General features: G+C 43.0%; 1 protein-coding gene across 4 annotated transcripts; it reads left to right on the top strand.

Moving 5' to 3' along the window:
* Positions 1–13,421: 13,421 nt before the first annotated feature.
* Positions 13,422–106,026, top strand: LOC130369293 (speedy protein 1-B-like). Of its 4 annotated transcripts, none has more exons than XM_056574374.1 (6): positions 91,413–91,522; positions 98,340–98,512; positions 104,989–105,047; positions 105,189–105,271; positions 105,509–105,677; positions 105,755–106,026. In XM_056574374.1, exons 1-6 carry the CDS (start codon positions 91,476–91,478, stop codon positions 105,974–105,976), a joined length of 753 nt encoding a protein of 250 aa, XP_056430349.1. In that variant the 5' UTR covers positions 91,413–91,475; the 3' UTR covers positions 105,977–106,026. The 4 variants fall into 4 exon arrangements, with proteins under 4 accessions (XP_056430351.1, XP_056430352.1, XP_056430349.1 ...); XM_056574375.1 differs by lacking the exon at positions 91,413–91,522 and adding an exon at positions 97,843–98,090; XM_056574376.1 differs by lacking the exons at positions 91,413–91,522; positions 104,989–105,047 and adding an exon at positions 13,422–13,501.
* Positions 106,027–125,277: the final 19,251 nt, after the last annotated feature.

Below are 125,277 nucleotides of genomic sequence, written 5' to 3' on the forward strand. Positions count from 1 at the left end.
AACCTGACTGCATCTGAAATATTGGTTTATAGAAAGAGAGTACATTAGTTTTAAATGTTAATATGTCCGTCATTTTGTTATGGCTTGTCCTAGCATGATGAAATAAGATTATAAAATGGAAATACTCAATTCACAAGAAATGTATGGGTTCTTAGTGAGTTCCAGTCAACAGTCTAATGTGTAGTGTTGAGCGGCATAGGCCATATTCGAATTCGCGAATATTCGCGAATATATGGACGAATATTCATCATATTCCCGAATATTCGCATATTCGTAATATTCTCGTTTTATTTTCGCATATGCGAATTTTCGCACGCCAGTCTCACACAGTAGTATTAGAGCCTTCTTTACACCACACAAGCTGGAAGCAGAGAGGGATGATCACTGTGATGTGTACTGTGAAAAAGAAAAAAAAAAACGAATATTCGTAATTACGAATATATAGCGCTATATTCGTGAATATTCGCGAATTCGCGAATAAAATTCGAATTGCGAATATTCGCGAGCAACACTACTAATGTGTATGGCAGCAGCCAAACTGTATAACAACGTCAGACATTTAGTGACACAAGAAGCCTAAATATTGGAGTTTTAGCCACTGTCAGAGTTGCAGTCAGGAATAATAGTTTCAGGATGAGCTTTAGCCAGTGGCTAAAGACATTTATGTGTAGGGGCAGTTTTTGTGGTGTTCAATTTGCACTGACCTCTGGGATTCATGACCATGTATATACTAATTCTTCCTATTCTTTATAGTAAATCTGTAACATTAGTCCGTATAAACACGCCAAAACTCCTGGGCCAAAGCCCGAAGTAACTAACATCCCTACAATATGGCCACCCCTAAAAAAGTTACCATATTTTTCGCCGTATAAGACGAACTTTTTCTTCCCTAAAACTGGGGGGGGGGGGGGGGGGGAAGTTGGTGCATCTTATACGGCGAATACCTGCGGCCATCAACGACCGGGATCGCAGTGATGCCCTGTATTAACCCTTCAGACGCGGCTATCAAAGTTGACCGCCGCGTCTGAAGGGAAAGTGATACTAACCCGGCTGCTCAGTCGGGCTGTTCGGGACTGCCGTGGTGAAATCACGGCGGTCCCGAACAGCTTACAGGGACCTTACCTGCCTCCTCAGTGTCTGCTCTGTGCCGGGATCCCCTGCTTAGCCGGTGCTTTCCTTCGACGTCATCACGTCGTCGCGCACGCCGTCCCGTCATCCAATAGGAGTGGCGTGCGTATCGAAGTGATGACGGCGACAGAGAGCGTGGATCCCGGGGAAGAAGACGTCCGGAGTGTCGGGAGTCGGGGACACCATGGGGACGCGGCGACAGCGATGGAGCGACATCCAGGGCAGCGGTGATGGGTCCGGAGCGGCGGGGACACATGAGTATTACCTCCTATACCAGTGGTCTTCAACCTGCGGACCTCCAGATGTTGCAAAACTACAACTCCCAGCATGCCCGGACAGCCAACGGCTGTCCGGACATGCTGGGAGTTGTAGTTTTGCAACATCTGGAGGTCCGCAGGTTGAAGACCACTGTTGGGTTGAGAATCTTTATTTTTTTAGATTTTGCACCTATAAATTACACGCCGGTGCATCCTATAGGGCGAAAAACATGGTACCTTTATTAGATACTCAAATTAAAACCCTATAAATGTGATTAAAATCATGCTGTGATGGTGTCTATATTGAATATCATGTATAGATCACAGGGAATCTCCCTGTTCCTGATAGGAATGCGGTGCTGCAGTCCAGCGTTTGCTACACCATCACATGCTGTTTAAAAGTTTACTAGTTTGCCACCCTCGGCATGTTTCTTCATTACAACGGCGTTGTCAAGAGGCTAGAACATGGCAAATGGCTTTTTTGGGGGGTGGGCACATTGTAGGGGTGTTAGTTACTCTGGGCTTCGGTCCAGGAGTTTTAGTGTGTTTATATATTGAGGACCCCTCACCCTCCTTAGGGTTATTTGCTGTTATAACATTAATCCCCAACCAGTGACTTGAGAACTACTTGTGGCTTGCAATGACTTGCAATGATTAGCTGTGTGGTATCTCATGGTAATCCTGGGCATAGATGCATAGATTATAATAAAACAACCACATTGGCAATGTTCTAAACATATCCACATGTACATAAGTATACATTTGGAAGGGATCTAGCCTTTTTGATTGGATATGTCTCACAACAAAAGTTCCTTTGCTAACCAGCCAGCATTCTGTTTTGTACAGACGAGGGGAGAGAACCCTAAAAAAGCTGTTTATTGATGGGTAGCTCTTTCTTCAGGAGAGATTCGGGCTTGGTATATAATCCCTAGTCATGTTTCAAGGCTCCTATAAGGGTCAAGCACTGACTTGTAAGGATGCTACCTTTAATAGGGGGCACCAGAAGGCAGGCTGTTCTCTTTTTGGAGGGAAGATGCATTGCATATTTTTTTTTCCAGTGGGGTAATGCACAATGTATAAGACTCCACATGCCACTTTTCCCTTAATCTCAGTTTGTACTACTTAAAACATGGTTTGTCTATATAACTTTTTTTCTTTTTTACTAGTCTATGATTAAAGGGGTTCTCTGGGCATTAAAAAAAAAATGAGTACAGGCTGAAATCGATAAATCTTTTGCATTACATCCTACTTTATATGGGGCTATAAAACCACAAACTGGTCAGATTGCTCATGCTGACCCCTGTCCACCACTGAATGTGCTTACAACAGACACATAACTGGCCCATGGATCTTCTGAAGCCCTGCGCCTAGTGAGGCCATAGTTACTATAGTAATATTACAATACAGACAGGAGCCTGAATGGGATAAGTGATTCTGTGTTCGCCCACAGCTTTTTAACATGCTTTTTTATTTATTTATGTTTTTTAAGTGTGATTTAAAAAAGCTTCCAAAAGCCACCATAAATTTGGCGCTTCTGTAGAGAGCACCAAAATGTACTAACTATTATTTTGTGTTTTTTTTCTTCTCATTTCAGATCCGTGTATGGAAAAGATTATGGCCAATTCACCAGGGTTTTTTTTTTTTCTTTTTTTTTTTTCTTTTTTTTTTTTTCTAATAAAATGGTAAACAAGGGTTTCTGTGTTTTTTTTGTAATAAAAATTTCAAACAAATTTGTTTGTTTTTACAACAGCATCTGTTAATAAGCCAAGGCTTGGCAATAGCCCCAAAACAGCTATTGACAACCCTCATTAATACCCCAGTAACAAGATGATATTATTTAGGCTGAGGAGGGCCAAAAACGATGGTCCTCACCGACCCTGGTGAGAATGTTGCCGATTTCATGGAATCCAACTGCTTTGGAAAATATGAGGAACTTTTTCACGCCCTCTCATAGACTTGCATTGAGGGAGCATGGTGTGACATCATGAGGGGCGTGGTCGTGACACCAAGCATTTGGAACAAAATGTTTCGAACACTGGAGCAGCGGAGTACCCCTTTAAGTATAAGTAAATTCCCCTCAATATACCTAAACATGCACGCCATATTTAAGATTCATACCTCTCTGTTCTAATGATTGCATCCGCAGTGGCCAGAATGCCTCCCTAGTTTTTATCATTTTGCTTCTTCTTCTCCCCTTGGTAGCACATTCTTATATTTCTGTGAACATTTTTAAGGTTTGGCCAAGGTTTACTAAATCTCTGCTTATTTACTTACAGAGAATAAAAACCTGTTTTAGTAACAAGTGCTTTGCTACTTACAGAAATGATATGTTCAGAATTGCTGCAGAAATTTATTTTCACATATTATAGAGACAAGTCAAAAGTTTTGGATCAGATGTTCAGACCCCGACCGATCGCTGGAATGACCACACGGCTGACCAAGATAACCCAATAGACTTACATTGTGAGTTTATCTCACTTAGCATACTCTTCTTCCAGTTAATTCTAGTGATTGGTTGGGATTTGAACACTCAGACCCAAGCCGATCTAATCTTTTGACATGTCTCTATAACCTTTTTAAAGTGACAGTGGCAATTTAAGTAATCAACAAAACCTTATTCAGATGAAATTGTTGTAGATCTGCTGTAGAGATTTCTATAACAATTTTGCTTTAATATTGCCTTACAGGACATGACCAGTCATCCTTCAATTAAACAAGTAAATTTCCTATTCAGTGACTAAATGCAGAGATCTATATTACAATGATATTAGAAAATCTCATAGCTTTTTATCATATAATTAAGTCTTTATTTTCTGGAAGCACGATACTAACAAAAAGTATTACAATATAAGTGCCTTAGTGAGAAGCTTAATAAATGTGAAGGATGGTTCATAGTAAAGTACTTTTATGTCAAACTAGCTGAGTACCCAGTGTTGCCCGATTTTTCCTTCCTAATCCTTGTTGGGGAGGAAAATTAACAAAGGAGGAAGCTTTTGACTTCATATCCCGTCCTCATATATTGTTCTCATATCCCAACCCCATATCCTGTCTCCATATCTCATCCCTCTATCCCGTTCTCATATCTCCACCTCCTATCCCGTCCTCATATCCCAAACTTTTATCCCGTCCTCATATCCTGTCATCATATTTCGACCTCATATTCTGATCTCCTATCCCGTCCTCATATCCTGACCTCCTATCTCAACCTCATATCCCGTCCTCATATCCCATCCTCCTATCTCAACCTCATATCCCGTCCTCATATACCATCCTCATATCTCGACCTCCTATCCCGTCCTCATATTCCATCCTCATATTCCATCCTCATATCTCAACTTCATATCCCATCCTCATATCCCGTCCTCAGATCCAGACCTCCTATTTCAACCTCATTTCCCATCCTCCTATCTCAACCTCATATCCCGTCCTCATATCCCGACCTCATATCTCGTTTTCATATCCCGTCCTCATAGCCCATCCTTATGTCTCATCCTCATATCCTGTCCTCAAGTGGGAGTGATTTGTGCTGAACATATTTTAAGCTGAAAATAGAAGGGGACGTGGCTTTGTGGGACTGGGCGTGATTTGCTAGCCAGGCCAATGCACAAAAAGGGAAGATAATAAAAGGGGTGTAGTTAAAATGTGGGCATGTCTTTGTGAGATGGGGTGTGGCTTGTAAGCCGGATTGACACATTCACCAGGAGATATAGTCCCATATACTTACATAAGACTTGAAACAAAAACCCATCTTTTATACAAGGGTGTAGGTAAGGGTTAATTTAACTATCATATCTTTTTATTTGACATATAAGTAATATGGGTACCAGGTATTATTGAAATATCTCCAGCCGTACGGAAGTTATGTGGGAACATACATTTCCCATTGATTTGCATGGGACTTTAAACAAAAATCCTGACCCTCACAAATGGGGGTAATTAAGGGTTAAATTAACTATCCTATATTTTAAGTGGACATATAAGTAACCAAGTATTATTGAAATATCTCCAGCCGTTTGGAAGTTATGCAGTAACATATTTCCCGTAGACTTGTATGGGACTTTAAACAATAACCCTGGCCCTAACAAATAGGGGTGAGTAAGGGTTAAATTACCTATCCTATGTTTGGTGTTTAGCTGTTTGGACGTGATGCTGGAACATACACACACACACATTGAGTTTTATATATATATATATATATATATATATATATATATATTCTTCCATGTGGTCGAATTATCCATGTAAGAATATGTGAGAAAGAGGCAGTAAGCTCCAGAAAGCATTCATAAAAGCATTCATTCAAAATTTTCCCATGACTGGCTAATGAGTGTTAAGTAAGTGAGATTTCTTTGTATTGCCTAAAGCATTTGTCAGCAGACATTGTAGGTCTGAGCAACATGACTATATAAAATCTCTAAAAGTCAAGTAACACTATTTATTTAAAGCTAAACTAATTGTATAAGGTGTATACACCAAACAGCTTAGTGGGGCCTGGGTAGCTTTTATTTTTATTTTTTATGCAGAACTCACTTTATTTTGCATTTGAAATCCATATAAGAAGAAAAACATTTTGAGACATGACATTTTTAAAGGTTATTTTAACCTGTCTAGGACCAAGGGCATACAGGTGCACCCTTGCGTCCTGGTACTCACAGTCATGGCCGTCAATGTTGGCACATGTTTATTCCCTTTGTGTGTATTGGAACTAAACCAAAAAAGGGAGGACAAAAGCAAATTGGACATAATGTCACATCAAACTCCAAAAATGGGCTGGACAAAATTATTGGCACGCTTAACTTATACACTTAAGGACCGAGGTCATTTTGGTCTTAAGGACCAGAGCATTTTTTGCACAGCTGACCATTGTCCCTTTAAGCATTAATAACTCTGGGATGCTTTTACTTATAAAGTTGATTCAGAGATTGTTTTTTCGTGACATATTCTACTTTATCTTAGTGGTAAATTTTTGTCAAAACTTGCATCATTTCTTGGGGGGAAATTCCCAAATTTCATGAAAAATTTGAACATTTAGCATTTTCGAAATTTGAAGCTCTCTGCTTGTGAAGAAAATAGACATACCAAATAAATTATATATTGATTAACATATACAATATGTCTACTTTATGTTTGCATCATAAAGTTGACGTGTTTTTACTTTTGGAAGACATCAGAGGGCTTCAAAGTTCAGCAGCAATTTTCAAATTGTTCACAAAATGTTCTAAATCGGAATCTTTCAGGAACCAGTTCAGTTTTGAAGTGGATTTGAGGGTTCTTCATATTATAAAAACCCCAGAAATTACCCCATTATAAAAACTGCACCCATCAAAGTATACAAAATGATATTCAGAACATTTGTTAACCCTTTAGGTGTTTCACAGGAATAGCAGCAAATTGAAGGAGAAAATTCAAAATCTCCATTTTTTTACACTAACATGTTCTTGTAGACCCAGTTTTAGAATTTTTACAAGGGGTAAAAGGAGAAAATGCCCCCCAAAATGTGTAACACAATTTCTCTCGAGTAAGGAAATACCACATATGTGGATGTAAAGTTCTCTGTGGGTGCATTAGAGTGCTCAGAAGCGAAGGAGCGGCAATGGGATCTTAAAGAGTGAATTTTGCTGAAATCATTTTGGGGGGCCATGTCACATTTAAGAAGTCCCTATGGTTCCATAACAGCAAAAAATTAAAAAATACATAAAAAAAACACATAGCATACTATTTTGGAATCTACACCCCTCAAGGCACATAAGAAGGGGTACAGTTAGCCTTAACACCCCACAGGTGTTTGACAACTTTTCATGAAATTCGGATGTGTAAATGGCAAAAAAAAAATTTCACTAAAATGCTGTTTTTCCCCAAAAATTTACCAATTGAGACAATCGGTCTTCCGGGGGGATCCAACATAGACTTGTGTATCTTAGGTAACAAGTATAAAACCGGGGTTAATGGGTGTAGCACTTTGAGAAAATCACAGAGTTGTTGGTCAAGTAATTGTTGATCTAGTGCATTTTTGAGGATACAATCAAGTTTGCCCTCAAGATCTTTAGGATCACGTGAAAGAACCTGATATGTGTTGGTGTCATTAAGTTGGCGTAAGGCCTCGTGTATGTATTTGCTGCTGTCCAATATCACAATCGAGCTGCCCTTATCAGCAGGTTTCAGTATTAGATTATCGCTGAGTGGACTTTCTTTAAGGGGGCGGGTGTGACGTCACGAGGGGGTGGGTGTGACGTCACGAGGGGCGGCCCTGAACACGGAAGCCCGCACACAGCCTTTGGAACAATAAACTTCCGGACGCTGGGGAGCGGAGATCCGGAAGCAGGGCAGCGGAGTACCCCTTTAAGGTAGAAATGTCACGATTAGTTTGGGAAAAGTTGAATCCATAGTAGCAAAAATCCAATGGGTGCAGGCTCCACACACCGTAAATAGACAACCAAGAAGGTGTCAGCACACCGTGTGATGTAAAAACGAGATGGGTGCAAATCAGTGGAGATCCAAGGTCACAGGCCTCTGCCTCCGTGAGTCTAACATATTATTTTAACAATGTATATGCACTGTATTTATACACCTTTCCTTGTACACTATGGGGGAGATTTATCATTGAGTTTACCCCTTTTTCTTGTGTATTTTTTTGCGCAAAAATTTGCGCATTGACTTTCATTGCGTCTTTTTTGTGCGTCTTTTTTGATAGAGCAAAAAGCAAGTAATCTATTTTTTTTGTGTATTGTGCGTTTTTTGTTTAAACACTTTTTTTTTGAGCAAACATGTTTTTTTTACGCAAAAATACACCTTACACGTAGGAAAGTATTCTACCGAGACAGCCGGGGGGATGCAGGAGCCGTCCCTCAACACTGCTAAATTACAGCTACTCCCATCATGGGACACTTGCACATCCCCCCTGCTGCAGGACTATTTTGGGACAGTTAGGACTACTACTACCATTATGGACAGACTCTGCCCATGATGGGAGTTATAGCCTAGGGACTGAGGGGCAGATTGCACCGGGTCATTCTCCCGAGACCCGCTGCGATCCACATTTATTAACTGTAAAAGCCTGCAGCACATGCGGCTCCACTGCGCTGCCTGCCAGCTCCCGGCGGAGAATACTGTATATGCTGTCATCATTCATAATTCCCGCTGCTGAGAGACGGGAGCTCTGATTGGTGAAAAGCTTTTCACCAATCAGAGCTCCCAGTGGAGACACATGTACCACCGACTTGCACAGTTAATAAATGCGGATCGCAGCAGGTCTCTGGAGAATGACCTGCTGCGATCTGCCCCTCAGCCCCTGTATTATAACAGACTTTGTCCATGATGGGAGTAGTTGTAGTACCGTAGCGCTTAGGGATGGCACTTGCACATCTCCCGGCTGTGGGACTTTGTGGACTACTACTCCCATCATGGACAGACTCTGTCCATGATGGGAGTTATAGTCTAGGGGCTGAGGGGCAGATCGCAGCAGGTAATTCTTCAGAGACCCGCTGCGATCCGCATTTATTAAGTTAACAGGCCAGCGGCACATGCGGCTACACTGCGCTCCCTGACGGCTCCAGGCTCCTGTATATGCTGTCATAATTCATAATCCCCACCGCCGTGAGACGGGAGCTCTGATTGGTTAATCACCAATCAGGGCTCCGGTCTCTCAGCGGCGGGGATTATGAATTATGACATCTGTATACAGGAGCCGGTGGGGAGCACAGTGTAGCCGCATCTATAGACAGATGTAAATACAAGATAGCGTACAAAGACTTAACCCAGAACTGCGCAGCATGGGTTAACTCTTTCCTTGCTGGGCTCCTGTATAGTATACATGGGTACACTATGCACCCCTTTATACTATACAGCCGGCAGAGGTAAGTAGTGATGCTCTGCACCACTGTATATGCTATACATCACTCCTCACCTCCTTACACTCTGTGGACTGGGTGCTCTGCATCCAACCCATGGAGTGGTACCTGAAGGCAGTAAAAAAATTGCCATAGAGCACAAAAATGACTGTTTCCACATACCAGCAAAAATCCCTGTGTTTACTTTTCCTGTGAGATGCAGCTCAAGTGTACAAATGGAGATTTATGTGGAGATTTAGAACTTGGCACAAAATTTATCATGTGCCTTGCACAAGTATGGTAAGTTTGATGAAATTGCACCAAATTTAGACCAACCAAAACGATCTACAAAAAACTTCTACATACACCAACATTGATAAATTTCCCCCTACGTATATATATGTATGTACCATTATGAACTGTACTCTCACTGTTTTTTTGCACTGATCGCTAATTTTGACATGGATCCACATTTGTTATTGCTTGTATATAAATGATGATGATGTCACGATGCCCACCATATTTATTTTCTTCCATTTGCACTATGTAATTGCTTGAGAAATGCTGCTTGCTAGCAGCTGAAACATTGCCACTGATAACTATGATGGAATAAATGCTACTCATGATTCCAAATAACACTCGGAGTGCTGCAGTGTTCTTTTGGTTTATTAAAAAAACAGCTATTTCCGGGCTACAGAGAGCCTTAATAGGGGTGTAGAACACTTTGCCTTGCCGTAACACGCATAGGGAGTGTGCTGTGTTTGTGAAATAATACTGTTATTCAGTATGACATGCAGATTACAGGCATCCCTATTAGAATCACTGCCGCAGAGCATCTTGATGTGGAAGCAGGGTTGGGAGACCATATGGCATCACAATAAAGAGGTTTTTAAATAAAAATTTTATTTCATTTAATTTTACTTTTTTTAAATCCTTATTTGAGGACCTTTTGGAGAGCAATTCTGGTGCCAGCAGCCGCAGTAATTTCTGCTCCAATAGTGTATACTGTAATGTAAACTATAGAAAAGTTCGTACTTGTATCTTAAAATTGAGCTGGCGGTCCGCCGCGAGGCGAGCTACCACTTTTTTTTAGCCCCTGCCTCTCAGCCCCCCGATGCTCATGATTGAGTGTCCCGGGTGCCCGAAGCATTTAGTTTGAAAAAATACTGGATTACCACAAAATTAATATAACAAGGAAATCACATGGTGGTAGATTAACAGAGCCTGCAGGTGGTGGCAGCAGCATGACAAGACCATAGGGTGGCACTATGATAGAGCCTGGATGTGGCAGCAGTATGAGGAGACCATATGGCGGCACAAAGACACAGTCTGGAGGTGGCGGCAGCCAATATTGACAGAATAGTGTGTCAGTTGTCCTCTCTCTCAGTGATGCAGGCCTGACCCGGGAGGGCTACTCGGTAGATCCTGCCAGTATCATATGCTTGTCTAAGATATTAAGCCAAGCATGTGTAAGTAAACACGGCTGGTACTGTGAAACTGCATATGAAACTGTGAATGTGTCATTTAATCAGTTATGGTTTACTTTTATCGCTCCAACCTGTTTCCTTGGATTCTTGTGGTAATTCTAATGCTTATATATGATGGCGAGCAGCTTAAGGAGGGTGTGCTTTGTGGTATACCAGTGGCTGAAGTACATGCAAAGTTTCCTGGCCATTTTAGGATGTCCTGCAGATGGGTTGAAGACTTAAAGGACATCTGCAGTGCTGGGCAAAAAAACTTTTTTTTAACCTCATTTAATAGGTCTTTGAAAGACCTTTCCAACGATGTCTCCCCCATCAAAATTGGCCCAGTCGTTATCCCGTTATCAGCACACGAATTACGGAGGAGAAGTGAAAATAAAACTACATCTCCCATCATGCCTTGTGCTTACTTCCTGTAAGCTGCTGCCCTCCCCCTGTTCTATCCCCCGAGCAAATTATTATATTGTAACGCCCACATCTCCCTTCCCTATGCATACACCCTCCCCTTCTGCTCATCTCCCCCTCCCCATGCTGCCTCCTGTCCAGTGATGAAGCAGCTGCCTCCATGCTCACTGTAGTGTGGGCACTGGAGAGGGGATAGTGAAAATAAAAATGGTAAAAAAAAAACATAATTGTTTGTCTATAAAACTGTCCTGATAGGGGTCCCTCCATCTTTTTCACAACTACAACTCCAAGCATGCCCAGTTATTTTATATGCTGTTCGGGCATGCTGGGAATTCCAGTGGTGCCTCCAGCTGTTGCAAGACTACAAATCCCAGCATGCCCTGTCAGCTTTCTGCTGTATGTGCATGCTTGGAGTTGCAGAGGTGACTCCAGCTGTTGTAAGACTATACATCCAAGCATGCCGTGACAGCTTTCTGCTGTTTGAGTGTATAAAGGAGTTGTAGTTCACCAACACCTCTACTGTATCAGGAGACTCCTGGGAGTTGTAGTTCACCAACACCTCTATTGTATCTCTGTAGTCTCCTGGGAGTTGTAGTTCACCAACACCTCTATTGTACCTCTGTAGTCTCCTGGGTGTTGTATGTCACCAACACCTCTATTGTACCTCTGTAGTCTCCTGGGTGTTGTAGTTCACCAACACCTCTATTGTATCTCTGTAGTCTCCTGGGTGTTGTATGTCACCAACACCTCTATTGTATCTCTGTAGTCTCCTGGGGGTTGTAGTTCACCAACAGCTCTATTGTATCAGGAGTCTCCTGGGAGTTGTAGTTCACCAACACCTCTATTGTATCTCTGTAGTCTCCTGGGTGTTGTAGTTCACCAACACCTCTATTGTATCTCTGTAGTCTCCTGGGTGTTGTAGTTCACCAACACCTATATTGTATCTCTGTAGTCTCCTGGGGGTTGTAGTTCATCAACACCTATATTGTATCTCTGTAGTCTCCTGGGAGTTGTAGTTCACCAACACCTATATTGTATCTCTGTAGTCTCCTGGGAGTTGTAGTTCACCAACACCTCTATTGTATCTCTGTAGTCTCCTGGGGGTTGTAGTTCACCAACACCTCTATTGTATCTCTGTAGTCTCCTGGGAGTTGTAGTTCACCAACACCTATATTGTATCTCTGTAGTCTCCTGGGAGTTGTAGTTCACCAACACCTATATTGTATCTCTGTAGTCTCCTGGCTGGGAGTTGTAGTTCACCAACACCTGTATTGTATCTCTGTAGTCTCCTGGGAGTTGTAGTTCACCAACACCTATATTGTATCTCTGTAGTCTCCTGGCTGGGAGTTGTAGTTCACCAACACCTGTATTGTATCTCTGTAGTCTCCTGGGAGTTGTAGTTCACCAACACCTATATTGTATCTCTGTAGTCTCCTGGCTGGGAGTTGTAGTTCACCAACACCTGTATTGTATCTCTGTAGTCTCCTGGGAGTTGTAGTTCACCAACACCTATATTGTATCTCTGTAGTCTCCTGGCTGGGGGTTGTAGTTCACCAGCACCTCTATTGTATCTCTGTAGTCTCCTGGGAGTTGTAGTTCACCAACACCTATATTGTATCTCTGTAGTCTCCTGGGAGTTGTAGTTCACCAACACCTATATTGTATCTCTGTAGTCTCCTGGCTGGGAGTTGTAGTTCACCAACACCTATATTGTATCTCTGTAGTTTCCTGGGGGTTGTAGTTCACCAACACCTCTATTGTATCTCTGTAATCTCCTGGGAGTTGTAGTTCATACACCAGTGTTTCCCAACCAGGGTGCCTCCAGATGTTGCAAAACTACTACTCCCAGCATTCCCTGGTTGGGAAACACTGGCATACACACACACATAACAGGGACTACAACTCCCAGCATGTGTCATTCAGTAGTCCCCCCTCTCACACACAGAATCAGTATGATATTTATTCCCTGTAGTCTATACACCACCAGCCCGTGCAGTGTAATATGTCTCCTTCACACACACGTCCTCCCCTCCCCCCTCCCTGCTCTGTGGTTTGCTCTGTGTTTCCCCCATGAAAACTTGAAACCTCCCCGTGATAAGTGAGGTCCTATGTAGACAGAGCAGGGGAGGGGGGAGGAGCTGTGGACGTCCTCATTCTCCCCCTGCTCCAATCTTACAGATAGGGGCGTTTCTGAGGATGAGCCTATGGCTGCCTCAGAAAGCACCCGCTCATGCATATGCATAAGCAGGGAGGAGCTGACAGAGGCTAGGGGGAGCACAAACACTGCTGGGAGGAAGAGATCTCCGTCCCCAAGATGGCGGCTGCAATGTAATGAATAGGGGACGGACGCAGGACTACTGGGCTATGCTGGCAACTCTAATATCTCAGAAACGGCTGCATATAGGTAAATAGGACTAATTGACTGAATTGTATAACTTTTGTTTGGGGAACATTTGGGCAGGGATTTTTGACCACTACAGTTGTCCTTTAAGGAACTGCTTGATAACCAGCTTGAACACGCGTGCCATGTTATGTTTTATTTTTATTACTCCAACTCATTTTCTTGGAGCCTGTATGTGGCAGCAGCCTGACAAGATTGTAGTGCCTCACAATTACTTACCACCTGTTCCACCCCCTGCCTCTCAGGGCACCCCCGATGCTCATGACTGAGTGTCCCGGGGGCCCGAAGCATTTACTTTGGACAAATACTGTATGACCACAAAACCAATAACAAGGAGATCACATGGCGGCAGAATGACAGAGCCTGGAGGTGGCAGCAGCATGACGAGAACATAGGGCGGCACTATGATAGAGCCTGGGATGTAGGCCGCAGAGCAGCACAATAACAGAGTAGTGTGTCGGTTTGCCCTCCGTGGTGCAGGCCTGATCCGAGAGGGCTACTGGGTATCATATGCTTGTTTAAAATATTAAGCCAAGCATGTGTAAGTAAACATGGCTGGTACTGTGAAACTGTGTATGAAACTGCAAATGTGTCATTTAATCAGTTATGGTTTATTTTTATTGCTCCAACCTGTTTTCTTGGATTCTTGTGGTAATTCCAGAGCTAATATATGACGACGAGCAGCTGAGTGCGTATATATTTCACTTATTTTCGGATAATACGCCCCAAAAAGGTTGCACCAGAAATAAGCATAACAATCTAGTGCTGAAGTCTTTTAGTCCTTTCACACTAACTGCCTCCTATGAGCTTTAACCAGAAAAAAGGTAGAACTGCTGAGTGCATATATATTTCACTTATTTGCGGATAATATGCCCCAAAAACATTGTACCAGAAATAAGCGTAACTATCTAGTGCATGTTTTAGTGCTTTTACACTAACTGCAAACTATGACCTTTAACGAGAATAAACATGGAACTGCTGAGTGTGTATATATTTCACTTATTTGCGGATAATACGCCCAAAAAAGGTTGCACCAGAAATAAGTGTAACATTCTAGTGCTGAAGTCTTTTAGTGCTTTCACACAAACTGCCCCCTATGAGCTTTAACCAGAAAAAAGACAGAATTGCTGAGTGTGTATATATTTCACTTATTTGCAGATAATAAGCCCCAAAAAGGTTGCACCAGCAGTAAATGTACTCTCTCACACTCTGCACTGTCCCTGCCTGTCTGCAGTGACGCAGGCTTGAGGTGAATGGAATTGTTGCTGGGAAGAATAAGATTTGTATTGTCAGTAGCACACAGTCTGCTCTCTGAGCTACAAGTCCCAGAAATGCCTGTGTTCAGCAATGGCTGCCGAATATATAGGGCTGTGACATCACAGGGCTGCTGGCTGCTGATAGGCTGCATGCCACCATGTGATTCAGGGTGATCCCTCCTACCCACCTTCCCAGAATTCCTTGCCCCATGTCCTCACATGTGTAGCCGCCATTTTAGATCACCTGGACTGCACATAATGGAGTTTAATGAAGTGATTTGTTTTATCGAATTGTGGCGATATTCCTATTTGTTACAGATTGAATTTTCCAGGAAATTTGTAGCGAATTCGGATTTGTTGATTCGATTCGCTCATCTCTGGGGGTTACAATTTTTTGGGGGACATTTTCTCCTGTTACCACTTGTGAAAATGAAAAATTTTGGGTAACACCAGGATTTTAGTCAAAAAATTTAGGGTGTCACCAGTAGGGAATTAAGGCTCACTATACCCCTTGTTATGTTTCTTGAGTTTCCCAAATAGTGTGCCATGTGTTTTTTTTTTTTTTTGCTGTTCTGGCACCATGGGGGCTTCCTAAAAGCGACATGCCCCCCAAAAAACATTTCTGCAAAATTCTCTTTCCAAACTCCCATTGTCACTCCTTCCCTTCTGAGCCCTGTAGTGCACTGGCAGAGCACCTTACATTCACTTTATTTCCTTACTCAAGAAAAATTAGGTTACAAATTTTGTTGGACTTTTTCTCCTTTTACAAGAATATGTTAGTGTAAAAAATGAACATTTTGAATTTTGTCCTGCACTTTGCTGCTATTCCTATGAAACATCTAAAGGGTTAACAAACTTTCTGAAAGTAATTTTTTATACTTTGAGCGTTGTAGTTTTCATAATGGGGTCCATTATGGGGTATTTCTAATATGAAGACCCCTCAAATTCACTTGAAATCTGAATGTACAAATAAAAGTAATAAATAATTTCCAAACAGGACATAACTGTCACGCTATGCGCTCCTGCCTTACACGCTGGCCGTGAGCGCATGGTCCCCTTACCTTCTGCTGCCGACGGGGCTGGGACTCGCATTGCGGGACGCACCCGGATACGACCCCCAGTCCGTCACTCTCCGGTTGTTTCCCCTGCCTCTGCTTCTGCCTCTCTGCTCCGGCGCGGGTGTCCCCGTCCCTTAGGGCGTGCGCGCGCCGGAGCTTTAAGATTTAAAGGGCCAGTATGCTCATTAGTGTAACCACCTGTGTCTTGTTGATAAATTCCTCCACCCTCCTCAGTTCTCTGCCAGATCTTTGTTGCCTTGTGCCCTAGAGAAAGCATTCCTTTGTATTGCCTTGCCGTGTACCGGATCTACTGCTCTTGTGACCTTGACCTTGCTTCTCTGCCACCTGCCTACTGAACTTCTGCTACGTCCGGACTACACTACTGTGCTGCCTGCCCTGACCTACAGCTATCCTGACTACGAGTTGTCTCATCCCTTCTGTGCTTCGCATCTCCTCAGCCGCCTGTGTGGTCGAGCCGTTGCCAGGGGTTACGACCTGGGTGTCGCCTGCAACAGCAAGTCCATCCCGCTTTGCGGCAGGCTCTGGTGAAGACCAGCGGCACCTTAGACTCCGTTCCCTGGCACGGTCCGAGTCATCTGCCACACAGGTCCAGCGGATCCACATACACCGGAGTTCCTGTCTTCAGAAACGTGAGTGTTACAATAACAATTAGGAGAAAAAAATGGTTTCAGTGTTTGAGTCTAATCAGTAAAATCTATTGTATATGACATATTCTCCTAAAGACATAAATGTTTGCCGGGGGTCTGACTTCTAAGACCCTCCTTCTCTCTATTGAGAGGCTTCAAGTGCCTGTTTCTGGCAGGAGAATAGCCCATGCTTGGGCAAAGACTCTCGTGTTTTCTTTCCAACTGTCTTATTCTCTTTGGAACATTTTTTTCCCTGAAATTCCTTGATAATCCACAATTAATGTACTTCGCATCAGCATTTAAAGAGTACTTGTCACCAAATAAAACTTTTAATATACTGTAGTGTTCCTTTTTGTACCCATTCACTTGCGTTTAAAATTATCGACATAAATATGTTTAAAACATAATAGAAAAAACGACCACTAGGTGGCTTTGTTCTGTTCCCTGCCACAATTAATACAGTGAGTTTGGTCTCCTCCTGGCCTGGCAGGAGTCCAAACTCAGGAAGTTCCCTGCACTGAGCTTGATTGACAGCTGCACAGAGCCTCACTGAAAGCTGCACAGAGCCTGAGGTCTTCTATTCATCACAGCACTGCAACCTTGTGAGGGCAGAAGTGATCCCCCAGCAGGCTTCAGTGATGTCATGCCAGCTGGAAAACACCCACTTTCTCCTGCTGGGAGATTGCACTATGTGAGCAAGAAGAACGGTAAGATACAGAACTTTTTAAAGCTCTGAAAAACTTTTTAAGGGTGGGAGGGGTGTAAGGAGTAGTTAGGGAACATAGCCTAAGTTAGTTTAGAAAAGCTTATTTGGTGACAGGTACTTTTTAAAGGGTTATCCTTTACAAACCTGTTTTCCTGTAAAAACAGTGTCACACCTGTCCTTTGGATAGGGGATAAGATGTCTAAGCACTGGAGTACCCCTTTAACTCCAGTAACTTCAATTGAATTGAACTGCAATATTGTACACAACCAGAGAACAAGAGTGGTGCTGTTTCTGGAAGAAAGCAGCTCAGTTTTTAAATTCTGGATAACCTTTAATTATAGTAAAAATAGATCATATGTGTTTTATCATAATTAGTCATTGACATAATTAGTCAAAACAAATACGTATATAATAATGGGTTCTATTTATTCAGTGAGTTTGAACAATACCCTTAAAGAGAAAGCATTCATGTGCTGTGATTAGGGATTTATGATTATATAATAGCAAGCACCATCTGATGTAATACATTCTGACATTCAACCTCCTGTAACTTTAAAACGTGACCTACATTGTAAATTCAGTTCACTACTGAAATCCACTGAACTATAAAGTGGCATGTGGACAATAAATGTTCTCTATGTCTTGCTAATTTATTGTAAGAAACTGTCAGTAGCATAAATGTTAAGTCATACAGTTTTCATTAATTATTTCATAAAATGGGAATTATAGCAAGACCACAGTATATCTCCCTGACGGTGATGCAATCTACATGTAAAACTTATGAACTAACCGAACTACTAGAGTTTCTATTTTTTTTATCTCTATTTTATTACTGTCTGTAAATCCTTTTAAATATCAGACTTTTATACTTTTTTCAAACTTTTTATCTTTTATAGTTTTTTTATGGGTTTTATTTCTCACAGTTTATTCCTTTTTTTCCCTTCAATAGTTTGAATAGCAGTTTTTTATTCCAATTTCTTGTTGTCCTTGATCTTTTTTTCTGTCTCTTCACATAATAATATCCTTGTTGGTGTTCAATTATATAAGACTTCATGGAGATGTTCCTCTTTGGGTCTTTGACTCTCCATCTTAAAAACTGCCACCATGTTGAAAGTGAGTCGGAGTCTTTTGGGCTGAAAGCCACAAGGAAAGAGCCAGATACTGTTATAGGCCTAGAATGGAGCCTATAATGGAGAGTGGAAGGAGCCTTGGGGACCTGTTAGCGGAAGTAACTGCTGGACTCGGTAGTGAGAAGTAGGCCTGATACTTTAACATCAGGGCACAAGCTTGCCCTTTTTCAGGAGGGGCAGAGTGACTGGAAGCTTCAAAGATTCTTGGGGATTGGAAACCAGGACACTTGGCTTGGTATTGTGTCACTGTACAAGAGAATAAGAGACTGTCTGTACAAGAGACTGTCTGAAGTAGAAAAGTTAAACTGCTTTGTCAAGCAGAGACAGGTTATCATGGAACAGACAGGAACAGTTAAAGTGACATATACTACTATCCCGGGGTAAGGAAAGGACTGGCCAAAGAAGTGGGTGGCTTGCCATGGCTACTCGGGCTGCTGCTAAGGCAATGTTTGTGCACGTTAAAGGGGTACTCCGGTGGTTAAGATTTTTGGCTATATTGCATCTTCTTTTAATGTTCATGTTTTTTGCAATGGACATGTATTATATGTTTGTGTAGCATGTGTCTTTTTTTTCTTACCTGTTTGTGGGCCACGAAGTTCTGTAGTTCTGTGTTGGATCTCTGACAGTTGTCCACAGGTTAGGATTAGGCTGTGGACAAGATTTCATAGCTTATTTTTTTCTCTGTTCTTTCAGAACTGCATGAGAGAGATAGGCCACGCCCCCTCATCTCCCCCTCCAGGTGGTCACAGGTGTGCTTGAGAGCAAGAAGCTCCTACACAGCTCCTCATCTCCCCTCCCCCTGCTCTGTATTCTGAGGACGCAGGTCTGCACTGAAAGAAGACAGAAAAGATGTATGTGAAGGGGAGGAAGTGTTATGTGAAGGGACACGGGCTGGGAATGTATGGACTGCAGGGGAATAAATCTCATACTGGGAATTATCTCTATATGTGAAGGGGGAGGGGGGGGGGCACCTGAATGACACATGCTGGGAGTTGTAGTCCCTGTTATGTGTGTGTATGCTAGTGTTTACAAACCAGTCCGCCTCCAGCTGTATCAAAACTACAAATCCCAGCATGCCTGGACAGCCTTTGGGCATGCTGGGAGTTGTAGTTTTGCAACAGCTGGAGGCACACTGGTTGGGAAACACTGTCCTAGCCTATTCAGCATACACATCATGTTACACCAGTGTTTCCAAACCAGTGTGCCTCCAGCTGTTGTAAAACTACAACTCCCAGCATTCCCTGACAGCCTTTGAGCATGCTGGGAGTTGTATTTTTGCAACAGCTGGAGGCACACTGATTGGGAAACACTGGCCTAGCCTATTCAGTATATTACAAAGTGCATTGTTTCCCAACCAGAGTGTCTTCAGCTGTATCAACACTACAACTCCCAGCATGCCCAGACAGCTTTTGGCTTTCCGGTGTGCTGTGTATAAGGGGGCTGACCTGGGAAAATAGTAGGGTGGGTAAAGCATGCTTGAAAAAGGCAGCGAGAGGCTGCGGAAACGTCGCATTGTGTTGTAAGAGGATGGAATAAACACTACACGTTTTTTATGCACAAATTACTTTTGTGTGCTGCTATCTTTACCGATAGATAGATAGAAAGATAGAGGGAGTTATATCAATACCTGTTCAGAGGAAAAGTTGCCATAGGAACCAATCAGATCGCTTCTTTCATTTTTGAAAAGACCTTTTGAAATAAGCGATCTGATTGGTTGCTATGGGCAACTCAGCAACTTTTCCTCTGAACAGGTTTTGATAAATCTCCCCCATAATGCATAGCTTTTATGGCTTTACACAGTGCAGCTTTTCAGTATAGTTTTAAAAGTAGTATCTCTTCTTTTTATTATTCTACTAGCTGAGTACCCGGCGTTGCCTGTTTTTTCCTTCCTATCCTTGTAGGGGAGGAAAATAAACAAAGGAGGAAGCTTTTGACTTCATATCCCCTCCTCATATATTGTTGTCATATCCCCACCCCATTTGCCGACCTCGAATCCCGTCCTCCTATCCTGTCCTCCTATTCCAACCTCCTATACCGGTCCTCCTATCCCGACCTCCTATTCCGACCTCCTATACTGACCTCCTATCCTGTCCTTCTATCCCGTCCTCCTATCCCGACCTCCTATCCTGACCTCATATCCCGACCTGTAATATGTGTACCAGGCATTAAAATATCCCCAGCCATATGGAAGTTATGTGGGAACATACATTTCCCATTGATTTACATGGGACTTTAAACAAAAACCCCGACCCTCACAAATGGGGTAGTTAAGGGATAAATTAACTATCCTATATTTTAAGTGGACATATAAGTAACATGTGACCAAGTATTATCGAAATATAATATAATTAACATATAATTCCCATAGATTTGTTTGGGACTTTAAACAAAAACCCCGACCCTGGCAAATGGGGGTGAGTAAGGGTTAAATTACCTATCCTATATTTGTTGTAGACATATAAGTAACATGTGTGCCAAGTTACATGTTAATATCTTTAGCCATTTGGACGTGATGCTGGAACATACACACACATACATATATACACATATTGGCCTTTATTTACTAAGAGGGGAGTGTAGGTTTCTTTGTGGGTTTTAATTCCCTACAATTTTTGAGTTTTATATATATATATATATATATATATATATATATATATATAGATTCAGTATGACTCACATCTGGTTTTGACTTCACAATTGCATCAGAATGCTGAAGAAAACTGCACTGTGTCAGAGCATCCAAAAAAGACACATGTAGATCCCATACTGTAAAACAGGCCTAACTGTTAAACAAATGAAAACTATGTAAAGTAGGTTTCTATTTAAATATAACAGGAAAGTAACTGATGTCACCTTTGTGGGTTTTCTTCTAGTTCACGTGAAAACACATGGTTAATGGAGGACAGCAGATTCAATTAAACAGTCCCTGGTAGCATGTTTTACTTAACTGCGTGCAGGTTTCAGGACCATTTATTGCTTTGAAGAGAAAATCCTTCTGCACTCCAGGGCATGTCTGTTCCTCATTGAAGTTCTAACTTTTGTTTGGATAATCTAAATTTACCAGGGACTTTAGTCATTAAGCCGAATTAAATCAATGCACTCATGAGCGCTGACATGTGTTCTGAATGTAATGCCACCTCTTTAGCCATTTTAGGATAGAGTTATTGTGTGTTTGGAACACACGCTGCCACAAACAAGTATATACTTGACAAGAATTTTATGGGGTGTTAGAAAATTTGTCCCATGGTTAATGCTAATTATTTTTTGACACATTTGCCTTACACAGAACTGCTGTGATAAATGTAACTCTTACTTGGCCATGTCTTTAAAGTAGGACATTCTTATTTATTTATTGTTATTTTGTACGTTAGCATTAAGCCCTAGAATGCCCATGGTACAATGTCTATAGTTTTGCATTTACCAATATTAATGGCGTTATTACCTAGTGTGTAATTTATAGATACGTTTTGTGCTGTCAGAATCTATTCCATTAGCACTTAGCATTGTTTTTCACACTTTTTCCTTTTTACGCTTTTTTTTTATTTTTGTTTATTTCAGTGAGAAGTTATAACGTGGCAAAAATGTCCATTTGGCCAATCCTACAATTTTTATGTCTTGATCCTAATTGTTGCTTATAAATAATGCTATTCCTAAGAAAATATAAGCTGCATTGTACCTACTTTGGTCACTTTCTGGGGAACAAAAATCAGAATTGTAAGATTAAATGGGCACTGTCATGAAAAATTATTTTTGATATGTTGTAGTACTTAAGTACTATAACATATCTCTAATATACTTTTATTAAAAAAAAATGCTTTTAAAACATTTTAAAAGCAATTTGAAATTCGTCCACTAGGGGTCGCCCTCCTAGTGGCCGAATGCAGTGCAGAGTGACGTCACTGCAAAATTCCGACTGATTCCGGCAGGGAATCAGTCGAAATTTTCCGCAGGCGCAGTAACATCCAGGGCTGCGCATCGGCTCCCCCCACTCGCCGACGGCCCTGCTGCAAGGTACGGGGGGTGCGGGGGGCTGCTGCAAGGTACGGGGGGCGCGGGGCTGCTGAGGGGGGGGGGGTGGCTGCTGCTGCAAGGTACGGGGGGCGCGGGTGTTTGGGTGTTACTCACCGAGCGCCAGGATGAGGCTCCCCCGCACCCGTCCCTCCCGCATCAGCTCCCGGCTCACTCCTTCCCCCATGAAGCTCCTGTCCTGTGTGCCTCCAGTTGTTTTACCACTACAACTCCCAGCATGCCCTGACAGCCAATAGATGTCAGGGCATGCTGGGAGTTGTAGTGGTTAAACAGCTGGAGGCACCCTGTTAGGAGAACTAAGGGCGGAAATTGGCCCCCCCAGCAGACATCAGTGACGTGGTGCCTGCTGGGGAAGTCTGCCTGGTAGTGAGCACACTACCAGGCAGACTAAATGCCATTTTTAAAATAGTAAAAAAAATAAATAAAGGCAGGGAGGGTGTTAGGGATAGGAGGGCAATAGGCAGGGACAGAAAAAAAAAACATGATGGTGGGAGCTACCCTTTAAGGAGAGGCTCCCACATAGTGTATATGCTAACTGTGCAGTGGAATATACACTGCATATTCTCATTATGAGCAGACACACAGGACTACCCGGCAGCAGCCCTGTGTGTGCAGCAAGGTTTGAAAGCGGGCATGCGCATCACAGTCACGTTGGCATGCTGGCCCGCCCCCAAACCTTACTGCACACACAGGTATGCCACCGGGTAGCCCTATATGTCTGCTCATAGAAGAACACACAGTGTAGCTCCTGCTGCACACAACTCCTGCCAGATCCTGCCTGTCTCCCAGATCTTTCTGGAGGGATTGTGCAGTCAAACGTGGATTTTGAATAGTTTTCTCACAATCCTGCGAGCTCTTCTGTCTGATATTTTTCTTGGTCCTCCAGATCTTGCTTTAACTTCCACTGTTCCTGATGACTGCAATTTCTTAATTACATTCCGAACAGAGAATATTGACATCTGAAAACGTTTTGCTATCTTCTTATAGCCTTCTCCAGCTTTGTGAGCGTCAACTATTTTCAGTTTCAGATTTCTAGACAACTGCTTAGAAGAACCCATGGTGCTGATTGTTGGGGCACGGTCAGATGAGTCTGGGCATTAAAACCTTTGAGATTGACATCACCTGGTCTTCCCAGATGATGATTGAGAACAATCCATGACACTGGCAGGTCTCAGCTTTGCAAAGCATGCTATAAATTCTGCAAGGTTCCCAAACTTTTGCAGACACCATTTTTTTGTTTTCTGTTATTTTGAAAGTGTAAATGATGGAAATAAAATCTAACTTTTGTTGACATATTATAAGAATGTCTAATCTGTAATTTGATGCCTTTTGGTGATTTTTCCATTTTTCCTTGGCTGCTTTATGCACGTTAATACAAATTTTTACCTGGGGTGCCCAAACTTTTGATCCCCACTGTATATAGTCCTCTGTAAGAAAAAAATTAATAAAATAATAAATGTAAACAAGCCCTTCCCATAATCAAACATTAAATCACTTAAAATAATAAAAAATATTTTATTTATTTATAAATAAATCAACATATTTGGTATTGCCACATGGAAATGTCTGATCTATTAAAATATAATGTTAATGATCCTGAACGATGCTGATTTTTGATCTTATTGCATCCCAGAAAAAAAGGAATAAAAAGTCATGAAAAGTCACATACACACAAAAGTGGTATCAATAAAAATCTACAGACCATGGTGCAAAAATGGGCCTTCATACAGCTAGATATGGAAAAATAAGAAAGTTCCAGAGGTGTCAGAATAGGGTGGGAACGAGGAAGGCAAGAGACATTCTTTTTTTTATTAACTTAACCTCTCCCTGACCAGACCTAATTATTTTTCCTCTGGACAGCCAGTTTAACTTTTTATGTGAAAAGCAAAATACTAGGATTATTAGGAAATGATTTACAAGGCATTCATTTATTGAGAAGATGGAGTGGGATTATGTATTGCAGAGTATTTAACTCCCCAATCTCTTCGGCTAAGTTCCTACTTGTTTTTTTTTTTATTTTTTTACGCCAAGAAAAACGCCAATTCTGCCTGCAGACAGATGTTAGCTGTAAATCAATGAGAAATCGCAAAATTCTTTTTCCACTTGACATTTTTCAGTTTGGCGTTTTTTTATCCTTTTGGCGTTTTTTCACTCTTTTTTGGCATTTTTTCAGCTCTTTGGTGGTTTTGCTAAATCGCAGCATGTTGAGCCACTGGCGTTTTTCCCCCTGAAATCATGGCGTCTTTCTCCCATAGAGTAAAAAAAAAAACCACCAAGAAAAATGCCATGTGGGTTTTAACTTTGGTGTTTTTTCAGGCAGTTTTTATTCTCTTTTGGACTTTAGTGATCCAAAAAAGTGATGGAGATACCTTTTTAAATAAAATTTCGTAGGGTACCATTTAAAAAAAAATAAAATAAAAACATAATACAAAAGATACAGTAGTGATGGAAAAAATTGTATCTAATGAAATGTATCTTTTTTATTGCAAAAGTAATATCAGGAAGTATAGTTTAAAAGTAATATCAGGAAGTATAGTTTAAAAGTAATATCAGGAAGTATTACTTTACTGAGAGTAGTGGATGTATGGAATAGCCTTCATGCACAAGTGGTCGCTGCAAATACAGTGAAGGAGTTTAAGCATGCTTGGGATAGGCATAAGGCTATCCTTCATATAAGATAGGGCCAGGGATTATTCATAGTATTCAGATTATTGGGCAGACTAGATGGGCCAAATGGTTCTTATCTGCCGACACATTCTATGTTTCTATTAAAATTTTTATTAATTTTTAAACAGGGATCAATTTATGTGTGCGGGCAGGGCACAAAAAATATAGCTCGACAATAATAAAAATGTAGTGTATGTGTGTTTTTCACTTTATTTTTTACATTTTTTAGGTAGTACTACTACTCTCAGCATGGAACACACTGCTCCATGATGGGAGTAGTAGTACCTGTACTAATTGACAGATCGCCCGTTGCAATCCTTCTGTATAATGTATAGATGTGGCCGGACGCTCTTCTATGGTCCCCTGCACTGCCGTATATATACACCTATTCATATTTCCGCAGAGAGCTGTGATTGGCTACAACCATCCGGCCAATCTCCACTCTGGGCGGAAAATATGAATGAGTGATGTTCTATTCACATCATGCGAGCGCTGTATAGAGCCGCTCCACATCTCTGCTATATTATGGACGATCGCATCGGGCGATATGTCTATTAGTACAGGTACTACTGCTCCCATCATGGAGCAGTCTGTTCCATGCTGGGAGTAGTAGTAGTACTACCTAAAAAATGTAAAAAGAAATAGAGAGAAAAAAGTGAAACACACAGACTTTATTAAAAATTTATTAAAATTTAGAATTCGTTAAATACATTTTTTTCCATCACTACTGCCAAAAATGCAATTTCCACACAAATGAAAAACGCCAGAAAAAAACGCTAGACGCAGGAAATTGCACTGCCGTTTTTTCAGGCGTTTTTTCTTACATTTTTTTCAAACCGAAAAACGCAGCACAAAAAACAAAGTAGAAACTTAGCCTTACACAAAAGTAAAAATCTAGATGGTGACTGTGTATGCTACCAATACCAAGGCTCTGCAGATCACTGTCTGGATGGAGCACTGGCCTACGGCCATCACTGTTTCTCTTTGTCTGACATCTAAGGAGTACATAGAGTGATCGGCAAACACATTCTTACAACATCTGTTTCAGCGCTAATGTCATAAGTACACTGTCATGTCTGACATTATATAAGAAAACTCCGAGCATGTGTTCTTTTAAAAGCAGTGTCTCCTAGCAACAGTGCTCAGTGCTATCTCAAGCTCAATTGACTCTTGTAAACAGATTTTATATAAATGTGTTAAGGATGAAGGTAATGTGATAATGTTATCAGGAAACAGCGCTTAAGTCACTGTCACACTAACATATAAATGACACCTTCACCCCTTTCAGCTTAAAATCTAATAAGGATGATGACACACCATTATAATAACACTGTGAAGCTTTCTCTTCTTGTATTTTTATTGTCCATTTTATGGCAAAAGCAGAGGTTGCATGTAGGTTTTAGTATAAATTATTTATTCATGTATGTTATCACAATTTTTATCCTTTTATCATTTTAACAAACCTGTTCTGTTTATTCTGTAATATCTTTAGCTAGGTCAATCTGCTGCAATGTTAGGCTTTTTTTTTAATTTTTTTTATACTTATGTTTCTTTGTTGCAAATTGTGTTCTTAAAGTTGTGCAAACATTTTGGAAGTTCCTTGTAGAAGCATAAGAAAAATTCGAGTATGTGTTTTGATAAAAATGATACTAACCCTAAAATGCTACTAAAATACACAGTGGGCATCATTTATTGAAATGATCTATAAAAAAACCTGTTCTTTGTAGCAACCAATCAGAGCTCTGCTTTCATTTTAACAGCTCAGTTAAAGAAATGTAATCTGAGCTCTGGTTGCTATGGACAAAAACACAGCTTTGATAAATCTTCCCCGAGGTATGTAGACATTCTTGCGGCATATTTTCACCAGCAGATTTTCGCCAGCAGAATCTCCGCTGTTGAAAATCCGCCGAAGACCCTATGGGTCAATGGGGTCTGCGGCGGATTTTTAACAGCGGGGATTTCGCTGGTGAAAATCTGCTGCAGGTAGCGCACTGAGACCCCACCCCTTTTCAAACTCACAGTGGGAGATCCACTGTGAGTTTGAAAAGAAATCCGCTTGTGTGAATGAGCCCTAACTCTCCCTGCTCTAGCGCTGCTGCTCTGCATTTCATTGGTGGGTGTGTAACGTTGCCATGACAATTGGCACATGTTGATAACACCATTGGCCTTGGCATCTGGTTGCCATGGTAGATAGACTCTAAACACCACTGGCAGTCAATTAAAGTTAGGCGAGGGCCTCCTAACTTTTTTGTGTATCAGATTTTATCTTTGGGTTCTACCTTTAGCCTGTGACTTTTTTCCTCAGTCCTGCTCGTGGTTGACCTGCAATTTTTCTCTTTTCATGCCCCTTGAATTAGTTGCCTTCTGTCGTGTTCTTCTGATTTGACCTTCAGCCTTGAATTCTAATGCTGCCTTCATTACACCTTGCTTTTGTAATTTCCTGCTTACCTTCCAGTTTTGACGCATGGTTTGTGCTGCAACGCTGTTGCATCTCATTGCCGACCAGTCGCTATTCTGAGGACACAATATACAGCTTCTCAAAGAATTAGACAGGTAGCGGCACTAGCAACATAAATCCTTACACCCTTCTTTGGACTCTTGGAACCGCTGAAAGAGTCTCTGTTCTGACCCACGGTGGTGCTAGGACAGAGAGTCAAGCATCAGAACAGCATGTAGCAATATAAAGAAACATAGCCTGCACTCACCGCTCAGTACGGGTCTAACGGCCTCGGATACCGGACCTCCTCGGTAGCGGGGGATTCACAGCAACTGCTGACAGCGCTCAGAAAACAGGCAACTGCCGCCGGTTTCGCGTTATACAATCAATGCTTCTTCCGGCCTAGTGAAATGTCATCGTGCTGATGATTTTATCAGGTGAATGCTGGAATCATGTGACCAGGTGACGTATTAGTGCAGAACAACGGGAAAGGAAAATAATAATTATACGTTTTTACACCTTAACCAAAATGTGTAGCACTATTTATTACTAGTATAAAGCACTTTAGTACAAGAATGGGGACATGTCTAATCTGTCATTCAGACCTAGTGGACCCTGCGCATCAAGGTGCAGAATCCACTTGGCCTCTGCTTGTAAAAGAGCCTGCCTTCTGTTCACACTATTGCGGTAAGTTGAGACTAGTTCTATACCTCCAAATTTTAGATCAGTACAGCTACCATTATGTATAGACCGCATATGTTCCACGAATCTGGGGGAACCTCCTCCTTTTTTCACTGAGCTGTTCTTCACTTTAATAAGGTCGTTCCTGTTCCTTATCTCTGCTTTTTTGTAAGCTTTATTAATGACTTGTACTGGGTACCCTCTTGCTCTCAGCCTATGTGACAATTCTGCAGCTTGCTTTTTGTAACAGCCGTCTTCTGTGTTATTCCTCCTAAGTCTCAAGAATTGACTATATGGAATTCCATCCTTTACCTGTTTTGGATGCAAGCTCTCATAGTGCAGGATAGCATTTTTGGCCACTGATTTTCTGTAGCCTTCAGTGTTTAATAGTCCATCCTTAACCACTAGACGAAGGTCGAAAAATTCTAGGCTGTCCCCTCCATAAACACAAGTCATTAATAAAGCTTACAAAAAAGCATAAATAAGGAACAGGAACGACCTTATTAAAGTGAAGAACAGCTCTAGGAACGTTAATTCAACTAACCGAAGTGAAAGATTTGTTTTTGCATTCAGAAACAGCCCATTAAATGCTATGATTAAAACAGCTATATCTAGTAACTGGCATCTTCTACTTGCAGATTCGGATATTAATGACACAACAGTGAATAGACCTATTGTGACTTTCAGGAAAAATGGTACTATCCAGGATTTTTTGAAAAATAAATCCAGACTTTTTAAAAAAGAGCAGAGACAGGAGACCTGGTTGACAACCCCCTTCCCAAAAGGCAATAAAAAATGTGGAACATGTACACAATGTAATATGAATATAAATTCAAACATATGTGTTCTGGGAGGACATACAATTGAGGTGAAAGATTTAATCACTTGTCGCAGTATGTACGTGGTTTATTTTCTGCTCTGTTCATGTGGCAATTTCTACGTCGGGAAAACCGAAAGGCAGTTAAGGATCAGAATCCGTGAACACGCTTATTCAGTGAAAAAAGGAGGAGGTTCCCCCAGATTCGTGGAACATATGCGGTCTATACATAATGGTAGCTGTACCGATCTAAAATTTGGAGGTATAGAACAAGTCTCAACTTACCGCAATAGTGTGAACAGAAGGCAGGCTCTTTTACAAGCGGAGGCCAAGTGGATTCTGCGCCTTGATGCGCAGGGTCCACTAGGTCTGAATGACAGATTAGACATGTCCCCATTCTTGTACTAAAGTGCTTTATACTAGTAATAAATAGTGCTACACATTTTGGTTAAGGTGTAAAAACTTATAATTATTATTTTCCTTTCCCGTTATTCTGCACTAATACGTCACCTGGTCACATGATTCCAGCATTCACCTGATAAAATCATCAGCCTGATGACATTTCACTAGGCCGGAAGAAGCATTGATTGTAACGCGAAACCGCTGGCAGTTGCCTGTTTTCTGAGCGCTGTCAGCAGCTGCTGTGAATCCCACGCTACCGAGGAGGTCCGGTATCCGAGGCCGTTAGACCCGTACTTAGCAGTGAGTGCAGGCTATGTTTCTTTATATTGCTACATGCTATTCTGAGGACCATAACATGGGCATCTGACTGGTTAAGGGAGAACTCCGATACTTTTAATCTTATCCCCTATCCACAGGATAAGGAATAAGTGTATGATTGTGGGGGTCCAACCGGTGGGACCCCCCGTGATCTACAGCTTAGAGCCCAGGTGGTCGGAAGATTTTTGTTCAGAACATCGTCTCTCCTAGTGCACGGAGCGGCAATGGTCAACATGCACCCTCCATTTTCTCTACTGCATCTATGGGAAAGCTGAGCACTGTACTTGTGTATCTCAGGCTCTCCCTTAGACAGTGCTTGGAGAGGGCATGTCAACCGCTGCCACATTGCTCACATGGAGAGATTGTGTTCTGAACAAAAATCTTCAGAACATTAGGGCACCAGGAGAGAGATCACAGGGGGGCCCAGCAACTGGCCTATGGGTCATACATTTATTCCCTATCCTGTGGGTAGGGGATACAATTAAAAGTATGGCTGAAAAACTGTTACCCCAATACCCTAATTTCCCACGGTGGTACTTCCTGCCAAAGGTTCATAAGACCCTCACCTCACCCCCGGGTAGACCTATCGTCTAGGGGGTGGGGTCAGTCACAGAGCCACTATCCAAATATTTGTATTGGCTACTGCAACCCCTTTTGCAGGAAGTGCCAGCGCTAGTTAGGGACACGAACCAATTCCTTAATTGTTTGCAGAATATGGTATGGCCAGAAACTTGTCTACTTGCATTGATCGACATCGAGTCGCTCTTTACAAGTATACCACAAAGAATAGGAGTGGAGTGCATTAGAGAATTGTTGGAACACACCGGTAAACAGTCAGATACCATCCAATTTATTTGTGAGTCTCTCACCTTTGTCCTTAATAACAATTCTTTCCAGTTTGATGGGCAGTGTTACACGCAAACGGGGGGTGTCGCCATGGGCACCCCCGTGGCATGTACCTTTGCCAATCTGTACGTGGCAATTTTTTAAAGTAAATTTGTTTTCACAGAAAAAAATTCTTTCCTCAAGTTCGTCTCAGGTGCTATCTCAGGTTCGTGGACGATGTGTTCATGGCCTGGGATGGCACCGTGACGGACTTTGAGGAGTTTGTAAGGTATCTGAACAAAACTAATAATATGAATCTCAAGTTCACGTACAAGATTGACAGTGCCCTACTGGAATTTCTTGACATTTTAGTAAAAATCAACAATGGACAGGTGAACACAGTAAGTTACCATAAACCCTCTGCGTGCAACTCTCCTTCATTTCTCCAGCTACCATCCCTCTCATGTAAAAAAAGCAGTTACATATGGGCAGTTTTTAAGACTGCGCCACATTAATAGCACTATTGAATTGTATTCAAGATACAAGCTGGAGAACTGAAGGAGAGGTTGCTCGCGAGGGCCTATCCCTGTAACATCCTTGACGAGGCTCTGGAGAGAGCCTTGTCTAGGCACAGGGTTTCACTTTTAAAGGGGAATAAAAGAAAAAAAGAGAAAAATGGAAGTCACAATACCCCTACTGCCAACAGTGAACATTTTTCCTTTTCGTTCAAATTTAGTCCTATGGCCAATAAAATCAGCAGAATCATCCAGAAAAACTGGTTCCTTGTGAAGGAAGCAGATATTGCTAAAATTTTACCTCATCGTCCAATGGTCACTTTTTGTAGGTGTAAAAATTTTAAGGATCAGGTTACTAGAAGTAAATTTCAGTCTGAACAGAAACATAATGCAGACTGGCTTGAAAGAGTGGTATGATGTGGTAAACTAATTGACTGAGCTCAGCTTCTAATCGGCAGTTACAAATCCTGCGCAGGATTCTGTATGTGTGAATGTACCCTTAATATAATTTTTTTAACATGTGGCACTAAGTGGCATTGGTCATAAGTATACATTGGAGGTAAACAATATGTTTGGGATAGTACAGAGGCATATTTGTGCTAGTCCTCCCAACGACGTGGGTGCATTCTGTAGTCCAATATATTTCTTGGCTGCCACTACCCACCTATTATGGACAGTAATCTGTCAAGAAGCAAGTGGGTGGGGACAGTGGCAGCTCATTGATACCCTGAACTACAGAATGTGACCACAACATTGACATATCTATAGAGCAAATAGATGGGTGGCCTAAGCTATGCGTTAGTACAACAGATAACCCCATAAGGGCTAATGGATGCTCCTCATATCGTTTGGCAAATTATAACATAACTATTGTGATATACTAAACAATAATAATATAGGGTGAATGAGTAATACGGTGATTAAAAACACAGTCCCTATGGTGTCAAATTTTTGCATGTACCACTCTCAGTTTCAGGGCTCCTGCTAGTGACACAACCTCTACAATTCACTGCAGCTCACCCTATATTATTATTTAGTATATAATAAAAGTTATGTTTTAATTTGATACATGATATGAGACGGATCCATTAACCCTTACGTGGTTATCCGTTGTACTATTGTAGTACCTTCACATGTATCAGAGGGCTCAGCTATTACACCAGGGCCACAAGCTTTTAACTTTGCCCCAGAAGATAAGAAATTAAACAATGAAATACACTTAGTGATTATTGAGGTAACCATAAAAGACTGACATATAATTAAAAGTTTCCCTCAATTCGGTAGAAATAAATAAAAGCAGATAGACATGGCCCCATTCAATTGTTCCCTTGAAAATTGATATATAGGTCTATTAGCTAGAGTCAGCTTTAATTAGGCATTGGTACATGCCTTTTAAGACTGAAAATTATTCCATTATGTGTGATACTTAAAATTAATTTGTTTCAAGAATACTTGTATGCTATTTCACCTGAAATGTTTCCAGCATAATGGCATCACACTTATGATTAAAAGGGTAATATCTCGAAATGATTTTCTTTTTTTTTTTTGTTACATTTTTTAACCTGTTAGTTGTTGCTTAATTTTGTCATGAAAATTAAAGTGTACCTGTCGTCAACAAAAACATTTTATATAATGTAGATAATACCCTTATATGTATATTTGTAATATACATTGGTTAAAAATTTTTGCACATTTTGCATGTGTGTCTCTATGAGGAGTCCAAATACAGGAAGTGAGGGTGGAGAAGTAGGGCTCTGTGCACACAAAAAAAAAGCAGGACAGTGTACACTGAGGCTCTATAACAAGCTCCTGGCTCATACATCAGGATGATTGACAAGCCAGGAGCCTGCACAGATCCCTGCTTGTCCTACCCTCACTTCCTGTTTTTGGACTCATCATACAGACACACAAACAATAGCTGCAGGGACAGCATTTTTTCACCCAAAAATCTACACAATTTTTAACCAATGTATAATACAAATATACATATAATGGTATTATCTACATTATATAAAAAGTTTTTGTTGACGACAGGTACACTTTAAAGCGTACTTGTCAGATCCAAAAAAAAAAAAAACTTATATATATATCTCCTTCAGTACCTAATCATTTTTATGTGTCTAGCACATTTATTTTTTTTATTTACAAATTTTATTAATTGACCAATAGAATTTGATATGCAAGTTAAAGTTAATGTATTGCCTAGATTTTATTTTCTACTTATTAGAGCCAGATACTTACGCCCCCTCCAACAGACTTGCATTGAGGGGGCGTGGCTTGACATCACAAGGGGCGTGACCGTAACGTCCCTTCCCCACCGCCTGCACCCAGAGTTCTAAACGAACACTGGGTGCTGCACAGAGATGGCGGGGGTCCCAGCTGCGGGACCACTGCGATCAGACAGCTTATCCCCTATCCTTTGGATAGAGGATAAGATGTCTAGGGGCAGAGTACCCCTTTAACTTACCAAGCACAGGTGTCACTGAGATACTTTATTGAGTATGAATGGCTTTACACATTTGTTTTCAGTAGGGTTATGAAAAAAAAAGGTAAAGTTTTGACCTAGTTAATTCATTTTCAGTTAACCTTCATGTACTTTCTGTTAAAGTAAATTATTCATGCTCTGAGCAAACTGTAGGCATGCATCAAAGAGCTGATAGTCTCAGTTTAATACAAAAGCAATAGAGATTGAGAAGCTTTGATGTTGATGATAAGTGTCATGTGATGGTTGTGCAGTGTGCATCATACTTTAGACAATATGTAGCTATTAGCCCTCCAGTATTAGAAATAGTAAGAACGAAATGTAATCCTTCCCCCATTACTGTCCATTGTTAACATCTAAGACTCTGCCTACAATATATTTCATGTGGTTACAATAACAAAGCTATACTCTACCTCTTTTTAAAGCTTTTGTAGTATTCTGAATAAAAGAGAACATGTATCAGTATGTGTATAGAGTTGCCTGATATTTTATTTGATCATGTAGTGGAAGTCATTGCTCATATTGTAATGTCAACCTGTAGATATGTGACTACACAGTTAACCCTATGAGACCTATTATAGCTTCCATTAGTATGTACCATGCTTTGGATTTTGGATAATTTGTACAATAATAGCATACTATTGATTTTTATATTATATGAAATATTGGACTTAAAAGGAAAAACGCGATAACTGGCATACCTACAAGTGAGGCATCGTTTGGCATAAATCCGAAGGCAGAGTGAACACAACCAGAGGATACAGGAAAGTCATTATACTGCACTATTTTTTGTAGTTAAAATTTTTCACAGTGTGAATTCGGGTAGAAAAACAGACATGGTGCACATCTACAATCTTGTATAATGATCTGATTGCTTCTCAGCATAATATCAAAAACTAACAGGTTGTTAGTATACATTTTTGATCAAAAAGTACAAGCCCACTCGCCACGTCAAGGCCACCTATTTAGAGTGGGTCCCTAACGTCCCTAGCATAAAATGGCGCAGCACTGGGCGGCGACCACCACCGCCGCGACACCAATGCCCACAGGGGGGTACGACCCACCGGCATTTACATCCCTGTTCACACTGGTGTGGAGCTGTGCGGTGTCCGTTGCTGCCGTGGCGCCGTGTCTGCGGGGGTTGCGGCCCATAGACTGGTTTGAGTGGCATTGGGGCCGCTCTGCCGGTGGGTCGTTCCCCCTGTGGGCATTGGCGTCGCGGCGGTGGTGGTCGCCGCCCGGTGCTGCGCCATTTTATGCTAGGGACGTTAGGGACCCACTCTGGATAGGTGGCCTTGACGTGGCGAGTGGGCTTGTACTTTTTGATCAAAAATGTATACTAACAACCTGTTAGTTTTTGATATTATGCTGAGAAGCAATCAGATCATTATACAAGATTGTAGATGTGCACCATGTCTGCTTTTCTACCCGAATTCATATTAAAATTTTTCACAGTATTCCTGCAAATTGTGACTCCTGGGCCAAAGAAAAATTCCTATTATGATGGGTATTATTGTACATATTTGGCATTTTGGATGTGTGTTCCCTCTCCCTGTCCAATGAGGGCTCCATGTAAAGATGATTATTTGAGAGGGCTAATATGGACAATGTTACATGCAGTGGTGTGTGAGTAAGGCGGTGTCTCCTTAGGTACTAGCAGTGTTTAAAACAGTCAACTGACTCCGGTGGGAGAGAGCCTGCCACGCATTGGCCCCAGACTTAGTTCTGGGTTTCATATGTTGGGCAAACAGTGCAGAACTTTGGCTGTCAATGACGGTCGGTCAATGTTAATATTAACTTTAAAAAAAATATATTTTCATCATTGCTTGTAGTTTGATTTATTTACATATTTTAATCATTGTCTGAGCTAAATCTTGATTTTAAATGTTTAAACTAAAACTGTTCTGAAAAATTTTCCATTACCTCTGTGCCCAAGCTGCAAAAACTAAAAAAAACATACATTAACTCCCCTTCCAATGTTCCCCCATTGTGCTAATATCGGTGTTCCGGTCCTGCAGTGCTGGTCTTCTTCCTGCTTCCTGGGGACAGTGAGTCATAAGGTACTCAGCTCATCGCTGGCCGCAGTGAAGTCCCACCTCGGCCAGTGATAAGCTGAGTGCACTGCCCGGGCTCGTTACATGACAGTGCACTCAGCCTATCACCGGCTGAGGCAGGACATCGCTGTGGCCGACAATACGCGGAGTGCAGTATGATTCACCATCCCCAGGAAACAGGAAGAAGACCAGCACCGGAGGATGAGGACACCAATATCAGTGCAACAGGGGAATGTCGGAAAGGTGAGTTAAAGTTTGTTTTTTAAGTTTTTGCAGCCCGGGCACAGAGGTAATGGAAACATTTTCAGTACAGTTCTCCTTTAATACTGTTGCACTTTATTGATAAATATGTTCACTAATTGACTTATTATTTATCACATGTATGAAGTGTGTATAAATTGATGCACAAAACTTTCATTGTTGCTTGAAAAAGATCCTGGAGAGGATCGAAACATCGCCTGTAACACAATGTTATTGATGAATTAAATCTTTATCACTTTTTTTTTACCTATAAGGAGTGCTGCATTGATTTTGGATTTTATATTTCAAATGGGATCTAAGGGCATTTTCCTGCACCCACTTGTTTACTACAACCAAAAACTTTTGTGGTACTGCTGGACATGGGAACATGGGATTGTACAAGAGAGGCAGGGTGCGCAACTGTTATGGAGCCAGCGAACACAGCAAGGGGGGCCTGTCTGGGGACTTGGGACAGATATCCCCAAACAAGCATAACTTTTAACAGTGTGTGCAATTTTGAGACATACCTCAAGTGACATGGACAATGCCAGTGGCTCCCTTGCTTATCACTTTAGCCAATGCTTCTCTGTATGACACTCCCGGCATCGGGAGGTCAAAAAGGAGAAGCCGCGGGGAGCAGAGCATCTTTTAATGTACCCTCTAATTGTTTGTAAGTGGTCCAGAATTTGTCTTGAGGCCCATGGGACTCTAGTTCTGCAGCATGTGTAGACCCACAGGCTGAGGACAAAGGGCAAAGTCTGTGAATCCTATCATGCCGGGACAACCAAGGACACAATGGCAGTTGTAGTTGTGCAACTTATGCAGAGCCATAGACTGTCAATAATGTTGTGGTCATGTAACCTAAACGTCACATGACCAAAATGTCATTGCTCAAACCCTTCACAAGTACTGTTATAGGAGCATGCGATGATGATAGTACAAGTGCAGAACACTACATTTCCACCAGCTTTCTGGCACTGAAGTCAGTAATGACGTCCCATGTAAGGAAGGTGGCCTCAGCGAGAGCATGCGTGGTGTGAACATGGAGGTCACACAGCACATGCTCCAGTTCTGCCCTGTATGTCTGTGCCTTGACAACACTGATATCAGAAATAATGTCCCAAGCAGTCAAGTCGACAGAAGTAAGAAGAACAGGACATAACCAGAAATAAAGGAATCACAGCCAACAAGGGACATGTGACTGGCTTTTCAATCAAGATAAAGAAGGTATTTAGATGGGACTGGCAGGGATCAAGGTAGGAGAGTATAACTTATTTATTATTTTACCTCCACCCCCCTCCCCAAAAAGTGTTACTAGAACCAGGCAACCCCTTTTAAACAATGCTTCAAGCAATGAACAATGGGTTATAATCCTCTTCTGTTATTCATAAGATAGAAGTTGTGGGGACAACATAAAACAAAACAAAAAATTAGGTCCTTGTAGTGGCCACATGAATATGTCACATTGCCACTTAATTTAAGAGATCTGACATTGTATTTTATAGAGTGCCAGAACTATTAATATTAGCAAATAAACTCTCGAGTGAGGTGTCATGTACAAGCCAGGATGTCAGCAGGAATTAAAGGTAACCCATGTATGTAAAAAAGCCAACATACAAGATCATTGATACACATTCTATAAAATGGCTGAACTCTACTCATGAATAAAGCTCTTAGGTCATGTTCACAAGTCCGGAATTGCCGTTTGGAATCCCACATTAGAATTCCTGGGATTCTGCTACGCACATGGCAGAATTTCCGGGCCAGATGTTTTTAGCACAGAAATTTCCTGGCAGCAGAAAGAATGAACCTGTTCATTATTTCTGCGGACTCTGCACAAAATGCATAGTCATCTATGAGACAGGCCACAGGGGTGTGGAAATGTAAAAAAAAAATTATTGTCCAAGGGACTAAAGCAGAACACAATCTACTTGTCCCTCAAGAAAATCCACTTGTCCTGGTAGATGAAATAATTTCAACCAAAATAGTCTGATCCCCCCCACTAGACCACCAGGGATGGATATAAGATCCTTTAGACACTGCTGACAGCGCTGATCTAATGGTTTAATAGGGGATCGCAGCATGTCAGGCTATTAGTGGCGGGAGAGCTGTAGCTCCTCTTACACCTGAGACAAGCCCAGAAAAGTCTAGATGTAACTTTTTGATCACCTTATAAAAAATTTCTAATATGAAGTGACCAAAAATGGGCAATTCTGGACTATTCTTTTACATTTACACCGTTCACCATACGGTTTAATTAACATAATATTTTAATAGTCTGGACATTTCCACATACAGCGATACCACTTATGTTTATTTTTGTACATTATTTTTATTGAAAGAAAATTGGAAACTTTTATTAGGAAAGGGGCTTATTCACACATATACGCACTTTTTAAAATATTTGAATCACTATTTTTCAGTCTCAATAAGGACTTATGTGTTACTGGGGGGGGGGGGGGGAGGGGTTCTGCTTCTCCAGTTTATGTGGTGAACATTGTGTCAGAAAATGCTGGAAGTTGCATTTAGTTACTAGATAACTACAACTCCCAGCATGCACTGATACAGCCTATGGTTGTGTGGGTGTTGCAGCATGTTGCACTGTATAGTAGTCCAGTTAAGGTTATTGTGTAGCATGCTGGGAGTTGTAGTTTTGGTTTGTGTCAGCTGCAGAGCCATAGGATGTGTCAAGGAATACAGGGAATTGCAGTTAGTAACTACAACTCCCAGCATGCCCTCATGCAGCCTATGGCTCTACAGCTGACCCGAACCAAAACTACAACTCCCAGCATGTTACACTTTATAGTTCTACAGTTTAGGTTATGGTCCAACATGCTGGGAGTTGTAGTTTTGGTTCGGGCATGTTTGTGTGCATCCGTGGGGCTCTTGGTTGGCGGGTGAGTATGAAGGGGAGGATTCTGGGGGTGCAGTTTAGTGCGGGTGCCACTAAAAATAAAATTAGATGGCACAACTGCCCTAATGCCCGACGTCACAGTCCGCTCCTATACAAAACATTCATGCATACACATATCATACATACATCAGCCACTGCCCCCATATCATACATACACACACCCGCCACTGCCCCCCCCCACATCATACATTACATATACACATCACACTTAGACATCATACACACATTATACATTACATACACACATCACAATTAGACATCATACACACATTATACATTACATACACACATCACACACAGACAATCATACACACATCACACACACACATCACAGACAGACATCATACACACATCACACATTACACATTACATACACATCACACATAGACAGACATCATAAACACATCACACATACACTCACACCATACATATACACCATACATATGCACACATCATACATACACCTGCCGCTGCCCACCCCACATCATACATCACACTTAGACATCATACACACATCATACATTACATACACATCACACACAGACAGACATCATACACACATCATACATTACATACACACATCACACACAGACATCATACACACATCATACATTACATACACACATCACACACAGACAGACATCATACACACATCATACATTACATACACACATCACACACAGACATCATACACACATCATACATTACATACACACATCACACACAGACAGACATCATACACACATCACACATTACATACACATCACACATAGACATTATACACACATTATACATTACATACACATCACACACAGACAGACATCATACACACATCATACATTATATACACATCACACACAGACAGACATCATACACACATCATACATTACATACACATCACACACAGACAGACATCATACACACATTATCCATTACATACACATCACACACACAGACATCATACACACATCATACATTACATACACATCACACACAGACAGACATCATACACACATTATCCATTACATACACATCACACACAGACAGACATAATACACACATCACACATTACATACACATCACACACAGACAGACATTATACACACATCATACATTACATACACATCACACAGACAGACATAATACACACATCACACATTACATACACATCACACACAGACAGACATCATACACACATCATACATTACATACACATCACACATAGACAGACATTATACACACATCATACATTACATACACATCACACAGACAGACATCATACACACATCACACATTACATACACATCACACACAGACAGACATCATACACACATCATACATTACATACACATCACACATAGACAGACATCATACACACATTATCCATTACATACACATCACACACAGACAGACATAATACACACATCACACATTACATACACATCACACACAGACAGACATTATACACACATCATACATTACATACACATCACACAGACAGACATAATACACACATCATACATTACATACACATCACACACAGACAGACATCATACACACATCATACATTACATACACATCACACATAGACAGACATCATACACACATCACACATACACTCACACCATACATATACACCAGTGTTTCCCAACCAGGGTGCCTCCAGCTGTTGCAAAACTACAACTCCCAGCATGCCCAGGGCATGCTGGGAGTTGTAGTTTTGCAACAGCTGGAGGCACCCTGGTTGGGAAACACTGATATACACCATACATATGCACACATCATACATACACCTGCCGCTGCCCCCCCCATCATACATCACATACAAACATCACATACACTTACACCATACATATACAACCACCCTTCCTGCCGCCGCCTGTATTCTCGGCCTCCTCACCTGAGCCGCCATGAGTGGACATCAGAGCTGTAGTCACCGCCGGTGTGAGGTGGGATTTCCGTCCTCCCCCTCACGCCCCCTGCTCTGTGTTTTCCCCGTGCAAACTAGCAACCGCCCCGTGGTGGATTAGGTCCTATGGAGACAGGGGAGGGGGAGGGATAGAGTTGTGTGTGGGGGATGGAGCTGTGTACGGAGCTGTCTACGTCCTTTCTTTCACCCTGCTGTGTCTTCTGAGCTGCGTCCTCCATCCTCCAGGAGGGGAGATAAGGGGGCTCTGCAGTCAGCTGGAGGCCGCCGCCCCCTCCATACACTCTGAGCGCCGGTGTGAGGTGGAGACTTGCATCGGCTCCTGCACCTCACACCGGCATTAAAGAAAAATAAGGGGGAAGTCGGTCTGTCCCTGCTAGCCCGATACAGGGCTAAATCTATAAACAATTCACCTGCCCGGCGCCCAAAACTACTTGTCGGGGCGTCGGGCGATAGAATTTCCACATCCCTGGGCCATTCCTGTGCGGTCTTAGCACCGACATAGTAGCCAGAGTCTGCAGTCTTTGGAATGTCTACACAGAGATTTTCCGTGTGGACATTCTGAATGTGTTAACATAGCATTATCACTCATAAAGGTAAGGGAAAGAGTTTCAAATTATTCCAGTGGACAGACAACTTCAGTAGTTCGCAAGTTGCGGTTCAGCAAGACTTATTCTGTATTTGTGGGCATTGTGCATTTCAACAGTGTTTTGGCATTGATCGGCTAATACCAAAGAGTTTTCATCACTGGTACCAGGAATTTAAAGAAACAGGCTGCTAACATAATAGTAAAAGCACAGGGCAGCCACAAACTTCAGAAATATGGAAGTCAAATTTAATTAGAGTTTTCTGCTTAGCGTGCACCACTCGTTTTGTCAGCCGAGAACTTGCAACTAAAATGCAAGTGGAGATCGCTCAACAGTGTATTACATTAATAAAGGGTGAATGAAAGTTGAGATAAAATCCGCCTACCCCAGCTGGTTGTGTAAACCATACACAACAATGAGATGGTGTGTATGGTAAATGCTAATCATTCTGCAGCCATCCTGCTTTGGAGTACAATAGCAATTTTGGAGCAAAACACTTCTAGGTGGCGTAGCAGGATACTCCTGGTGTTGAACAAACTTCACGAGCCAAAAGTGAAACCAAAAAACTTTTAATGGACCATAATGCAATGTGTTTCCCAGCTCAATGGCCACTTCATCAGGCTGGCAAACATGTTGCATAATGGTCCATTAAAAGAGACTTCAGTGGAAGAAAACACTTTGAGAGGCATGGAAGCACTTAGAATAGTTATGGTTACTTAAACCTGATAACTCATTAAACCATTTGTAATTTTTTTGTTTAATGGCAATATGTTGCTATTGTAGTATACATATTGCTGTGAAATTGTAATTTTTTTTTGTTCCAAAACACCCTGTTTAGTCCTAATACCCATCCAAAATAAGATCGACAGATGTCAAATTAATGGCATTAAAAGGGTACTCCGGTGGAAAACAAATTTTTTCCTATGAACTGGTGGCAGAAAGTTATACAGATTTGTAAATTACTTAATCCAACTGCTGTATACTACAGAGGAAGTTGAGTAGTTCTTTCCAGTCTGACCACAGTGCTCTCTGGTGACACCTCTGTCCATGTCAGGAACTGTCCGGAGCAGGATAGGTTTGCTATGGGGATATCTGACTGTGGTCAGACTGAAAAGTACTACACAATGTCTCTGTAGTATACAGCAGCTGATAAGTACTGGTAGGATTAAGGACAGTCAAATTTGCAAACGCTGCACTTTTGTAGTGGTGGTACAAGGTGGTGCAGCCATGTTCCATAGAAACAGCTCTTTAAACAGCTGATTGACAGGCATGTCAGGAGTCAGATCCTCATCAATCTAATATTGATGGCCTGAAAAGAGTACTCATAGCTTGAGGACACCCCTTTAACCCCTTAACAACATAGGATGTACATCCTGATGTCTTGGTACTTAATGCACCAGGACCTAAATTTAGATCCTATACATGACACGAGCACCGGACTGGTGCTCACATCATGCATGGCAGGTCCCGGTTGCTATCAAGCAGCCAGGGAGCCGCCGGTAATGGCGGACATCAGTGGTCACGCTGATGTCTGCCATTAACCCCTCAGATGCCGTGATCAATACAGATCACGGCATCTGTGGCCAGTGGCGTTGCTAGGTTTGGTGTCACCCGGTGCGGTAGAAAATGGTGTCACCCCCATACCTTCCCCCCCTCAGTACGTTTTTAGCCTATTGTGACAGACACCACTGGTGTAGCGCATTGTGAGAAATTCCAGTATAATAATCAGATATACCAGTTGCCACAGAATGGGAAAGTGTTAAATAAGTTTTCACCATTTAAATATTCAGCTCCCAGAATTACTTAAAGGGGTACTCCACTGGAAAACATTTACTTTTATATCAACTGGTGCCAGAAAGTTAAACAGATTTTTTTATTACTTCTATTTAAAATCTTAATCCTTACAGTACTTATAAGCTGTTGTATTCTCCACAGGAAGTTGTGTAGTTCTTTCCAGTCTGTCCACAGTGCTCTGTCTGTCCATGTTAGGAACTGTTCAGAGCAGGATAGGTTTGCAATGGGGATTTGCTCCTACTATGGACAGTTCTTGACATGGACAGAGGTGTCAGCACAGAGCACTGTGGTCAGACAGAAAATAAATTAAAAAAGAAAAGAACTTCCTGTGAATCACTTATACAGCAGCTAATAAGTACTGGAAGGATTAAGATTTTGAAATAGAAGTCATTTATAAATCTGTTTAACTTTTTAGCACCAGTTGATTAAAAAAAATGTTTTCCAGCTCTGATAGGACATAGTGAGGAGAATACACAATGATATCAGTGACTACAGGTGACGTCTTCTCTATAGTGAGGAGAATACACAATGATATCAGTGATTACAGGTGACGTCTTCTCTATAATGAGGAGAATACACAATGATATCAGTGATTACAGGTAACGTCTTCTCTCTAGTGAGGAGAATACACAATGATATCAGTGATTACAGGTGACGTCTTCTCTATAGTGAGGAGAATACACAATTATATCAGTGATTACAGGTGACGTCTTCTCTATAGTGAGGAGAATACACAATGATATCAGTGACTACAGGTGAAGTCTTCTCTATAGTGAGGAGAATACACAATGATATCAGTGATTACAGGTGACGTCTTCTCTATAGTGAGGAGAATACACAATGATATCAGTGATTACAGGTGACGTCTTCTCTATAGTGAGGAGAATACACAATGATATCAGTGATTACAGGTGACGTCTTCTCTATAGTGAGGAGAATACACAATGATATCAGTGATTACAGGTGACGTCTTCTCTATAGTCTTCCCTTATCTAATTCAGATGGTACATACCGCCAGGACTTGTTCCAGCTAAAACTTCTGTCTGTAGAAGGTGACGCCCAGAAGTCTCCTCACTATGTCAGCGCATTCTCATCCTCTATATGAAAATAAGTATTATTATAAACCTGTCAGACACTGTATCCTCTAAATATAATACTACTATACACTATACTCTTTGATTATAAACCTTCCATACACCATACCCACTGAATATAATACTACCACACACTGTACATTCTTTATATAGTACCAAAACATACTGTACCCTCTGAATATAATACTACCACACATCTGTACATTCTGAATATAATACTAACACATACTGTACACTCTGAATATAAATCTGCCACATACTGTACCCTCTGAATATAATACCGCCACACACTGTACCCTCTGAATATAATACTACCACACATCTGTACATTCTGAATATAATACCAACACATACTGTACACTTTGAATATAAATCTGCCACATACTGTACCCTCTGAATATAATACCGCTACACACTGTACCCTCTGAATATAAATCTGCCCCATACTGTACCCTCTGAATATAAATTTGCCACATACTGTACCCTCTGAATATAAATCTGGTGGTGTTGCTAGTGGATGATGGGGGTGCTAGTACTGGGGGGTGTTGCTGGAGGATGATGAGGGTGCTACTGGCCATTCCCCCTGGCAGTATCACCCCTATCATCCATCTGCAGGATCATCCTCCTGGCAGGAGCACCCCCTTCATCCACCATCAGGATCTGCTGATGGAGGTGCTGCTGCTAGGGGGTTTGCTGGTGGATGATGAGGGTGCTACTGCCAGGGGGGGAGCATTAGGTAGGCAGCAGTTCCCCCACTTAAGGTAGGTAGCAGTTCCCCCACATTAGGTAGGTAGCAGTTTCCCCACATTAGGTAGCATAGATTCCCCACATTTGGTACCAGTTACCCCACATTAGGTAGTAATTTCCCCACATTCGGTAGCACAGATTCCCCACATTAGGTAGCACAAATTCCCCACATTAGGTAGCACAGATTCCACACATTAAGTAGCAGTTTCCCCACATTAGGTAGCACAGATTCCACACATTAGGTAGCAGTTTTCCCACATTATGTAGCAGCTTTCGCACATTAGGTAGCAGTTTTCCAACATTAGGTAGCAGTTTCCCCCCATTAGGTAGCAGTTTCCCCACATTAGGTAGCATAGATTCCCCACATTTGGTAGTAGTTTCCCCCCATTAGGCCGCAGGTTCCCTTGCATGTTCCCCACAATAGGTCAAAGTCTCCCCACATTAGATCGCTGGTTCAAACAAACCCCCCTTACCCCTACACAAAAAAAACACACACACACAACACATAGACACACAAACAGATAGATAGAGAGAGAGACACACACACACAGTCAGAGAGACACACACACAGTCAGAGAGACACACACTCACAGACAGTCACACAGTCACACACAGACAGAGAGACACACACAGACAGAGATAGCGACAGACACACACAAACACACACACAGACACACACTCACAGACAGAGAGAGACGCATACACACAGACAGAGAGTCACACACACACAGAGTCACACACAGACAGAGTCACACACACACAGAGTCACACACAGTCACACACACAAACACACACACACAGAGTCACACACACACAGACAGAGACACACAAACAGAGATAGAGTGAGACAGACACACACTCACCCACCCATCCAGTGCAGCGCTCCTTCTCTCCGGGCGCTCTGTGAGAGACATCACGTCCTCCTGCGTGGCCCTGCGGAGGCACGTCGGGCCGGCGCAATAGAAGACGTGGGGGCGCAGGCCGGTTCACTCTGCAGGTGACGGGGGGGGGGGGGGGGATGGTCCCACCGGTACGGAGACAGCGCAAATGAGACAGCGCAAGTGAGGACGGGGGGGGTGGTTTCTATTACAGAGACAGCGCAAGTGAGGACCGGGGGAGGGGGGGTGCTATTACTGAGACAGTGCAAGTGAGGACCGGGGGGTGGCTATTACAGAGACAGCGCAAGTGATGACGGGGGGGTTGAACGGCGGTGAACAGTGTAAACATAGAAAAATTCCACAATTACAGAGTTTTTGTGACATCACATTTCAAAAAACATTAGTAAAAAGCAATTAAAAAGTTACATATACGCTAAAGTGGCACAGATTAAAAGTACATTCACAGCGCAAAACTTGAGCACTCACACGTAAAAATGAGAAGGTTATAGGTGACCAAAATAGAGTAATTTAAAATATACAAATTTTGTTTAAAAAGTATGAGATTTTTTTTAAAGCCACACAATAAACAAAAGTATGCAATCATGGGTACCATTTTAATCATATTGACCCACAGAATAAAGAAAACAAGTCAATTTTACCATAAAGTGTACAGTGTGAAAACTAAACCTTCCAAAACCTTGCAAAATTGCGGTTTTCTTATCAATTTCCCCATACAAATAATATTTATTGGTTGCGCCATATATTTTATGGTAAAATGATTAATGTTATTACAAAAGACAATTGGTGGCACAAAAAACAAGCCATCACATAGGTCTGTGGATGAAAATATAAAAGAGTTAAGATTTTTAGAAGACGAGGAAGAAAAAACAAAAATGCTAAAATAAAATTTGCAGTGCCCTTAACCCCTTAAGGACACAGCTCATTTTCACCTCTAGGACGCAGCCCTTTTTTGCACATCTGACCACTGTCACTTTAAACATTAATAACTCTGGAATGCTTTTACTTATCAATCTGATTCCGAGATTGTTTTTTAGTGACATATTCTACTTTAACATAGTGGTAAATTTTTGTGGTAACTTGCATCCTTTCTTGGTGAAAAATCCCCAAATTTGATGAAAAAATTGAAAATTTTGCATTTTTCTAACTTTGAAGCTCTCTGCTTGTAAGGAAAATGGATATTCCAAATATTTTTTTTTATTCACATATACAATATGTCTACTTTATATTTTCATCATAAAATTGACATGTTTTTACTATTGGAAGACATCAGAGGGCTTCAAAGTTCAGCAGCAATTTTACAATTTTTCACAAAATTTTCAAACTCGCTATTTTTCATGGACCAGGTCAGGTTTGAAGTGGATTTGAAGGGTCTTCATATTAGAAATACGCCACAAATGACCCCATTACAAAAACTGCACCCCCCAAAGTATTCAAAGTGACATTCAGTAAGTGTATTAACCCTTTAGGTGTTTCACAGGAAAAGCAGCAAAGTGAAGGAGAAAATTCAAAATCTTCATTTTTTACACTTGCATGTTCTTGTAGACCCAATTTTTGAATTTTTACAAGGGGTAAAAGGATAAAATTTATACTTGAATTTGTGGCCCAATTTCTCTCGAGTAAGCACATACCTCATATGTCTATGCAAATTGTTCGGCGGGCGCAGTAGAGGGCTCAGAAGCGAAGGAGTGACAAGGGGATTTTGGAGAGTACGTTTTTCTGAAATGGTTTTTGGGGGGCATGTTGCATTTAGGAAGCCCCTATGGTGCCAAAACAGCAAAAAAAAAAAACACATGGCATACCATTTTGGAAACTAGACCCCTTGAGGAACGTAACAAGGAATTAAGTGAGCCTTAATACCCCACAGGTGTTTCATGACTTTTGCATATGTAAAAAAAAATTTTTTTTTACCAAAAATGCTTGGTTTAGCAAAAATTTTGCATTTTTAAAAAAGGTAATAGCAGAAAATACCCCCCAAAATTTGAAGCCCAATTTCTCCCGATTCAGAAAATACCCAATATGGGGATGAAAAAAGCTCTGCTGGCGCACTACAGGTCTCAGAAGAGAAGGAGTCACATTTGGCTTTTTGGAAGCAAATTTTGCTCTGGGGGCATGCCGCATTTAGGAAGCCCCTATGGTGCCAGGACAGAAAAAAAAACCACATGGCATACCATTTTGGAAACTAGACCCCTTGGGGAACGTAACAAGGGGTAAAGTGAACCTTAATACCCCACAGGTGTTTCACGACTTTTGCATATGTAAAAAAAAAAATATTTTTTTTACACTAAAATGCTTGTTTTCCCCCAAATTTTACATTTTTACAAGGGATAATAGCAGAAAATACCCCCCAAACTTTGTAACCCCATCTCTTCTGAGTATGGAAATACCCCATAAGTGGAGGTGAAGTGCACTGGGGGCGAACTACAATGCTCAGAAGAGAAGGAGCATCATTGAGCTTTTGGAGAGAGAATTTGGCCATGTGCATTTCCAAAGCCCCCTCGTGGTGCCAGAACAGTGGAACCCCCACATGTGACCCCATTTTTAAAACTACACCCCTCACGGAAGGTAATAAGGGGTGCAGGGAGAATTTACACCCCACTGGCATTTGATGGATCTTTGGAACAGTGGGCTGTGCAAATTTAAAATTTTATTGTTCATTTTCACAGACCCCTGTTTCAAAGATCTGTCAGACACCTGTGGGGTGTAAATGCTCACTGTACCCCTTATTACATTCCGTGAGGGGTGTAGTTTCCAAAATGGGGTCACATGTGGGTATTTATTGTTTTGCACTTATGTCAGAACCGCTGTAAAATCAGCTACCCCTGTGCAAATCACCAATTTAGACCTCAAATTTACATGGTGCACTCTCCCTTCTGAGCCTTGTTGTGCGTCCCCAGAACACTTTGCGCCCACATATGGGGTATTTCTGTACTCAGGAGAAATTGTGTTACAAATTTTGGAGGCTTTTTTTAAAGTATGGGGCAACACCAGTATGTTAGTGTACAAAAATGTTTTTTTTTTACACTAACATGCTGGTGTAGACCTCAACTTTATCTTTTTATAAGGGGTAAAAGGAGAAAAAGCCCCCCAAAATTTGTTAGGCAATTTCTCCCGAGTACAGCGATACCCCATATGTGGCCCTAAACTGTTGCCTTGAAATACGACAGGGCTCCAAAGTGAGAGCGCCATGCGCATTTGAGGACTAAATTAGGGATTTACATAGGGGTGGACATAGGGGTATTCTACACCAGTGATTCCCAAACAGGGTGCCTCCAGCTGTTGCTAAACTCCCAGCATGCTTGGACAGTCAATGGCTGTCCGGAAATGCTGGGAGTTTTTGTTTTGCAACAGCTGGAGGCTCCGTTTTGGAAACACTGCTGTAGGATACGTTTTTCATTTTTATTGGGGGGAAGGGGGGGTGGTAGGGGGGGGGCAGTGTACATGTGTATATGTAGTGCGAACTTTAACCCCCCCGCCCCCAGTCTGCTATTGGTCGGTCGCTCCGCCGATCAATAGCAGGGATAGGAGGGGTGGCACCTTATTTTATTGCGGCGCCACCGTTGGTGGGCAGGGGGAGAGCGCTCCCCCTGCAAACACCATAGATGCCGTGATCAGAACTGATCACGGCATCTATGGGGTTAATGCTGCCGGCAGCTGCGGTGGGACTCCGGCTGTGATTGACAGCTGAGTCCCACCCGTCATCTCCTGTGCTGCCCGCGGCAGAGCAGGAGATCGCTTGGACGTATGCATACGTCCATTTGCGCGAACGTGTAGTTTGCCTGGACGTATGCATACATCCAATAGCGGGAAGCGGTTAAGGCCACAATGGGCTGTGTCCTTAACAGGTTAAAGTGAATACCAAATGTAATATTACACACATAAATTGAAACTTCTGCTATATCTATATAAAAACTTTGAATGAAAACCAATTGTCAGAGGCTATACTGATATATAGGTGGATTACATATACTCTCTCATTAGGTACAGAGAAAAAAGTGTGTTCTTCTACAATGGAAAGCCCACATTGAAAATCCACACAAAACTCCTACAAACTGGTAGGTGACACTGACTATAGCATTTTTTGTTCTGTGATTCATGTCATCTGCTGTCAATGCTTTACAGTAAAATAAATCAGCAGTCTGCAGATCACATTGTATTGTTCATAGAAAAGAATAGCATGTATCTGTGTTACATGGAGATAATTTAAGTATTGCAGCCCCCACATCCATTTCATTACAGTTATTCATTAGTTCTGAACTTTAAATTTTTTTTGAATCACACTCTTGTATAGAATGCATCCCACATATACATGTACATCTATAGGAATGGTACTGTGCATCACACAATTAGCCCTGTATATATTCTAAGTAATACAGATAGGAAAATGGGCACCACTGCATACTGTAGGTCAAAATGAGGTCTTACTTCTGGAGCATAACACCCTTTCATTCTTGTTACAGAAAAAAATGGCTTAAATCCTTCCCTTCCAGTGCTAGAGAGAAAGATAAAAAGATATTGGTGGAGACTTATAAAACCCTGTGCAGAGGAAAAGTTGCCTATGGCAATCAATCAAAGTGTTTCCTGAATTTTGGAGAGGCAAAATTTAAAAAATGAAATAAGCAATCTGATTGGGCAACAGCTACATTTTTCACAGGTTATGAGAAATCTCCCCCATAAAACCTAGTTATGGTGTGTTAGAGATGAAGGACAGGACCATATTAAGCTTTGTTACTATATTATAATGCCAATTACCTGTATGGTAGGTATGGCCTTGAAAGTAAGGATTAATTACAATTTCTACCCAAAATATAAAATTGGTCTTATACAGTTCAGTGGTTCCTATGGTTGCAATGACCTTAAATGGGCATCTTCAAATTCAAAAACTTTTTATAAAATCATGTCTTTGTCTAAGCTGAAGCACAGGCATGGACAAAGTCCAGTAAGTGAGGGTGGGCGTACACTCCTCTATGTCTGATTGGACAGGAGAAAACACAGAGCAGTCCTATCAGACAGGAGAGAGCACAGAGGAGTCCTATCAGACAGGAGAGAGCACAGAGGAGTCCTATCAGACATGAGAGAGCACAGAGGAGTCCTATCAGACATGAGAGAGCACAGAGGAGTCCTATCAAACAGAAGAGAGCACAGAGGAGTCCTATCAGACAGGGGAAGGCTCAGAGGAGTCCTATCAGACAGGAGAGAGCACAGAGGAGTCCTATCAGACAGGAGAGAGCACAGAGGAGTCCTATCAGACAGGAGAGAGCACAGAGGAGTCCTATCAGACAGGAGAGAGCACAGAGGAGTTCTATCAGACAGGAGAGCGCACAGAGGAGTACTATCACACAGGAGGGAGCACAGAGGAGTCATATTAGACAGGATAGAGCACAGAGGAGTGTTATCAGACAGGAGAGAGCACTGAGGAGTACTATGAGACAGGAGAGAACACAGAGGAGTCATATTAGATAGGAGAGAGCACAGAGGAGTACTATAAGACAGGAGAGAGCACAGAGGAGCCCTATCAGACAGGAGAGAGTACAGATGAGTCCTATCAGACAGAAAAGAGAGCACAGAGGAGTGCTATCAGACAGGAGAGAGCACAGAGGAGTGCGAACAAACAGGGGAAAGAACAGGGGAGTACTATCAGACAGAGGAGTTCTATAAGACATGATAGAGCACAGAAGAGTCCGATCAGACAGGGGAAAGCACAGGGGAGTACTATCAGTCCGGAAAGAGCACAGTGGAGTCCTATCAGATCGGATAGAGCACACAGGAGTCCTATCACACAGGAGAGAGCACAGAGGAATCCTATTAAACAGGAGAGAGCACAGAGGAGTCCTATCAGACAGAAGAGAGCACAGAGGAGTCCTATCAGACAGAAGAGAGCACAGAGGAGTACTATCAGACAGGAGAGAGCACAGAGAAGTGCTATCAAACAGGAAATAGCAAAGAGGAGTACTATCAGACAGGAAAGAGCACAGAGGAGTGTTATCAGACAGGAGAGAGCACAGAGGAGTACTGTGAGACAGGAGAGAGCACAGAGGAGTACTGTGAGACAGGAGAGAACACAGACTAGTCATATTAGACAGGAGAGAGCACAGAAGAGCCCTATCAGACAGGAGAGAGCACAGATGAGTCCTATCAGACAGAGGAGAGTACAGAGGAATCCTATCAGACAGGAGAGAGCACAGAGGATTCCTATCAGACAGGGGAAAGCACAGAGGAGTACTATCAGACAGGAGAGAGCACAGAGGAGCCCTATCAGACAGGAGAGAGCACAGATGAGTCCTATCAGACAGAGGAGAGTACAGAGGTGTCCTATCAGACAGGAGAGAGCACAGAGGAGTCCTATCAGACAGGGGAAAGCACAGAGGAGTCCTATCAGACAGGAGAGAGCACAGGGGAGTCCTATCAGCTAGGAGAGAGCACAGAGGAGTCCTATCAGACAGGAAAGAGCACAGAGGAGTACTATCAGACAGGAGAGAGCACAGATGAGTACTATCAGACAGGGGAAAGCACAGAGGAGTACTATCAGTCCGGAGAGAGCACAGAGGAGTCCTATCAGACAGGATAGAGCACATAGGAGTCCTATTAAACAGGAAAGAGCACAGAGGAGTCCTATCAGACAGAAGAGAGCACAGAGAAGTCCTATCAGACAGAAGAGAGCACAGAGGAGTGCTATTAGACAGAAGAGAGCACAGGGGAGTACTATCAGACAGGAGAGAGCATAGAGGAGTGCTATCAGACAGGAGAGAGCACATAGGAGTGCTATCAGACAGGAGAGAGCACAGAGGAGTCATATTAGACAGGAGAGAGCACAGAGGAGTTCTATCGGACAGGAGAGAGCACAGAGGAGTGCCATCACACAGGAGAGAGCACAGAGGTATCCTATTAAACTGGAGAGAGCACAGAGGACTCCTATCAGACAGGAGAGAGCACAGAGGTATCCTATTAAACTGGAGAGAGCACAGAGGACTCCTATCAGACAGAAGAGAGCACAGAGAAGTGCTATCAGACAGGAAAGAGCAAAGAGGAGTCTCATCAGACAGGAGAGAGCACAGAGGAATCCTATCAGACAGGAAAGAGCAAAGAGGAGTCCTATCAGACAGGAGAGAGCACAGAGGAATCCTATCAGACAGGAGAGAGCACAGAGGAGTACTATCAGACAGGAGAGAGCACAGAGGAGTCCTATCAGACATTAGAGAGCACAGAGGAGTGCTATCAGACAGGAGAGAGCACAAAGGAGTGCTATCAGACAGGAGAGAGCACGGAGTCCTATCAGACAAAGAGGAGATCTAGCCCACCCTCACTTATTGAACTTTGTCCATGCCTGTGCTTTAGCTTGGACAAAGGTACGATTTTATAAGCCATGATTTCTATAAAAAGCAAATAAAATTTTCTCATGAGTTATATTAGAAAGGGTATTGTTTTGTCAAGCTCGACAACATATAAAATGTTTTTGTATCTGACAGTGCCCATTTAAATGACAATATGTTCTATTTGCAGGAGTCCATCTTTGGCCATTGTTACTTACAATCACATTTAACATACAATGTCACAGGCAGTGGTTGAAGACCTAGCCAATGAGTATGCACATTTGTCTGATAGAACATCTGGGATCATCCACAATGTATTAACATGCCTGTGATCAGTGTTATCGGCGCTTGACTGCTCCTGTCTGGATCTCAGGCACGGAGCAGTCATTCGTCGATCGGACACCGAGGAGGCAGGTAAGGGCCCTCCCGGTGTCCTGTAAGCTTTTCGGGATGCCGCGATTTCACTGCGGCCTACCCAAACTATATGGAAGCAACTATTAACAGAGGGGCCTACTCAAACTATATAGGGGGCTTCATATAGTTTGTGTAGGCCCCTCTGTTAATAGTTGCCCCTATAGTTGTGGTAGGCCTGGGCCCCTCTCAGAAAGGCCTACAACTATATGGGGGAAAAACTTTGCAAAGAGGGGCCTACAACAACTATATGGCCCGGGGCAAAATTTCCCACTATATAGGCATTAGACATTAGGTTGGCAGTACAGTTTCCCCACATTAGGTGCAGTATAGTTCCCCCACATTAGGTGCAGTATAGTTCCCCACATTAGGTGCAGTATATCATCCTTACGTCCCGAAAAGATTTTTCAAAACACAGGGATGTCCAGAATGTGACGGGGGCCCCCTGCGAGCTGCTCAGTGGCGGCCGCGGATCTCCCCCCCCCCCCCCGGGCTTGATAAGGCCTATGCTGAGCAGCCAGCAATTGCCTGGTTTGCCCCGCCCTAACGCTGGCCCTGGAAATGGCACAAGGAGTGATGAAATGGCACAATGGGTGATAAGATGGCACAAGGGGTGATAAAATGACAAGGGGTGATAAAAAGGCACAAGGGGTGATAAAATGGCACAAGGGGTGATGAGATGGCAAAAGGGGTAATGAAATTACATAAAGGGGTGATAAAATGGCACAAGGGGTGATAAAATGACACAAGGGGGTGATGAAATGGCATATGGGGGTGATGAGATGGCATAATGGGATGATGATATGGCACAAGGGGGTAATGAAATGGCACAAGGAGGTGATGATATGGCACAAAGGGGTAATGAAAAGGCCAGGGCCAGTTTTAGGCTTAGCGTGGCTCTAGGCAAAATCAAAAGTAGGGCCCCAAAAGTCGTAATAGTACACTAACCAGATTTGCACATTTTTGGTCACTTCAAATACCATAAAAAAAAATCTAAAAAGCTATTGAAAAGTCCCATTAAAACAAAAATGGTACCAATAAAAACTACAAATCCAAGCACAAAAAATGACCCACATCCATCCCCATATACAGAAAAATAAAAGAGTTATAGGGACCACATTAGGTTGGCAGTATAGTTCCCCCCACATTAGGTTGGCAGCATATTTCCCCCCACATTAGGTTGGCAGTACAGTCCCCCCCCCCCCCCCCCCCCCGCATTAGGTGTGCAGTACAGTTCCCCCCGCATTAGGTGCAGTATAGTTTCCCCACATTAGGTGCAGTATAGCTCCCCCGCATTAGGTGTAGTATAGTTCTCCCACATTAGGTGCAGTATAGTTCCCCCACATTAGGTGTAGTATAGTTCTCCCACATTAGGTGCAGTACAGTTCCCCCACATTAGGTGCAGTATAGTTTCCCCACATTAGGTGCAGCATAGCTCCCCCGCATTAGGTGCGGTATAGTTCTCCCACATTAGGTGCAGTATAGTTCCCCCACATTAGGTGCAGTATAGTTCCCCACATTAGGTGGAGTATATCATCCTTGTGTCCCGAAAAGATTTTTCAGGACACAGGGATGTCCAGAATGTGACGGCGGCCCCCTGCGAGCTGCTCAGTGGCGGCCGCGGATCCACAACCCCCCCGGGCTTGATAAGGCCTATGCTGAGCAGCCAACAGGTGGCCTCCTGGGGGATGGGGGCCCTAGGCAATTGCCTTGTTTGCCCCGCCCTAACGCCGGCCCTGGAAATGGCACAAGGAGGATGACACAATGGGGTAACAAAATGGCCCAGGTGGGTGATGAAATGGCACAAGGAGGATGACACCAGGGTGTAATAAAATGGCATGGGGAATATTATCTCGAGCTGTGACAAAGTTTGCGGGTGCGGATTGGACACGTTGCGGGATCAGGAGGGAGTGGAACTAGGGTTGTCACCTTTCTTGCAAAAACATACCGGCCTTGGTAATTGGCATAATTAATTATATAAGTGTGAAATCACTGGAAGCTCCATGCCCATACACGTCACATACCAGCCCAGAGTTGGCAAAATAACCCCTCAGCCACTGGAGTCTGGCAGTGAGGTCCACAGCAGGGGGCAGGGGTAGATTGACCCATATCAAGAATGCCGCAAAAATGGCACAGACTGCTTCAGCTGCTGCCGGATAGCCGTTTAATGTGCCTCGCTGATTTATACTTTCGTTGCTCCTCTGCTGATGCTGCCCTGCGCCATCGCTCTCTGTCGCCATCATCACATCCCTGTCATCACGTTGCCCCGTCGTCCAATGGGGGCTGCGTGAGCGGCGACATGATGGAGAGCGACAGCGCAGGGCAGCAGCGACGTAGTGATACGGCATTGGAGGAGCGGTGGACTGATGGACCAGAGCGGCGGGGACACTTGAGTATAATCCATGCATACCGAATCCCCCAACATACAATATTTTCAACAAACGATGGTTCGTTTGGAACCAATTACCATCGTATGTTGAGGGACCACTATACAATAAAATTTATTACATCTAAAAAAAAAATTTTAATCAAAGGGCAGCTAAATCAGCTGGAGAAAATCAGCAAACGGCAGCAAAGTATGCAGAAAAATACTCATACCCTTACCCTGTTTCCCGCTGTGAGTTTGAATGGGGTCAATAGGGTCTGTGGCAGATTTTCCACAGAGGAAGTTCCGCTGCAGAAAATCTGCTGTGGAGAGCTCGGTACGAGTTTGAAAACAAATCTGCTGATGTGAATGCATCCTAAGGGACAGTTAAAACTGTGTATTTTCTGCTGCAGATTTTGCTGCCCATTGAATTCAATAGGCAGCAAAATCTGCAGCATAAATGTATGTGTGAACTGACCCCAAGGCTGAGCCTCATACATCTACAGAAGCTGCAGAGTCATAGAGGACTGAAAAAATGCAAGTACTACAACTCCCAGTGTGCTCTGTCTGTACCCCCCTGAGGCTCAAGGATGGAGGAGGCACAGGCTGAACAGACACACCTCCCTATGGGGGAAATTTATCAAAACTTGTTCTGAGGACAAGTTGATGAGTTGCCCATAGCAACCAATCAGATAATTTCTTTTATTTTTGAAGAGGCCTCTGATTGGTTGCTATGGGCAACTCAGCAACTTTTCCTCTGGACAGGTTTTGATAAACCTACTGTGCTGAGCTCTGTGCAGGCAGATGACAGGCCTGTGCGTGAGGGAGAAGTCTCCACCAATCACAGCTCAGCTGGCAGAGGGAGGGGGCGGGGTTAGCTCTCTCCTCTCCCTCACAACACAGAGGGCTTAGAGAAATACCGGCCATTGCATTACCTGTATTTTAATATAACACATACCGGCAGGGAGTCTAAAATACCGTCTGTAAAGGTAAAATACCGGCCAGGTGGCAACCCTAGCTGCACTTAAAAGTTGGTAAGGTTGCAAATTTTCACTTAAAACAAGCCTTGTGCAAATATATGTCACTTTTCTATGCCATGATACATTGTCCCGAGTATTAGACTTAGTAATAATGCAATAAAACACAATAACATATGGTAAAAAAATAAATATGTTTACTATTAAATCTCAAAATGTAAGATGTTCTGAGATTTGAGCACAGTGATGTTATCTCTGCATAGAGGCTGGAGGGCGCTGTATCTTCAAATGTTCTGAGATCAGAGCACAGTGATGTCTTCTCTATGGCGAGGCTGGAAGGCGCTGTATCTTAAAATGTTCTAAGATCGGAGCCCAGTGTTGTCTTCTCTGTGGAGAGGCTGGAAGGCGCAGTATCAGATGTGCCGGGTGCTGCTAATCTACTGCACTGAGGTCTCCTCAACGGATGAGTCTTCAGGAGAGTCTCAAATGTTATAGATGTTATTGGGAAACTACACAGAAAGCAAAGAAATAAAGAAATATTTAGTATTTGAGCAATAGTAGAAGAGTATGAGAAGAGGAGATCATTGCAGTAAAGTTCTTACCTCAAGAGAGTTCCCCAATAGATGTTATAGATGTTCCGGGAGAAGTAGAATCTACCTTCTCCTTTTCCAAATCCAGCTCATATCGGTCATTACACAAGCTCCATCCGCATCATATGCGAATTTCTTCCTCTTTGGCTCCAGATCATACATTTCAATATCATCAGGGAATTGTCTCCCCTCCACCTCCATGTCCTCCGGCTGAGATGTTAAAGCCGGAGTTGGTCTGGGAGCCAAAGCGGGCGGAGCTCTTTTGGCCGGTGTTGGCTGGAATGGGTTAGCCGATTTGGTGGTATGTTCGGTCACCTGGTCAAACTTGCGCTTTGCTGATCGCTTTCCACTGCTCGCCATCACTATCACTGCTGTGATACAACTCCCTCAACAAAGTCAAGGCTGCAGCCGTTTTTGTTAGCCCCAAGATTCTATAGATTTATGACATCACATGTGTGACATCAGTGGGCATGGCCACAGCACACACAGATAATATCATCCTTAATATCATGTGTATCTGCACTGGTCTTAGTATCTACATTATACAGATTATACATGGTGACATCCAATTGCTATACAGAACTACAGAAGATTTTATGTTGTGTAGAAAAATACCGGTTACTTATACAGTATCTAAGCCAAGCAGGCCGACAACAAATATACGTGTAGCTATGAGCTGCACAATTATAACATATCTATATACATATATAACTCAATGGGAGAGATTCATCACTTCCCATGTAGAGGAAGAGTGGTGCAGTTGCCCATAGCAACCAATCAGATCACTTCTTTCCTTTTTTAAAAGGCCTCTGAAAAAATTAAGAAGCGACCTGATTGGTTGCTATGGGCAACTGCACCACTCTTCCTCTACACAGGTTTTGATAAATCTCCCCTAATGCATTAACCACTTATGACTCGGGGCATACAGGTATGCCCCGACGCCCTGAGTCCTTGTCACGATGCCGGCTGGCAGGTAGTGGATCCTCTGTGCCAGAGAGGGATTGGCGTGGACCGTGCTAGTGGATCGGTTCTAAGTCACTACTGGTTTTCACCAGAGCCCGCCGCAAAGCGGGATGGTCTTGCTGCGGCGGTAGTGACCAGGTCGTATCCACTAGCAACGGCTCAACCTCTCTGACTGCTGAAGATAGGCGCGGTACAAGGGAGTAGACAGAAGCAAGGTCGGACGTAGCAGAAGGTCGGGGCAGGCAGCAAGGATCGTAGTCGGGGGCAACGGCAGGAGGTCTGGAACACAGGCTAGGAACACACAAGGAAACGCTTTCACTGGCACAATGGCAACAAGATCCGGCGAGGGAGTGAAGGGGAAGTGAGGTATAAATAGGGAGTGCACAGGTGAACACACTAATTGGAACCACTGCGCCAATCAGCGGCGCAGTGGCCCTTTAAATCGCAGAGACCCGGCGCGCGCGCGCCCTAGGGAGCGGGGCCGCGCGCGCCGGGACAGGACAGACGGAGAGCGAGTCAGGTACGGGAGCCGGGATGCGCATCGCGAGCGGGCGCTACCCGCATCGCGAATCGCATCCCGGCTGGAGACGGTATCGCAGCGCACCGGGTCAGTGGAGCTGCCCGGAGCGCTGCGGTAGCGAGAGAGAAGCGAGCGCTCCGGGGAGGAGCGGGGACCCGGAGCGCTCGGCGTAACAGTACCCCCCCCTTGGGTCTCCCCCTCTTCTTAGAGCCTGAGAACCTGAGGAGCAGACTTTTGTCTAGGATGTTGTCCTCAGGTTCCCAGGATCTCTCTTCAGGTCCACAGCCCTCCCAATCCACCAAAAAGAACTTTTTTCCTCTGACCGTCTTGGAGGCCAGTATCTCTTTCACTGAGAAGACGTCAGAAGAACCGGAGACAGGAGTGGGAGAAACTAATTTGGGAGAGAAACGGTTGATGATGAGTGGTTTAAGAAGAGAGACATGAAAGGCATTAGGAATACGGAGAGAAGGAGGAAGAAGAAGTTTGTAAGAGACAGGATTAATTTGGCACAAGACTTTGAAGGGACCAAGATAGCGTGGACCCAGTTTGTAACTGGGGACACGAAAGCGGACATATTTAGCGGAGAGCCATACCTTGTCTCCGGGAGCAAAAATGGGGGGAGCTCTTCTTTTCTTATCGGCAAACTTTTTCATGCGAGATGAAGCCTGTAAAAGAGAAACTTGGGTCTCTTTCCATATGGTGGAAAGATCACGAGTCACTTCATCTACCGCGGGCAAACCAGAGGGCAAGGGAGTAGGGAGGGGGGGAAGAGGGTGACGGCCGTACACCACGAAAAATGGGGATTTGGAGGAAGATTCAGAGACTCTAAAGTTATACGAGAATTCGGCCCATGGTAGAAGATCTGCCCAATCATCCTGGCGGGAGGAAACAAAATGTCGTAAATAATCACCCAAGACCTGGTTAATTCTTTCTACTTGTCCATTGGATTGAGGATGATATGCAGAAGAAAAGTTTAATTTAATCTTGAGTTGTTTACAGAGAGCCCTCCAGAATTTTGACACGAATTGGACGCCTCTATCCGAGACTATTTGTGTGGGCAACCCGTGAAGACGAAAAATGTGTACAAAAAATTGTTTAGCCAACTGAGGCGCTGAAGGAAGACCAGGAAGAGGGATGAAATGTGCCATCTTGGAGAATCGATCAACGACCACCCAAACAACAGTGTTGCCACGGGATGGGGGTAGGTCTGTAATAAAATCCATACCAATCAGAGACCAAGGCTGTTCGGGGACAGGCAGAGGATGAAGAAAACCAGCGGGCTTCTGGCGAGGAGTCTTATCCCGAGCACAGACAGTGCAGGCTCGCACAAAGTCCACGTCATCCGTCTCCAGAGTCGGCCACCAATAGAAGCGAGAGATGAGTTGCACAGATTTCTTGATGCCTGTATGACCTGCGAGATGGGAGGAGTGACCCCATTTGAGGATTCCGAGGCGCGGAGAGACGAAGGTCTTTCCTGGAGGAGTTTGCCTGATGGAGGCTGGAGAAGTGGAGATCAGGCAGTCAGGAGGAATGATGTGTTGCGGAGAGAGTTCAACTTCCGAGGCATCCGAGGAACGAGAGAGAGCATCGGCCCTAATGTTCTTATCGGCAGGCCGAAAGTGAATTTCAAAATTAAATCGGGCAAAGAACAGAGACCACCTGGCCTGGCGAGGATTCAGCCGTTGGGCAGACTGGAGATAGGAGAGGTTCTTGTGATCGGTGTAAATAATAACAGGAAATCTTGATCCCTCCAGCAGATGCCTCCATTCCTCAAGTGCTAATTTAATGGCTAGAAGCTCTCGATCCCCGATGGAGTAGTTCCTCTCCGCCGGAGAGAAGGTCCTAGAAAAAAAACCACAAGTAACAGCATGCCCGGAAGAATTTTTTTGTAGAAGGACCGCTCCAGCTCCTACAGAGGAGGCATCAACCTCCAATAGGAAGGGTTTAGATGGGTCAGGTCTGGAGAGCACGGGAGCCGAAGAAAAGGCAGACTTGAGCCGTTTAAAGGCGTCTTCCGCTTGAGGAGGCCAAGACTTGGGATTGGCATTTTTTTTGGTTAAAGCCACGATAGGGGCCACAACGGTAGAAAAATGTGGAATAAATTGCCTGTAATAATTGGCGAACCCCAAAAAACGTTGGATAGCACGGAGTCCGGAGGGGCGTGGCCAATCTAAGACGGCAGAGAGTTTGTCTGGATCCATTTGTAGTCCCTGGCCAGAGACCAAGTATCCTAGGAAAGGAAGAGATTGGCATTCAAACAGACATTTCTCTATCTTGGCATAAAGTTGATTGTCACGAAGTCTCTGAAGAACCATACGGACATGCTGGCGGTGTTCTTCTAGATTGGAAGAAAAAATCAGGATATCGTCCAGATATACAACAACACAGGAGTATAAGAGATCACGAAAAATTTCATTAACAAAGTCTTGGAAGACGGCAGGGGCGTTGCACAGGCCAAAGGGCATGACCAGATACTCAAAGTGTCCATCTCTAGTGTTAAATGCCGTTTTCCATTCATCCCCCTCTCTGATGCGGATGAGATTATAAGCACCTCTTAAGTCCAGTTTGGTAAAGATGTGGGCACCTTGGAGGCGATCAAAGAGTTCAGAGATGAGGGGTAGAGGGTAGCGGTTCTTTATCGTGATTTTATTAAGACCGCGGTAGTCAATGCAAGGGCGTAGAGAGCCATCTTTTTTGGACACAAAGAAAAATCCGGCTCCGGCAGGAGAGGAGGATTTACGGATAAAGCCTTTTTTTAAATTTTCCTGGATGTACTCCGACATAGCAAGAGTCTCTGGGGCGGACAGAGGATAGATTCTGCCCCGGGGTGGAGTAGTGCCCGGGAGGAGGTCAATAGGACAATCATAAGGCCTGTGAGGAGGTAGAGTCTCAGCTTGTTTTTTGCAAAAAACATCCGCAAAGTCCATATAGGCCTTAGGGAGACCGGTTACAGGGGAAACCACAGAGTCACGGCAAGGGGTACTGGGAACCGGTTTTAGGCAGTCCTTGAAACAAGAGGGCCCCCAACTCTTGATCTCCCCAGTGGACCAATCCAGGGTTGGGGAATGGAGTTGAAGCCAGGGTAGTCCAAGGAGGATTTCGGAAGTGCAATTGGGGAGGACCAAAAATTCAATCTTCTCGTGATGAGGTCCGATGCACATTAGAAGGGGCTCCGTGCGGAAACGTATGGTACAATCCAATCTTTCATTGTTTACACAATTGATGTAGAGGGGTCTGGCGAGACTGGTCACTGGGATGTTGAACCTGTTGACGAGAGAGGCCAAAATAAAATTTCCTGCAGATCCGGAATCCAAGAAGGCCATAGTAGAGAAGGAGAAGGCAGAGGCAGATATCCGCACAGGCACAGTAAGACGTGGGGAAGCAGAGTAGACATCAAAGACTGTCTCACCTTTGTGCGGCGTCAGCGTACGTCTTTCCAGGCGGGGAGGACGGATAGGACAATCCTTCAGGAAGTGTTCGGTACTGGCACAGTACAGACAGAGATTCTCCATGCGGCGTCGTGTCCTCTCTTGAGGTGTCAGGCGAGACCGGTCGACCTGCATAGCCTCCACGGCGGGAGGCACAGGAACGGATTGCAGGGGACCAGAGGAGAGAGGAGCCGGGGAGAAAAAACGTCTTGTGCGAACAAAGTCCATATCCTGGCGGAGCTCCTGACGCCTTTCGGAAAAACGCATGTCAATGCGAGTGGCAAGATGGATGAGTTCATGTAGGTTAGCAGGGATTTCTCGTGCGGCCAGAACATCTTTAATGTTGCTGGATAGGCCTTTTTTAAAGGTCGCGCAGAGGGCCTCATTATTCCAGGATAATTCTGAAGCAAGAGTACGGAATTGTACGGCGTACTCGCCAACGGAAGAATTACCCTGGACCAGGTTCAACAGGGCAGTCTCAGCAGAAGAGGCTCGGGCAGGTTCCTCAAAGACACTTCGAATTTCTGAGAAGAAGGAGTGTATAGAGGCAGTGACGGGGTCATTGCGGTCCCAGAGCGATGTGGCCCATGACAGAGCTTTTCCAGACAGAAGGCTGACTACGAAAGCCACCTTAGACCTTTCAGTAGGGAACTGGTCCGACATCATCTCCAAGTGCAGGGAACATTGGGAAAGAAAGCCACGGCAGAATTTAGAGTCCCCATCAAATTTATCCGGCAAGGATAGTCGTAGACCAGAAGCGGCCACTCGCTGCGGAGGAGGTGCAGGAGCTGGCGGAGGAGATGATTGCTGAAGCTGTGGTAGTAGCTGCTGTAGCATCACGGTCAGTTGAGACAGCTGTTGACCTTGTTGCGCTATCTGTTGTGACTGCTGGGCGACCACCGTGGTGAGGTCGGCGACAACTGGCAGAGGAACTTCAGCGGGATCCATGGCCGGATCTACTGTCACGATGCCGGCTGGCAGGTAGTGGATCCTCTGTGCCAGAGAGGGATTGGCGTGGACCGTGCTAGTGGATCGGTTCTAAGTCACTACTGGTTTTCACCAGAGCCCGCCGCAAAGCGGGATGGTCTTGCTGCGGCGGTAGTGACCAGGTCGTATCCACTAGCAACGGCTCAACCTCTCTGACTGCTGAAGATAGGCGCGGTACAAGGGAGTAGACAGAAGCAAGGTCGGACGTAGCAGAAGGTCGGGGCAGGCAGCAAGGATCGTAGTCGGGGGCAACGGCAGGAGGTCTGGAACACAGGCTAGGAACACACAAGGAAACGCTTTCACTGGCACAATGGCAACAAGATCCGGCGAGGGAGTGAAGGGGAACTGAGGTATAAATAGGGAGTGCACAGGTGAACACACTAATTGGAACCACTGCGCCAATCAGCGGCGCAGTGGCCCTTTAAATCGCAGAGACCCGGCGCGCGCGCGCCCTAGGGAGCGGGGCCGCGCGCGCCGGGACAGGACAGACGGAGAGCGAGTCAGGTACGGGAGCCGGGATGCGCATCGCGAGCGGGCGCTACCCGCATCGCGAATCGCATCCCGGCTGGAGACGGTATCGCAGCGCACCGGGTCAGTGGAGCTGCCCGGAGCGCTGCGGTAGCGAGAGAGAAGCGAGCGCTCCGGGGAGGAGCGGGGACCCGGAGCGCTCGGCGTAACAGTCCTTGTACGCCCGTTGGGGGGACCGGACCGGGATGCCTGCAGAAATCATTCAGCAGGCATCCCATGACAATGCCCAGGGGGCATTGACCCGGGCCCTATTAGGGGGTTCAGGGCGCTGCATTTGCCCCCCCCCCCTTTTTTTTTTTTTTTGCTGCAGAGTTTTTTTTTTAATAACAGTGTGTGACTTTTAATCACACACCCTTATATAAAGTTCACACCAAGCACACACCACACCCCCCCCCTTCCACACACATACACACAATACACTGAAATAGACTATTTTAGTTATTTTTTCAATGACAGCTTTGTCAATCTAATGGTGGAGCAAACAAACTTGTACGCCTACCCCCCTGATTCGTTTTTGGCTAGGTCCAATGAATGGTACGCCATTGATGCAGCCAAAATGAGGACATTTTGGGGCCCCGTGCTGCATATGGGCCTGGTCAAAAAAAAACAGTGTCAGGCAGTACTGGAGCGGGGACATCCTATGCCAGACCCCGATTTACAGTATGGTAATGACACAGAAGCGGTTCAAGGCCATTTGGAAATGCCTCCATTACACTGATAATGCGGCATGCCCCCCTGCCTATGACCGGCTTTACAAAGTGAGGCCGGTCATGGATCACTTTGGGGCCAAATTTTTGGAGGCCTACGTACCCCTCAGGGAATTCTCGTCCGATGAGTCTTTTATCAGTTTTAAGGGGAGACTCATCTTCTGCCAGTATATTCCCTCAAATCTGTTCCATGATGGGGGTTGTAGTACAGGGGCTGAGGGATTGATCGCACCGGGTTTCACTTCTGAGACCTGATGCAATCAAGTTATTAAGCAGGGGAGCGGGCGGCATGCTCCGCAACCCTGCGATGTCTCAGGGTATTCATTTTTGAATCCCCCGCGGGAAGCCCTGAATGGCCGATCAGGGCTCTCAGCGAGAGATTGAAAAATGAACTGTGAGAGTAGCAGGGGCCAAAGAGCACTGTGGGGGGCAAGATATATAGCGCTGCAGGGGGGGGGGGGGCAGACATATAGCCTATATATCTATGCCCCCCAGCAGCGCATTAGGTATGACCCCTGCCTGCGCATTAAATATTTACCCGCTGGCACATTAAATATATACCCCCCGCCGGCGCATTAAATATACACCCCCGCAGCGCATGTATATGTGCCCTTGCAGCTCTTTTATATACATATGCCCCTACCGCCGTATGAATGAAAAGTATTTCTATTAGCAGCGGGCTCCCGGCACTATGCGCTGCTAATAGAAATACCTTTCATTCATATGGCAGCAGGGGTATATGTATGTAGAAGCACTGGGGGGGCAGATAACCCTATATGTCTGCCCCCCACAGCACTTCTATATACACATGCTCCTGCTGCCGTATGAATGAAAAGTATTTCTATTAGCAGCACATAGAGCCCGGAGACGACACTATGCGCTGCTAATAGAAATACTTTTCATTTATACGGCGGCAGGGGCATGTGTATATAGAAGAGCTGTGGGGGGCAGACATATAGTGTTATCTGCCCCCCCCCCCCCCAGTGCTTCTACATACATATACCCCTGCTGCCATATGAATGAAAGGTATTTCTATTAGCAGCGCATAGTGCCAGGAGCCGGCACTATGCGCTGCTAATAGAAATACTTTTCATTCATACGGCGGTAGGGGCATATGTATATAGAAGAGCTGCGAGGGCACATATACATGCGCTGCGGGGGTATATATTTAGTGTGCCAGCAGGGGGTATATATTTAATGCGCCAGCGGGTATATATTTAATGCGCAGGCGGGGGTCATACCTAATGCGCTGGCTGCGGGAGGCTAGATATATAGGCTATATATCTGCCCCCCTCTGCAGCGCTATATATCTTGCCCCCCACAGTGCTCTTTGGCCCCTGCTACTCTCACAGTTCATTTTTTCAATCTCTCGCTGAGAGCCCTGATCGGCCATTCAGGGCTTCCCGCGGGGGATTCAAAAATGAAAGTTAAAACACACGATACATCGCAGGGTTGCGGAGCATGCTGCCCGCTCCCCTGCTTAATATCTTTTGATCACATCGGGTCTCAGAAGTGAAACCCGATGCGATCAATCCCTCAGCCCCTGTACTACAACCCCCATCATGGGACATGCTCTGTTCCATGATGGGGGTTGTAGTACAAACCCTAATGTAGCCTCCCCAGCTGTCTGCAGACTCCCGCAGCTGGGGAATTACTACTCCCATCATGGAAACAAGTCTGTTACATGATGGGAGTAGTAGTCCACCCTCAGCACTGCAGGAGTCTGCTGATGTCACCTCTTCTGAGCATGCTCAGAAGTAATAACGGATATAATAAACTGTGTGCAAAAGGATTACATAAAGGCTCATCCATCAGCCACAGACTTCAATATTAAAAATAATGGCCGTTAATTTACCCGTTTCTTGTGACGGAAGAAAAATTAGTGCATGAGTCGTTATTTCTTCTGTCACAACTAACGTCCGTTATTCATGACGGACTATAACGGGTCATAACGAATAATCAAAAAGTCCCATAGACTTTAATGGGATTCTTTAACGGACGTTTACCAGGGCTTTTCTAACGGACGTTTGTAACGGATGAATTTTTATAGTGTGAAAGCAGCCTTAGGTGGGAGACCTGGGATAAGGGGCTGGCAGCGAGGTAGATAGATATGTGATAAATTGATAGATGCATAGATATGAGATAGATACAGGGATGTGGAAATCCTATCGCCCGACGCCCGGGACAAGTAGTTTTGGGCGCCGGGCAGGTGAATTGTTCATAGATTTAGCCCTGTATCGGGCTAGCAGGGACAGACCGACTTCCCCCTTATTTTTCTGTAATTCCGGTGTGAGGTGCAGGAGCCGATGCAAGTCTGCACCTCACACCGGCGCTCAGTGTGCATATGTATGGTGTATATTTATGGTGTGAGTGTATATGTGTATATATGATGTGTGTATGGTATATGTGTGATGTGTGTATGTAATGTATGATGTAGGGGGGCAGCGGCAGGTGTATGTATGATGTGTGCATATATATGGTGTATATTTATGGTGTGAGTGTATGTGTATATATGATGTGTGAATGTGTGATGTGTATGTAATGTATGATGGGGGGCAGCGGCGGGTGTATGATGTGTCTATGTATTATGTATGATGTATGTATGTAATGTATAATATAGGGGGCAGTGGCCGGTGTATGTATACGTGAATGTATGTATTATGTGTGTATGTAATGTATAATATAGGGGTCAGTGGCCGGTGTATGTATATGTGAATGTATGTATGTAATGTATAATATAGGGGTCAGTGGCCGGTGTATGTATATGTGAATGTATGTATGATGTGTGTATGTAATGTATAATATAGGGGTCAGTGGCCGGTGTATGTATATGTGAATGTATGTATTATGTGTGTATGTAATGTATAATATAGGGGGCAGTGGCCGGTGTATGTATATGTGAATGTATGTATGATGTATGTATGTAATGTATAATATAGGGGGCAGTGGCCGGTGTATGTATATGTGAATGTATGTATGATGTATGTATGTAATGTATGATATAGGGGTCAGTGGCCGGTGTATGTATCTATGAATGTATGTATTATGTGTGTATGTAATGTATAATATAGGGGTCAGTGGCCGGTGTATGTATATGTGAATGTATGTATGTAATGTATAATATAGGGGTCAGTGGCCGGTGTATGTATATGTGAATGTATGTATGATGTGTGTATGTAATGTATAATATAGGGGTCAGTGGCCGGTGTATGTATATGTGAATGTATGTATGATGTGTGTATGTAATGTATAATATAGGGGTCAGTGGCCGGTGTATGTATATGTGAATGTATGTATTATGTGTGTATGTAATGTATAATATAGGGGTCAGTGGCCGGTGTATGTATATGTGAATGTATGTATGATGTATGTATGTAATGTATAATATAGGGGTCAGTGGCCAGTGTATGTATATGTGAATGTATGTATGATGTATGTATGTAATGTATAATATAGGGGGCAGTGGCCGGTGTATGTATATGTGAATGTATGTATGATGTGTGTATGTAATGTATAATATAGGGGGCAGTGGCCTGTGTATGTATATGTGAATGTATGTATGATGTGTGTATGTAATGTATAATATAGGGGTCAGTGGCCGGTGTATGTATATGTGAATGTATGTATGTAATGTATAATATAGGGGGCAGTGGCCGGTGTATGTATATGTGAATGTATGTATGATGTGTGTGTGTAATGTATAATATAGGGGGCAGTGGCCGGTGTATGTATATGTGAATGTATGTATTATGTGTGTATGTAATGTATAATATAGGGGGCAGTGGCCGGTGTATGTATATGTGAATGTATGTATGATGTGTGTATGTAATGTATAATATAGGGGTCAGTGGCCGGTGTATGTATATGTGAATGTATGTATGATGTGTGTATGTAATGTATAATATAGGGGTCAGTGGCCGGTGTATGTATATGTGAATGTATGTATGTATGTAATGTATGATATAGGGGGTCAGTGGCCGGTGTATGTATATGTGAATGTATGTATTATGTATGTATGTAATGTATAATATAGGGGGCAGTGGCCGGTGTATGTATAATGTGAATGTATGTATGATGTGTGTATGTAATGTATGATATAGGGGTCAGTGGCCGGTGTATGTATATGTGAATGTATGTATGATGTATGTATGTAATGTATAATATAGGGGTCAGTGGCCGGTGTATGTATATGTGAATGTATGTATGATGTATGTATGTAATGTATGATATAGGGGTCAGTGGCCGGTGTATGTATATGTGAATGTATGTATTATGTGTGTATGTAATGTATAATAAAGGGGCAGTGGCCGGTGTATGTATATGTGAATGTATGTATTATGTATGTATGTAATGTATGATATAGGGGTCAGTGGCCGGTGTATGTATATGTGAATGTATGTATGATGTATGTATGTAATGTATAATATAGGGGTCAGTGGCCGGTGTATGTATATGTGAATGTATGTATGATGTATGTATGTAATGTATAATATAGGGGGCAGTGGCCGGTGTATGTATACGTGAATGTATGTATTATGTGTGTATGTAATGTATAATATAGGGGTCAGTGGCCGGTGTATGTATATGTGAATGTATGTATGTAATGTATAATATAGGGGTCAGTGGCCGGTGTATGTATATGTGAATGTATGTATGATGTGTGTATGTAATGTATAATATAGGGGTCAGTGGCCGGTGTATGTATATGTGAATGTATGTATTATGTGTGTATGTAATGTATAATATAGGGGGCAGTGGCCGGTGTATGTATATGTGAATGTATGTATGATGTATGTATGTAATGTATAATATAGGGGGCAGTGGCCGGTGTATGTATATGTGAATGTATGTATGATGTATGTATGTAATGTATGATATAGGGGTCAGTGGCCGGTGTATGTATCTATGAATGTATGTATTATGTGTGTATGTAATGTATAATATAGGGGTCAGTGGCCGGTGTATGTATATGTGAATGTATGTATGTAATGTATAATATAGGGGTCAGTGGCCGGTGTATGTATATGTGAATGTATGTATGATGTGTGTATGTAATGTATAATATAGGGGTCAGTGGCCGGTGTATGTATATGTGAATGTATGTATGATGTGTGTATGTAATGTATAATATAGGGGTCAGTGGCCGGTGTATGTATATGTGAATGTATGTATTATGTGTGTATGTAATGTATAATATAGGGGTCAGTGGCCGGTGTATGTATATGTGAATGTATGTATGATGTATGTATGTAATGTATAATATAGGGGTCAGTGGCCAGTGTATGTATATGTGAATGTATGTATGATGTATGTATGTAATGTATAATATAGGGGGCAGTGGCCGGTGTATGTATATGTGAATGTATGTATGATGTGTGTATGTAATGTATAATATAGGGGGCAGTGGCCTGTGTATGTATATGTGAATGTATGTATGATGTGTGTATGTAATGTATAATATAGGGGTCAGTGGCCGGTGTATGTATATGTGAATGTATGTATGTAATGTATAATATAGGGGGCAGTGGCCGGTGTATGTATATGTGAATGTATGTATGATGTGTGTGTGTAATGTATAATATAGGGGGCAGTGGCCGGTGTATGTATATGTGAATGTATGTATTATGTGTGTATGTAATGTATAATATAGGGGGCAGTGGCCGGTGTATGTATATGTGAATGTATGTATGATGTGTGTATGTAATGTATAATATAGGGGTCAGTGGCCGGTGTATGTATATGTGAATGTATGTATGATGTGTGTATGTAATGTATAATATAGGGGTCAGTGGCCGGTGTATGTATATGTGAATGTATGTATGTATGTAATGTATGATATAGGGGGTCAGTGGCCGGTGTATGTATATGTGAATGTATGTATTATGTATGTATGTAATGTATAATATAGGGGGCAGTGGCCGGTGTATGTATAATGTGAATGTATGTATGATGTGTGTATGTAATGTATGATATAGGGGTCAGTGGCCGGTGTATGTATATGTGAATGTATGTATGATGTATGTATGTAATGTATAATATAGGGGTCAGTGGCCGGTGTATGTATATGTGAATGTATGTATGATGTATGTATGTAATGTATGATATAGGGGTCAGTGGCCGGTGTATGTATATGTGAATGTATGTATTATGTGTGTATGTAATGTATAATAAAGGGGCAGTGGCCGGTGTATGTATATGTGAATGTATGTATTATGTATGTATGTAATGTATGATATAGGGGTCAGTGGCCGGTGTATGTATATGTGAATGTATGTATGATGTATGTATGTAATGTATAATATAGGGGTCAGTGGCCGGTGTATGTATATGTGAATGTATGTATGATGTATGTATGTAATGTATAATATAGGGGGCAGTGGCCGGTGTATGTATATGTGAATGTATGTATGATGTATGTATGTAATGTATGATATAGGGGTCAGTGGCCGGTGTATGTATATATGAATGTATGTATTATGTGTGTATGTAATGTATAATATAGGGGTCAGTGGCCGGTGTATGTATATGTGAATGTATGTATGTAATGTATAATATAGGGGTCAGTGGCCGGTGTATGTATATGTGAATGTATGTATGATGTGTGTATGTAATGTATAATATAGGGGTCAGTGGCCGGTGTATGTATATGTGAATGTATGTATGATGTGTGTATGTAATGTATAATATAGGGGTCAGTGGCCGGTGTATGTATATGTGAATGTATGTATTATGTGTGTATGTAATGTATAATATAGGGGTCAGTGGCCGGTGTATGTATATGTGAATGGATGTATGTATGTAATGTATAATATAGGGGTCAGTGGCCGGTGTATGTATATGTGAATGTATGTATGATGTATGTATGTAATGTATAATATAGGGGGCAGTGGCCGGTGTATGTATATGTGAATGTATGTATGATGTGTGTATGTAATGTATAATATAGGGGGCAGTGGCCTGTGTATGTATATGTGAATGTATGTATGATGTGTGTATGTAATGTATAATATAGGGGTCAGTGGCCGGTGTATGTATATGTGAATGTATGTATGTAATGTATAATATAGGGGGCAGTGGCCGGTGTATGTATATGTGAATGTATGTATGATGTGTGTATGTAATGTATAATATAGGGGGCCGTGGCCGGTGTATGTATATGTGAATGTATGTATTATGTGTGTATGTAATGTATAATATAGGGGGCAGTGGCCGGTGTATGTATATGTGAATGTATGTATGATGTGTGTATGTAATGTATAATATAGGGGTCAGTGGCCGGTGTATGTATATGTGAATGTATGTATGATGTGTGTATGTAATGTATAATATAGGGGTCAGTGGCCGGTGTATGTATATGTGAATGTATGTATGTAATGTATGATATAGGGGGTCAGTGGCCGGTGTATGTATATGTGAATGTATGTATTATGTATGTATGTAATGTATAATATAGGGGGCAGTGGCCGGTGTATGTATAATGTGAATGTATGTATGATGTGTGTATGTAATGTATGATATAGGGGTCAGTGGCCGGTGTATGTATATGTGAATGTATGTATGATGTATGTATGTAATGTATAATATAGGGGTCAGTGGCCGGTGTATGTATATGTGAATGTATGTATGATGTATGTATGTAATGTATGATATAGGGGTCAGTGGCCGGTGTATGTATATGTGAATGTATGTATTATGTGTGTATGTAATGTATAATAAAGGGGCAGTGGCCGGTGTATGTATATGTGAATGTATGTATGATGTGTGTATGTAATGTATAATATAGGGGGCAGTGGCCGGTGTATGCATATGTGAATGTATGTATGATGTGTGTATGTAATGTATAATATAGGGGGCAGTGGCCGGTGTATGTACATGTGAATGTATGTATGATGTGTGTATGTAATGTGTAATATAGGGGGCAGTGGCCGGTGTATGTATATGTGAATGTATGTATGATGTATGTATGTAATGTATAATATAGGGGGCAGTGGCCGGTATATGTATATGTGAATGTATGTATGATGTGTGTATGTAATGTATAATATAGGGGGCAGTGGCCGGTGTATGTATATGTGAATGTATGTATGTATGATGTGCGTATGTAATGTATAATATAGGGGTCAGTGGCCGTTGTATGTATGATGTATGTATGTAATGTATAATATAGGGGTCAGTGGCCGGTGTATGTATATGTGAATGTATGTATGTAATGTATGATAGTGTATGTAATGTATAATATAGGGGGCAGTGGCCGGTGTATGTATAATGTGAATGTATGTATGATGTGTGTATGTAATGTATGATATAGGGGTCAGTGGCCGGTGTATGTATATGTGAATGTATGTATGATGTATGTATGTAATGTATAATATAGGGGTCAGTGGCCGGTGTATGTATATGTGAATGTATGTATGATGTATGTATGTAATGTATGATATAGGGGTCAGTGGCCGGTGTATGTATATGTGAATGTATGTATTATGTGTGTATGTAATGTATAATAAAGGGGCAGTGGCCGGTGTATGTATATGTGAATGTATGTATGATGTATGTATGTAATGTATAATATAGGGGTCAGTGGCCGGTGTATGTATATGTGAATGTATGTATTATGTGTGTATGTAATGTATAATATAGGGGGCAGTGGCCGGTGTATGTATATGTGAATGTATGTATGATGTATGTATGTAATGTATAATATAGGGGGCAGTGGCCGGTGTATGTATACGTGAATGTATGTATTATGTGTGTATGTAATGTATAATATAGGGGTCAGTGGCCGGTGTATGTATATGTGAATGTATGTATGTAATGTATAATATAGGGGTCAGTGGCCGGTGTATGTATATGTGAATGTATGTATGATGTGTGTATGTAATGTATAATATAGGGGTCAGTGGCCGGTGTATGTATATGTGAATGTATGTATTATGTGTGTATGTAATGTATAATATAGGGGGCAGTGGCCGGTGTATGTATATGTGAATGTATGTATGATGTATGTATGTAATGTATAATATAGGGGGCAGTGGCCGGTGTATGTATATGTGAATGTATGTATGATGTATGTATGTAATGTATGATATAGGGGTCAGTGGCCGGTGTATGTATCTATGAATGTATGTATTATGTGTGTATGTAATGTATAATATAGGGGTCAGTGGCCGGTGTATGTATATGTGAATGTATGTATGTAATGTATAATATAGGGGTCAGTGGCCGGTGTATGTATATGTGAATGTATGTATGATGTGTGTATGTAATGTATAATATAGGGGTCAGTGGCCGGTGTATGTATATGTGAATGTATGTATGATGTGTGTATGTAATGTATAATATAGGGGTCAGTGGCCGGTGTATGTATATGTGAATGTATGTATGATGTGTGTATGTAATGTATAATATAGGGGTCAGTGGCCGGTGTATGTATATGTGAATGTATGTATTATGTGTGTATGTAATGTATAATATAGGGGTCAGTGGCCGGTGTATGTATATGTGAATGGATGTATGTATGTAATGTATAATATAGGGGTCAGTGGCCGGTGTATGTATATGTGAATGTATGTATGATGTGTGTATGTAATGTATAATATAGGGGTCAGTGGCCGGTGTATGTATATGTGAATGTATGTATGATGTGTGTATGTAATGTATAATATAGGGGTCAGTGGCCGGTGTATGTATATGTGTATGTATGTATGATGTGTGTATGTAATGTATAATATAGGGGACAGTGGCCGGTGTATGTATATGTGTATGTATGTATGATGTGTGTATGTAATGTATAATATAGGGGGCAGTGGCCGGTGTATGTATATGTGAATGTATGTATGATGTATGTATGTAATGTATAATATAGGGGTCAGTGGCCGGTGTATGTATATGTGAATGTATGTATTATGTGTGTATGTAATGTATAAAATAGGGGGCAGTGGCCGGTGTATGTATATGTGTATGTATGTATGATGTGTGTATGTAATGTATAATATAGGGGACAGTGGCCGGTGTATGTATATGTGTATGTATGTATGATGTGTGTATGTAATGTATAATATAGGGGGCAGTGGCCGGTGTATGTATATGTGAATGTATGTATGATGTGTGTATGTAATGTATAATATAGGGGGCCGTGGCCGGTGTATGTATATGTGAATGTATGTATTATGTGTGTATGTAATGTATAATATAGGGGGCAGTGGCCGGTGTATGTATATGTGAATGTATGTATGATGTGTGTATGTAATGTATAATATAGGGGTCAGTGGCCGGTGTATGTATATGTGAATGTATGTATGATGTGTGTATGTAATGTATAATATAGGGGTCAGTGGCCGGTGTATGTATATGTGAATGTATGTATGTAATGTATGATATAGGGGGTCAGTGGCCGGTGTATGTATATGTGAATGTATGTATTATGTATGTATGTAATGTATAATATAGGGGGCAGTGGCCGGTGTATGTATAATGTGAATGTATGTATGATGTGTGTATGTAATGTATAATATAGGGGGCAGTGGCCGGTGTATGTATATGTGTATGTATGTATGATGTGTGTATGTAATGTATAATATAGGGGACAGTGGCCGGTGTATGTATATGTGTATGTATGTATGATGTGTGTATGTAATGTATAATATAGGGGGCAGTGGCCGGTGTATGTATATGTGAATGTATGTATGATGTGTGTATGTAATGTATAATATAGGGGACAGTGGCCGGTGTATGTATATGTGTATGTATGTATGATGTGTGTATGTAATGTATAATATAGGGGTCAGTGGCCGGTGTATGTATATGTGTATGTATGTATGATGTGTGTATGTAATGTATAATATAGGGGACAGTGGCCGGTGTATGTATATGTGTATGTATGTATGATGTGTGTATGTAATGTATAATATAGGGGGCAGTGGCCGGTGTATGTATATGTGAATGTATGTATGATGTGTGTATGTAATGTATAATATAGGGGTCAGTGGCCGGTGTATGTATATGTGAATGTATGTATGATGTATGTATGTAATGTATAATATAGGGGGCAGTGGCCGGTGTATGTATATGTGAATGTATGTATGTAATGTATAATATAGGGGGCAGTGGCCGGTGTATGTATATGTGAATGTATGTATAATGTATGTAATGTATAATATAGGGGGCAGTGGCCGGTGTATGTATATGTGAATGTATGTATGTAATGTATTATATAGGGGGCAGTGGCGGGTGTATGTATATGTAAATGTATGTATGATGTATGTATGTAATGTATAATATAGGGGGCAGTGGCCTGTGTATGGATATGTGTATGCATGTATGTTTTGTACAGGGGCGGACTGATAAGTGCCGCCGCCAGTTGTGCCATCTAATTTTATTAATTTTTAGTGACTTCTGGCCACCCGCACTAAATTGCACCCCCAGAATCCCGCCCCCTTCATACTCGCCCGACGACCAAGAGCCCCACGGATGTATGCAAACACCCCCGAACCAAAACTACAACTTCCAGCATGTTGCACCATAACCTAAACTGTAGAACTATAAAGTGTAACATGCTGGGAGTTGTAGTTTTGGTTCGGGGCAGCTGCAGAGCCATAGGCTGCATCAGGGCATGCTGGGAGTTGTAGTTACTAACTGTAATTCCCAGTATTCCTTGACACAGCCTATGGCTCTGCAGCTGACACGAACCAAAACTACAACTCCCAGCATGTTCCACAATAACCTTAACTGTACTACTATACAGTGCAACATGCTGCAACACCCACACAACCATAGGCTGTATCAGGGCATGCTGGGAGTTGTAGTTATCTACTAACTAAATGCAACTTCCAGCATTTTCTGACACAAAATGCACCGAATAAGAACACAGAACACCCCCAGTAACACATAAGTCGCTATTGAGACTGAAAAATAGTGATTAAAATATTTTAAAAAGTGAGTATATATGTGAATAAGCCCCTTTCCTAATAAAAGTCCCGATAAAAACTACAGATCATGTCACACAAGATTACCCTCATCCCTGTATATGGAAAAATTGGAGTTATAGGGGTCTCGTGGGGGGGGGGCTAGCTACAGCTCTCCCGCCGCTAATATCCTGGCATGCTGCGATCACCGTGGCCGCTATTAAACCATTAGATCAGCGCTGTCTAAGTTGACAGCAGTGTCTAAAGGGATCTTATATCCATCCCTGGTGGTCTAGTGGGGGGGGGGGGGGGGGGATCGTACTATTTTGATGGAAATTATTTTATCTACCAGGACAAGTGGATTTTCTTGAGGGTCAAGTAGATTGTGTTACGCTTTAGTGCCTTGGACAAGTAGTTTTTTTTTTTTTATTTCCACACCCCTGATAGATAGATAGATATGATATAGATATGAGATAGATAGATATGAGATACATATGAGATAGATAGATAGATATGAGATAGATATGAGATAGATAGATATGAGATAGATAGATAGATATGAGATAGATAGATAGATATGAGATCGATAGATATGAGATAGATAGATATGAGATAGATAGATAGATAGATATGAGATAGATATGAGATAGATAGATATGAGATAGATAGATAGATATGAGATAGATAGATAGATATGAGATAGATAGATAGATATGAGATAGATAGATAGATATGAGATAGATAGATATGAGATAGATATGAGATAGATATGAGAGAGATGATATAGATATGAGATAGATAGATAGATATGAGATAGATAGATATGAGATAGATAGATAGATATGAGATCGATAGATATGAGATAGATAGATATGAGATAGATATGAGAGAGATATGATATAGATATGAGATAGATAGATATGAGATAGATAGATAGATATGAGATAGATAGATAGATATGAGATAGATAGATATGAGATAGATAGATAGATATGAGATAGATAGATAGATATGAGATAGATAGATATGAGATCGATAGATATGAGATAGATAGATATGAGATAGATATGAGAGAGATATGATATAGATATGAGATAGATAGATAGGAGATAGATAGATAGATAGATATGAGATAGATAGATAGATATGAGATAGATAGATATGAGATAGATAGATATGAGATAGATATGAGAGAGATATGATATAGATATGAGATACATAGATAGGAGATAGATAGATAGATAGATATGAGATAGATAGATAGATAGATAGATATGAGATAGATAGATATGAGATAGATAGATATGAGATAGATAGATAGATATGAGATAGATAGATAGGAGATAGATAGATAGGAGATAGATAGATAGGAGATAGATAGGAGATAGATTGATAGATAGGAGATAGATAGTTAGATAGATAGATAGATATGAGATAGATAGATAGATAGGAGATAGATAGATAGGAGATAGATAGATAGACATGAGATAGATAGATAGGAGATAGATAGATAGTTAGATAGATAGATAGATATGAGATAGATAGATAGTTAGATAGATAGTTAGATAGGAGATAGATAGATAGATAGGAGATAGATAGATAGTTAGATAGATAGATAGATAGATAGATAGTTAGATAGGAGATAGATAGATAGGAGATAGATAGACATGAGATAGATAGATAGATAGGAGATAGATAGATAGATAGATAGTTAGATAGATAGATATGAGATAGATAGATAGGAGATAGATAGATAGGAGATAGATAGATAGATAGATAGATAGTTAGATAGATAGTTAGATAGGAGATAGATAGATAGGAGATAGATAGATAGGAGATAGATAGATAGATAGATAGATAGTTAGATAGGAGATAGATAGATAGGAGATAGATAGATAGACATGAGATAGATAGATAGATAGGAGATAGATAGATAGTTAGATAGATAGATAGATAGATAGATATGAGATAGATAGATAGGAGATAGATAGATAGTTAGATAGATAGATAGATAGGAGATAGATAGATAGATAGTTAGATAGATAGATAGATATGAGATAGATAGATAGGAGATAGATAGATAGTTAGATAGATAGATAGTTAGATAGGAGATAGATAGATAGGAGATAGATAGATAGGAGATAGATAGATAGGAGATAGATAGATAGTTAGATAGATAGTTAGATAGATAGATAGATAGATAGATAGGAGATAGATAGATAGACAGACAGACAGATAGATAGATAGATATGATATAGATAGATATGAGATAGATAGATATGAGATAGATAGATAGATAGATAGATAGATAAAGGTCTCTGACTGTGTGGGCATGCTGTGAGTTGTAGTTTTACACAAGCTGGAGGCGCCCTGGTTCAGAAACAATGAGATGGAGGTAAATGGACACTATCTCATTGCTTCTTAATCCGGTTCCCTCAGCTGTTGCACAACTACAACTGCCAGCATGCCCACTCAGCCAAAGGCATGCAGGGAGTTGTAGTTCTACAGTTTTGCAACAGCTGAAGGCACCCTAGTTCAGAAACAATGATTTGGAAGTAAATAGACAGCATGAGATAGTGTATTTTTTTCTCCCATTAATCCCAACCTGCACCCCCAACAACCCTCCCCAGAAAGTTACTTAACTTTGATGAATGGGACCCAGCTGCAGGCAGTGACAGTCTTCCTCTTCCAAGATATGAGCTGGTGGCAACGTCTGTGGTGAGGTAGTACTACACAAACCATGTGCTCCTGCTCCACCAATAGTGTGAGGGAAAGAGAGGGTCAAGTAGATTGTGTTACGCTTTAGTGCCTTGGACAAGTAGTTTTTTTTTTTTATTTCCACACCCCTGATAGATAGATAGATATGATATAGATATGAGATAGATAGATATGAGATAGATATGAGATAGATAGATAGATATGAGATAGATATGAGATAGATAGATATGAGATAGAGAGATAGATAGATAGATATGAGATAGATAGATAGATATGAGATCGATAGATATGAGATAGATAGATATGAGATAGATAGATAGATATGAGATAGATATGAGATAGATAGATATGAGATAGATATGAGAGAGATGATATAGATATGAGATAGATAGATAGATATGAGATAGATAGATAGGAGATAGATAGATAGGAGATAGATAGATAGGAGATAGATAGGAGATAGATTGATAGATAGGAGATAGATAGTTAGATAGATAGATAGATATGAGATAGATAGATAGATAGGAGATAGATAGATAGGAGATAGATAGATAGACATGAGATAGATAGATAGGAGATAGATAGATAGTTAGATAGATAGATAGATATGAGATAGATAGATAGTTAGATAGATAGTTAGATAGGAGATAGATAGATAGGAGATAGATAGATAGATAGATAGATAGTTAGATAGGAGATAGATAGATAGGAGATAGATAGACATGAGATAGATAGATAGATAGGAGATAGATAGATAGATAGTTAGATAGATAGATATGAGATAGATAGATAGGAGATAGATAGATAGTTAGATAGATAGTTAGATAGGAGATAGATAGATAGGAGATAGATAGATAGGAGATAGATAGATAGATAGATAGATAGATAGTTAGATAGGAGATAGATAGATAGGAGATAGATAGATAGACATGAGATAGATAGATAGATAGGAGATAGATAGATAGTTAGATAGATAGATAGATAGATATGAGATAGATAGATAGATAGATATGAGATAGATAGATAGGAGATAGATAGATAGTTAGATAGATAGATAGATAGATAGGAGATAGATAGATAGATAGTTAGATAGATAGATATGAGATAGATAGATAGGAGATAGATAGATAGTTAGATAGATAGATAGTTAGATAGGAGATAGATAGATAGGAGATAGATAGATAGGAGATAGATAGATAGGAGATAGATAGATAGTTAGATAGATAGTTAGATAGATAGATAGATAGATAGATAGATAGATAGATAGGAGATAGATAGATAGACAGACAGACAGATAGATAGATAGATATGATATAGATAGATATGAGATAGATAGATATGAGATAGATAGATAGATAGATAGATAAAGGTCTCTGACTGTGTGGGCATGCTGTGAGTTGTAGTTTTACACAAGCTGGAGGCGCCCTGGTTCAGAAACAATGAGATGGAGGTAAATGGACACTATCTCATTGCTTCTTAATCCGGTTCCCTCAGCTGTTGCACAACTACAACTGCCAGCATGCCCACTCAGCCAAAGGCATGCAGGGAGTTGTAGTTCTACAGTTTTGCAACAGCTGAAGGCACCCTAGTTCAGAAACAATGAGATGGAAGTAAATAGACAGCATGAGATAGTGTATTTTTTTCTCCCATTAATCCCAACCTGCACCCCCAACAACCCTCCCCAGAAAGTTACTTAACTTTGATGAATGGGACCCAGCTGCAGGCAGTGACAGTCTTCCTCTTCCAAGATATGAGCTGGTGGCAACGTCTGTGGTGAGGTAGTACTACACAAACCATGTGCTCCTGCTCCACCAATAGTGTGAGGGAAAGAGAGGGTCAAGTAGATTGTGTTACGCTTTAGTGCCTTGGACAAGTAGTTTTTTTTTTTTATTTCCACACCCCTGATAGATAGATAGATATGATATAGATATGAGATAGATAGATATGAGATAGATATGAGATAGATAGATAGATATGAGATAGATATGAGATAGATAGATATGAGATAGAGAGATAGATAGATAGATATGAGATAGATAGATAGATATGAGATCGATAGATATGAGATAGATAGATATGAGATAGATAGATAGATATGAGATAGATATGAGATAGATAGATATGAGATAGATATGAGAGAGATGATATAGATATGAGATAGATAGATAGATATGAGATAGATAGATAGGAGATAGATAGATAGGAGATAGATAGATAGGAGATAGATAGGAGATAGATTGATAGATAGGAGATAGATAGTTAGATAGATAGATAGATATGAGATAGATAGATAGATAGGAGATAGATAGATAGGAGATAGATAGATAGACATGAGATAGATAGATAGGAGATAGATAGATAGTTAGATAGATAGATAGATATGAGATAGATAGATAGTTAGATAGATAGTTAGATAGGAGATAGATAGATAGGAGATAGATAGATAGATAGATAGATAGTTAGATAGGAGATAGATAGATAGGAGATAGATAGACATGAGATAGATAGATAGATAGGAGATAGATAGATAGATAGTTAGATAGATAGATATGAGATAGATAGATAGGAGATAGATAGATAGTTAGATAGATAGTTAGATAGGAGATAGATAGATAGGAGATAGATAGATAGGAGATAGATAGATAGATAGATAGATAGTTAGATAGGAGATAGATAGATAGGAGATAGATAGATAGACATGAGATAGATAGATAGATAGGAGATAGATAGATAGTTAGATAGATAGATAGATATGAGATAGATAGATAGATAGATATGAGATAGATAGATAGGAGATAGATAGATAGTTAGATAGATAGATAGATAGATAGGAGATAGATAGATAGATAGTTAGATAGATAGATAGATATGAGATAGATAGATAGGAGATAGATAGATAGTTAGATAGATAGTTAGATAGGAGATAGATAGATAGGAGATAGATAGATAGGAGATAGATAGATAGGAGATAGATAGATAGTTAGATAGATAGTTAGATAGATAGATAGATAGATAGATAGGAGATAGATAGATAGACAGACAGACAGATAGATAGATAGATATGATATAGATAGATATGAGATAGATAGATATGAGATAGATAGATAGATAGATAGATAAAGGTCTCTGACTGTGTGGGCATGCTGTGAGTTGTAGTTTTACACAAGCTGGAGGCGCCCTGGTTCAGAAACAATGAGATGGAGGTAAATGGACACTATCTCATTGCTTCTTAATCCGGTTCCCTCAGCTGTTGCACAACTACAACTGCCAGCATGCCCACTCAGCCAAAGGCATGCAGGGAGTTGTAGTTCTACAGTTTTGCAACAGCTGAAGGCACCCTAGTTCAGAAACAATGATTTGGAAGTAAATAGACAGCATGAGATAGTGTATTTTTTTCTCCCATTAATCCCAACCTGCACCCCCAACAACCCTCCCCAGAAAGTTACTTAACTTTGATGAATGGGACCCAGCTGCAGGCAGTGACAGTCTTCCTCTTCCAAGATATGAGCTGGTGGCAACGTCTGTGGTGAGGTAGTACTACACAAACCATGTGCTCCTGCTCCACCAATAGTGTGAGGGAAAGAGAGGGTCAAGTAGATTGTGTTACGCTTTAGTGCCTTGGACAAGTAGTTTTTTTTTTTTATTTCCACACCCCTGATAGATAGATAGATATGATATAGATATGAGATAGATAGATATGAGATAGATATGAGATAGATAGATAGATATGAGATAGATATGAGATAGATAGATATGAGATAGAGAGATAGATAGATAGATATGAGATAGATAGATAGATATGAGATCGATAGATATGAGATAGATAGATATGAGATAGATAGATAGATATGAGATCGATAGATATGAGATAGATAGATATGAGATAGATAGATAGATATGAGATAGATATGAGATAGATAGATATGAGATAGATAGATAGATATGAGATAGATAGATAGATATGAGATAGATAGATATGAGATAGATATGATATAGATATGAGATAGATAGATAGATATGAGATAGATAGATATGAGATAGATAGATAGATATGAGATCGATAGATATGAGATAGATAGATATGAGATAGATATGAGAGAGATATGATATAGATATGAGATAGATAGATATGAGATAGATAGATAGATATGAGATAGATAGATAGATATGAGATAGATAGATAGATAGATATGAGATAGATAGATATGAGATAGATAGATAGATAGATAGATATGAGATAGATAGATAGATATGAGATAGATAGATATGAGATCGATAGATATGAGATAGATAGATATGAGATAGATATGAGAGAGATATGATATAGATATGAGATAGATAGATAGGAGATAGATAGATAGATAGATAGATAGGAGATAGATAGATAGATAGATATGAGATAGATAGATAGATAGATATGAGATAGATAGATATGAGATAGATAGATATGAGATAGATAGATATGAGATAGATAGATAGGAGATAGATAGATAGGAGATAGATAGATAGGAGATAGATAGATAGGAGATAGATAGGAGATAGATTGATAGATAGGAGATAGATAGTTAGATAGATAGATAGATAGATAGATAGGAGATAGATAGATAGATAGATAGGAGATAGATAGATAGGAGATAGATAGATAGACATGAGATAGATAGATAGGAGATAGATAGATAGATAGGAGATAGATAGATAGGAGATAGATAGATAGACATGAGATAGATAGATAGGAGATAGATAGATAGATAGTTAGATAGATAGATATGAGATAGATAGATAGATAGATAGATAGTTAGATAGATAGTTAGATAGATAGTTAGATAGATAGTTAGATAGGAGATAGATAGATAGGAGATAGATAGATAGTTAGATAGATAGATAGATAGATAGATAGATAGGAGATAGATAGACATGAGATAGATAGATAGATAGATAGGAGATAGATAGATAGATATATAGATAGTTAGATAGATAGATATGAGATAGATAGATAGGAGATAGATAGATAGGAGATAGATAGATAGATAGATAGTTAGATAGGAGATAGATAGATAGGAGATAGATAGATAGACATGAGATAGATAGATAGATAGGAGATAGATAGATAGTTAGATAGATAGATAGATAGATATGAGATAGATAGATAGGAGATAGATAGATAGTTAGATAGATAGATAGATAGTTAGATAGATAGATAGATATGAGATAGATAGATAGGAGATAGATAGATAGTTAGATAGATAGATAGTTAGATAGGAGATAGATAGATAGGAGATAGATAGATAGTTAGATAGATAGATAGTTAGATAGATAGATAGATAGATAGGAGATAGATAGATAGACAGACAGACAGATAGATAGATAGATAGATAGATATGAGATAGATAGATATGAGATAGATAGATATGAGATAGATAGATAGATAGATAAAGGTCTCTGACTGTGTGGGCATGCTGTGAGTTGTAGTTTTACACAAGCTGGAGGCGCCCTGGTTCAGAAACAATGAGATGGAGGTAAATGGACACTATCTCATTGCTTCTTAATCCGGTTCCCTCAGCTGTTGCACAACTACAACTGCCAGCATGCCCACTCAGCCAAAGGCATGCAGGGAGTTGTAGTTCTACAGTTTTGCAACAGCTGAAGGCACCCTAGTTCAGAAACAATGATTTGGAAGTAAATAGACAGCATGAGATAGTGTATTTTTTTCTCCCATTAATCCCAACCTGCACCCCCAACAACCCTCCCCAGAAAGTTACTTAACTTTGATGAATGGGACCCAGCTGCAGGCAGTGACAGTCTTCCTCTTCCAAGATATGAGCTGGTGGCAACGTCTGTGGTGAGGTAGTACTACACAAACCATGTGCTCCTGCTCCACCAATAGTGTGAGGGAAAGAGAGGGAAGGGGGAGGGGCGTCCCTCTCGCCTCCTCTGCTCTTCTCTTCCCAGGCAGACAGCGCGGCCCCTGCGTTCATTTTACAGGGCCCGCATGCGCAGATGTACAGATGTGCCCTCTCTGTGGCTCAGGCAGCACCCGGACATAAGTCTGCTCCTGGGCTGCTTTACCTGGGGTTTCCTGCTTCAGTGCTTGGCTGCTGCAGGGGGTGCAGCTGGGGTCCGGGCCCTCTGGCAGGCAGCCCGGGCCCCTTACTGCTGTACTGGCTATACCCCCCTGATGGCGGCCCTGTATACTGTACTGCCATCTATCTCTACTACCTGTATCATACTGCCACCTACCTGTCAGGATTATATTGATTTTCTCAGTTTTAATGAGAAGAGTTTATGCAGCACTTTTATACTTGACTAGTGGAAACTGCACTGGCTAAAGAAAAAGTAAATAAAAATGCTGCCACAAAAACTGCAGTGTTTTTCTAAAAGCACTATGGGGGAGATATATCAAAACCTGTGCAGAGGAAAACTTGCCCAGTTGCCCATAGCAACCAATCAGATTGCTTCTTTCATTTTTCACAGGCCTTCCTATAAATGAAAGAAGCAATCTGACTGGTTGCTATGGGCAACTGGGCAAGTTTTCCTCTGCACAGGTTTTAATAAATCTCCCCCTATGTGACCCTAGCAAGTTTTCACTATGTGAAATTATGCCTCACAGTATGATCTAAGCCAGTGGTCCCCAAACTGTGGCCCTCCAGATGTTGCAAAACTACAACTCCCAGCATGCCTGGACAGCCAACGGCTGTCCAGGCATGCTGGGAATTGTAGTTTTGCAACATCTGGAGGGCCACAGTTTGGGGACCACTGATCTAAGCTGTGGTAAGGGTATGCTTGGAGTTATTATTTCACTATTTTATTTCATATAATAACTTCAGAACTTCTAAGTGACTACAGCACTGATTGGACAGTCAGGCAGAATACATAATAATATTAGTGACGTCTTCTCTGTTGTCTTTCCTTTTCTTCTCCTTCTTGTACAGATCACCAGGACATTTTTAGCTACAATTTCCCTCTACAGAGTTTTACACCCAGTTATCGGCTCCATGCTTTGTCAACAAATCCTGATCCTCTATATGAAGACAATAATTAATGTAACCCTGCCAAAAACCGTGCTCCCTGAATAAAACCATGCTAGGGACTGTGCCCCCTGAATATAAACCTGCCAGACACTGTGGCACCTCAATATAACACTGACACACGCAGTACCCTCTGAAGAAAATACTGCCACATACTTTAGTCCTGTGCCATCCAAGAAATTCTTTAATATACACCATATTCCTGAAATTCAATACACCCTGTGCTCCCTGAAATCCATTGTAATACATTGTGTCACTGTGCCCCACAAATAAATTAATTTTACACTGTGCCGCATAAATTGTATACTCTGTCCCCATCAATAAACTATATACTGTGCCACCATTAGTTAAATATATACTTTGTCACAATTAATGAAATATATACCGTGCCTCCATTAATAATATACTGTACCTTCATTAATTCCTTATATACCGTGCCTCCATTAATAATATACTGTACCTTCATTAATTCCTTATATACCATGCCTCCATTTCTCCATTAATTCTGTATATACTCTTCCATCAATTTCCTATATACTGTGCCTGCATTAGTGTTGAGCGGCATAGGCCATATTCGAATTTGCGAATATTCGTGAATATATGGACGAATATTCATCATATATTCGCTAAATTCGCATATTCGTAATATTCTCGTTCTATTTTCGCATATGCGAAAATTAACATATGCGAAAATTAGCATATAAAAAAATTTGCATAAGCGAAAATTAGCATATGCACGCCAGTCTCACACAGTAGTATTAGAGCCTTCTTTACACCACACAAGCTGGAAGCAGAGAGGGGCGATCACTGTGATGTGTACTGTGAAAAAAAAACAAAAAACGAATATTCGTAATTATGAATATATAGTGCTATATTCGCGAATAAAATTCGCATTGCGAATATTCGTGAGCAACACTATTCCCTATATACTGTGCCTTATTATATTGTCTATATATACTGTTCCTCTTTAAATTCCCTATATATTGTGCTACCATACACACACAATAAATATACATATATATATATATATATATATATATATATATATATATATATATATACATACACACACATACTGTGACAAACCTAGAGGTTACTCACTTGCAGATTGACATCCCCAGCTTCTGAGATGGTAGAAATACCACAAATTGCAGTCAGCCAACCTTATTCTTCATCCACAAAAGCAAACATTGGTAACCATTTGGTCATTAGACAAAAAAAAACACAACCCAACCTCCTGTTCCTGTTTTGGGATTTTAGACCCAACCTTAACAGGAGAAATGCCATGCCACTCCAGCAGCCATACTGTCACTAATAATATACAGGCAAATACAAGCACATATAAAGACAAGCAGCTACGGAACATAGTTTTTAATACTGGTACAGACTGTGGGCAGAGCCTTCCCCTGCTTCTAGTTCTCCTGTGTCTCATGTGGAGAGAAGAAGAGAAATAACACTCTATGACAGGGTCAGCCAAGTGGTACCCTTTCCTGCTGGGAGGGTACAGCGCCCTGAATATAATTGACCTACAAGTTCCCATTAGTGTAATGGACAGCGTGGAGGCCCATTCTGGATGCGGAGCCTGTAGCTGGAACACCAAGATCTCCAATGATAATCTAGCCCTAGGAGTTACCCCACTTGGGGGTGACACATGATGCAGTCCCCACAATACCCCCCCCCCCCCCCCACCACCACCACCTCCCCTAGCAATGATACTGTGAGAAAGACAGCAGAAGAGGAGCTGAAGAAAATTTCTTGTTGATATTAGAAGAAAAATAAGCAGACTGTTTCAAGATGACAGGAACGCAGCAGATAACCACTCATTACAACCACGGTATGCGGAATATCATCTCTGAACACATAATTCCAACCTTGACGCAAATAGGCTTTAGGATCAGACCACACTGGGTGCCAAGCTTGTCAGCTAAGGGCAGGAAACTGAGCTACAATCCTCACAGACTCACCAAAATTGGAGGATGGAAGACTGACAGAATGTTGTCTGTTGTCAGATAGCATGGTCAGAATTTGGTATAAACATGACAGCATGGATCCATTCTGCCTTGTGTAATTGATTTAGGTTGGTGGTCTGGGTTGTGTGGGGCACCTTTTCTTGGCACACTTTGGTCCCCTTTGTACCAGTTGAGCTTTTAAACATGACAGCCTACCTTAATATTATTGCTGACCCTGTCCATCCCTTTATGACCACAGTGTACCTATCTTCTTTTTTTGTATAACTGTTTATTAAAGGATTTTGTATCTTAATACAGAAGAAAAATACAACATGTGTACAGTGAGCATGAGTACTTTGCAATATATAAAGCAAAATTTGCAACTTTATATATATAAAGGAGAAACACTGTAGAGATGAAGTAGGAGGAGAGAAAGTGGCAGAAAGTAAAATTAAAAAATAAATAATGATGAAATAAATTAAAATAAATAAAAGAAAGAATATAAAATACATGTAGGAACACCTCATCTACCCCGAACGCGTTTTCGCTGTTCGCTTCGTCTGGGAACTATTAACCCTTTAGCCGCGCGCTCAAACTGAGCCACGCGGCTAAAAGTTAAAGTAAAAAGTGTCGGTTAGCTCAGGGAGCTGTTCGGGATCGCCGCGGTGAAATCGCGGCATCACGAACAGCTGTACTACAGGAGGAAGGTCTCTTACCTTGCTTCCTGAAGTCCGATCGCCGATTGAATGCTTCAAGCCTGAGATCCAGGCTTGAGCAATCAATCGCCGAAAACCCTGATCAATGCATCCCTATGGAGATGCATTGAACACTGTTAAAGATCAGTAAATGCAAAGTTATAGCCCCCTATAGGAGCTATGGGGCCTATAATATTGCAAAAGAAAAGTGTAAAAAAAAATCATTAACCCTTTGAATTATCCCTTCCCCTAATAAAAGTTTGAATCACCCGGCATTTTCAATAATAAAAAATAACTGTGTAAATAAAAACAAAAATAAACATATGTGGTATCGCCACGTACGTAAATGTCTGAATAAAAAAAATATACCGCTAATTGAACCGCATGGTCAATGGCGTACGCGCAAAAAATTCCAAAGTCCAAAATAGCGTATTTTTGGTCACTTTTGATATCATGAAAAGATGAATAAAAAGCGATCAAAAAGTCAGATCAATGCAAATATGGTACCGACAAAAACGCCCTGAACACGGAAAAATAAAAAAGTTATAGGGGTCAGAAGATGACAATTTAAATTTTCCTGCATGTAGTTGTGATTTTTTTCTGAAGTAATACAAAATCAAACCTATACAAGTAGGGTATCATTTTAACCATATGGACCTAGAGATAAAGATAAGGTGTCATTTTTACCGAAAAATGGACTGCGTAGAAACGGAAGCCCCAAAAGTTACAAATGGCTGTATGTTTTCAATTTTGTCACACAATGATTTTTTTTCCCGTTTCGCCGTAGATTTTTGGGGTAAAATGACTGATATCATTACAAAGTAGAATTGGTGGCGTAAAAAATAAGCCCTAAAACAGATTTTAGGTGCAAAATTTAAAGAGTTATGATTTTTTAAAGGTAAGGAGGAAAAAACGAAAGAGCAAAAAACGAAAAACTCCCGGTCCTTAAGGGGTTAATATATAAGGGGCTGCAGCCACTAAATTCACTCTCTTAGTTCCGGATTATCAAGCAAGCACAACATCTCAGCATCAGCATCAATTCAAGCTAGGCCTGAAGGCTAACATCCCGCAGCCACAAAACGTGCGTTACCAAGGCTCAAACTACTGAATTCTGTGTGACTACTATCAGCTCAAATATTCTAAAATAGTAGCACAGTGGCTAGCATCAAAAGATCATTGCTTCCAAGTCCCATCAGCATCAAAAGATCATTGCTTCCAAGTCCCATCAGCATCAAAAGATCATTGCTTCCAAGTCCATCAGCATCAAAAGATCATTGCTTCCAAGTCCCATCAAACCTGTGAGGAACCTGTATCCCCGTTCACTCTTGAAAAGACTGTTATGTTCAATACTGTTGCATAAAATCTTCGAAGTTTCATCAGTTTACTTCATAAAATCTGCTGTGGACATTCCGTTTTTTTTCCCTGCCGTTTGTGGGACGGTTTGCAGTAGGAACATTACTATTGAGGAAACTACAGCCTGGCGTCACGACACTCAATTGTTAATACCACCAGACCCAACACTATTACTGCAACACCCTAGACACCATTACGCTCCCAGCACCACATTTACATTATCTTATTTAAAAAAAAGTGTGTGTGTGTGTGGGGGGTTGGGGGGCAGTGTGATTCACACTTTTATTAGGGGAAGGGCTTATTCACATTTATAATTATTTTTAATTTTTATTATTCATTTTTACACTTTTTTGTTTGTTCCCATAGAGGACTATAACATGCAATCACTGGATCGCTAACAAAGTTCAATGCTGTGAACGGCTTTAGGTCCCACGATCAACTTTGATTTCGGGATCTAAAGGGTTCATAGGCGTAATAGGGATATTATCTGGCCCAAGGCTGAAGATTCCCCCCATGGTATGGAGTGGGATGTCATCACAATCTCGCTCCAATGCTGGTTACTCCTTCCCAGGACATCCCCATATGACCTATAGCGGGAATGTGTAAAACTATATAGATTTTCCCATCCCAAGTAAGAAATGCTACTTCTAGTTTATTTACTATGAAATAATGAATCTCATTCATCTCGTGTCCTTTATAACAGATACATTGAATGCTCAGGATAACATATCACAAATCACATTTTTATCATGATTTTTATGTTGAGGTTTTTATGTATTTTTTAACTTTGGCTTCCAATGTTGCTGTTTTTTCAGCAGTCAGTTCATTGGGACGATGCAATCATAGCGCAGGCCCATGTAACATATTGTACTGCACTATCCAATAGCCAGACCCATCGACCAATAGGATCGCTGGGTTTTACAAATAAACAACAACAGAAAATGACAGTTGGTGCCAGTCTGCGATTGCTCTTCTAGAGTTGAGACCGGCTCCTTATTTCTCTGCGAGAAGTGACTTTTTTGGACAGCGACCCCCATCCATTTCTACAGATTTTGAGGAGAGGAGAGAGGCGAGTAGGAGGAGGAGGCGAGTAGGAGGCGGAGGAGAGGAGGAGGCGGAGGAGAGGAGGAGAGGCGGCGGAGGAGAGGAGGAGAGGCGGCAGAGGAGAGGAGAGAGGAGGAGGCGGAGGAGAGGAGGAGGCGGCGGAGGAGAGGCGAGGAGGAGGCGGAGGAGAGGAGGAGAGGCGAGGAGAAGGAGAGGGCGAGGAGGAGAGGCGAGGAGGAGGAGGAGGAGGCGGCGAGGAAGAGAAGAAAAGAAGAGGCGACACCATGAGGAAGAGGAAGAGAGAACTGACAGCCCTGTATGAGGAGGAGTGGTAAGTAGGACACATCACTACACCATTTTATAGGGGTACATTTACAGACAGTCTTCAAAAACTAAGAGTTGTTTTTCTGCCATCCACCTGGGGAAGATTTATCAAAAAAGTTGAGAAAATGCTGACCAGTTGCCATAGCAACCAATCAGCTTCCCCCCTTTTTCAGAGGCCTTTAAACTGCCCCTAATGTTATATGTGATAACTGCCCCCCTAATGTTATATGTGATAACTGCCCCCCTAATGTTATATATGATAACTGCCCCCCTAATGTTATATGTGATAACTGCCCCCCTAATGTTATATGTGATAACTGCCCCCCTAATTTTGTACGTGATAACTGCCCCCCTAATGTTATATGTGATAAATGCCCACCTAATGTTATATGTGATAACTGCCCCCTAATGTTATACGTGATAACTGCCCCCCTAATGTTATATGTGATAACTGCCCCCCTGATGTTATATGAGATAACTGCCCCCCCTAATTTTGTATGTGATAACTGCCCCCCTAATGTTATATGTGATAAATGCCCCCAATGTTATACGTGATAATTGCCCCCTAATGTTATATGTGATAACTGCCCCCCTAATGTTATGTGTGATAACTGCCCCCCTAATGTTATATGTGATAACTGCCCCCCCTAATATTATATGTGATAACTGCCCCCCTAATGTTATATGTGATGACTGCCCCCCTAATGTTATATGCGATAACTGCCCCCCTAATGTTATATGTGATAACTGCCCCTCTAATATTATATGTGACAACTGCCCCCCTAATGTTATATGTGATGACTGCCCCCCTAATGTTATATGTGATGACTGCCCCCTAATGTTATATGTGATAACTGCCCCCCTAATGTTATATGTGATAACTGCCCCCCTAATGTTATATGTGATAACTGCCCCCCTAATTTTGTAAGTGATAACAGCCCCCCTAATGTTATATGTGATAAATGCCCACCTAATGTTATATGTGATAACTGCCCCCTAATGTTATACGTGATAACTGCCCCCCTAATGTTATATGTAATAACTGCCCCCCTGATGTTATATGAGATAACTGCCCCCCTAATTTTGTATGTGATAACTGCCCCCCTAATGTTATATGTGATAAATGCCCCTAATGTTATACGTGATAATTGCCCCCTAATGTTATATGTGATAACTGCCCCCCTAATGTTATGTGTGATAACTGCCCCCCTAATGTTATATGTGATAACTGCCCCCCTAATATTATATGTGATAACTGCCCCCCTAATGTTATATGTGATGACTGCCCCCCTAATGTTATATGTGATAACTGCCCCCCTAATGTTATATGTGATAACTGCCCCCCTAATATTATATGTGATAACTGCCCCCCTAATGTTATATGTGATGACTGCCCCCCTAATGTTATATGTGATAACTGCCCCCCTAATGTTATATGTGATAACTGCCCCTCTAATATTATATGTGACAACTGCCCCTAGTGTTATATGTGATAACTGCCCCCCTAATGTTATGTGTGATAACTGCCCCACTAATGTTATATGTTATAACTGCCCCCCTAATGTTACGTGTGATAACTGCCCCCCTAATGTTATATGTGATAACTGCCCCTAATGTTATATGTGATAACTGCCCCCCTAATGTTATATGTGATAACTGCCCCCCTAATGTTATATGTGATAACTGCCCCCCTAATGTTATATGTGACAACTGCCCCCCTAATGTTATATGTGATAACTGCCCCCCTAATGTTATATGTGATAACTGCCCTCTAATGTTATATGTGATAACTGCCCCCCTAATGTTATATGTGATACCTGCCCCCCTAATGTTATATGTGATAACTGCCCCCCTAATGTTATATGTGATAACTGCCCTCTGTTATATGTGATAACTGCCCCACTAATGTTATATGTGATAACTGTCCCCAATGTTATATGTGATAACTGCCCCCCTAATGTTATATGTGATAACTGCCCCCCTAATGTTATATGTGATAACTGCCCCCCTAATGTTATATGTGATAACTGCCCTCTAATGTTATATGTGATAACTGCCCCCCTAATGTTATATGTGATACCTGCCCCCCTAATGTTATATGTGATAACTGCCCCCTAATGTTATATGTGATAACTGCCCCTAATGTTATATGTGATAACTGCCCCCCTAATGTTATATGTGATAACTGCCCCCCTAATGTTATATGTGATAACTGCCCCCCTAATGTTATATGTGATAACTGCCCCCCTAATGTTATATGTGATAACTGCCCCCCCTAATGTTATATGTGATAACTGCCCCCTAATGTTATATGTGATAACTGCCCCCCTAATGTTATATGTGATAACTGCCCCCCTAATGTTATATGTGATAACTGCCACTAATGTTATATATGATAACTGCCCCCCTAATGTTATATGTGATAACTGCCCCTAATGTTATATGTGATAACTGCCCCTAATGTTATATGTGATAACTGCCCCCAATGTTATTATAGTCGGGCAGCTATATGTATCATACCACCAGAGGAATTTAGATTAAGAAGTTTTCTGGGACTTTTCCATTTATGGTCCATCCTCAGGACTGGCTATTAATGTGTTGTTGGTGGTGGACCAACACCAGGCACCTCACCCCTGCCCTACAGCTGTTTGGCACAGCCATGGGGGGAGATTTATCAAAACCTGTCCAGACAAAAAGCTGCTGAGTTGCCCATAGCAACCAATCAGATTGCTTCTTTCATTTTGCAAAGGCCTTTTCAAAAATGAAAGAATCGATCTGATTGGTTGCTATGGGCAACACAGCAACTTTTCCTCAGGACAGGTTTTGATAAATCTCCCCCCATGATGGTTTTCACATATAAACAATGGAGATTTATCCAAACCTGGGCAGAGGAAAAGTGGTGCAGTTGCCTATAGCAACCTATCAGATTGCTTCTTTTTTAGAAATGAAAGAATCAATCTGATTGGTTGCTATGGGCAACTGCACCACTCTTCCTCTACACAGGTTTGGATAAATCTCCTCCAATGACGGGAGATGGAGAAGAGATTTCGGGTCATTGTGAAATGCTGGTGCCAGGACACTGCAGCACAGCCCCCATTCAATTTAATGGAACTAAGATTTGACAGCAGTGGAAAGACCATAAATGTAAATGTCCCAGAAAACCACTGGAAAATCTCTTTAATAAATATGATAACTGCCTCTTCAATGGTAAATGTGATTTCTGACACCCAGTGTTATATGTGATAATGCCACTATTTTTAGGCCTTTTAGATCGCTTTTTATACATTTTTTTCTGGTACATGAAGTGACCAAAAATCTGCAATTCTGCTATTTTTTTACATTTACGCCATTAACCGTGCAATTTTGTTACCATTGGAAATACTTAAAGGGGTACTCCACCGCTAGGCATTTTGGGGGAGATTTATCAAAACCTGTCCTAAGGAAAAGTTGCCCAGTTACCCATAGCAACCAATCAGATCACTTCTTTCACTTTGCAGAGGCCTTGTTAAAAATGAAAGAAGCAAGCTGATTGGTTGCTATGGGCACCCTATCCCCTATCATTGGGACACCCGTGACCTCCGCGCAGCACCCCGTGTTCTCAACAAATGCCAAGTTCTGGCGGCAGTGGTCGTGATGTCACGCTATTCCCCCTAGTGACGTCACGCCCCCCCCCCCCCCCCATGGATGTCTATGGGAGTCGTCACACCCCTTTCCATAGACATCCATAGGCAGGGCCGTTTGAAAGAATTTGGGGGCCCCAATCAAAATGGACATGGAGGCCCCCCCCCTTGATGTTCACGCACGTCACGCTCTAGGGCCGGCGTCAGGACATAGTAACGCCGGCCCTTGAATTCTGGGAGCGCAACATGAGCGAAGGTCGATACGGCGCACATTAGGTGCAGCAGTGTTCCCCCCACATTAGGTGCAGCAGTGTTCCCCCCACATTAGGTGCAGCAGAGTTCCCCCCACATTAGGTAGGCAGTGTTACCCCCTGTTCAGACCCCCTGTCCAGACCCCCCCCCCCCCCCGGGGCCATTTTTTTGGGTGGGGGTTTGACTGCTGAGACCCCCACAGATCACCTTAGTTAAAGTGGTTCTCCAGCTGTTGGAAAGCTAAAACTCCCATCATGTCTGAAAAGCCTCTGTCAATGGGAGTTGTAGTTTTGTAACAGCTGGAGAGACACAGATTGGACACAGTTTTACCCATCATCACTGCAGAACTTACAAGTGACTACAGCGCTGATGGGATAGTCAGGAGAATACACAATGATATCAGTGACCTGAGTGACGTCTTCTGACTTGAGTGATATCTTCTCTGTTATCTTTTCTTCTTCATCTGGTCCAGAGACAAGGTCTTCCTCCAGCTCCATCTTCTCTGCAGAGTCTGATATCCAGACATCATTGGCTCCTCACTTTGTCAGCAGATCCTCATCCTCTGCATGAAGACAGAAATCATTATAACCTTGCCAGAAAGTGTAACCTAAATAAAATACTGCCCCACACTGTACCCTAAATATAATACTGCTATACACAGTACCCACTAAATATAATACTACCACACACTGTACCCACTAAATATAATACTGCCATACACTGTACCCACTAAATATAATCCTGCTATTCACTGTACCCACTAAATATAATACGGCCCCACACTGTACCCTAAATAAAATACTGCCCCACACTGTACCTGGAATATAATACTACTATACACTGTACCCTGAATAAAATACTGCTATACACTGTACCCTAAATAAAATACTGCCCCACACTTTACCCTGAATATAATACTGCCATACACTGTACCCACTAAATATAATCCTGCTATTCGCTGTACCCACTAAATATAATACTGCCCCACACTGTACCCTAAATAAAATACTGCCCCACACTGTACCCTAAATAAAATACTGCCCCACACTGTACCCTGAATATAATACTGCTATACACTGTACACTGAATAAAATACTGCTATACACTGTACCCACTAAATATAATACTGACCCACACTGTACCATGAATATAATACTGCCACACACTGTACCCACTAAATATAATTCTGCCACACACTGTACCCTGAATATAATGCTGCCACACACTGTACCCTGAATATAATGCTGCTCCACACTGTATCCACTGAATACAATACTGCCACACATGCATACACATCATATATACATATACACCCCCTCTTATTCACTGTGTCCTCATCACCCCCATAACCCCCCGCCAAACCTCTCCTCATCATTACTATAACTCCCCCCTCCCCACCTCTCCTCATCACTATTATAACCAGGGGGGGTTATGGGGGAGTGATGAGGAGTGGTGCAGGGGGGGCACATCTCATCACCCCCATAACACCCCCCCCTGCACCTCTCATCACCCCCATAACACCCCTGCATCTCTCATCACCCCCATAACACCCCCCCTGCACCTCTCATCACCCCCATAACGCCCCTGCACCTCTCATCACCCCCATAACACCCCTGCATCTCTCATAACCCCCATAACACCCCCCCTGCATCTCTCATCACCCCCATAACACCTCCCTGCATCTCTCATCACCCCATAACACCCCCCTGCATCTCTCATGACCCCCATAACACCCCCTGCATCTCTCATGACCCCCATAACACCCCCCTGCATCTCTCATGACCCCCCATAACACCCACCCTCCACCACACACACACACACACACACACACACACACACCTCTCATCACCATTGCAGTCCCCTAACTACCATACAATTCCCTTCCCCCCGTACTAGTTTACTTACCCTGCCGCGGATCGTTGCAGCGGCATGAGTCTGCTGCTGCTCCTGTCACTGCACGGAGGTTGCTGGAGGTTCGCGTGGGGACGTAGGCAGGGACAGGTCAGGTGATTGGCGTAGAGTTGCGTGCCTGTTTGTTTCTTAAGGGGCCCGCGCCCTACAAAGGTAATTTAATTGAAATGTGCGGGCCCCCCGAAGTGCCCCGTCGCTACAGGACGGGCAAGCACCGGCTCTGCTCGGGGCCCCCCAGCCAGCTTGGGGCCCCAAGCAATTGCTTGGTTTGCCGGTCCGGTAGCGACGGGCCTGTCCATAGGGGGGGGGTGGGGGCGTGATGTCACTAGGGGGAATAGCGTGACATCACGACCACTGCCGCCAGAACTTGGCATTTGTTCAGAACACGGGGTGCTGCTGCATGGAGGGGATGTGGCGTTTTTTCTTTTTGATTTTTTACATTTTTTTTTTACAGCGTTCAACGTGCAGCATGAATAATTCAATTATTTTATTATTTGGGTCATTATGGATGTGGCGAAACTCAATATGTTTTTTACATTTTTTATGTTGTTTTCAGAAAAAGTTGATGCTTTTTTTTATTTACATTTTATTTTTAAGAGCCCTACAAAGGGACTGACAGCGATCAGTGTGGAAACTCCTCACATGCAGCTGTCATGATTTTACTGAAGCATATGAAGGTTTAATCTTCTAGAAGAGGTTCCTCCGCTCCTAGTAGCTCCAGCAGGAGCCCGACTATCATACTGATCCCTGCACGGGAGACCCCCATTGCCTTATGATAGCACTGAAAATATGGTGGGCAAGACTAGGGACCCTTAAAGGGGTACTCCACTGATCTGTGCAGACACCTGACATTCTGCCACGCCCCCTCCCATAGACATGAATCAAGGGGGCGTGGCTTGATTTAACGAGAATATAATGTTGTACCATATGGTCTCATAGACTTCCCTGGTGTCATATTATGGCTCCTTATAACCAGGATAGCCCATTATTTGGTCGGGTGCATGAGGCCCAATACTATAGATGTTATCTCTTCTATCACAGTTCAGCATCTGCCACCCAGGAGGAGCCGGAGAAGACGGAGGACCAGCCAAAGGAGGAGGAGACGGACGGCGAGACCAAGAAGAAGAGGGAGCAAACGGACAACAACCGGAGGGAAACCACTGATGATGCCATCCTACAGCCGGAGGAACGGGCCGCTTTTTACAGACTCCTGGGTAACAATACATTTTTCTTTCAATGACAAAAAGTATAATATTTTATCACATGATAAAATAAAGTGTTCTTATCCCCTTAAAGGTGCCCCCCCCAGGAGATAGATAGTTGCCCCCAGTGTAGATAGATTCTGCCAAGGGGTAGATAGCGGTTCCCAGTGTAGACAGGTGCCCTCCAGGAGGTAGATAGTAGTTTCCAGTGTAGATAGGTTTCCGCCAGAGGTAGACAGTAGTAATGATTGGCAGGGGACATATTCGAATTTGCGATATTTCACTATGTTCATTCTTTTTTTTTTTTTTCATGTGAAAATTCGTAATGAAATTCGCATAGTGCGCATGCGCAATTATATCTCCATTGTGCCAATATTCGCATAAATATTTGCATAAATATTCACATAAATTTGCATAAAAACACGAATATTTGACATTACGAATATATCACTATATTCTAAATATTCGCAAAATCGCAAAGTGCTGATATCCGCGGTAAAAATTTGTACACAGTTGCCCCACAGTGTAGACAAGTGCCCTCCAGGAGGTAGGAAGTTGCCTCCAGTGTAGATAGATTCCCCCCCAGAGGTAGATAACTGTTCCCAGTGTAGACAGGTGCCCTCCAGGAGGCAGGTAGTTGCCTCCAGTGTAGATAAATTCCCCCCCAGAGGTAGATAGCTGTTCCCAGTGTAGACAGCTTCCCTCCAGGAGGCAGGTAGTTGTCTCCAGTGTAGATAGATTCCCCCCCAGAGGTAGATAGCTGTTCCCAGTGTAGATAGCTGCCCTCCAGGAGGCAGGTAGTTGTCTCCAGTGTAGATAGATCCCCCCCCCCCCAGGGGAAGATAGCTGTTCCCAGTGTAGACAGGTGCTCTCCAGGAGGCAGGTAGTTGATCCCAGTGTAGATAGGTTTCCCCAAACGTAGGCATTTTTCCCACAGTATAGACAGGTGCCCTCAAGGAGGTAGATAGTTGCCCCAATTGTAGACATGTCCCTGTCACCCAAAATTTTTAATAAATTAAATACATATATAATTAAATAATAATAAAAAAATACATATTTACGTTTAGAGATGTCGCGAACAGTTCCCGGCGAATTTAGCATGTTCGCTTTCGCATCGCTGGGCGAACATATGTGAAGTTCGATCCGCCCCCTATACTTTAACATTGCAGTAAACTTTGACCCTGTGAGTCAGAGTCAGCAGACACATTACAGCCAATCAGCAGCAGTCCCTCCCTTCCAGACCCTCCTACCTCTTGCACGGACGCCATTTTAGCCTCATTCAGCAGGCTGCAGGCTTAGAAAGTGGAGGGTCAGAGAAGCTGCTCCTGCTGTATAGGGAAAGCGATAGCTAGGTTGCTGCTAGGTGGTGTATTCAGGGTCCAGTTTACTACTAAAGCACTAGTGTAACATCTGCTTTAAGGACAGCACCAAAAAAAGCCCTTTTCAGGGCTGAAAGATATCAATCCTGGTTGGGAGGGAACCGCTGGTTAAAAGGGGTACTCCAGAATGAAACTTAAGTTCCTTCAAGCAACTAACTACTACAGTATTCAAAGGGCTGAAAGATATCAGTCCGTGTGTCTTGCAACAGCTGGAGGCACCCTGGTTGGGGACCACTGCATAAAAGGGGAACTCCGGTGGCAAGCTTTTTTTCTTTAAAGCAACTAACTACTACAGTATTCAAATGGCTGAAATATATCAGTCCGTGTGTTTTGCAACAGCTGGAGGCACCCTGATTGAGGATCACTGCTTAAAATGGGAACTCTGCTGGCAAGCTTTTTTGCTCATTGTCACACTAGTGCAAATCACATTTGGTCTGACAGTTGTGCAAATAAAAAAAAAATCCTTTTTTGGCTGTTAAATAAAATCAGTCGTCACTGTCAGTTCACGTCACAGTTGCCATTTTTTTTTGCCTGCAGGCCAAATTGTGTCACCCTAGTGCAAATCACATTAGGTGTGACAGTTGTGCAAATAAAAAAAATATCCTTTTTTGGCTGTTAAATAAAATCAGTCGTCACTGTCAGTTCACGTCACAGTTGCCAGTTTTTTTTGCCTGCAGGGCAAATTGTGTCACCCTAGTGCAAATCACATTAGGTGTGACAGTTGTGCAAATTAACCAAAAAAATTACAGGTAGAGGAAGGCCACCCCGCAGGGGCCATCGTGATGCTGGGATTCCCTTTGGCCCTAGAATTGCCAGTGTTCAGAGGCCACGTACCCTGAACCCCCAAAGTTCTGAGGACTTAGTTGACTGGCTATCACAAGACACCCAATCTACTACAGCTTCCGCTCGGAACCTTAACGCACCATCCTTCTCCTCCTCTAGCTTAGCTTTGGGCACCTCTCATGCTACCACTTGCCTGCCTGCCACCACCACCAGCACTAGCACCACAGCAGCTTTACTTGATCCGTCAGAGGAGTTATTTACACATGAGTTTGAAGACATGAGTGATGCGCAACCATTATTGCCAGAGGATGTAGTTAACAGGGATATGTCTCAGTCAGGCAGCATTACACACATGGACGTACGGTGTGATGATGATGTTGTACCGCTGCTGCTTCCTTTCTTGAGGTGTCAGATAGCGGTGAAGGTGTTGATGATGACGATGTGTCCGTGGATGCCACGTGGGTGCCCGCTAAGAGAAGAAGAGGGGGAAAGTTCAGATGGGGAGACAGAGAGGAGGAGGAGACGAGTTGGAAGCGGTGGGAGGTCGTCGCAATGAGCTAGTGGCACAGTCAGACAGCATGCATCGGCTTCCGGGGTCAGCCAGACGGGACGCCAATCAACGCATGCTGTTGCCAACACCAGAATGGCGTAATTGCAGAGCTCAGCAGTGTGGCATTTTTTTGGTGTGTCTGCCTCTGACAACAGCGAGGCCATTTGCAACCTGTGCCAGAAGAAACTGAGTCGTGGGAAGTCCAACACCCACCTAGGCCCAACTGCTTTGCGAAGGCACATGATGTCACATCACAAACACCTATGGGATCAACATGTCAGTACAAGCAGCACACAAAGTCAAAGCCGCCATCCTCCTCCTTGTCCAGCATCTTCAGCCAGGTCAACCACTACTGCCCTCCTTGCCCCCGCTCAACCATCTGCCTCTCCGTCTCTCGCCTTGAGCAGTTCCTGCTCATCTGCCCACAGTAAGGTGTCTGTCAGGGAGATGTTTGAGCGCAAGAAGACAATATCTCAAAGTCACCCCCTAGCCCGGCGTCTGACAGGTGGCTTGTTGGAACTGCTAGCTCACCAGCTTTTACTATACAAGCTGGTGGAGTCTGAGGCCTTTAAAAAATTTGTAGCCATTGGGACACCGCAGTGGAAGGTACCCGGCCGAAATTTTTTTGCACAAAAGGCAATCCCCAACCTTTACTCCATTGTGCAAAAGGAAATTATGACATGTCTGGCACACAGTGTAGGGGCAAAGGCCTATCTGACCACTGATACCTGGTCTGCAAAGCATGGTCAGGGCAGGTATATCACCTACACTGCGCATTAGGTAAACCTGGTGACGGCTGCCAAGCACCTCCTCTACTTCATCCTCTTCCATAACATCCTCGGCCGAGTTCCTCTTCCACTGGGGTTGATTTGCCTCAAAGCGGAGAGTCACACCGCTCCAGCGCTCCTGTCGGCCCTGAACGCACAGGTGGACCAGTGGCTGACTCCGCACCAACTGGAGATTGGCAAGGTGGTTTGTGACAACGGAACAAATTTGTTGGCGGCATTGAGGTTGGGCAAGTTGACACATGTGCTGTGCATGGCACATGTGTGTAATCTGATTGTACAACGCTTTGTGCTCAAGTACCCAGGCTTACAGGATGACCTGAAGCAGTCCAGGAAGGTGTGTGGCCATTTCAGGCGTTCCTACACGGCCATGGCGCACTTGTCAGATATCCAGCGGCGAAACAACATGCCAGTGAGGCGCTTGATTTGGGACAGCCCAACACGTTGGAATTCAACACTCCTAATGTTCGACCGCCTGCTCCAACAAGAGAAAGCCGTCAACGAATATTTGTATGACCGGGGTGCTAGGACATAATTTGCGGAGCTGGGAATTTTTTTGCCACGTTACTGGAGGCTCATGCGCAATGCCTGTAGGCTCATGTAGTGCCCTGCGAATAGTGCTGTATTAGGCAGTAGATGAGCGTGAAGAGGAAGAGTTGTGGACACCATCACCACCAGAAACAGCCTTATCAGCATCGCTTGCTGGACCTGTGGCAACGCTGGAAGAGGATTGTGAGGAAGAGGAGTCAGAGGAGGAATGTGGCTTTGAAGAGGAGGAGGAAGACCAACCACAGCAGGCATCCCAGGGTGCTCCTTGTCACCTATCTGGTTCCCGTGGTGTTGTACGTGGCTGGGGGGAAGAAGATTATACCTTCCCTGACATCACTAAGGACGAGGAACGGGACATGAGTAGCTCGGCATCCGTCCGTGCAAATGGGGTCTTTCATGCTGTCGTGCCTGTTGAGGGACCCTCGTATAAAAAGGATGAAGGAGACCTGTACTGGGTGTCCTCCACGCTACTAGACCCTCGGTATAAACATAAAGTGCCTGACATATTACTGCAAGGCAGAAAGGATTCAGCAGGTCCAAAATAAATTAAGAAGTATGCTGTACACAGCGTATAAGGGTCATGTCACAGCACAACAGGGATCTAACAGGGGAAGAGGTGAAAGTAATCCCCCTCCTCCTCCCACGAACACGCTGGCAAGGACAGGATGCTCTACAGACATGCTGATGATGGAGGACATGCGGAGCTTTTTAAGTTCTACGCATCGCCACAGCCCTTCGGGGTCCACCATCAGAGAATGACTTGACCGACAGGTAGCAGACTACCTGGCCTTAACCGCAGATATCGACACTCTGAGGAGCGATGAACCCCTTGACTACTGGGTGTGCCGGCTTGACCTGTGGCCTGAGCTATCCCAATTTGCGCTCAAACTTCTGGCCTGTCCCGCTTCAAGTGTCCTGTCAGAAAGGACCTTCAGTGCAGCAGGAGGTATTGTCACTGAGAAGAGGAGTCGCCTTGGTGAAAAAGTCTGGATTACCTCACCTTTCTTAAGATGAATGAGGGATGGATCCCGAAGGGACTGACACTGGGCCTGACACTTGACTGAACAAGGCCTGATCAGATGAGCTGCCTTGGGCTAAAAATGGTCCACACGCTGCTGTATTTGAACTCTGAATGCCGGATGACTTGCGTGACTTATCCGCCACCAACTAGGGTTGAAGCCGCAATGTTTTAGGGCACAGCGGCTGCGACAATACCAAACTTTCCAGCCAGGTGTACATGCCTAATTTTTCTGGCCTCTGCTGCTGCACTTGTTATGGTGCTGCAATTTTTATGGCCGCTGCTACAGAAGCTGCAACAATACCACATTTTTCAGGCATGTGTACATGCCTAATTTTTCTGATACTCTCTGCTGACATCTCTGTCCATTTTAGCAACCGTGGATATTAGATGTATGCTAAGGGTAGCATGGTGGCTCAGAGGTTAGCACTGCTGCCTTGCAGTGCTGGGGCCTTGGGTTCAAATCCCACTATGTGCTGCCTAAAGGGGAGCTCTAACTATGTGCTGACTAACATGGGGGAATCTAACTATGTGATGCCTGAAGGGGGGAATCTAACTATGTGCTGCCTAATATGGGGGAATCTAACTATGTGATGACTAAAGGGGGGCTCTATGTGCTGCCTAAAAGCACGTTATTCCAAACCATTTAGGAATAATAGGTGATTTATGCCCTTTATGGATTAAAACCAGACTCTGCATCAACTATGTAATTTTCCATGGGAGTTTAGCCATGGATCCCACTCCGGCACGCCACAGTCCAGGTGTTAGTCTCCTTGAAATAACTTTTAAATCACTATTGTGGCCAGAAAGAGTCCCTGTGGGTTTTAAAATTCGCCTGCCCATTGAAGTCAATGGCGGTTCGCCGGTACTAGAACATTTGCGGAAGTTCGCGAACCGAAAATTTTATGTTCGTGACATCACTATTTACGTTCTCTTTACTGCCATACCAACATGGACGTCCCTTGGTGCACACAGAGTGATGTTACCCTGTGTGTGTCTGAGCCGGAGACAGTGGGAAGAGGTCCTGCACCTCTCCCAACCTGCAACCAGGGAAAGTGCCCTAGACCCATAATTCTCGAGATCTCCAGCAGTTCTGCCACCCTGCCAGGCTAGGAAGATGGTGGTTCCCTAGGCAGGTGCCTACTCAGCCAACCCCCAATCTTGGCCCTATGAAACAGACATATACATCGTAAATAAAGATCAGTATTATCATAGCCCTTCAGGAAAGATAATGTTCCCTCTACAGAACCTTCTCTCTCCTGCTCTGGTGCTTCTGTACAATGTATAGTATGGCATATAGTGTATAATGTGTCAGTGACTTTATACACACATGTATATGTATATTATATGTAGAATTGTTATAGATAGTATAGAAGATATTGATTGAATAGATAAAAATAATGATATTTCTGTTATTTTTGTAGACGAAGGACACATCCAGCTATTTCTAGGCAGGGACAGCTGCTATAAGATCGCGGACAAGGTAGTATATAAAGGGAAAGAATAGATGTTGTACGGATAGAAGTAAATACAGGGATATACTGGAGACATACAGGTACTGTATAATAGAATGTATTTAGATAAGAAATGTATTACCAGCCTCTAACTCTTCTCATCCCTCTAGTATCTCCTGGCCATGGTCCTCATCTACTTCCGAAGAGCCAACCTGCGTACGGAGGAATATAACACCTACTTCTTTCCAGCGCTGTGAGTTTATCTTAATGTTATTGCATATAAACACATCTATATAAATACATAAATATATATATATATATATATATATATATATATATATACAAACATTAATATAAATACATATATATATCTATATATATATATATATACTGGGCACTCTATATTGTAATATTACTACCAATGGTTCTTCTCCTCTTCCTCTTGTGAAATGTTGTATAATTTTTATTTATTTATTTTTTCTCCTTTTAGGTTTCTTGCCAACCAGTTTGAAGAGGATGAGATGTTTCGACGCGAGATCTACCCCTGGGCCCTCGGACCGATGTGGACGGCGATGAAGACCTGGATGCTACACCTGCGGAACCTGCTGCTCCTCCGGATGAGATTCCACGCTTGGGTAACCAGAGACACCTGTGATCGGGTCAGTGACATAAAAACTATACACTAGGAATGAAAGTCTGTGTTTATTATAACAATTTATATTGTGATTAATTCTAGATCATGGCACAAGACCCCGAGTACTGGGCATGGAAGAGAGAGCGGAAGGAACATCACGGCTGGGCCATACGCTGGTACCGGAGGGATCCTGGAGAATACATCCCGAGAGGCCCATGGTGGATCCCTCCCGCCTGCTCCATCTGTATCACCGATCTGCAGCCTTGTGCCGGGGAAGAGAACACCAAGCGAAGGAGGACGAAGAAAGAAGAACAGAACGGATGAAGACCAAGCCGCCCCAGATGTATTCTTAAGGTCACGTTCCCACTTGGCATATATGTAGCGTATTTGATGCTGCGCAAAGTCTGCTGAAGCAGCGGGAAATATGCTGCGTATCCCTCGCTCACCATACACACAAGGCTTTCTGGCGGCAGCCCTATGTGCGCAGTGAGTTTTGGAGGCGGGGCTCCACCTCCAAAACTCACTTCAAACATAGGGCTGCCGCAAGAAAGCCTTGTGTGTATGGTGAGTGAGGGATAAGCAGCGTATCTCCCGCTGCTGCTACAGATTTTGCACAGCGTGAAATATTCTGCGTACACGCCAAGAGGGAACGTGCCCTTATAGTATATTTATTGTTACACATAATGCACACACTAAATCACTGTACACAAATCACAAACACAAAATACATACACATTCATTCCCTACACACTTTCACTACATACACATTCATCTCCTACACACAATCACTACAAACACATTCATTCCCTACACACTATCACTACATACACATTCATCCCCTACACACTATCACTACATGCACATTAATTCTCTACACACTATCACTACATACACATTCATCCCCTACACACTGTCACTACTCACACATTCATCCCCTACACACTATCACTACATACACATTCATTCTCTACACACTATCACTACATACACATTCATTCCCTTCACACTATCACTACATACACATTCATCCCCTACACACTATCGCTACATACACATTCATCCCCTACACACTATCACTACATACACATTCATCCCCCACACACTGTCACTTTCTACACATTCATTCCCTACACACTATCACTACAAACACATTCATCCTCTACACACAATCACTACATACACATTCATCCCCTACACACTATCACTACATACACATTCATTCCCTACACACTATCACTACATACACATTCATCCCCTACACACTATCACTACATACACATTCATTCCCTACACACTATCACTATTTACACATTCATTCCCTACACACTATCACTACATACACATTCATTCCCTACACACTATCACTACATACACATTCATTCCCTACACACTATCACTACATACACATTCATCCCCTACACACTATCAATACATACACAATCATCCTCTACACACAATCAATACATACACATTCATTCCCTACACACTATCACTACATACACATTCTGCCCCTACACACTATCACTACATACACATTCATCCCCTACACACTATCACTACATACACATTCATTCCCTACACACTATCACTACATACACATTCATTCCCTACACACTATCGCTACATACACATTCATTTCCTACACACTATCACTACATACACATTCATTCCCTACACACTATCACTACATACACATTCATTCTCTACACACTATCACTACATACACATTCATCCCCTACACACTATCACTTCATACACATTCATCCCCTACACACTATCACTACATACACATTCATTCCCTACACACTATCACTACATACACATTCATTCCCTACACACTATCACTACATACGCATTCATCCCCTATACACTATCAATACATACACAATCATCCTCTACACACAATCACTACATACACATTCATTCCCTACACACTATCACTACATACACATTCATTCCCTACACACTATCACTACATACACATTCATCTTCCTACACACTATCACTACATACACATTCATCCCCTACACACTATCACTACATACACATTCATCTTCCTACACACTATCACTACATACACATTCATCCCCTACACACTATCACTACATACACATTTGCAGTCATGTTATAGCGTAATAGGGGCATAGATGCCCACGACAAGGAAATAATTCTACAGCCGTACAAATCACTAGTCAGACTACACATAGAATACTGTGTACAGTACTGGTCACCAGTGTACAAGAAAGATATAGTGGAGCTGGAGAGGGTTCAAAGACGAGCAACCAGGGTAATACGGGGAATGGGAGGACTACAGTACCCAGAAACATGATCAAAATTGGGGTTATTTAGTTTAGAAAAAAGAAGGCTTAGGGGAGACCTAATAACTTTGTATAAATATATCAGGGGACCATTCAGAGATCTATCCCATGATCTATTTATACCCAGGACTGTATCTATAACAAGGGGACATCCTCTACGTTTAGAAGAAAGAAGGTTTCTACACAACCACAGACGGGGGTTCTTTACTGTAAGAGCAGTGAGACTGTGGAATTCTCTCCCGGAGGAGGTAGTCATGGTGAACTCTGTAAAAGAGTTCAAAAGGGGTCTGGATGCATTCTTGGAGAATAATAACATCGCCGGTTATGTATACTAGATTTATAGGGACAGAACGTTGATCCAGAGATTTATTCTGACTGCCATATTTGGAGTCGGGAAGGAATTTTTACCTCTAGTATGAGGGTTTTTTGCCTTCCCCTGGATCAACTCAGTAGGGACTTACACATTAAAAACACATTAAAAATACATATAAAATATAATAATAAACTTCACATTTAATTACATTTATTTACCTTGTCTGAGTCACTTCTTCTATTAGAATTTGTTACAAAGTGTGGATGATGAGCGGTGTGTGACCCGAATGCCCTGATGTAACCTTCAGAGTTTTTTTTCCTTCTCCCTAGTAAATAGTAAAGTAGAAAAAATGTGGGGGCGTTGCCTGGCGGTTGGTATGAGCGGTCGCACGCTGTAGGTGCTCCCGCTTAGAGCCTGCTATTTCTTGATCCTGACTGGAATCCTGGAGTCCCTTACCCCTCTGACCCGTCTCAGGACCCGAGCTATGGCCCAGAAACAAGATCCTGATAAGATGAGGGACCGGTCTGCGGTGGAGAAGCTCCGGGACTATGCCCGCGCTGCGAAGCAAGATGGCGCCGGACAGGCCGGAGCGACAGCCTCACGAGCTGAACTGTGGGGAGGGGAGCTGGACAGAGACGCTGCGGCACCTGAACTTACCCTCCGAGAGGTGAGTGACACACTCCTGATGGCTATCTAGACATGCCGGACCTCACTCACCGGTAAAATGGAGGAGATCCGTGTGGATGTCGGCCTCTTGAGGCAGGACTTTCAGAACCTGCGGGACCTGGTGGTGGAGACGGAGACTCGCATCTCCATGCTGGAGGACTCTGTGCAGCCACTTCCTGCCTCCCTTAGAACCGTGCAGGAGCAGCTTGAGACGGCGCGACAGAAGAATGACGACCTGGAGAACAGGCTGCGTTGGAATAACATCCGGGTGATCAGCCTGCCGGAACGCGTGGAGGGGCAGAACCCGAGGGCATACGTTGAGAGGTGGATTAGGGAGCTTTTTCCAGATGCCCCCTTCTCAGCTGCCTATGCTGTGGAGCGTGCAAACCTGGTACCCTCCAAATCTCCCATTCCTGGTGCCCCTCCGCGGCCGCTGCTAGCAAGGTTCCTTAACTGCAACGATAGGGACCTGATTCTCCGGTCTGCATGACAGCTGCCTGACATCACAGTGCACAACGCCAGAGTCTCCATCTTCCCGGATTTTTCCTCAGATCTGCAGCTCAAAAGGGCCTCCTTCACCTCGGTCAAGGCTAGGCTGAGGGAGCGGGGGGTGCCGTACTCCATGGCATACCCTGCCCGCCTCCGTGTTGTGGACGGGGACCGGGCCATCTTCTTTTCCACCCCGCAAGATGCTGACGACTGGTTGCGTCGGCAGCGCTGATCCTGCAATCTGCTTCACCGTTCCTGCTCCAGGTTCCTGAGACCGAACATGATGGCCCCTGCTATGCATCTCCCTGTCCATCCCCTCCTCCAGTTCTTCTTCACCCCCCCTTTCTGCTGGACATTAGGTACTGTGCCACTTTTCCATGACCCCTCTCCCCGTGTCTCCCGTGCCCGGCATCGTGACCCTTGGCCCCCTGCCTCCCCTCCTCCCCCGGACCTCCCTGCCCTCCATATTCCCCGATTATTCTGGTGTGGACCCCGATGACCCCTGGAGGTTCTCAGGCTGTGTCCCTCTTCTTTATCTGATCTGGGGCCTGTTGGTTTTCTTTTCTTCTGCTTCTTTTCTCTCCTTCTCGTCCCCCTCCCTCCTTCACCCCCCCCCCCTTTTTGTTTTCACTCTTCTTTCTATTCTATGCTGACTTCACCCTGACCTCTTTTCTCCTTTTCCTCCTCTCTTCTGTTCTCTCTCTCCTGGTTCTCCTTTCATTCTCGGTCTGGTTTCTCTTCTTCATTCTCCCTTCCTGTCCTTCCCTATGTTTTTTTTTTTCTCTCACAGGTCATTACCCCCCTGCTCCCTTCCTTTAATGTATATGCTCAGGGCGCTCCATCATTAGTATGTATAAGCAGGTTCTCCCCACTAGAGGGAGCTGTTGCTCAACTGATGTTTTATCACCACTGGTATGGTTGTATTTTTTGTTATGTTTGTTTGACTGTCCCCTGTTTAGTTTGGGGATTCTCCTTGTCCACCAGTTCCTATTTGAGAGATTTTCCATGTGTTCCTTGTGTCCTATACCACCCGTGTGTTTTAGTAACCCCGCCTACCCACGCACCTTTCCTTGTTGCTCGCCCTGACTGGGGACTGCCTGTCTTATGTGTTCTTGTCTTTCCCCTTGCTGTCATGCTTGTTATCCTTCCTTATGGCGGATCTTAGGGTACTGTCCTGGAACAGTAGAGGAGCCCGCACCCCCCGTAAACGTGCCTCATCTAACTCCGAACAGGGCTGGTCAGTTTTCTAAACCCTGGGTCCAATGTTCCCAGCACTCCTTCCACATGTCATTCTCCAGGGGGGTTTCCCTTCTAGTTAGCAAGAGGGTGCGATGGGATCCTGACACGGTCCGCAGGGACTCACAGGGTCGCTTTATTTTTGTTTATGCTTATTTGAATAATATGCCATTTGTCCTATTGTTTCTCTATAACCCTCCTCCTGCTACTATGGGGATCCTACATGGGGCAGTTACTTTTGCTGCTAGTTTTACCCTGCTGCCCGTGTTTTGTGTATGGAGGACTTTAATATGCTGCTGAACCAGGCTCTGGACTGACATAGTCCTAGGGGGGTCCCCGGGGGCACTGGGGTTACTCCTCTCTCACAGTTCCTGGACGAAGTTGGTTGGGTCGACATATTTAGGACCAGGGGCCCTCTAACTAGGCAAAACTGGTGTCATACTCTGGGCTGAAATGCGCTGTCCAGGATCGACCTTGCATGCGGTAACTCGCTTCTTTTCTCTCAGGTCTCGGCGGTCTCCTATGAGCCGCGAGCTATATCTGACCATTCCCCGTTATTGCTTGATATTAGTGTTGAGCGGCATAGGCCATATTCGAATTCGCGAATATTCGCGAATATATGGACGAATATTCGTTATATATTCGCGAATATTCGTTATATTCTCGTTTTATTTTCGCATATGCGAAAAGTAGCATATTCGAAAATTCGCGTATGCGCAAATTAACATTTTTGTGAATATTAGCGTATACAAAATTTAGCATGCGCGAAAATTCGCATATGTGAATATTAGCATATACAAAATTTAACATACGCGAACATTCGCATATGCGAAAATTAGCATGTGCTAATTTTCGTATATGCGAATTTTCGCGCGCCAGTCTCACACAGTAGTATTACAGCCTTCTTTACACCACACAAGCTGGAAGCAGAGAGGGGTGATCACTGTGATGTGTACTGTGAAGAAAAAAAAAAAAAAACACGAATATTCGTAATTACGAATATATAGCGCTATATTCGCGAAATTCGCGAATTCACGAATATGCGATATTCGCGAATAATATTCGAATTGCGAATATTCGCGAGCAACACTACTTGATATCGCCATGGCCGATCCTGGACATGGAGAGCGACAGCGCAGGGCAGCAGCGACGTAGTGATACGGCATCGGAGGAGCGGTGGACTGATGGACCAGAGTGGCGAGGACACGTGATTATAATCCATGCATACCGAATCCCCCAACATACGATATTTTCAAACACTAAACCCCAAGGCCAAAGCCCGGGGTGAAAAACCCCTATTGCTTACCCCTAAAAATTAACTTTTATTCAATATAGATAAAAATTCCCAAAACTGCTAAATGTTAAAACTGATGCCAGGTGTACCTAGTATTAACAATGTCAGAATAAAGAGAATAGTGTCCACTATTTCTCCATGAAATTAGCCCTGCAGTAGCTAGTCATATGAAAGGTAACAAACTGGTATCGCTTAAAAGACAAAACACTATTGCCGCCTCTACATGTTTCGCCGCCTCCGCGGCTTTTTCAAGAGGCAATGGTGGCAATGGCAGCGGCCAAAATGGCGGACGGGGTATTTATAAACCTCCTTCCCCTTTGTCATCAAGGTGCGTCCTGGTGCTCTCCAATGGGATTTTCTTTTACACCTGTTATTATCCAAATCACCAATGGAGTTTCTCCCATACTCAAATTCACCTGTGTGAGTAGACAACTCACCTATCACTTAATGTTCCGGAGTCCGTCACGTCCGCGTCACATCTGCTTCGCATCTCGTCATCCACTGGTGCCTGTGTTTACTCCCTCCATCATATTATTGCGCCGCGCATGTCCAATGCCGGCTTTTGCGAACTTAGTCTGTGCTGCCGTTAACTAGTCTGTAGCGCATGCGTTAGAGATCCGCGCATGCACTAGAACTTAGAAGTCTCCGTCATTTTGGCTCATACATTGCCTAGTACATAGGGTGGATCAGTGTAATGTAGCCTAAATGATATTTGAAGATTGGTAATGATATCTATAAAGTAAGATGACAACACCACTATCATAGTGATCCACAATGACAAAGGTGTATACATTATATTAGGCAATGATGACAATATACTGAAAATGATGTTAGTCTATCCTGACACGAATTGTAGCAATATCTACCTAAGTGAAATGCCAAATGCTGATAATATATCTTTTGACTCATTATTATTGATCCCTATATACGACTGGCACGCAATACTATATATGAGTAGCAGAAGACTATAGGGCAAAATATATGGACGTGACCTGAGATGTCATAATAGCTGCTGCCAAATAATAAATAAATATATCCTTGGGAAAAAAAATCAAAAATTCGTGTGAAGGCTTATCATAAAAAGGATGCAAAAGAAAAGCCTTCATTCAAACCCCTTGAAGATTGACTAGGCAGTCGCCAAATCCATCTCGCCTCCTCTTGTAGTAGGCGAGTATCAATGTTTCCCTTCCTCGGTCCTTGTTGTAATTGACACAAACCGAAAAAACTTAATCTCCTCCAATCTCCTATTATGAGTTGCCAACATATGTCTCACCAATGGCGTATCCTTCGCTGTTCTGATATTACTCAGGTGTTGTGAGATTCTTCTCTGCAGCTCCTGAGTTGTTTTCCCCACATATATCTTGGGGCACGTGCATTGGGCAACATATATAACATTGTGTGATCCACAGTTAATGAACTGTCTGATTTGGTATATACGGTTATCTACCGGGTTCACAATTTCTTTGGTTTTCTGTATGTACCGACAGAAACTGCAATGTCCACAGGGATAGGTGCCCACTGTCTTATTTTTGAGCCAGCTCTCCCCTCTATCCGTACTCTTGAAGTGGCTATGCACAAGTTGGTCCTTGAGGCTAGGTCCCCTGCGGAACGTTATACTTGGGGTAGTACCTATAACGGGTGCGAGATCAGTGTCTCTTGCCAGTAGATACCAGTGATGCCTGAGAACAGACATCACTTGATCAGTATGGCCATCGTAGGTGCCAATGCACCTTACTTTTTTGGATGAATAAATCGGTCTAGAACCCGTTAATAGGTTGTTTCTTTCTGAATGACAAGCTCTGTGATAAGCTTGTTTAAGATGTTTACGGGGATAGCCCCTCTGTCTAAACCTGTTGAGTAAGTTCGCGCTTTCTTTCTGGAAACTGCTCTCCTCCGAACAGTTCCTCCTGGCCCTGAGGTACTGACCGACCGGTATACTCTTTTTAAGAGACCCCGGGTGCCAGCTATCCCAGTGTAGGAGGGAATTGGTGGAAGTGGGCTTACGGTAGATGTCCGTCTGAATATGGTTCCGGTCATCAATATAAATTGTCAGATCCAAAAAATTAATACTTCTCCCTCCAATCTCCGAGGTGAAGGACATACCGATGTCGTTGTCATTCAATATCGTGATAAATTCCTGAAAGAGTTCAGGTGACCCGTCCCACAAAATAAGGACGTCATCTATGTATCGTTCAAAAAAATAAAATGTGCTCTGTGTATAAAATCAAATCTTCAGAAAAAACAAATGTGCTCTCCCACCACCCTAAAAACAAATTAGCATAATTAGGTGCACAAGAAGCCCCCATAGCGGTGCCCTGTGTTTGGTGATAGACAGTGCCATTAAAAAGGAAATAATTATGTGTGAGAATAAATTCCAAAAGTGAAAGAATAAATCTATTGTGCCCGTAAAATACTGATGTATTCTTGTTTGTCCATAACGACCACATTGCCGCCCTTGTCACTGGGCTTAATGACAATGTCATCATTATTTCTTAAATTAGTCAGGGCCAGTTGCTCATCTTTCTCCAAGTTGGAGTGAATTCTGCCCCTATCAGGGCGGATTTTGCTGATCTCTTCGGTGACAATATCCACAAAAATGTGGATATTTGGATATTGAGAAAAACAGGAAGTCATCTTTGACTTGGGTTTTAATTCAGTGAAAGGTGCTTCGAAGCATGAACTGACCCCAAGGCTGAGCCTCATACATCTACAGAAGCTGCAGAGTCATAGAGGACTGTAAAAATGCAAGTACTACAACTCCCAGTGTGCTCTGTCTGTACCCCCCTGAGGCTCAAGGATGGAGGAGGCACAGGCTGAACAGACACACCTCCCTATGGGGGAAATTTATCAAAACTTGTTCTGAGGAAAAGTTGCTGAGTTGCCCATAGCAACCAATCAGATAATTTCTTTTATTTTTGAAGAGGCCTCTGATTGGTTGCTATGGGCAACTCAGCAACTTTTCCTCTGGACAGGTTTTGATAAACCTACTGTGCTGAGCTCTGTGCAGGCAGATGACAGGCCTGTGCGTGAGGGAGAAGTCTCCACCAATCACAGCTCAGCTGGCAGAGGGAGGGGGCGGGGTTAGCTCTCTCCCTCACAACACAGAGGGCTTAGAGAAATACCGGCCATTGAATTACCTGTATTATAATATAACACATACCGGCAGGGAGTCTAAAATACCGGCTGTAAAGGTAAAATACCGGCCAGGTGGCAACCCTAGCTGCACTTAAAAGTTGGTAAGGTTGCAAATTTTCACTTAAAACAAGCCTTGTGCAAATATATGTCACTTTTCTATGCCATGATACATTGTCCCGAGTATTAGACTTAGTAATAATGCAATAAAACACAATAACATATGGTAAAAAAATAAATATGTTTACTATTAAATCTCAAAATGTAAGATGTTCTGAGATTTGAGCACAGTGATGTCATCTCTGCATAGAGGCTGGAGGGCGCTGTATCTTCAAATGTTCTGAGATCAGAGCACAGTGATGTCTTCTCTATGGCGAGGCTGGAAGGCGCTGTATCTTAAAATGTTCTAAGATCGGAGCCCAGTGATGTCTTCTCTGTGGAGAGGCTGGAAGGCGCAGTATCAGATGTGCCGGGTGCTGCTAATCTACTACACTGAGGTCTCCTCAACGGATGAGTCTTCAGGAGAGTCTCAAATGTTATAGATGTTATTGGGAAACTACACAGAATGCAAAGAAATAAAGAAATATTTAGTATTTGAGCAATAGTAGAAGAGTATGAGAAGAGGAGATCATTGCAGTAAAGTTCTTACCTCAAGAGAGTTCCCCAATAGATGTTATAGATGTTCCGGGAGAAGTAGAATCTACCTTCTCCTTTTCCAAATCCAGCTCATATCGGTCATTACACAAGCTCCATCCGCATCATATGCGAATTTCTTCCTCTTTGGCTCCAGATCATACATTTCGATATCATCAGGGAATTGTCTCCCCTCCACCTCCATGTCCTCCGGCTGAGATGTTAAAGCCGGGGTTGGTCTGGGAGCCAAAGCGGGCGGAGCTCTTTTGGCCGGTGTTGGCTGGAATGGGTTAGCCGATTTGGTGGTATCCTCGGTCACCTGGTCAAACTTGCGCTTTGCTGATCGCTTTCCACTGCTCGCCATCACTATCACTGCTGTGATACAACTCCCTCAACAAAGTCAAGGCTGCAGCCGTTTTTGTTAGCCCCAAGATTCTATAGATTTATGACATCACATGTGTGACATCAGTGGGCATGGCCACAGCACACACAGATAATATCATCCTTAGTATCATGTGTATCTGCACTGGGCTTAGTATCTACATTATACAGATTATACATGGTGACATCCAATTGCTATACAGAACTACAGAAGATTTTATGTTGTGTAGAAAAATACCGGTTACTTATACAGTATCTAAGCCAAGCAGGCCGACAACAAATATACGTGTAGCTATGAGCTGCACAATTATAACATATATATATATATATATATATATATAACTCAATGGGAGAGATTCATCACTTCCAATGTAGAGAAAGTGTGGTGCAGTTGCCCATAGCAACCAATCAGATCACTTCTTTCCTTTTTTAAAAGGCCTCTGAAAAAATTAAGAATGGACCTGATTGGTTGCTATGGGCAACTGCACCACTCTTCCTCTACACAGGTTTTGATAAATCTCCCCTAATGCATTAACCACTTATGGACTCAGGCCCCGACGCCCTGAGTCCTTGTACGCCCGTGGGGGGGACCGGGATGGGATGCCTGGCATTGACCCGGGCCCTATTAGGGGTTCAGGGCGCTGGATTCCCCCCCCCCCCCTTTTTTTTTTTTTTTTTTGCTGCAGCGTTTTTTATTTTATTTTAATAACAGTGTGTGATTTGTAATCACACACCCTTATATAAAGTTCACACCAAGCACACATACCACACCCCCCCCTTCCACACACACATACACACAATACACTGAAATAGACTATTTTAGTTATTTTTTCAGTGACAGCTTTGTCAATCTAATGGTGGAGCAAACAAACTTGTATGCCTAACAGTTCATTGCCCACCCCCCTGATTCGTTTTTGGCTAGGTCCAATGAATGGTACGCCATTGATGTAGCCAAAATGAGGACATTTTGGGGCCCCGTGCTGCATATGGGCCTGGTCAAAAAAAACTGTGTCAGGCAGTACTGGAGCGGGGACATCCTATGCCAGACCCCGATTTACAGTATGGTAATGACACAGAAGCGGCTCGAGGCCATTTGGAAATGCCTCCATTACACTGATAATGCGGCATGCCCCCGCCTATGACCGGCTTTACAAAGTGAGGCCGGTCATGGGTCACTTTGGGGCCAAAATTTTGGAGTCCTACGTACCCCTCAGGGAGCTCTCGGCCGATGAGTCTCTTATCAGTTTTAAGGGGAGACTCATCTTCTGCCAGTATATTCCCTCGAATCTGTTCCATGATGGGGGTTGTAGTACAGGGGCTGAGGGATTGATCGCACCGGGTTTCACTTCTGAGACCCGATGCGATCAAAAGTTATTAAGCACGGTTGCCGGCGGCAACCCTGCGATGTATCAGTGTGTTTTAACTTTCATTTTTGAATCCCCCGCGGGAAGCCCTGAATGGCCGATCAGGGCTCTCAGCGAGAGATTGAAAAATGAACTTTGAGAGTAGCAGGGGCCAAAGAGCACTGTGGGGGGCAAGATATATAGCGCTGCAGAGGGGGGGGGGGCAGACATATAGCCTATATATCTATGCCCCCCAGCAGCGCATTAGGTATGACCCCCGCCTGCGCATTAAATATTTACCCGCTGGCGCATTAAATATATACCCCCGCAGTGCATGTATTTGTGCCCTCGCAGCTCTTCTATATACATATGCCCCTACCGCAGTATGAATGAAAAGTATTTCTATTAGCAGCGCATAGTGCCGGTGCAGTGCCGTGGATTGTAATTTGCCATAGATTGTGATGGAGTGACTCAGCAGTTTTCCCTGCTCGAGCGCTCTGCCTCCATCACATTCTATAGGCTGACACTCGCACACCACCCCCCAACCATTGGTTACTGCGGGGGCTGGGGGGGGGTGTGTGCGAGTGTCACGTGACATATTTAACCATCAGGCATCGCAGCTCACGGCAGTCTCACTTGGGCTATCACAGGGAGAGGATCTCTCCCTGTGATAGCCCGAAGCTGCACAGAGCTCTTATGGCGTCTGTGGCCCGATTCCAAGAGCGCAATGGAGCCACAGAAGTCAATCCATTTACTGTGTCCTTCCCGCTGCGCCTGTCAGCTTGTGTGCCCCTCGCACAAGCTGACAGTCAGTGTCACCCGCCAGCGCGATCACTATTCACCGCTAACGGGACCCCTGTGCCCACTAGCAGTGTTATGTGTCCCCGCTGCGCCTGTCAGCTTGTGTGCCCCTTGCACAAGCTGACAGTCAGTGTCACCCGCCAGCGCGAGCAATGTTCACTGCTAACGGGACCCCTGTGCCCGCTAGCAGTGTTACGCGTGTCCTCCGCCTGCGCGAGCCATCCACCCCGCCCGCCCGCGGCTCTGTTCCCCGCTCCCTGTTAGCTCAGGAAACGGGAAACAGATTTAAAGTTCTTCGGGCGCAGCGCTAGCCATTGCGCATGCATAGGTTCGAGTGCAGCTAAATTTGTACTGCGCATGCGCAGCACTACGCAAATAGCGTAGGGCTGTAGTTAGTGTAGTTTAGCATAGTTTGGTATTAAAAGTGAAAGTAGTTTAGGACAACAACTCCCAGCATGCCCATACAGCTAAAGGCTGCCAGGGCATGCTGGGAGTTGTAGTTTAGCTTAGATTAGACAGCAAAAGGACTACAACTCCCAGCATGCCAAGACAGCTAAAGGCTGCCCAGGCATGCTGGGAGTTGTAGTTTAGGACTACAACTCCCAGCATGCCCAGACAGCTAAAGGCAGCCCAGGCATGCTAGGAGTTGTAGTTTAGCTTAGATTAGACCACGAAGGGTCTACAACTCCCAGCATGCCCACACAGCTGAAGGCTGCCCGGGTATGCTGAGAGTTGTAGTGCAGTGAAGGGACCACAACTCCCAGCATGCCCAGACAGCTGAAAGCTGCCCGGGTATGCTGAGAGTTGTAGTGCAGTGAAGGGACCACAACTCCCAGCATGCCCAGACAGCTGAAAGCTGCCCGGGCATGCTGGGAGTTGTAGTGCAGTGAAGTTACTACAACTCCCAGCATGCCCAGACAGCTAAAGCCTGTATACATACACCTGCCGCTGCCCCCCCTACATCATACATTACATACACACATCACACATATACCATACACACATCATATACACACATACACTCACGCCATAAATATACACCATACATATGCACACATCATACATACACCTGCCACTGCCCACCCCACATCATACATTACATACACACATCACACATATACCATACACACATCATATATACAGATACACTCACACCATAAATATACCCCATACATATGCACACATCATACATACACCTGCCGCTGCCCACCCCACATCATACATTACATACACACATCACACTTATACCATACACACATCATATATACACATACACTCACACCATAAATATACACCATACATATGCACACATCATACATACACCTGCTGCTGCCCCCCCTACATCATACATTACATACACACATACACAGACACCATACATATGCACACATCATACATACACCTGCCGCTGCCCCCTATATCATACATTACATACACACATCACACAGACACCATACACACATCATATATACACATGACACATACACCATACATATGCACACATCATACATACACCTGCCGCTGCCCCCCCTACATCATACATTACATACACACATCACACATACACAGACACCATACATATGCACACATCATACATACACCTGCCGCTGCCCCCTATATCATACATTACATACACACATCACACAGACACCATACACACATCATATATACACATGACACATACACCATACATATGCACACATCATACATACACACCATACATATGCACACATCATACATACACCCACCGCTGATACACCCCACATCATACACACATCACACATACACGGACACCATACAGACATCATATATACACATACACCATACATATGCACACATCATACATACACCCGCCGCTGATACACCCCCCCTAATCATACATTACATACATATACAACCACGCTTCCCGCCGCTGCATGCTCGGCCTCCTCACCTGAGCCGGTGTGAGGTGAAATCCCCAGCCTGTGCAGTGCAGTCTCCTCACACACATGTCCTCTCCCCTACCCCCTGCTCTGTGTTTCCCCCGAGAATACTTGAAACCTCCCCGTGATAAATGAGGTCCTGTGTAGACAGAGCGGGGGGAAGGGAGAGGCTGTGTGTGGGGAGGGAGAAGCTGTGTACGTCCTCATTCTCCCCCTGTCTTCTTGTATTATGCATAGCTGTGCTCTCCATCCTCTGGGAGGGGGTATGAGGGGGCGTGGCTTAATCATCTCCTGCAGACGTGCGACCTCGGGCTCTGCCCTCGCTCCTGAGATCCCCTCACACTGGCTGGGGGGGCTCTGAGCAGTGGCCCCCAGCTACTGAAATCTGCTGGGGGCCGCCACTGCCCCCTCCATACACTCTGAGCGCCGGTGTGAGGTGCAGACTTGCATCGGCTCCTGCACCTCACACCGGCATTACAGAAAAATAAGGGGGAAGTCGGTCTGTCCCTGCTAGCCCGATACAGGGCTAAATCTATGAACAATTCACCAGCCCGGCGCCCAAAACTACTTGTCCCGGGCGTCGGGCGATAGGATTTCCACATCCCTGTATCTATCTCATATCTATGCATCTATCAATTTATCACATATCTATCTACCTCGCTGCCAGCCCCTTATCCCAGGTCTCCCACCTAAGGCTGCTTTCACACTATAAAAATTCATCCGTTACAAACGTCCGTTAGAAAAGCCCTGGTGAACGGCCGTTAAAGAATCCCATTAAAGTCTATGGGATGTTTTGATTATCCGTTATGACCCGTTATAGTCCGTCATGAATAACGGACGTTGGTTGTGACAGAAGAAATAACGGCACATGCACTAATTTTTCTTCCGTCACAAGAAACTCCCAGCATGCCCACACAGCTGAAGGCTGCCCCGGCATGCTGGGAGTTGTAGTTTAGCTGATTGGACCACAACTCCCAGCATGCCCAGACAGCTGAAGGCTGCCGGGGTATGCTGGGAGTTGTAGTGCAGTGAAGGGACCACAACTCCCAGCATTCCCAGACACCTAAAGGCTGCCCAGGCATGCTAGGAGTTGTAGTTTTACACAGGTATAAAGTAGTTAGCGTAGTGTTAGCGCGATTTTAGCGTAGTTAACATAGCGTTAGCTCAATTTTAGCGTACCTTTAGTTTAGTGTTAGCGCGGTTTTACAGTTTTTAGCGTAGCATAGTGTTAGCGCAGTTGTAGCGTAGCTTATTGTTAGCGCAGTTTTAGTGTATTTAATGTAGCTTAGTGTTAGCGCAGTTTTAGTGTATTTAGCGTAGCATAGTGTTAGCGCAGTTGTAGCGTATTTAGCATAGCGTAGTGTTAGCGCAGTTTTAGTGTATTTAACGTAGTGATAGCGCAGTTTTAGTGTATTTAGCGTAGTGTTAGCGCAGTTTTCGTGTATTTAGTGTAGTGTAAACGCAGTTTTAGCGTATTTAGCGTAGCTTCGTTTTAACGCAGTTTTAATGTATTTAGTGTAGTGTAGCATTAGCACAGTTTTAGCGTATTTAGCGTAGCGTATTGTTAGCGTAGTCTTAGAGTAGTGAGCGCAGCGTAGTCTTAGAGTAGTTAGCGTAGTGTAGTGTTAGTCCAGTTCTAGCATAGTTGGCGTAGTTGTACACGGGTATAGTGTAGCTAACTTAGTTTTACAGGCAGATAAAGTGTAGTTTAGAGAGTTTAGCGTGGGGTGTAGCTTAGCTTAGTCATAAAGTGAAGAGGCTACAACTCCCAGCATGCCCAGACAGCCAAAGGCTGTCCGGGCAGGATGGAAGTTGAAGTTTTGCAAAAGTATCAGAGGCAGTTGCGCTCTGCTACATTAATGTAGTATACGGCCACCTGTATAGATGGCTGGATACGGTGATCACAAGGCCACTTACCCATCTCCGTTCCTGCTCCGTCACTGGACTATTAGCAATGCAGGAAGATGACGGAGCTCGAACGGGGGTGGTAAGCTAGGCTCTCCAGGTACTAACCCATTTTTTTTTGTGTTTGTCTTCTCGTTTCAGATGCGTGAATGCGGAGGACTACATCGGAATCGGTGGACTACAACGATGACCTGCATTTTTTTCTTTTCTTTTAATAAAATGGTTAACGAGGGCTGTGGGGGAGTGTTTTTCCTAATAAAAATGGCTGAAAATGAAAAGACGGGGAACCACACTTTTTTATTTTTATAAAAAACAAAATGTGTGCGGTTCCCCGTCTTTTCATTTTAAGCCAAATACCAACCAAACAGCAACAGCCTGACGTTACCAGGGTGGGCGGGGACCATTGTTACTGGCCCTCCCCAGCCTAAATAACGCCAGCCTGTTACCGCCTAGGCCCAAGAGCGCCATATTTGGCGCTCTGGGCCTGTTGGTATCGTCTCTTCTCTGTACCCCTGTGGTGTTGGGTACCGGGGTAATAATTCGGGGTTAGCGCTAGCTGTTTTTGGGGGTTAACACTAAGCCCTGACTTAGTAATGGACTCCGTCTGCAAGACGGCTTCCACTACTAAGCCTGTAAAGTAATAACAAAGAAAAAAAGCACACACAAGTTAAAATATTTTTATTAGGAAAAACACTCCCCCACAGCCCTCGTTAACCATTTTATTAAAAGAAAAGAAAAAAATGCAGGTCATCGTTGTAGTCCACCGATTCCGATGTAGTCCTCAGCATTCACGTATCTGAAACGAGAAGACAAACACAAAAAAAAAATGGGTTAGTACCTGGAGAGCCTAACTTACCACCCCCGTTCGAGCTCCGTCATCTTCCTGCATTGCTAATAGTCCAGTGACAGAGCAGGAACGGAGGTGGGTAAGTGGCCTTGTGATCACCGTATCCAGCCATCTATACAGGTGGCCGTATACTACATTAATGTAGCAGAGCGCAACTGCCTCTGATACTTTTGCAAAACTTCAACTTCCATCCTGCCCGGACAGCCTTTGGCTGTCTGGGCATGCTGGGAGTTGTAGCCTCTTCACTTTATGACTAAGCTAAGCTACACCCCACGCTAAACTCTCTAAACTACACTTTATCTGCCTGTAAAACTAAGTTAGCTACACTATACCCGTGTACAACTACGCCAACTATGCTAGAACTGGACTAACACTACACTACGCTAACTACTCTAAGACTACGCTGCGCTCACTACTCTAAGACTATGCTAACAATACGCTACGCTAAATACGCTAAAACTGTGCTAATGCTACACTACACTAAATACATTAAAACTGCGTTAAAACGAAGCTACGCTAAATACGCTAAAACTGCGTTTACACTACACTAAATACACGAAAACTGCGCTAACACTACGCTAAATACACTAAAACTGCGCTATCACTACGTTAAATACACTAAAACTGCGCTAACACTACGCTATGCTAAATACGCTACAACTGCGCTAACACTATGCTACGCTAAATACACTAAAACTGCGCTAACACTAAGCTACATTAAATACACTAAAACTGCGCTAACAATAAGCTACGCTACAACTGCGCTAACACTATGCTACGCTAAAAACTGTAAAACCGCGCTAACACTAAACTAAAGGTACGCTAAAATTGAGCTAACGCTATGTTAACTACGCTAAAATCGCGCTAACACTACGCTAACTACTTTATACCTGTGTAAAACTACAACTCCTAGCATGCCTGGGCAGCCTTTAGGTGTCTGGGAATGCTGGGAGTTGTGGTCCCTTCACTGCACTACAACTCCCAGCATACCCCGGCAGCCTTCAGCTGTCTGGGCATGCTGGGAGTTGTGGTCCAATCAGCTAAACTACAACTCCCAGCATGCCGGGGCAGCCTTCAGCTGTGTGGGCATGCTGGGAGTTTCTTGTGACGGAAGAAAAATTAGTGCATGTGCCGTTATTTCTTCTGTCACAACCAACGTCCGTTATTCATGACGGACTATAACGGGTCATAACGGATAATCAAAACATCCCATAGACTTTAATGGGATTCTTTAACGGCCGTTCACCAGGGCTTTTCTAACGGACGTTTGTAACGGATGAATTTTTATAGTGTGAAAGCAGCCTTAGGTGGGAGACCTGGGATAAGGGGCTGGCAGCGAGGTAGATAGATATGTGATAAATTGATAGATGCATAGATATGAGATAGATACAGGGATGTGGAAATCCTATCGCCCGACGCCCGGGACAAGTAGTTTTGGGCGCCGGGCTGGTGAATTGTTCATAGATTTAGCCCTGTATCGGGCTAGCAGGGACAGACCGACTTCCCCCTTATTTTTCTGTAATGCCGGTGTGAGGTGCAGGAGCCGATGCAAGTCTGCACCTCACACCGGCGCTCAGAGTGTATGGAGGGGGCAGTGGCGGCCCCCAGCAGATTTCAGTAGCTGGGGGCCACTGCTCAGAGCCCCCCCAGCCGGTGTGAGGGGATCTCAGGAGCGAGGGCAGAGCCCGAGGTCGCACGTCTGCAGGAGATGATTAAGCCACGCCCCCTCATACCCCCTCCCAGAGGATGGAGAGCACAGCTATGCATAATACAAGAAGACAGGGGGAGAATGAGGACGTACACAGCTTCTCCCTCCCCACACACAGCCTCTCCCTTCCCCCCGCTCTGTCTACACAGGACCTCATTTATCACGGGGAGGTTTCAAGTATTCTCGGGGGAAACACAGAGCAGGGGGTAGGGGAGAGGACATGTGTGTGAGGAGACTGCACTGCACAGGCTGGGGATTTCACCTCACACCGGCTCAGGTGAGGAGGCCGAGCATGCAGCGGCGGGAAGCGTGGTTCTATATGTATGTAATGTATGATTAGGGGGGGTGTATCAGCGGCGGGTGTATGTATGATGTGTGCATATGTATGGTGTATGTGTATATATGATGTCTGTATGGTGTCCGTGTATGTGTGATGTGTGTATGATGTGGGGTGTATCAGCGGTGGGTGTATGTATGATGTGTGCATATGTATGGTGTGTATGTATGATGTGTGCATATGTATGGTGTATGTGTCATGTGTATATATGATGTGTGTATGGTGTCTGTGTGATGTGTGTATGTAATGTATGATATAGGGGGCAGCGGCAGGTGTATGTATGATGTGTGCATATGTATG

The sequence above is a fragment of the Hyla sarda genome, chromosome 4 (genome assembly GCF_029499605.1).
Source record: "Hyla sarda isolate aHylSar1 chromosome 4, aHylSar1.hap1, whole genome shotgun sequence".
Lineage (NCBI taxonomy): Eukaryota > Metazoa > Chordata > Amphibia > Anura > Hylidae > Hyla > Hyla sarda.

Excerpts from the sequence above, each read along its gene's own strand:
- LOC130369293 (XM_056574374.1), top strand. The coding sequence starts at position 91,476 with ATGAGGAAGAGGAAGAGAGAACTGACAGCCCTGTATGAGGAGGAGTG. Across the intron at positions 98,513-104,988 it reads CGCTTTTTACAGACTCCTGG|ACGAAGGACACATCCAGCTA; the intron begins GTAACAATACAT and ends TTATTTTTGTAG. Across the intron at positions 105,678-105,754 it reads CCAGAGACACCTGTGATCGG|ATCATGGCACAAGACCCCGA; the intron begins GTCAGTGACATA and ends GATTAATTCTAG.